Here is a 144,179-nt window from a genome sequence, read left to right on the forward strand (position 1 = left end):
AGAACTGGAGTTAGCAGGAATGACTTTCACTGGAGTTTCGCAGGAATGGCTTTCCACCACCACCTGATATTGAGAGGAACGGTCTGTCAGGCCAGTAGCGCTTAAAAGTCCTTCCTGGCTATGTGCACATTATGTTCACTGCATGTCATGTTTTCTGTTTGATTCAATGTGGGAACAGGGCCAACTTTGGGCAAAGAAGCAGAGCTTTTACGGAGCTGGTAAAAGCAAAACAGGGCGTGATACCCCATCCCATTCTTGATTCTATGATGGCCATTAATCTTTTCCTCACTGCTAAGCCTTGGACTACAACAAAGGCAGGAGGGCAGCTGCGCTGAGCACAACACTAATTCATTGAAGCTGCTCCTCACAAAGCCTGACAGAGATGATTGCTTTTGCAGCCCTGCCTTCACCAGCTATTGCCATTGCCCTGGTGACCTCATCCTGTGAAGATGAGGTAAGCCCTAGGAAGGGATTTTTATTCTCATCTGCAGGATGGCAAAGCTTTCTTGGAGTCTGAATCTGGGGGAACACTGTGAAGAGTATTGGATGCTGTAGTCCTCATCTTCTGGACTGCTCTTTCCTTTCTGTCCTAAGGCAATGTCCCACAGTACCCTTTGGTAACTACTAGGGCACTGTGGGAAGAACTCTGTGATCATCTAGAGCTCTCCAATCCACATCCTCTTACAGCTCTTCTGCACTGACATCCAGCGCTGACCTGACCCTGTCTTTTGAATTCAATGCACTGTGGAGCAGCTGAAGCTCTTAGCTAACTGTAAAGAAATGACTACCCCTTTGTCCCCTGCCCTCTTCTGCAGGAACTCAGGGAAGATGAATTGGTCTGTTGACTCAGAGCAGAAGTAACTTGATAGTTGTGCGCTTCTCTGGAAAGCAACCACACTGCCCTGTGCCCACATCTTGTTATGTGCTGGCTTCATTGCTCTGACAGCATGAAAGATGTTTGGTTTTGTTCCTAATGCTGTTATGATTTATCATTCTCTTGTAAAACCAGAACCCACTTCTCACCCACCCTAATTCTATGCTAGGTTTTCTGCTCCCCCTCCACTCCTGCCCTGGTAGGGAAATAGCTTGTATGCCAGGAACAAACTGTCTTTCCACTGGGTGCTAGAAAAGACATTGCATCCTTTCTGCTCCCTGAAGCAACTGCTGTGACCTATGGTGATGATTTGACTGGGTTTCAGCTCTTGGGCTTTGGAGAAGCAACTCCAGTCATGGAGTGGAGAGCTGATGGTAAGCTTATTTGGTAGCTGGTCCTGAACCTGGGGAACTCTTATACAACTGATGCCTGTGGAAGGGCCTACACATTCAAAAGCTAGAGATGGAGAAAGGGATGCACTGTGCAAAATCCCTACCCTTTAGCTCAGTGTAAGTTCCCTCAAACAGTGTAAATCCCACTGCCTGTGCCAGAACTGTGGAATATGTTGGGCTAGAACATAACTGAAAGAGCGTCCTGCCATCTTCTGTGTTGCATCCATGTCCCAAAATAATCTACAAGCAGCCCTCTAACTGTGTATCAGTGGTCCATCGGTTTCTGTAGACAAGCTGAAATAACTCAGAGGCAAGAAGAAATATCTGTTGGGATTGGGATGACAGGATGAAGAAAGGAGACTTAGCATTCACCCCCTCCTTCCTGCTCTGGCAATGATTTCAGATAACAACAAGTTGAAACTTGTAAAAATGTAGTTTCAAGCTGGAGGTATGCAGCACATTGCTACCATTTGTGGTGCAAACATGAATTGTGCCAAAGGATTTGTTTCTCCTCCCTTCCTGTCTCACTCTTTGTTCAGCAGTAATGATGACTCTCATCTCTAGAAGCCTACAAGCATTGTACTGTGTTTCTAGAAATATTGTGTACACCCTGTATGGGACTCCTCAGCTCGCCTTGGAGAGTCAGGCTGTAATGGTACGACTGGTTGCAGAAGGACCAGCTTTGTGAGACTTTTAATGATGTAAGCTCCTTTTTTGGAAGGACTGGGTCTGGTGTCCTCTTAGAAGTGTTAGAAGTGCATGCATTACAAATCTGCAGCTGGGTTGGTGGCACTATCTCTGATTTCAGGCTCCTCATGGGCCAGGTTGGCCCTACACTATTAGATGTTTTCTAGGAGAGCAAAAGTTACACTTCACTGACTGGCATACTTGGACAGTACTTCTCATACAAAGTCTTTGTAACTCTCTATTGCTTGCCAGTTGGAAGTGCTGGGGATTGCTGCATTAAAACAGCTCTCTAACACAGCACTAGCTTTGCTTTTGCCAGGCTCAAAAGGATTTTGACAGGTATTGGATGCCAGGCAGAAGACTGTTTGGGTATGAAATCTGCCAGTAAGCAGAATGATCTCACTCCACGGGCAGGCCATCATCCTTTTGCTATGCATCTGCCAAAGCTGCCAGCATTAGACTCTTACTATCCTTATTTATAGAGCAATATAAATGCTCTGAGCACTTTACAGATACATAAAAGAGAAGATTCCCACTCTGCAAGGAGCTGATAGTAATTCAGACGTACACAAGTCATGGGACAATAACTCAGTTTCTAAGGAGGGCAGACATGGTGGAAGAGGTGCTCAGGGCAGAAGTCTTTGCAACAGGAGGCTGTGAGGACACAGAAACTGTTGACAACAATTTGGTGCAGGAAGCAGGTGTGGGTGATGTGATGATGGGAGAAGATGAGAGAAGGTGGCAAGGTAAGAAGGACTAGGAAGAAAAGGGGCAAGTGTAGACAGTAGAACTGCTGTCAATGGATGGATGAAAAGCAACCTTACTAGCAGTGCTCCATTCCTTTTCTGCTGCCAGCACTGAGAAAATTGAGAACTTCTGCACCCTCCTCACTCTCCTTCTCCTACTGCTCTGCTGCTGAGAAAGAGAGGGAATGATGTTAATGACTATCATTAGCAGTACTTACAGTTCATCTGCCAGGAAGGTACAAGGGCTGCGTTTGCCAGAGAAGTTCACTTGTAGTCGGTACTACTCACTCCAGCCAGAGCCTCACCTTCATGGCTTAGATAGAGATCACCAGTGCTTGAAAACCATTCCCATGCAGTCACAGGTAGCCGAGTGCTGGGATTCGTGCTGTCACCTTGCCAGGCACTGGCTTATGAGCATTGCAGGGCTGCCACCGTCAGCCTCGCAGAGCTGGCACAAGAATTGTGGTGGTTTTCCCTTGGTGACTGTTTGGGCCTGTGTGTAATGTGTCTCTCTCATCCTTCATGATGTGCTAAGCAAATCCTTGCATTGTTTCTCTCTGCAACTCTAGTTTCCAGTATCAGCTTGTGGGTCCTGAGGCTGGATGCAGATCCCTGTTTGAGGTACATCTAAGCTTAACAGTAGCAGAGTTGCTTTTCTTTTTTTTTTTTATAACCTCTCTTTTATGGGTCCATGGTCTGTTGCAAAAGGAGTCACAGACTGCAAGTCAGCAATGTCTCCTGTCCAAGTCAGTGCATGTCATCTGTGCTGACCTTCCTCCCCAAGCGCGCTGGTGATTGTGGAAGGGGGCTGCAAGGTTTTGCTTTTTTTGTGTCTGTGGTAACAGGCAACAACTGCTAGACAGAAAGACACCCTTGTCCTCCCCCCTCGCCTCCCCCTCTGACTTTGTGCCCTGCTTGGGACTAAGCACTTCTGCTGCCTTTTATTAATCTTCTCCTGGGACAGCACTATCAGTGGCCCATCAGCGTTCAACATGCCCTCAGTCACTAGCGTTAACTCGATTAGGGCAGTGAGGAGTGACTTACAGGGGAAGCTCTTCTCCACAGGCAGTATTTGCATACAGTGATTGATGCTGATACGTCCTCTAAACACATCCACATTTTGCATTTTAAACAAAGCAGTTGCTGTAGAACTGCTCCCTGTCACTCAGTGGGATTCCCAGTGCCAGCATAGGACGTACCTTCCCTTTCTTAAAATGGCCTCTCTCTTTCCCAAAGAGGACTCTCAGATGGGATGAAAAGAAGGTCACTGACTCCACCTTATGTTTGGAGGTGAAGAGACAAAAGCCTGCTGTGTGTCTTGGCTTGTGAAGTTGCTTGTGGACAGTTCTGAGCTGTGTGGGCAGTGTCACACAGTCAATGGGCTTTCCACTAAGAAGGTCAAGCTTGAATGGGGAATAGAGTCTTAAGCCTCCTGTGTTTCCTTCAAACAGTCTTTCCTGGTCAGATTTCAGGCTCAGGGTAGGTTCCCTCCACATTCACCAGCATCTCTCTGTCTTGGGAATACATGAGCTAGATGGCACCTATGCACCACTGAATATATGTGTGTGTTATCCACATGTATTATGCATATGTACAGTATCGTATCACTCTGTGATTCTGTGATATATGCATATACACACAGACACACACATACATATGTACATAAAACATACAAATTGTCCAAAGAAGCAAAAGATTACACACTTTCTTCCAGTTTCTACTGGGGATTTAATTGTCAGGACGTGTCCAAGTGAAGTTCTGTTTTGGAGGTGGAGTCCTGAGCCATGTCTTTCTCTGAAGAGGAGAATGTGCAAGGAAGGAAATGGGTGAGTTTAACTTTGACTTTTAACTTAACTTTGAAGGAAGGGCAAAAGGAACAAAATTAAATCTGTGGTGATGGTGCTGGTATCATAGTTTGCTTGGTGGCAGTTGTTTTATCTTTATTATAGCCTAAGTGTTTCCTTTCCTTCAAAACAAAAGAAAATTTGCCCAGAAAGTGAACCCTCTTTGAACAGCAGCAGGGTTTACAATTACTTACCTGTAATTCAGGCTTGGAGCAGACACTCAGTCCTCTCTGTTGTCCATGGAGCGCAGGGATCACTGAGGAGGCTAAATAAATAAAAATAATTTATATAACACTGTCCAGAGTTCCCAGAAAGAACTCTCCTAGATACTGCCAGTGCTCTTTGCCTTCCAGGTGCTCGTGGCTTGCTGCACTGTGAGGGCTTAACACTTTCAACAAAATTCAGAGGCCTCTTGGCACAGTGCTCCAGTGAGACCCAGAAAAGTTCTCCTTAGACTTAGTAGGAAATACCTGTTTTCACCTGTTCCTGTCATTACTTTCTCATCTTTGTGCTTATCTCAGAGGACTTGCAATGTACTGCTGGTTGCCCATTTCTGGTCTGAAAACTTTGTGGTTTTACAAAGCTAGGCACTTCATTATTTGGCTCATGCTGTCTGGCTCCATAGATGTGGGAGCTCCATGGAGAAGGTGGCCCTTTCATCTCCTGCCACACCATATTAATTTTGCAAATGTGACAAGCTCAGCTTTGCAAAAATAACATATTGCCCATGTCTTGTTCTATTTAATATTGTATTCAAATGGTCCAAGTGCTCAGTGACGTGGGCTGGGGGAAATGGCTCTGCAGACTTCTTTGTCACTTGACTGGCAGCTGCTTTCCAGAAGTAATTATAGCTGTTCAGTGCTGTGGTACACCAAACCTCTTGGGGATTAGTGAGGCATCAGGTGCACGGTGACTCAGAGGCAAGAACAGAGATGCTCCAGTTCCCAGGCCATAAAGGCCATAAGCTTTATAAATCCTAATATCCACTTGGACTTGGGACTAAAGTGAAAATGAAGCATTGCAGTGACCTTGCAGAGGGTGTTCCAATTTTCCAGAAATTCAAACAGGGAAATTTAGACCTTAGGAGTTTGAAAGTGAATTGCATTGCCATCATGTGGATACATGGAAGCTAGTGTCTACTCAGAAAAATTCTGGGACCCTAGTTTCTTGGTTAGAAAGGAAAACAAAGTCATGATAGTTACGAAAGTTGTTAAGTTAGGATGCTTGACCAAATGTGGAGTGAAATTATAATAATAATTTAGCTGTGGTAGTGTCCGAGTAAACACTGACATTAGTTTGATCAAAGTGATATGGGTAATTAGTATGAATTATAGTCTAATGTGTTCATTAACGTCACTACTTCGTGACATTTGGTGCTTACAGAATAAGGTGTTAGAAACATTAAGTACTCAGAAAATGAATATGCAAAATATGTATAGTAGTACAGGATCAGCATGATTCTTGGGTGCCTTCTTCAGGGTGGTGTTTCCAGACACCAGACTGCATGAAGAGGTATTAGGTAAAATCCTGTCTGCTCTGCTTGAACAATAAAAACTGATAAAACTGCTAACTTGTTAAGTTTCTATTTAAGTAAATGTGATTTTCTGTAGTAATTACAGTACCAGAAGCAAACCTGCCAAAGTAATGAGTGTTAATTAGGCTCCATGTAATCTTAAACTAATCTAAGTCAATAATTACTAGGCAAGAAAGGGTAGGTTTGCAAATACTCATGGCACAATGATCTAAATGGAAGAAGTGAAACTGCAGTAGTGTCTGTCTGTGGACCTTTAGGGCATGTCAGCTGCAGGCTGGGTGCCTCTGCGCCTCTAGCATAGGTTTTTGCAGGACACATGCCAGAGCTTCTGGATTTTCTGACTGGGGATCTCTCTGCCTTTAGCCTCTGATGTTTCCCCACAGGTAGGAACCTGGACACATTGCCTGGCTATCCCAGAAGACACCCATGCTGGTTTCTGTCTTCTGCTGCAAGCTCCCCTGCTCCCAGTTCCTTGAATGGAGCTTACTCTGCATTTATCACCTGTTCTCCTCCTGGCTTGTCACATCCTGGCTGTGTCCTCAATAGCCTGGCCATACCTCGGCCAGCATCTTTCACAGGTCACTGCTTCCTTCCCACTGCTTGTTCAGAAAAAGGAGTTGTGCTGCAATATAAAAGAAAATCCTGAATCAGTGAGGAGGAGGGGTGGGTGGGAATGCCTATTTCCAAGGAAAGAGTTTCCAGGCACAGAACCAAGACACCTGCTGGATCATCCTTTTCGGTGTATCTTGCCAGCAAAACTGAAGAGATCATCTGGCCTTTCATTCCATCCTAAGGCTCCATCTGGACCACGCATCATATAAAGGTTCATGTAGAAAACTCTGCTAAAATGTTCTTACAGGCTGTTGCATGGTCTTCATGTGGTAAAGCCCAGTTTGCAGTAGTCAAAGTAATTACCCTCCTAGAATATATAGGTCTTGTCTGTAAGACTGAGACAAGTGAGGGACCAATGCTGGATCACTAGGACACCAGGTATGATTTCTGTTATTGCCACTTTCTTGTTTAGTACCCACAATGGCAATACAGCTATTACATGAATAAATACATATATTTTGCTTATGCAATTTTTCCCACGACAGAATTAGGTGGAATGGCTGAGGATGAAAAGCCATTTTCCTGTAGGACATATAGCCAAATGTGCAAAAAGTAATGAAGAATGATCTAAGCAGGAGACTTAGAAGAATCAACAGGACTTTTAAGAATCTGAGGAGCAGTGGAAAGGGTGAGAACACTGGAGCAAAACTAAATGAATTCTTTGTGCCAGTCTTTTCCTGTGATTCTAATTTTACTTGATAATTCAACCAATCTACCTGATTCAAAGTAAAGCTCAGCGGTCTGTGACTTCCCAGATCACCCCATATGCCTTTTTTAGAACAACTGACAGCATTTGCTACCCTTCATTACTCCAGTAGAACAGCTGATTTTGATGAGATAATTCATGTTTGTAGCAGCTCGGCCACTTCCATCCCAAACTCCTGCAGATCTCTCGGATGTACACGGTGCACTGTGCAGGTGATTTGTTATTCTTTAGCAGTTTGTTCCAGCATCTGCTCTCCTGACACTTCAGTCTCAGAAGATGTCTCATCTTCATTACTTGGAAAGGGTAGTTGTAGGAAGGAGGTCTCTCCAGCGGGGTCTCTCTCTGGTGCAGTCTGGCACAGAGAAGCACTGTCTCTTGAAACCTGGGTAAGCAGTTGCCTTTAAGACCTGCTTCTCCAAGAAAGACCTTCTTGCGTGCTGCAGCAGCACTTACAGCCGTCCCTTCTCCGTAAAGAAGAGTACGAGGAACACATGAACGTGGGAGCAGGAGGGACCCTATGGCTCACACAAGTGCATACAGGTTGAGCTGCATTTCAAAGGTAACCATAGTTTCTGTTGCTGTACCTTCTGCTGGGAAGGAGTACCAGAACTTCCTTACTCTGAATCTAATGCTCCTCATTCCCTCTGCTTTGGATTCTTTGCTCCTGGCTATCAAAACACAGATTTGGGCCAATAGGTTGAATTCTGCTTCTCAGCCAAAGTGACAATGGTTCCCAGAGAACAGAGCATGCGGTGAGGATATGGGGAAATCTCTTGCTGATGGGAAAAATAACTTTCAGCTTTTCTGTTGGCTTTGAAGAGTGCTGGGCTCTCCCTGTCTTATTCAGATGGATTTTGCTCATCCCACTCAGTATTACTGTCCCATGTAGAAGTACGGAACATGCAGTAAAAACACATAATAGCTGCCTGTCACCCCTCTTATATGTGGGAGCCTGATTAAGCTTCTGTGATGTCTTCAGGAAGTCTTCAGCTTCATTGATGCTAAAACTCTGAATTGACACATTCTCCCTCTAGCTATGTGTTTTTTTCTCCCCCTTACTTCCCTACATCTACTTGCAAACCAGGAGAAATCATCCAAGATTCACTCTAGGAAGAGAAAGAATAGAGCAGTCTTATTGAGGGCTAGGGTGAGGAACAAAGTGACGTTAGTGTTTTCCGTTGTTAATGGTTGCTTCTCTCCTTCTTTGCAAGGAGTATGTTGGCCTCCCATTTGTGTAATGCTTTTTCACTGATGCAAGGTGTTGATGGTGAAGGTAGGGCAAAAATCTTCATGTCTGTGTCGTGGTTTCCTGCCAGGCTGATGAATGGGAAACAGGCAGTGAAACTAGTTATGCCAACTAGGTAAGGAACAAACTGCATCATGTTTTCTTATCTTTGTCCTGCTTCTCTCACTCTTTTCTCCTTGAAAGCTCAAAATACATCTGAGCACAAAGGTGGGAACCTTTCTAGTCATGAGAAATGATCCAGGAGAAATAAGTGGTACCCGTGGTGTGGACTGGCAGGGAAATAATACTATGCCCTTGTCTCCCCGACCTCCCATTAAGAAGTGGAAGTTGGGGCCTGTGAAGAGAGAGGAGTAACAGAAGAGAGATTATTTTTTTAACCTGCTTAGCAGCATTAACTATAAAGCATAAAGCTAACTGCAAAGGGCGTTTCACTCCCCAGCCAAGTCTGAAGTACAGAGATGATGAGATGCTGCTTAATGTTCTTTTTATGTTACCATTACATCATATTTTTTTCTTTTCTTTTTATTTCAGAGATACTATGTATTCCCAACTTGCTGATAGCTAGTTACCTGATGAGTGCTCATGGAGGAGATGATTGTCTCATTTCTCTATCATGGCTGGGAAGTCACCAGGACACTTCTGTGAAGGATGTCTAGCCAGCTCTGCTCACCCTATGAAGCATTGTCCCAGCACAGGTTAGTCCCTTTCCCTTGGCATAACTCAGCTGAATCGCAACTACTCATAGACATTGCCCAGACAGTTCCTGTTGCAGTTTCTGTTCTCCCATCTCCCATGATCTTTGAAAAGAGGAATGCTTATCTGCCAGATGAACAATTCGTGCTGTGGAGGGTGCAGGGCCAGACTCAGTGAAAAGGGCATTTGCTGTGATGACCTGTGTGAGAATAAACGTAAACAGCAGAGTAGGGAACCTGGTACCAAGGTGGTGACAGTGTTTGTACTTAGCATGGTATCTCACTGACAGCTTTATTTGTAATTTATTTATTCCTTGTATTGGGATAAATAACGCGCACAGCAGTCGGGCAGCTGTAGGTAGGCTAGTGCTCTCTTTGTGAGAACGTCCAGAGGATTGACAGGAGCAAGTTAGCAACATGCTCGGGGACAAATGGCAATCACAAACTCCAGAATGAGTCATTGATGCCCTCTTCTGAGGACATGTTCCATGTGAAAAGCGAAAAACAAAGACAGTTCTGGAGTCTTGGTCCAAGCCAATTCAAGCAATGCAGCGATTAAGTCTCCCAGAATTCAAGAGGTCCCAGGCATCACTTATCTGAGGTTTCAGCCACTTTTTGCAAGCAGCTTGCCCTGGGGAAGAAGAGGTGAGCCAGGTGCCTGCTTTATGTGCACTGAGCAGCCATGGAACAAAAAGGAGACTCCTGCCCGAAATGCTTGCTGTAGGCAGTGGGTGGCAGAAAGAACTGCTGAGCTAGTACGGCTGGGGGTGCTGGGCAGCAGGGTTATCCAGCTGCAGTTTCTCTTACAGAGTTCAGAATACGCTCAGAGTATGAGCCTTCTACTCCTCTCACACAGTTTTACTCTGCCTGCAGCACAGGCTGGCTGGCTCAGGGGAGACCTGCAAAATGGGGTCACATTTGCTTTTCTATCAATTAAAATTTTATGCAAGATTTTCATAGTTGTAATAATAACCTTATGATTTTTGCAAACCCAAAAGGTTTTATTTGCCTGTCTACTGAGGTTTTGTTTATCCCTTGCTCGTTTACAGCTGGCAGGGTACACGGGTCCTAAGGTAGTCAAGGCATTTTCTTTTTCTTTTGAAAAGGCAAGGTGGTCTCCTGATTCCAGGAAACTGAGAAACAGAGCTCAATGTATGTCCAGGCTTTGTTCTCCCTTTTTGACTGCTTTTTTCTCTCACAATTACATTTCTAGGCACGTTTAGAAGGTGTTTATGATTTATATGTAAAATATTTTTATTTTCTGTGAGCATTGAGTGTGGTGGTGTTTCTATAATTCCTGTAACTCAATTTGTGTTAATAACTATTTTGCCAAGTGAACACAGCACCATGGTAATGCAGCTTTTCTAGTTCAGCACTGGCAACACCACACATTGTTAGGTACTACCCTGCTGCATGGCCTTGCTGGCTTATGCAGACAGGACTTCGAGGTTCTCTTGAGTTGTGCAGGGGAGCCTGAGGTGAGCATGTGGTATTTCACTGGTTTGGCATAGTTTGTCTAATTAACTAGAGCTGCTGCAGAAGTTGCCCTGATCTAGTCTGACTGTGGACTGTGTCTCAGGCCTGTACTTCATTCCTGTCTGCAAATATAAGCTTGAGAATGAAGGGGAAGGACAACCTGGCCCAAATGGCAGCAACAGTGTCATTTTGCAAATGCCCTCCTGTAGCCCACCCTTGGTTTGGTGAGTGTCACTTCAGTGGCATTGCATTCCGTGCAGGGCTGGAAAGCCAGGACATCTTCGCAGAGCCTCAGCAATGGGAAACAATAAACACTGATAACTGGGGTGACCCTCCGTCCAAGCGGAAGGTATCCAGAACAGTGAGCTGGCTGCTAGCCACGGGAGCCTTGTTTTCAAGGGAGCTGGAACAGTCTATCCCACAAGGGGTTTGGAGCAGCTTGGTGTGGTTGGCTGCCACAGAGGACTGAATATTCACTGGTGGCCTGCCCACCCACACAGGCGGTGTGCCAGAAGCAGGACAGGAGTGGCAGGCAGGAGGAAGAGAAACTATCACAGTAGTGATACACAAAGGTATCCAAGATTAGCCGGGGAAATAAGCTGGATCCTAGCAGGTGCCTCATCATGAGAAATCATAGTGTTGCAGTGGGAAGAAGAAACACGCAGGAACAGCAGTAGGGACTTGGGATTTTCTGCAGCTAGAAAAAGTGAGTCTGAGCTAGAAGTGCTCAGGGCAGTGGAAGAGCTCGGGATAGCACCCTGAAAGCTGCTATCTATACTAATGCTGTTACCATAAGCATCACCCCTTAGGACACTGCTGAATTTTTATGATATGATGACAAAAGCAATAGGGGAAATGACAAAAACAATGGGGGAAACAAGTGGTTACCCCAGGCTTGGTTACAAGGGTTCACTAGATTGAAAAATAGCTGAATGAAATTGTACTTCCTAAGACTGACCCAAAGGAGCATTGATTTGTAGTAGCATTAACCACTGACAAAAAATACAAACAAGAGTTTGGTAATGTGTTTGAGTTTAATAATGTAAATGGCAATAGCAAATGACTTGCAACATTGACTGCTTTCAGTGTTGCAATGGAAAAGAATTTACAGTGCTGGAAATGTAATTATTGAAGGTGATTATAATTTTGGCTTCAGCTAAATCATTTTCCTTCCAAATATAACACTCTTCACTCCAATGAGATTATTCATAACTTCTGTATTGCACTTGACTTAATTGGCATATGGTGTAAATTAACCCCTCTCAAAAACATGATTTATGTGCTTTGTTCTAACTGATCTATTAAATGCAGCCTTGTTTTGTGTTGATTCTTGCCAATTTAGGGAAAGTGATTTCAGTTTGCTCTGTCTTGGCTTCTCCTTACCTGATCACTGCCCTGCCTTTTATTATTCAACAATTGCAGTTATGTTGGGGATGTATGATAAAGCTTATTGAAAATGTAATGCCAGTTTCTTGACATCAGAGAACAAAATATATAATAATTTCATTCATCAAAATAATGCACTTGATTCTGAGACTTTTTATAGAATGGTCAATGTGCTGTATTTAAGCATTTAGAAACACAAGAGGTTGGTATTTCTGAATTAAGCAAGCTGGAATTTCTAAACAGAAATCAGCTTCTTATTGTGCAATAGGAAGGAATACATTAAAAAAAATCTCTTATTCAATACATCAAGGAATGCATTAAAATCTTTTGGTTTTAAAACATTTGTGGTATAATAAAAGGATTATTATATCAAAGAAAGGCCAAGGTGCCTTTTTAGTTTTCTCTGTTTGCTTCAGATGGATGAAAAAGAGAAAAAAGGTCCATTGGGGAAAAGACTGCATCCATGTAAAGGAGGAAGGATTCCAATCTGTTATTGTTATTATTGTTCAGAAAATATGGTCTAAATAGGCTAATCTTGTTTCTAAGTAATTTTGAAGGTAAATGTGAACTCCAGTAGTTCTGTGAATGAAAGCATAACTAAGGGATGCAATGAGTGTGTATGTTTGTGAGTAGTTAGCTACAGAAAGAGAGGTCTGTATCTGTCTTTGTATCTCAGATAGGGACTAGGTTTTTGTACTTGTCTTTAAAGCATCAAAATCAAATGTTGTAAGGCAGCTATTTGCTTTCCTCATTATCACATTTTCCTAACTTAATTGGTGCAGTGTGTACCCAGTGAAGGGTAAGGCTGGAAGTTGTGCTTCCTCTCTGAGAAGAAATGACTGTGGGTGAAATAGAGACCTAGAAGGTTGTGAATGGTAGGGAAAAGTGAGCAGGGGTCTGTTTTGTCTTCTAATACAAGCTGTAGGAGCATGAAACCAGATGAGCTGATGACATGTTCAGAAGGCAAAGGAGACACGTCTGAGCAGTGATCCACAGAACTCATTGCTGCAGGGTGCTGTGGGGGCTGAACGCTTGTTGTGGTTGAAAACGGGACTGGAGAAAATGAATGTAAGAAAAATCATTGGGGCTGTTATATGCTAAGACATCTACTCTAGCTCAGGTAGTCTTTAATCCTTAAATCACTGGGAGACTTAATTATACCTCCTTGCCCTGTTTTTATGTTCTTCTGTGGTGATCTGCTGCTGGCCACTTTAGCAGAGAGGGGGCACTGGCCTAAATGGGTCTGTGCTCTGAACCAATAGAGCTGTTTCTGCATGTGCTGCCAAGGGATGGTCGCAGTCAGCGTGTGATTTACAACGGGTTCGGTGAAGCACTGAAGTCTTTAGCAAATCTTTGCTGTGTCAGTGGTAGCTGTTGTCTGTCCTCTCAGTTTTTCTTACAAAAGATGCTTTGAGCCTTTGGCCAGTTTTGATCATTCTTGTGACTTCACTCCTACTTACAATTATTTGAATGCTACTACTCCCAGAGCTGAAGACTTTTCTAGCCTCACCCAAGCCCTGTGGAAGGAAGCACACGAAGACCAGAAGCATGATGGGCCTCTCAAAGCTGATTAGCACTAAGGTAAAGAGACTTGCTGGCTGCAGTTCTTTTGGAGTAAAGCTGTTGGTTTTGGCTGGCAGCAGTGTTTTGGATCAGGGCTGTTGTGTTTTGCTGAACCATCCTTGTGCTTTCTAAACCCAACTTGCATTAGTCGCTTATCAGCCTCTGTCTCTTCCAGCCATCCCAGCACACTGCTAGGCTAGCCCTCCTGCTCCCCAGGCCCAGGTGTTCAAGTTTTGCCATGGTGTCATTGCAATGGGAGAGAGTGTCATTGCAAAGAAAGCCAGGCACACAGCACAACTTCTTCAGCTTTCTGTTACTGGAAAGTTGAACACTGAAGTTTTCTGTACATCAGATAGTGTTTGCTTTGATTCCCTGTGTGATACCTTAGCCTGAAAGAGAAAAATCTTGTTGGTTTTCACTTTATTTTGTGTGCCAGTAGCCACAAACAACTACTGCAATCATGTTTTAACATTTGGAGCTTAAGAACATATCCCAGCAGTTAAACATACCTTTAACTTGTGGGAGGATAAATGTGTTTAGAGAACTCAGCATTGATTAGTAAAGAGTCCTCCTTCCCTCCCCAGCTAATCAAAGAAAATAAAATAGTTTTCTAGTATTTCCTGTGAAGCTCTTCTGTAAGAGGACATTTCAGGTTGTCCTCAGTTCCTCCCAATGCTCAGTGTGCTTACTATAAAGACCCTCCCCCTTTTTTTCTTTAATTCCATTGTGAGTGAACAATAGTAAGGAAAGTAAGGAAAGCCTCGAAGACCCTAGACAAAGCATCAGGGTGCCCAGGAAATCTAAGGAAGGCAGCTGCCACTTTAGAGGTAAGGGACCAAGGGAAGTTCACAGGCCTTTAGTGGTGTTTGAAGAGACCGGTGGGGCATGGATTCTCCATAGTCCCCTGGCTACCCTTACCAATCTCTTGAGACTGGCAGCTCCAGTGCCACGTAAACTTTTCAGAACCCCAAAACTGCTGCCTTTTGCAAAGCCACAGACTGACTGTCCCTGGCTATATCTAACCCAGAATAAAGTCCGTTTTAAAGTCTGACTGTGGTGGCCATATCCAAACCTTCTGTGAGTGGATACAACAGGGACTAAGCACTCAATGCAGGTGGGCTATGGCGGGGCCTGTGAGGTGTCTGTGTGAACTTGGAAAGGGACTATGTTGGTTCAAAGCTTGAACCGATCATGGTCAGAGTGGTGGTGACTGTGGGGCTGGGGGTAGCTGTTGTAAGTGTAGAAAAACCTTGTCATGCTTCACCTCCCTCTCCAGCTCTGTGCTTATCTTTTTTTTTTTTTTTTTTTTTTTCACTCAAGCTCATTTCTAGCCCATGGCCTTTCTTACTGGCCACCACTAATTCAGCTGCCTCCTCCTCTTGAGGGCAGACTGAGAGGCCTCTTGGTTGCCTGGTTTAGACACATCGTCCCTAAGAAAGACCTTAGCAGTGTTGGCTGAGGCGTGTGGAGATGGTGGTGCTCACACAGAGTGTGATTGCTCACTGCACTCAACAGTCAGAGGCAGAATAAAAACCTGGGGTCCTTTTTTCTCTCATGTCTCTGCCCTAATTACCACAGCATGTTTCCTTCTGCTTTCTCAAGCAGATATGAGCTTGCCCTCCTGCTCCACCTGGCCACCAGATCAATGCAAATGCCACGACTTCAGCACTTGCACTCACTTTATTAGCACTGGACAGCTGCTGTAGTGCTTGAAACACTCATGATGTCACTGTTGGGTATAAGCCAGGTCTAATTTATGATTAGAGATTTTGTTTTTCACTGGAACAACTTCAACGCTTTTTCATCGCTAGCTCATGTTTATTCTTTGCGCAAGTGAAATGCAGAATGTGGGGAGAAAATGGGTGAGCGGAAGAAACAGACCAGTCCAGGGTGGAGATTGACAACAGCGCCTGCCTAATAAGTCCTCAGCAAAGTTGATCTCACAAATCCTCAGAATCATAGAGGTTGGACGGCACCTCAAGGATCATCTGGTCCAGCCTTTCTGGGCAAAAGCACGGTCTGGACAAGCTTCTCAGAGCTTGCTGAGAATTTTTTTTTCTGGATATGGAAAACCACCAAACGAGTGTTTCTAAGTGAGAGGGCTAGGGCTCTGCTCCCCTTCCATAGCATGCACAAATCATGCCTTCCCCCACCCCAGCCTCTTCTGTGGGGCTATGTGCATCCCAAGGGACAGAACGGAGCAGCTCCTAAACACAATAAACATTACTCTCTCTGGGTTAGTTTTTACATTTCTGTCTTTTATTTCTTCTTTTGTTTGAAATGACCTGTACCACAAGAATACAATTTATTTAACAGGTTTTTTCTTTTTTTTTTTTTTTTTCTTTTTTAGGAGCAGATAATAGTTAAGTAGATACTGTTTATTTCACTGACTGTCTATAACTCCCTGCATCATTCTCACAGCCTCTGTCTCTCTGGCTTCTCCACATAACCCAGCCACAAGAACAACAGAGTGGCCTTTGGCCATATGATTGATTATAGCTTGTAGATACAAAGTGGAAGCTCTTTTTCTCAGCGCCAATTGGTAATAAAAGCTCAACAAGTTACATTCTACGGTCTTTCCAGTGACTTTCTCTTCTAATAGCTGCTTACAAGTTTCTGGTGCAGCAAGTTTTATATTATATATTTTTAATAGTGTATTTTTTTTTTAAAAAAAAGATGACTTAGCTTACAAAGAAAAAAATAATGCCCCCTTAGTATGAGCAATACCTCAAGGTTCCAATTGTTGTGGGGGCATTTCTTGTAGCTTCACAGTTTTGCTGCAAGGTGTAATGCCCAAGTTTCCCCAGAAACCTAATTCTGTGTGGTATTTTACCTTTTGTTTTAATTGATCCCTGTGAAATTTGTTTTGCATTACAGGCCAGACACTGCTGTTCCCAGAGAAGAATGTGCCCCAAACAGAAGAGCTGGTCACTTGGGAAGAACTGCCTTTTGTATAAGCTGACGGGTACGTGGTTTTTGTTATCCACAAATGCAAATCAGGGGCTGGAGCTGCTTTTACCATAGTTGCTGGACGTGGGCTTCATGTTTATTCACTGTCACTGATACACTTACCTCTACCGCTTTGCTTTGCTTTTTGTTAAGTCATAGAGCCCATTTGTGTCCCAAGGCTCGAGATCCATCATCTTCCGCCCCATGTAGAAGGACAGCTGTATGGCGCTGACTCTGTGACTCCTATATTACAAATGAATGGCATAAAGACCACTGACCCAGAACCCATTTCCTAGTTCATGTCTCAACTTCCACATCCCCAGACCTTTTTGTATGAAACTATGAGCATTCAAAGACCTAAGCAGTTGCTGAAGCCCCATTTCCTACTTCAAAGTGCACTGAGAGGACTACGCTAAGATGTTACCCTTCTCGGCAAGCCCAGCTCACTGCGTAGCTGGACGTGCTCCTCAGTTGTGGCAACGTGATAGTACTAGTGATGCACAGCAGATAAGGGTAGCTGGGAAGAGATGCATGTGATTCCTCACTGGTCTGAAGGGCCCCAGGGACCTGACCTGGTTCCCAATTTAAGATGGTACAAGCCTTTTAAGGGTTAAATCTAGAAGGTGTTTCTGTCCCAGTTCCTGGGGAACAGTTTGCATTCCTTGCTTAAAGAGATTAATATATGTTAATTACTGTCTGGTTCAGCTCCCATCCTATTTCAGAAGCAATGCAAACATTTCTGGGCATATTATCTTCAAGCAATGGGGAAATCCAGGTGGGCTCCAAGGTTGTGCAGCTGTAATGGAGAAAGAAGGTCCTGGAAGAAAATGCATTTGGTATCTTTATATTGTTCTGCCAAAGCAGGAGTTGCCTCCATACCACTGCCCTACTCTAAATAGTCAGCAGTCTCTGTTGGCTAGAAGCTAACTCATCAGCCCTCCATGACCATGTTTTGTAGATTGTTCTCCCTCCCTGTTTTGGAAAGCAGGCCTGAGTCCAAATACAGCAAAGCTGGAAGAGACTTTTTTTTTTTTGTAAGTGACCTTTCCAGCCAGGGCCCAACAGAGTAAGTATGGCTTCTTAGGATTTTTTTCAGCCCATTTTGGGACAGCTACCTTTGCCCAGCAGTTTGGGACACAATGTGCTGTGGCTGAGCTGGGTGGGACTCGGCAGGAAAGCAACAGTGGTCAAGTGAGTCAAACTTGCAGGCGATAGCACAATCCAGCAGGTTTGTAAGAGCATTTATGCCACAGCCAAGAACAGTTGCCAGAGCGCAGCACAAGGCAAGCTGGCTCTGTACTGGTGGTGTGCATTTCACTTTGGTCCTTCTCAGTCACAGATGGGTACAGGGAACATGAGCTCAACCAAAAGCCTCTCATTTTCTCCCCAGCTGCCTCTGGGATGGAGCTGGGGAGAGAAGCACAAGTATCTGTTCAAAGCACAAGGCCACTGTGTAATTGCCACCACTGTGAACATGGAAGCAGTCCCAGCTCCCATGTGCCTTCTACCCCTTAGGTCTCTGTGGGTTTACTAATATGCCTGAAGCAAGACTGAATTCCGTTATCAAGCGAGTACAAAATGAGTGACAGTAGCTACAATTGTGTAGCGTGGGGAAAATTCAAAGGAGATGGAACTGAACTAACTCAAGTACCAGGAGCTACAAAAGCCGAGAGGTCAGCATCAGTTAGCACCCCTAGCCTCTGAGTGAGCCTGGGTGTTGTGCTGTGACACGCTCTGCTCCAGTAGAAAAGAAGTACCCAGGGTCTCCCTGACCACATGCCTCAACCCTGGTTTGGAAGGCTTCCTGCTGGGTGGCAAGTTACTCCTCTGCCACACCACCTTTCTCCTGGGCTAGCCAGGAAGGCATGGAAGCTTTAGGGGAACAGAGGCAGTAGAGCTAGTGGTGTCTCAAATGTAGATCAGAGGCTTTTTCTCGCCTCTACTGCTATGCCACTGACCACAAAATATACAATACATTCACGTTTCATCAGCTCAGGCTAGCTCAAAACTAAGTGACCTAGAAAATAAAATCTCAGAGAATGCCAACAGCCAGTTTTGTCAGTCACCCACATTCCCCTCTAGCTACTGGGAACGCAGCAGTTTTGCAGCTTTGGCAGCAGACCTAAACTGGGGCTTCGAGACAGCAGGGACCTGATTACATGAGAGAAATAATTCTTTCTTCTTCTCCCTCACCTCAAGGTCAGGTGCTTTCCCAACAGCGAAAGAACCTCTTACCAGGCCCAGGTATAATCTATGCTAGCTTTTTCGCTGCTGTTGGGGATAACGGGATGAGGAGGGGAAGACAGTAGTTGGAATATTAGGGGTTTCATGCCACCTTCTAATTTATTTCCCTAGGCTGCCAGAAAAAAGCAATCTCTTGGGCTCAAGAGCTGTCTCCTCTGAAAAGCAGTGCCCCTAATTCCTAACTAGCATTTGGCAATAAGCCTTAGTCTCTGTGGAGGCAAAGAGCTATCACTTTATTGAAGTCTAGAAAAGCCCTGGTTTGGGGTGTATTTATACTTGGGCAGTAACCATGCAGACAAAGCCTTGTGTTCTCTGCCACAAGGAACAAGTGGGGAATGGCACTCAGCTGAGCTGAAGAGGCAGGTTTGATACTACAGGGTGAAAGGTGTGGAAGAATTGTATTTAGCACCACATAGGAGAGGATGCAGAGATAATCAAGTCAGCCCAGCACTGAAGAGTAACATCGAGCTCTTTTCTCTTTTTCTTGCTATCTGGGAAAGGAGACTTGCATTCTCTCAGGGACATACATCCTACCTCTTCAGGGGCCTGTGGGGATTGTACATGGGAGGGGCTAGCCAGGCATAATGACACACTGTACAAGGTCGCAGAATATCTTACACAGTTAGGAGCATCTTTCCCAGTAAGAAGTGGGGCCTGTATGTACAAGTGTTAGCTGTCGCTAGAGGAGCCTGGGAGGCAGCCATTTTGATCAGGAGAGGTCCAGCGGCACTTTTCTCCAAAGGAGAATCTGCTCTATGGTTAGAGCCAGAAAGGTGACAAAAAGAAGGACCCTGGCTGCTTCCCTTTCTGTCTGACCCCTCACAACACCAGCAGATAAAGTTTATATTGACTCTATTCTTCCTCTCTTCCTGCTTCTGTCCCCACTCCCCCTCCACCACTGGCGGAGGGAGCTGGGGAGCAGGCGGCCTGGACAGCACTGAGAGCATCACTGCTCAGAGGGGCTGAGCCCCGATGACCGCCTCAACAAGTGCAAGAGCATATTCTGGTATTTCCCACAGAGAAAACAAATGAAAAAAGAGAAACAGGTGACTGATTAAAAGAGTTTCCCCCCTCCTGTACACGAGATTCTGCAGTCACGCCGACAGACAGACATTAAATAATTCTTCCATAATAAATGATTGGAGATAAAAGCCGGCGGTGGCTGCTGCTGCTGTTTGGATTGCTCCGTTGTTTGCATCTTTGTTTCTAGTTTGTTCCCCGGCCACTGTCGGCTGGCACTGGGGCTGTCAGACCTTTGCCTCTAGCATTTCTAGGAAGAGTTTATGCATGGGAACCTTGCCCTGCAGTTTGATGCTGTAGAAGTGCTGCACAGCTTTGGCAGCCGTCTGCCGCAGGAGGGGCAAGGTCAGGAGCAGCTTGCCTGCTCGCCGGGGCTCCTCGTTGCGCTGACTCAGCTCGTAGTCCTGCAGGGCTTCATGGAGAAGGTCCTGGAGTTTCTGCACTGCATCCATGTCCTCTATGTGCATGGAGTCTGGGGGAAGGGAGAAAAGACAGCAAACAGGTCAGACATGAGGAAGGAAATTCTTTATGGTCCTGAAGCTAAAGATGCTTTCTTTCCTTTTTTGTTCTTTCCTGTGTTGTTTGGGGGCTTCTTTGGTTTTGTTTTTTTGCGGCGGTGGTGGGCCGGGGCAGGGGGCATGTGTTTTGTTTTGTTTTATTTCTTAAGGGGAAAAACCCCACCTTGCTGGCAGGTGTTGGTGCTGCTGCTGTGAAGTTCGGCGTCAGCCCAATGAGTTGGCCCTAGCTGTGCAGGGACAGTAAGGCTGCCAGGGGTAGGTGACACATTGTGCCCTGTGTGCTGCCCATTCTGCCAGCCACCCCAAGGCTGTGCAGGGGTCAGCTGGGGGCCTTTGTGACTTGCACATTCACTTGCCCTCCACGCTCCTTATGGGGAGAGTCACCCTGCAAGGGGCAGCAGCTGCTGTGCTGCCACTTGGGAGCAATCTCATTAAGAATAATTAACACTGCTATAGTGCTTCATCTGTCTAAACAGCCTAATTGCCGTGCAGCTGCTCAGGGTGTCAGCAAGACAGAAAAGCCCCAGTAGGTCACAACCAGTGTGCCCAGGGGTGTTGCCAGCCCCACCTTTGTGCATATGCCCCTGTTTTCAAAGACTACCAGCAGCTGCTCAGGGAGCTTCCTGCTTCAGTAAAGGAAACCCACACCTCCTCCAAGGCCTCTTCCCTTAGGCTGCCAGTTAGATTTCTACAAGCTGCTGGAGGGGCTAGCAGGGTTTGCAAGGCTAGCACAGCTCCTTGGTGTGTTTCTGATGCAAAGGTAACTGGTAGTGACCCAGTCCAGGGTCAAACTGAGTTGAACACAGGCTGCTAAACTTGTGGGTAAGTCATGGTGACAGAGGGCAGCACCAAAGAGCAGAGGTTAGATTAGAGAAGCTAACCAGGCACAGCGTCACTGAAGGTTTTTCTTCTTTTCCTTTTGCTGATTCTCGCTTCTTTCTTACAAGCCTGATGGAGCTGCAGACACTGTTGCCTTGTCTTCATTGTTCAGAGACTTTTAATCCATACTGAAGCCATTGATAAAGATTCCTGCCACAGGGCAATGAATCCAGGAGCAGCAGCAAAAGAACACTACAGCAAGCACACATGCACATGGGTAGTTACACTGTGTCTGCCACTCCAGCTGAGCTTTGCAGTGTGGCTCAGCCCACACACATACAACACAAATGTGAGGACATGGGTTCCTCAGTGTGACAGCAGTGAAGAGGAGGAAAGCTGGCTGAAGCACCAAAATCTCTCTAGAAACATGTGTCAGCTCTATGGAGAGCACAACACAAATTAGAGACTGTGAATTTCCTACAATACATGTACAGTAAATGCTATTTATGATGCACCATTTATAAAGTATTACAACAGTTGGGAAAACATTATGTCTAGCAAGAAAGCTGTTAGAAGCTGTTTAGAAGGAATGCAGTAATTAGAGGATAGTCAAGGGTTGTATTTCCAAGAAGCTTACTGAGGAAGGATCATTCTTGCTGCATTTGCTTTTTGTATCCAAGAGACCAGGCAAAGAAGCTCAGAGAAGGGCCGGTAGGTCATCACAGTGACCTGAGCTAGCCACAGAGGTTGATTCTGAAAAGCAGAGAGGGAGCAGCATGTTGCCAAGTCAGTCTGGCAAATTTTCCCAGCCAGGTAGCACCTCTGGAAAATTTCCATGCACCATCCAGGAGAAGTGAGTGGGATCTGTTTCCTGCCAAGTTGCAGAGGTCATTTTGGAGACTGGAAGTATCAAGAGCTGGAGCTTGGAGAGAAATGTCCTCCAGCCTTTGTGTTTAATGCCCTTCTGGCTATAGGCAGAAAGGGTAGAACTAATCAAAGCCCATCAGAGTTTGCAGATCCCAGTGGGCACTGGAAGCACCAGGAAATGAGCCATGCTTCAGGTCAAAGCAGGTGCTCTGGTTTTGGATACTGATGCTGCTGTACAGTAGGCAGAATCCTAAAACTGTGCCCTTCTGCCACCTGACTTCTGTAAGGTGACAAGACTTAACAGCCCTAAATAACTAGATGTATACAGGGAGAGGAATTGGGGAAATAAAGATCAAAGCCTCCCCCCCCACACACCCCCCCTCTTTGCTGAAAGAAGCTCAAAATTGGCAGCTGACTGCAAAAAATAAAATAACATTGCAGGATTAATTTCCTTGCAATCCATCAGTGAGCTGGTGTCGATGGCATTGATAAACTGTTAATTACGAAATCAATAGCTATGAATTTTTACAGCTGTCAGAGCACCGAGGTGGAGGGAGGCTGCCTGAACATGTCCCTGAGGGTCAGCTGGCCTAGAAGCCAGGCGTCACATCAGGAGCCCTTCTCCAGCACTGCTGGCAGAGGGTACAGGGCAGGTGTGAGAGTGGACAAGGCCCACTGCCTCCTCACCTAACTTTTCTTGCAGCTTCTGGCAGGAGCAGGAGGAAAAGGGACCTCACAGGACCCATTTGTACAGCATTTGCTACACATCCTCTTGGTAGATCCAGACCTTGTTCACTCATCTCAGCACTAAGATGCATTGGAGAAAAAAAGGCGAAATAAAGTTTGGCCAGTCTGGGATGTCCTTAAACGAACATGTGCTGCATGCTAACCTGGAGGGCTCTTCAATGCACAGGTTGATCAATTTGTATTCCCAAGGAAAGAGGACCTCAGAATGCCTAAGAAGGGACTGCTGGCTCTGAAGGGTACAAGTTAAGTCTATAGCACCCCTGCTCTGTCAAAAAATGGGTGATCATATTGTTGAGACTAGTCTGCTGCCCTGGGCATTAAGAATTCATTTCTCAGCTCTCTCAAATGCATTTACTAAAGACAGAGCTTGCTTGAATTATCTTTGCCAGTCCCAGCAGGTGTGTCCTTGGTGCGTCACACTGAGGACTAAGAGATCAGCCACATCTCTGGCAAGGTCAGCCTATTGTCAGCTTTCTCCTCTAGTGAAGAGTGAGTGAGCTCCCACTTCTGTTTTAATTTGTTTTAATTCCTAGAAACAACGGGTCAATATACATAGGGCTGCATGGAAGAGAGGGAAGTCCCTAGAAGCTGGGTTGCACAAGCAATTACACCTAGCACGGATAAGGGAAATTCAGGAATTTATCTATATGGGAGGCAAGGCAGAAAGCAGGTCTAGGCAGCACAGGTGCTAAGTGCTCAGCTTTAAACCCTGTCTCTGACCCAAGGCAGCTGAGGCCTGGCCCAGAGGTAGCCTGCATTCCTACCATTTTAGGAATCAGCTGTTTGCATGCAAGCACATACATGCAGCCTCTTCAAGTTCACTCCATGACAAAAATACACTAAGAAAAATAACATATTAAAAGAATGTGACGGTTACATTAGAAAAAATACACTTGCCTTATTCTAGCTTCCTTATGTGTGTGGTGTGAGAGGCTTTAATTACAAGAAAAATGAGGTCTTGTGCTTTACTTTCATGTATTTCAATACAAATAACAAAGCAGGATTTTTGTGGATTATGCTTCTACATAGCTACACTTCTAGCTGCACTAGGAGAAGCCAGTGAAGTCAGAATGGCTCTTCCCATCCAGCTTAGAACATGTTTTGACCTATGCCTCCTGACCCTTACCTTGGTTTCTTTACTGCACAGCGCTGGAAGCAGAACCCCAAAGCAGCTGATGAGATTTGGTTATTCTGCTCTGTCTTTGCTCACTGTTTCTCCACTCCTGATACAGACTGTCCCATAAGGCTTACCCTCGGCTTAGTCCTGAAAGCACAGTGAGCAACATCAGCAGAGTGCTTCTGTTGCACCGTGAAGAACTTGACAGCACCAAGGCTCAGGTCCTGCAGTGTCTCTGGTCATAGTATGGGCTAGATAAACGTCCCGGTGTGGCACTTACCCTGTCACAACCACCACCTTAGCACTTCAGCCTCTCTGAGGAGCCCTTCTCCCTGTTTAATCCTGTGACCTTCCTGGCAGACAGGAGGCAGGTTCTTTAACTAGAGTTGATTACATCACCAAAAGCCACCATCCCACAGTCGAGAGAGGCCAGCCTTGGCCATCTGCCCATCCTGGTTAAGTGGCAAAGTGAAGGCAGCAATTAGAGCTAAAAAAGCAATATATGAGAAATTGAAAAAGGGAACTAGATAGCAATTTATATGAATCAGAAGTTATGAAGTGTAGAAAATCGATAAGGGAAGTGAAGGACATCGGAGGAAAATCCATGGCTGGAAGGGCTAAGGACAATACAGAAGTTTTATAAATACTTAAGAAACAGCAGAAAAATGACCATTTGTAGGGGGACTCGTTTCACCTGGAAATGATTAAACTATTAATAGCAGTGCAGAGGAGACAGAAGTCCTCAGTGAGTATTTCTGTCCTGTTTAGAAAAAAGAAGCATTATGCACCTGTGTTATACAAAGACGATGAAGACTTCTTAATCTGTTGTTTATCCAAGAAGATGCTAGACATCTGTTAGGGACAAACTTCACAGAAATGCGCAGAGCTGGATAACTTGGCTTTAAGAGTTCTAAAATTGCTAGCTGAGGCCCATCTAGGGCAGACTGATGATTAACAAGACTTGGTATTTTTGAGAAGTTCAATATGACTGGAAAAGTTCTAATGATGCGCATATTTTCATAGATCTTATCTGATAATTTCCATTCTAGCCTGAGGTGGACCAGGGTAAAATAAAAGAAAGGAAAAAACAGACAGTGCTGTTCAATTAAGATTTATAAGATGGTATTTAAAAGACAGGTAGATGTGGCACTTAGGGACATGGTTTAGTGGTGGACTTGGCAGTGTTAGGTTAGTGGTTGGACTCAATGATCTTAAAGGTCTTTTCCAACCTAAATGATTCTATGGTTCTACTGCCAGTCAACAAGATACTTTGGAATAGAGGTCTTGTCAGACAAACCTGATTTCATTCTCTGATGAGATTACAAGTTTGGTTGATAAAGTTAACTGCATAGATATAATAGACTTAGGCTTTTATAAGGCACTTGGCTTTGCACCACAGGACATTCTCATTAAAAAATTAGCACTATGCAATATCAATAAAGCACACTTTCAATTGATTAGTAACTGGCTAGATGACAGATCTCAAAGTAGCTATCAGTGGTGAATCATCCCTGAAGGAGGAGTCTTCTAGTGGAAATCCACAGGGATCAGTCAAAAACCAGATGCTACTCAACATTTTTATCAATGAGCTGTAAGTAATTTCTTTCTTTTTTTCTTTTAAATTGCTGCTGCTAAGAAATACAGATGGCAAAGAGGTGCAGAATGGTGTAAAGTGGTGAGGATAGGGCAGCCTAACTTCATTCTGGATCATTTGAATAATGTATCTATAGCCATGGAATGCAACTATGAAACAGGAACTTTACTGTGTCAAGCTGTCACGTGTAAAAAGACCTGGGATCACAGGGCACAGCTCAACAAAGACCAGTATCGGGAGGCTGAACTCAGGCAAACTAACATTAAAGATATGATATCTTTCTTTTTTTTTTTTTTTTAAACTGAGAGAACAATTAATTATTAGAGTCAGCTACTATGAAAGGTGTGGATTCCCCCTCTTTTAATCCCTTCAGCATCACACTGGAAGGCGGCTTTAGCCAAACACAGATACTGGACTCCCTGCTGGGCTGCAAGGGTGAATTCTGTGATGTGCACAACGCAGTTCAGCGAGGAGATCTGATGTAAGACAATGAGACTCAAGGGATGTAGAGGGAGCCCTCGTCACACTGCAGCTTTAGCAGTTTCCCTTTTGGAAGGGACTCCTGAGCAAATACGTGTCTGGCTTTTGTGCAACATCAGTGCAGCACACACCACCTCCTGTGTCTCCCACAGCCTGCTGGACTGAGGGCTGCAGCCCTCCCCAAACTGAGATGGAAAGCACTGGGCTGAGAGCCGTGGCCTTTCTCATCCTCTTCACAAGAAGAAACAGAACAGGCAACATCAGGCTTCTGCCAGCATGTCTCAGCCTCTACCATCTGGATCCACACTGCCTCCCAGTTAAAGGGGGATTCAGTGTCCATGGCCACTGAACATCTCCAGGACAGGATCAGGCAGCCCCAACCCCACAGCTTTTTGTGGGATTTGAAACTGGGACCAGGGTTTCACTGTTTGTTGTAACGGACCAAGACTACTGAGGTGTATGCATGCATGGCCCACATCCCCTCTTCTGAACTCATGACACTGGAGTCACCTTGCTAGTGGAGAAGGGTTCCACAGCCTTTCTTTAACTGCCAGAAACCAGCAGCCAGCCCACCCCTGCCTAGTTCTACTCCCTAATACAGAGCCAGAGCACAGCTGGGGCTCTAGCAGCAGCAAGCCTCATTTCTCCTTGCTCTCCAGCTTAGGTCATGCTCTGTGGATAGGGAGGAGCTTTGAGGTTGTTGCATGACACAAGCAGAGCACAGTCTCGGGCAGTAGGCTCCAGTTTCCTCCCAGGCCAGATAACAGCATGGGCCTTGACTCCCTGAATGTGAGGCTGGCAGTGCTAGGGCTGTACCTGAGTTGGCGAGGGCCAGAGCTTTGAGCGTGACAAACTCCTCCTTTTCCACCTTGAGCTTCTTGTAGCGGCGCACCAGTTGTAGGATGGCCAGGTAGAGCTCCAGCAGCCCCGTCAGACGAGAATGCTCTTCATCCATGATGTAGTCCTCAGCATAGACCAGCTTGTCCTCATATGGCAAGGAGCGGTACACAATGCCCAGGATGAGGATTTCCATCCAGGCGCTCTGCAGGAGGCTCATCTGATCCCCAAGGGAGAGGTTGGAGAACCCTGATAGGGCAAAAGACAAGCAAGGTCAAATGGCTGTGCATGCCTCTAGGAGCGTGGGGTCCTTGTTTCCCTGGGATTCTCCCCAAGCACTCTCTCCCATTGGCCTCCTGCTTTCAAAAAAAAAAAAAAAAACCAACCAAAACTTACTGAACTGACCCTGTCTCTGTGGCAATCAGCACATGTGGATCTCACCGTTCTCTTTGCTCCCATGCCCACCCACAGCCTCAAACAGGAGTTGTGATGCTCTGTCTGCGTTTATGGCAACCCAAGGCTAATGATAACCTCTTTTCAGTGATCTCTGCTGCTTCTTTAGCAGCAACTGTTTTGTACGACATCGTCCTGCCTACTGTTCCTCTGTAGTTTTGTACTATTCAGTCTGCCACAGCTTATGAAATAGCAGAGAAGAGTTCCAGATCCCTCCAGAATAGAGGGCTTCTGATGGGATAGGAGGGTATGACACAGGCCTGAATTACAATCATACCATGATGCCTCATTGTGGCCAACGAGAAAAAGTCCTGCCACAACAGACCACTGGTAAGTATTCAAAAGCTGAATACATTTGTGAACAGAATCCTCTTCTATTGCTCATCACTCCCTGAGCTCTACACCATCAAGCTTTCTCACAGCCATCAACACTACCCAGTGTCAAAAATACCTTTATGGTGCCATGCAAGTACCTAAATCACAGCCAAACCCGGTAGCAAAGGAACCAGCACCCAGCAGCGAACTCAGTCATTCTCCTCAAGCACAGAAAGAGCAATCACCATCTGGAGATAGACCCTGACAGCCCCAGAGCCCACTTGAGAAAGTGGAGAGTCCGAAACACAGAGGCATTGTCAGCCTTGGGGGGGAAAGAAAAGCACACGGGAAGGAAAGCTGTATCTGTTATGTCCTCTGTACAACAGCCATTACAGACAGGGATGTTGGTCCATCTAGGCAGCTTCTGCCCACCACTGACAGGAAGGGACTGTGCTTTTTGGCAGCTCCTTGCATCTAAAGGTTTCCAGGGCTGTGAGAGAATGGGACACCCAGGCACCTCTCAGCTGGGGGGTGATGCTCCACCAGCCTCCCCTGCCAGTTTTCTTCCCAGACACTTGGGACTCACCAAGAGGCCTGTGAGCTCATTAGCCTCTGTGCAGGAGCCTCCCAGCCCCACTGGCTGTGTGCTAGGCTCAGCAGGACTCCTTTATCCTACAGCCCTCCCTGCTCCCAGTTCTTGGCCCCTCACTGGAGCCTAGGTAGCCTGCCACCATGATGATCATTTGATTTTTCTTGTTATCAAGTTGGCAATTAACAAAAGAGCTGATGATTGCTATATTGACTGACTGTGGGTTCTCTTTTTCTATCTGCACTATCTCAGCTGGGGAAGGGAAGGCAGAAGGGTGGGTTAGTGGTATTTATTTATCACTACGCCATGTTTTGTGTTTGTGTTGCCAGGGGAAGCAAAGGGTGATAATGGCCTGGCAGCCCTTGGACATCCAATTTCCCTTATCAGGCCACTGAATAGAAAAAAGGCCCCAGGCCACATTAATTAACAGATACCAATCAGCTGTCACGTGTTGTGTGTGCAAGGTCTGAGGGGAGCAGTGGGTGGGAGGGAAGAATCAATAAACCATTGGGGAGGAGTGCCAGAGGGAACAGCTAAAGAGGAGTCCAGGCTACTGGGGAGAAGAGCTACAAATCCAGCTCCATGACTGTGAGACTGATTCCTCTACAGCACAGCCTGTGCTCCATGTAGCCCTGCACCTGGTGAATCCCACCCCTTGCTCAGGCTGTGAGTACTTTAGGGGTGCCTCATCCTTTGCCTCATCCTTCTGCCCCTGACCTCCTGCAGTCAGTACTGTGCTGCTCCCAAATGCAGCCCTCCTGATGGAGTCCAAGTGCAGGCCAATGCAGCTCAAAGGCTTGGGATCCTGTCCCCCCAGGTCTGCTTATGCACAGGGAACTGATGACATTAGCCCTGAGACAGGGGTAATGATGCTGTGCACAGACACTGTCACAGTCTCTAGCACCTGAAATCTTTCTTTTGGTCACCCCTCTCCTAGCTCTGTACTATGGAGAACAGCCCAGCATTTAGGCTGCTGCCTTAAGTCCAGTTTCTGGGTCAGTCATGTGGCCTTTCTGCATCTTCACTCGTCATCAGGATTACAGAAGGGGTTATGCCATTGCCTCACTGCAGTCTTTAACAAAATTTGTTAAAGATTGAGAAATAATCATGTAGTAGAGTGAGAGGATCCAGGACAGACATGGCTCACACTTTTCTGCTAGACAATAAAGCAGAAAAGTTGACTCAACCCTAGCAGTAGCCTGTACATCCAGCATCTCTGTTAATGGCTCTTTCCCAGAGGCAGTTATGGCAGGTGGGAGAGACTGCACAGGAGAGACCATGCTTTACCCTGCGCCAAGGAGAACAGAGGAGCCAGCTGCAATTGCCCAGCCCAGCTGGGAAAGTCCCTTGCCAGAAGCACTCCCAGGTAGCCAACGACTCCAGCTCCCCGGCAGGCGGGCATGAGGGAGGGAGTGCTGCAATGCCAAGCTTGGACTTGAAATGTCTGACAGAATCGGGACCCTTTTCCACCAGTGTTTACACATGTAGAATGCAAGGGCTGGAGGACTGTGCCTGTATCATTGCAGTCTGAACAGACAAGGGAAGATTATATAACCTGGGGTCTCCCATGCTATAAAATTTGAGATCAGGAAAGGTAAATGTTAATTTCACCTGGCCAAAATCACAGGCTTGCTATTATAGGTTTATAACACTGGAGAAACTCTAGTTGTGAAATTCAACTGCCTCCATCTTACAGTTCCCAAAAATTGCTAGAATCCAGCCCTTTTGCATTCCTGAGCTGTTTCTTGCAGTTTTTCTCAGCTTTGATCCTGAAAGATGCTGAATGCGCCACTGCCATCCCTAGGCTCCCAGAAGAGGAGTCTCTGTCTCTAGCACAGAGCTGCATACATGTTTCTCTCCTTCTCAGGTGCAGGTTGAGAAAAGCTGCTTTATTTGCAATAGCTGATGTGACATTCAGGGGTTTTTTGTGTGTGTGATTTTTTTTTTTTTTCAGTTTGGCAGTGGGAGCTCCCAGAATGAAAAAAAAAAAAAAAGGTCACATAATTTGTGGCAAGTGGAGTTCATAATCTGTTAATTTATTATCATTTCTGTCATCCTGGAGGGCCATTAGCAGAGGTAATAAAGGGAGATGTAATTATAGGATCTGAGGCCACTCCAGACGCAGCTGCTGTCACTCCACTTGCCATATTTCATTCTGTGGTAGTACTATCGTCTTCCTAGTTGAGAACAGCACAACAGCTACCCTGGGAGAGCCTTCATCGTCACCCCTCGAGAGAAGTCCTGTCTCCCTGCATCAAGGCATGCAGAAAACATGATGTTGTTCAAAGACAATTAGCACAGGGGGGAGGGTGAGTAGTGGGGAGGGGGCCTCATACAGAAGGGGACAACTCCACATTGGCTAAGCGCAGCTTTTGAGCTAATGGCTAATAAGGCTATTGAGCTAATAACATTTGCTAAACACCATTAAATCATGCTTCCTTGTTGTCATAGGAGAGTGTCTTTAAGCTTAACTGATTTTATTTGCTAACACTGTGGGGTAGAAGTTTGTGCTGACACCTGGGATCCTGAAGGGTTGTTATGACTTTAACATCACACTGTTCTTTTTACTAATTCCAGTGCAAATACAAGGCAGGAATGTGTGACTTTTGTTCCTTTCACCATCCCTCTCTGTCTGAGAGTTCATGCACACAGGAAGCAATGTCCTGTTTTGCTCAAAATCCTTGGAAGGCAGAAATACGGGGCATGGATAATCTAGACACCTGGCAGCCTCCTGGCCCTGCCCTGCTCTGCCCCCTTGCTGCCTAACTCAGTATGTTTCATACTTGTTTCAGAACTATAGGTTATTTTGTACCATTTTTATGAACTATCTTTTATTTTGTTTGTTTCTTGGTACAGCTCCCTTGTGTAACAATCCCTGAGCTCTCTCCTGTGCACACAGTCCTGTTATAATACTGCTACTGGTCTGAACTGTGTCAGGCTGATGGCTGTTACTGTGTTGCAGAGCCTTTGATAGGATTGGAAAATACACAGAGAAAATTGAGATGATGGCAGTTATGTCCTGCCTTTCAGAAAGGAGAGGAAGAGCTCCTCTCACAGTGCAGGAGTAATGTCTACTATACTCCTGTTCTGGGATAGTATCACCATGGCAGGCTGGAAAACTCTGTAGGAACTCTAAGCTGAGCATCCCACAGCTGCAAGCTAGGAACTACAGCAGGGCACCCTGTGCGAACAGAAATAGCCAAGGTTAGAACATACAATGGTACCTCACCAGGCAGCTGTAGCAGCTAATTGCATTGCATTAAAACCATTCTGATTAACACCCCAAGTATTGGGTTAGTAGAGCAATCCAGGCTGAGTTCCCTAATCACCACTGTAACCCCACTTCTGATGAATCAGCCCTAGATGGATTCCAGCACTAGTGACGGGTGTAATCCCTGCAGATACGGCAGATCTCGTGTAAGAAGGGCACCACTGAGATTAACCTCTACTCAGAAACACCGTCCTGAAAAAGTTTCTCCAGACTTCATAGTCCCACCACATAACAGTCCACATTCTATATAGCCCAGGAAACCACTAACCCTTGAGTCACAGGAGAAATACTCCCTCTGAAAAAAGAGAAGTGGCCACCAAAAAGCCAAAAGAGAACCTACAAGAGAAATAAAATACATGGGAGAACTAAACTGTCTGACCACTCATGCTAAGATGCCTCACCAAACAAGGAAGACTTAAAGCCAAGAAGCAAAGCAAGAGAATACAGACCCGTGCAGCAGAGCACACAGACAACATGCAATATGGGTTAAATCCTGTGATCCTGTGGCTGAGCCTCACATATTCTCCTGACACAAGGAAGGTGGACAGAAGGCAGGCGATAGCTGTAGTGAGCTTTCATAGCTGTAGTGAGCTGTTCATAGTGAGCATCTGAAGCAGTCTTTGGAAAGCAGTCATGTAAACCCCAAAGACATACCCCAAGTTTCCTGACCAACCATCTCCACATCTAAATCCAACCTACCTTTTTTTCGGCAGGGGCAGGGAGGAACTAGAGAGGAGGCATTTTCCCTGCCCAGTCCAAATCTTTGTCCCCAGAACCCCCTTGAGGGCCATGTCTGCTCCTTCAGCCTGGGTCCATCCTACCTGCAGGTGTGAGACACTTGCTATGTCACTCAATCATACAGGCACTCATTGGATATAGCTGGTGAGCCTTCCAAGGCCAGTCACGTTGCCAGTAAGTTGTCCTCATTATTTGTCAGCATAGAAGCCTGGAGATTCACTGACAATAGCAAGTATATCCTCCAGTCCCAACAGGACTTGTTCTGTGAAGTATGACAAAAGCTTTCCTGAGCCTGGGCAAGAATGCCCACTATAGACAGGCTGGGTACCTGCCTTGTCATTAGCAGTAAAGTCCAGTCACTGCCATAATATTTATTCATCTATGAACACAACAGACCTAGGTCATGTTGATGCGGTGCAAAATCACTAAAGTCCACTGTACCATCCCAAGGGCTGTTTCCCAAGCACTTTTTTTGTGCCACTCAATGCCAGGTACAACTGAGAACTTTATCATATCAACCTCAAAGCCTTCTGCTTAAGCCTAGGGCACACACACATTCAGTCATGAATTTATGCACCTACACCATAGGCTATATTGGAGTTTGTTACCAATGAGAGCCCACCCCAAGCAGTTTTCTGTGACAGTAATTTCCACACATCAGTATATGTAAAAATCCTGGCTGAAGACAGAACTGATAAGCACAGTGATAAATAATAGCTCCTTTTGCTGTTCATGCTTACACCCTTGAAATTCCCCCTGTTTACCTGGGATGTGCTTTGCCCAGCCAATGATCACTACCAGTTCCCTGTCTGCCAGGTCACAGAGGGTTGTCAGGGCTTTGATGTCACTCTCCGGCATGGTTGGATCAGGCATGGCATAAATCTTCTCTGGCTCAGCCACCAGCAAGTGGGAGACGATCTTAGTCACTGCACATTCCAAAGGAGAAGTTGTTGTTGTATCTCTCATGACATAAGGTGTCATAACAGCCTTCTCTAGAAGGACCTTCCTGGGATAAGACATGACTATAGAGTCCATAGGACCTCAGAAATGGTTTTGGTCACAACAGGAGAAGACTACACTGCAGCTACACGAACTGTAGTCATCTGCCTATGCCAAACCAGCTCTGTACAGGGATGACAAAAGCAGGAAACTACTGTAAGGTTGTTGGCCATTGTCTCAAGTAGGTCCAACAAGAGGAGGAGGAGGCACGAATAATTAGTTAGTGGGATGTGGAAAAGTTTAGAGAACTATGGGTAGTATGGAAAAGAGAAATCAGCATGGGACCAGTTTTGTTAACATAGCTTGAATACAGGAAAAGATGAGAATATCACTAAATGGCTTTACATACTCTCCTAGGGATGGTCTGGTATTTAACCCTAGGTACAATGAATAAAGCACCTGGGCTGTACCTTAGGTGTACCTAATCTACCTCTGCATGATGATCATAAGAAAAAAATCCTAGTGCTGATGACTGATACAGGAATCAGAAGTGACAACTGCTCCACTGGACATTTTGGGAGACTAATAAAAAGAAACTTAGTGGTTGCTCAGAGGACCACAATTCAAGACCAAAACATACGTGGCTTTTTAGCTGGGGGAGGGATCTGTAAGCTCAGATAAGTGCTACTCTCAGAATCCAGTCTCCTCTTGTATTTCTGACGGCCTCCACGGACTCGATCCAGACGAACACCTGCAGGTAAAACAAGAGAAAACCTTGTGATTCTTTAGTGCCACAGGGAACCTTGACTTGCAGATGCCAAAATTTGCTAAGTAAGACATTCCCCACACTCCAGGGAGTTTCCCTCTCCCAAACACTTGAGATCTCAGCTGAACCCAGCAATCCCAATAATACCAGCTAGACTGCCTCCAGCTCTAACCACGCCGCTGTGAGCTTTGCTTTTATTCAAAACATTAATGAAGACAGAAATTAACCCATTCAAACTCTTGAATCACCATCAATCTGATGGGCAAATGAAAAGCTTCAGACCTCAATGCCCTCTAGATGATCTTGCATTTACAAAGAAAGACTTTAAATGTCAATCAAACCTGCAGTTACAAAAATAAGCTTTTAGATTGTTCTTAAAAATGAGAAGTTAAATGTTCTGTGACCACTCACTGTTTATATTTGAAAAAAGTGACCTAGAGCAAACAGATTATGAACTATGAATTCAACAAAGATGTTTCAACCTTGATCAGGCAAGACAACTATAAAAAAAGTAGAACCCAAATAAATAGAAACAACCTCTCCTACAAATAAAGCAACGATAAAGCTGAAGTAGGGAGACACTGAAGAATTTGTTGCAGCTCTTTCAAAATACAGTGAATCAAACAGCAAATAGCACATTAAAACCAGTTCCCAGTGACTGGGAAGCACCAGTGACTGTCACCATGCAAAAAAACATAGCAGCATCAATAGACCAGGAACAGCAGCTGAACTGCTGTAGTAGTACAAAATACAATGTTAAAAACAAAGTGTGAAAAAACCACAGATATTTGTCCAATTGTGAGTTATTTCTGGCCAGCCATATGGTCTCTGGTAACCAGTTCTTGTGAAACTGGGGTAACTCAGTCTTGCTGGGAGAAACAGCTATTGCCAAAAAAAAAATCTTTCAAAGTAAATGTAGGAGCATTCAAATAGCATTCAAATTCAATTGAATTTACGCTATACAAGTACCTCCTCAGAAACACACATAAGTTTAGCTAGTCTGCTCACAGGAACCAATTATGTGATACACTTACTAATCACATTGAGCCATTAATATTTTGCAATCAATCCACTACATAAACACAAACAACTAAAAGCAAACACTCCAAATCAGTTTTGAAGTGATGTTTTTTGAACAACTTGTATACCTGAAAAAACCTGCAGTCTGCTGACAAATATTCTACCCTAGAAAGAGGCACATGTCTGTCACTTACACTGTGCGTTTCAAGCCTACATTTGCTCACTATGTCATGGAAAAGAGAAAGCTTTTGCTGTAATGCTCACACCAGCCCCACTTGCACCACAACCGTTACTTGCCACAACATCTAGATCCTGATATTCTTCGCAGCTAGAGCACCCAAACCAGCTTGACTGACAGACAGTACCATCAGCAACAATAACCAACATCAACCAGGCTGACAGCACTCTGTTATACAGTCTGACAGCAAAATCTCCCTGGTAGTACCAACACCCACATGGAGGTCTAGGTGGCATTACCTGTAAACCATGGTGTGTGGGGACAGAGTCTCACAGGCAGGATGTTATTAATGCTGCATAGCTGCTTCCTTTTAAGAGTCCTGCTGCTCCCATTAAGCATGAGAAGCGGGAATGAGCAGGCCTGGAGCTCTCTAGAGCAAAGGGATTGCTGCTGCAAGTGGTGCTATGGGAGGATGGTAGACATTGAAGATGGAGAGAAAGACGTGAAGCCAAATAGGTGAACTCAGATCACACTGAGTAATTTCCTTCCCCTGCCCATTTTCTATTTCTGACTCCGTGTGGAGAATTCACCAACATCCCTAAGCACAAGGGATGTACCTCCTCCATTAAATGGCAGTGTTTCTGAAAATGTTGCCCATTGTTTCTTTTACCTCCATTCCCAGCAGCAGGTAGCCTGTAGTCAAGGCTCCTTCCTGGGAGCCCCAACACGTTCCAAAGAGTGATTTTAGAAAGGGCAGCCAAGAAATCCCAAACCTGAGACTATCTGGGGAGATCCCTGAGGAACAGCACTACTAAAGTCCTGGATGAAGCAAGAAGCTTTCATTTCTGCCCATGATTTCTTTATCTCTAGAAATGTGCCCTGGTTAAGAAAGAAGACCTCTATTCCATGCTCTGCTGAATGGATGGCACCTACCTTTAAGCCAGGAGAGGAGGGAGAGAACAAATTTCAGGAACTGCCAGTAAACTAAGCAACCGAGTGTGAAAATTAAAAGGGTCAGGAATACACTGTTCAAAGATTATGCAGAAACAAATATTACAGAGAACAGGCTGCAGGACTTCAGGCCCGAATCACAGCTCCCCAGGACCCTAGCAGAAGAAGGGTCATTGGGGGGTCCATTCCCTCACACCAGTGGGCAGGATATCATCAGTGCAGGGAAACGCTATTCTCAGCCCAGGAGAAACCAACACAGCCTTCCAGGATGCTTTCGCAGTGTGATAAGTGATAAGCAGCAGGGAGAGGGAACTGGGAGGGGTGGTGAGAAAAGCAGGGAAGGAGCTCATTTCTTTCTCCCAAGGAGAAGTATGCCATCCTCCAGTGCTTGGCAGAGGGATGGCTGCACAGGTTGCAGCAGTATTAGGGACCCTCAATCAGATTATAAGGACACAAAGGACTTAAGTGCATTAAAAAAAGATAAGAGAGACGCAGGGAGATTTACCCTCCATCCCTCCTTCCCTCACTGAGCAGATAGAGGTCTGTTTGCCCAAGGACTTTGGCTTGTTAATTTTGAACAAGTGTTTGTCCTCCTCTTGTTCCCATCCTGTGTGACACTCCTCGAGGCAAATGTTTTCAATCAGCATTTGCAGAGCCACTATTCTACCCTGTCGTCATTGCTCCAGCCGCAGAGCCAGTGAATAGGTTGACCCCTACGTAGCGCATCCCAGCGCCAGTTGCTGAGTGCAGCAAGCTGCAGGTGCTACAGCAAACAAAAGCATTTCAACCCTGCATCCCTGACTGTGACACTCCAGACATAAGCATAATGGCAAAATCCCTTCCCCAAAGATCTGACAGCCTAATGGGTCATATCTAGATGGAAGGAAAGGGCAGGGCATGGCCAAAAATCAGGACCTGGTACTCAGTTGTGGTATCCAAGTGGCTTGTTAGTGCCTGCTGTTCTACTTTGATTTCCTTGGTGGCTGATTTTAAGATAGGCAGGCTGGTTACAGTGCATCTCCGAGACGGACGCTAAAGGACACTAAAATGGAGTGGGGAGGTGCAGTGGGTGAGCTCAGAGAAGCAGCATGAAGGAAAGCACTAAGCAGAGAAGAAATGGAGGGAGATGCAAACTAAGATATGAATGGGGGAGGGGGAGAGAGGGGGAGAGGAGGAAGAGAACAAGCGAGAGAGCACGCTGAAGCAAGGCTGAGTGGTGCATACACTGTAATCCCAAGGGTGATTTCACACCAAATGTGCAGCCACCTGAGGTGCAGGGGCCACTTACAAGATGCAGCCGGTCTGTACCGAAGACTCTTACACAGGATTTGGTGCCAGAGCCTGACAAGAAGGCAGCAGCAAGAGAAAACAGTTGCCTTCCTGCTGCCGCTGAAACTCATTTCTCACATGGACTACAACTGGCCAGTTCCCAGGAGAGAAGGCACTCATCCTACAAAACTGTCACCACCATAGGGACACTTCTGGACCCCCGTTCTTGACAGTATCAGCAAGGATGGGCTGCTAGAGCAGTAAAAAAGGGAGGGCTTACAGACAGTGTGAGATTCAACAGTATAGGGCAAAGGTTGGGAAGTATGACCCCTTGATAACTTACCTTTCTGGCAGCTGCTTCTTCACAAATGAAGGCTACCTGTGCTGGACACATCCCTTTCCTCCCACTCCCCTGTGTTGCAAGGAAATGCTGCTGTTCATTTAATCTTGTTACCTTTGGAGGGACCCTGCATAAGAAGCCTGGCACCCTGTCTGACCTAGGTGTGGAGCTGACGCCGGTGTCTGCCATAGGGATTGAGTACCAGCTCCCCAGCAGCACGCTTTCAGCTCTCCAGCCTGTCTGAGCCCCCTCTGACCTAGCAGGGAGGAGGGCAGGGCCAGGACTTGTGCAGGACATTTCATCTCAGCATCCTGCCTGGGGTAGTGATGTCAGTTTTCTAAGTGTCCTGTGGGTGCCACTCGTGTTCCAAGCGCTCTTGCAGAGAGGTCTGTGCCAGCACCAAGCCTCTGCAGTGGGAGAGCTGATCTGCTGATCTGTTCAAGCTCCCTGCACTTCTCTGACATGCCCCTCGGAGAGACGTCTGCCTGACAACTTTGGGATCAGATGTCCCCTTGCTGACTTGATAACATCAGGCTTTGGGGTTTTTTTCTTAATGGAAGTAAAACAATTCCAGCTTTTTTTAAAAGCTGGACCCAGGCCGAGTCTGTCGGAAGTAAAAATAGCCGAGTATGCAGAGGCGACAGCACAGAAAGTCAGGTTTAGTTTCTCTTTTATTTTCGGGGGACTAAAAATACTCTTAAAAGCTCTGTGAAGCTAAGCTCTGGCCAGTGGGAAATGCAGTCTAGGCCCAATATCAGCTGTCGCGTCAAATTACTAGCCTCACCTCACTTTCCATCGAGTCCTATCACATGCCCATGAATTGATAGAAACCGAAAGATCTATCTTGTCAAAAGAGCTAATGGAGGAGCCAAGCTACAGGGTTTGCATGGTACAAAATGTGTCTAGACCAAGAAGGACACAACCAATGGGAACACAGGGCAAGCGCTGGCCAGGGAGCAATGCCCACGGGGTGCTTTTGCTGAGCTTCCCTGATACACCAGCCAGGTTCTATGCCCACTGCCCACCTAATCCTTGAGCTGCAGTTTCTGCATCAATGCAGCCTGCTTGCTCTCCCAGGGTCTGAGCTGGGGTGGTGCTTTGTAGCTAACAGAGACGGCCCTGTCCCCAGGAGCTGCAGTCTGCAGTACATGGATTGGCACTGCCAAAGGGAGCAGGAAGGCATAGGCTAAAAGCAGAGAAGGTGGCTAAGAGCAGAGAAGAAAGGAAGGGAGAAGAGCTGTGGCCAAGGTGTCTCCTACAGAATGTCCCTCTCCCTTTTTTTCTCTGAACTTCAGGATAGACAACAGGACATGGTGATGGGGTGAGTGAGCCAGGAGGAGGCCTGTCAAGGAAACAGAGAGCAGCGATGACCATAAAACTAGTCTTGCCAAGATGGGGAAAGACATAGACCATAAGGAAAGGCACCTCTGTAATGAGAACAAAGAGGCTGCAACCTGCCTAGGCTCTCTTTTGTTACTTCAAGATTCCAGCATGGGAAGGGAAAAGACCCCTTCATACCATTAGGCTCTTACACTGCTGAAAAAGAGGCCAGCCCCTGGAAAACCTCCTGACTGGTGCAATTACCCAACTAATTTAAAACATAGGAAAGCAACTTGAGGGTCATAGGTCAACATGCCCAGAAAGTCCCAGCAACTAGCACGGTGCAGGTCAGCAAGCCTGGGAATGAGATTTGCAATGCGAGGGTGGGGAAGTAGCCTGGAGAGGGGGCAGTGGAGTTGAAAAATCCATCTCCTGTGTTACAAGGGCCTACACAGAGATTAGATCAGTTCACAAAGGGTGTTGCAGCCTGCTCCACCTTTGGTGTTTTCAGGGATATGTTAGTTGGGTAGGAAAGCTCCTTTGCAGTCTCTCTGGCTAAAGAGTCCCTGGACTCAGAGAGACAGGTTAGCCCTGTGATGCCTGATGATACCTGGTACCAGAGTATGCCTTGGAACAGTGACACAAGGTGTCCTTGCTCCTCACACACAGAAATACAAGTAGCATGTCCCAGGTTCAAAGCATACAGGATCTGGTGTAACCTACACAGCTTGCAAACCAACCCTTCTCCTCCGCCAATGCCAGCTACATGGCTGCCAGCTCTGCAGGAGTGTCTCTGTAGCATGAGCCATTGTTGTCTCTCAATTTTTTCTCAGCTTCCTGCCCGTACTGAGCCCCTCTCACCTTGCCTCCCAATCACCCTAGAAAGTCAGGAATTAAGTCGGGCCTTGCGCCTTGAAGAGTCTCCTGAAGTTCTCATCCCAGCAGTGGCTCTTCCAGCACTAAGAACTAGTGTCCATTTATCATTTAACTCTTAAATTAGAACAGCTGTGCCAGGCAATGCTGAGTAAAGACCCTCTCAGGATACCCTGCAGCCCAAGGGCTGGCACAGTCTTCAAAGGTGAGTCAGGGGAAGGGATTGAGAATCTCTGCAGAGCTGAGTCACCAGAGGCTGTGAAAATGTTGATGCACATGCCTTAAGTTATTGTAGAACAGTGGGACATAGATTCAGTCCCACTCCACTCTTGCTCACCTCAGAGGATCTTACCTACCATGTTGCCAGAACTGCCTAAAAGCTTGTAGCACAAAAGTTGGAATCTGAACATCCCTGGATGGTTGCAGCTTTTATCAGCTTCTTCTTTTGTGTACATGTTCTAAGACCACTAAGCACAATTTCTGGTGACAGAATGCACAAACTGTTTATCATACGCCTGTGTAGAAGTGATGCCTCTGAACCCACACAGAGGTACATCAATGGTGCCTGGACTTCATGTTCGATAGAATATAGATTTAGTTGGAAAGCTGGCAAGAAACTAGGCAGATTAAGAATTCAAAATGAATGGGAGGAACCAAACTAAACAGATTCATAATCCATTGGATATGGCAGAATGTGTGGGAAGGGTCCTGGACGCACCAGTCTTACGGCCAGAAAACAGATACCAAGTGCCATCAGCCCAATGTGCCTCCTCTTTGGAGAATTACCATCACCCTGCCAAAGGCAGCACATGCTCTGTGTCACACCGTCACACCGTCACACCGTCACCCAGCCCAGCTCCAGACACATTGCAAATGCTCTACTCATCTTTGGAAAATAGTTGGGTGTGGATGATATAGACATCGGAAGCCACTCACTGCACCTGGAGATCCTGTTTCAAAGGACAGGGGGTTGCCTGTTTTCAAACACAGGGGTATTTTAGAGAAAGAAAAATAATTTTTCATTCTCTTTTTTTCATTTGTATGCCTCTAATAGTGATATTTCTGGCACCGGCTGGAGGCAGAATACTCTATAAATACAAAGCCATTAAATTGCATGCAGCAGTAACCTGATCGGGGCTGCCTTTTAATTTCCTGACATGAGCTGGCCACTAACCCAATTACCCAGAATCCCCGGAGGAGCCCTCATCCTTCCCAGGAAGCACAAAGCAAGAACCTGAGCATATTGCAGGGATGTCAGCTGAGCTTTCACTGAAATCAAATATCTTTTTGAGAACACATGGTCTGGGAGCAGGAGGGAGAGGTTGCTGGAAAACACTTTGCTCCATTGAGAGATTCTTCCACTTGAAAACAGAAATGAAACACCCTCCATTTGGTTATGTGCCTGAAAAGAAGCTCTGCTGTTGATTCGGTTATCTGGATTTTAGTGAAGGATGAAGGCAAAGTCACTAAGTGGAAGCAGTTTGAGATTGCCAATGCTTGGAATCCCTTGTTTAGATGCTAGATGGCTGCACCCAAACACCACAGAGCCAGGCCAGCCCTGGGTGACAGATTTGTTTCCTTAGGTAACATTTACAACATCAGCCACTGGCTGCAGCTGGTGGTAAGGGAAACTGCTAGCAGAGTTAAGAGTAAACACTAGGAAAAGTTCAACTAGCTACAGGGCTTCCTAATCAGCCAGGGTCTTGAACAGGAGGAGCATGGATTTGAGAGACAGCCACTTCTGAAATCCGGAGATTACAGGCTCACCATCCCTGAAGTGGGGACCACCTCCAACATTCACAGAGATGCAGACACTTAGGCAGCACAAGGGTTATCAGGTTGTTGCAAGTTCCTGGGAGGCAGGGTATTCCCAAAGACACTGGGGACAGGTGGCAAAGGAGAACAATTAAGAGGAAGACCAGATGAATGAACTTTGTGGCTCTCCTCTGTTCACTTCTCATTCGCGTTTCACTACTTGGCCCTGCAGTGTCAGTATCCACACATTCCAGCAATTACAACACCAGAAATTAGATGAGACAGATAGGAGTCCAGGAGTTTGGGGGATTTGTAACAAAGAATTTGGGTGCTCTGCTGAATTTTAACGTGTTCTCTAGCATTTCTTATGGAAATGCATTAGGAGCAAAGGAGCAAAGCCTGGAAAAGGGATGGTTGTACCTGGGTTTACTACACCACAGCAGATATTTCTGGGAAGAAACAGAGTTATGTAGGTAAAATAAATCATATGCCTTTCCTGGATAATTGCCTAACCTCTCCCCTGCTGTTAAAGAGCATCCCTTTTCTGCATCCAGATCAAGACTACCTTCCTCTACCTTCCTTCCTTGCATTTGTAGAATTCCCCTTCACCACACAAGAAATAGCTGCTGTGTGAATCCTGAGAGCCAGGGGGCTAGGCCAGAGGACAATTTGCCTTCAAAGACATTCAGAGTGGGATAAAACACCTTGTACAGGGCAGGTTTCCTATACTGGGAATTCCTACTCCTCCTTTTATCACAAGAAATGCATGTAGATCTGGGGGACTCCAGAAATATCTTCTGCTTTCTGAAATAAGGTATACCTGGTCTACCACAGGACACATCCCCAGGGTCCTTTCAGTCTTTGCCCTTTTTCTTGGAAGCCAATCAGTGATGTCTGCAAGAAACTGGGCAGAAGCCACCCACACATCTTGGAAAGTTACTCTTAGGCTTCAGTCATGAGCAGGACTCTGAGGAGACAAGTCTCAGCACTGGCAGGTAGAAGACTGATCTTCAGTAACATAATACACATTATCCCTATTAGGAAGGAAAACAAGACTCAAAGGCTGGTAGAATAATGGATGACACCTCAATGCCTAGATGAGATTTATTTAGGCAGTTATTTTCTTTGCTGTTTGGTTTGTCACTGTCTGATGTGACACCTGATTGCACATGCATGCACTTCGTGAAAATGTTAGTGACCAAGCTTTGCATCTTTTTCAGAACTGTTTATGCTCCATCTGGGTCCTACAGATGTGCCAGCACATAACATGGAACAGAACAGGGAAGGACACCGCTTAAGAAACAGTACAAGTGGGAATATATCAAAGAAAATGTGCTGCAGGGCTTCCACAACAGTGAAGGCCCGGACAACAGCCGGTCTGCTCTGTTTGGTATGGTGTGGGTTGGTATGTCCAGTATTGCCTCTCCTCCAGTTGCCTGTCTGTCATTTCCACCCAAAGACAAGTTCTGTAATGAGACGCCTTGATGTCCCATTGCACCTGTTATCCCCATCCCTCTTCCCATGATCTCAGAACATTTTCCTTTCATGAACTGACTGTACTGGATTTATGCGGCAAGGTTTTACACAGCAGCTATGAGAGAGGAGTAAGAAAATGCAAGAGACAGCTCTGCAGATACCAAGGTCAGAGAAGAAGGAGGGGAGGAGGTGCTCCAGGTGCCATAGCAGAGGTTCCCCTGCAGCCTGTGGAGAAGACCATGGTGAAACAAGTTGTCCCCCTGAAGACCATGGAGGACCACAGTAGTGCAAATATCCACCCTGCAGCCTGTGGAGGACCCCACACTGGAGCAGGTGGACATGCCCTGAAGGAAGCTGCAGCTTGTGGAGAGCCTATGCCAGAGCGGGCTCCTGGTAGGTACTGCAGCCTGTGGACAGAAGCCCATGCAGGAGGAGGTTTTCCGGCAAGAACTGTGGTCTGTGGAGGACCCACACTGAAGCAGTTTGTTCCTGAAGGACTGTACCCTGTGGAAAGAACCCATGCTGCAGCAGTTCTTGAAGAACTGCAGTCTATGGGAAGGACTCGCATTGGAGAAGTTCATGAGGGATTGTATCCCATGGGAGGGACCCCACACTGGAGCAGGAGAACAGCGTGAGGAGGAAAGAGCAGCAGAGACGAGACAAAGTGTTATGAACTGACCACAAAGACACAGTCCCTATCCACCTGTGCTGCTCAGGGTGGGAGGAGGTAGACATCATGAGTGAGTTGAGCCTGGGAAGAAGCTGAAGTGGGAGGAAAGTGGTTTTAGTTTTGTTTTTATTTCTCAATATCCTACTCTCTTATTAACTGGCAATAAATTAAATTAATTTTCCCCAAGTCAAGTTTTGCCTGTGACAGTTATTGCTGAGTGATCTCCCTGTTGTTATCTTGACCCACCAGCGTTTTCATCATATTTTCTCTCACTGTCCTGCTGAAGAAGGGGAGTGCAAGAGTAACTTGGTGGGCACCTGGTGCCAGCCAAGGTCAACCCGCCACACTGACACACAGAGAGAAGGACCGACGTCACTGTCCTCATCACAGTGCCATTCTGCAAGGTGTCATACACGATTGTGACTTCAGAGAGGCAGCAGAGGTGTGGAGGGCAAGGCTGTGAGGTCATGTTTGACGAGTCAATGTCCAAAATCAAACCTCTGAGCCCACTTATAGAAGCTAGGTGTCATCTGAAATTACATCTGCCTCTTGAGGACAAACAAATAGCTGTAGAACAGAAAGGCCATGGGTGGCTAGAGCGTGAGTGGCAAGAGTATATTCTCCCCAAAACTGACAAGGTATATTGAGGTTTTAAAAGAGACCTGCCAAACTGCTGAAATGTCTCTGTCCATCATTCTAGACAGCCAGAGAGACATCTAGATCTACTTTGTAGAGCCACGCTTTGGTCATTATGGGCATAAGACAGACAGTGCTGAGAGCAAAGAAAAGCAATGAGGTGCCCGAAGACAGAGCTGCCCAGCTCTGAACAATGCTTCTGCAAGTTTTAGGGCATGCTTTCCTTCACTGGCCATCCCCACTGGTCAGGCATGTTATGTAGATATCTTCTTCTCCATTTGGGGTCAGCAGTATCACAGGTTGCTCAGATTTTCCTGATTTTTGCAGAGCAGGGGGGCCATGCACCTCTACAGAATGAAGCTGTGAAGATGCCCCATCTCCTGTTGCCTGCAGGCTGGTGCTTCAGCAAGGCCAAAAGCGGCAGAGCACAGGTTTTCTGGGGATGGTTCCTCTCCACAGGGGCACTGGGACTGGAGTCTACTGGAATCCTGGACTCCAGATTCAGCAGCTTTCTATGTGAGCCTGCTAGTGAGGGGCTAATTAATGCTCTCTGGGGGCACACTCCAGATGGAAGGGGAAAGTGAGAGACAGGCAGCCAGACAGGCCAACACTTCAGACATCTGAGCCAGTTGGGCTCTGTGGGCAGAGCTTTCCGCCTGCCGCTTTCCCTAGCGAGTCTTGCCTGCCCTGCAGCGTCACGCCAGGAGAACCCGAGACAGCAAAGCTCTGGTGTCCATGCAGTTCCCTCGTTGCAATGCATTGATCGAAGCTCTCTTAAAGAAAGTGGCCGGGATATCTGAGACACCTATTGATTGCTCCATTGGCTCTCTTCCTGCCCTGATCCTCATTCACTCGGCACTGCCTGAATAACCTGTACTTCGGTGTTAGGGGCTGTCTCCCCAGATCTTAAAGGGCTACATTCAAAGATGTTTGCCTAGCTGCAGCCCATGTAAGGAGGAGAGAAGATGCCTGGTGACCCTCATATGCACTCCCCAAGGGGAGGGCCTAAGTCTCTTCTGCAGGATCAAGCTGAGCGTTTTGAGCGTAAGGCAGAAGCTTGAAGGCATGGTTACCTGTTTTTGCCATCTCTGAATACTGGTGCCTTCTGCCTGAAGAACAGGCTCATGCCACACTCCCAGTGGGCAGGAGGTGGTACGTACATAAAGTATGATGACAATAACCAGGGAAATGTTTCCTCCCTTAATGAGAAGAAATCATGGAGCCCTTAATTAGGTACTAATGGAATATCAAACTCTTCTTCTTCAGAGGAAGGACAGTTTCTTTACCGAGAAATGTCCCTACTAAGTTACCAGCCCAGTGCCAAGGACATCAAGAAGAAACTTGTCAAGAGAAGAACTGGTTTCTAGATCTCACCTTTAACCACAAGACCATTTTTCTCCAAACACTTGGTAATCAAGCAGGGAAAAGAACGTGGCTTAGCAACCTTCTGCCATGGGTGAACCCGAGAAAGAAGAGAGAAGTACACTGAGGCAAAGTAGGAAGGGGAACTATTGAAAGGAAAAAAATCATAGCTCAAGTATCAAGACACATCTTGTCCTAATAAGCACTTGGGGACTGCAGAATAGGCTCTCTGGGGAAACCAAGACATCAGGGCTTTTAAAAAATAGTTAAACCACTAGAAATGTACAGCTGGGAACACTCCTGCCCTGGCAGAGAAACAGGATGGATAAGCTAATAGGATGACAGATCAGAGATGGAAAAGACCAATGAACCTTTTCTAATCCAAAATCCCTTGTCAATCCTGCATTTTTAAGCAAGTCAAACAATTACAGATTTGTTCTTTCCAGAAACTCCTGGCTCCGTGGAGACCAAAGACTGTAAAACCATTTTTCTCCCTTTTTGGATTTTGCTTTGAAAGATGTGTATTGATTGAATTCTGTATACTGATACTTTGGGCTTCCACCAGGCTTCACATAAAGTTAACTAATCGGTCCTCACAATCCTTTAGCAAAGCAAAGCACTATGACCCTTATTTCTCAGCTTGGGAAACTGAGCAAAAGAAAGAAAAAAGAAAAAAAGATGCCTGCCCAACATCACTTTTAGGACACAGGAGTCCTATTTTCAGGTATCTACTGTAGTCTCTTCTGCTCTTCTTGATATTGTCATGTGTTCTTGCATGCCATTGCTATCAATAAATCTTTATACTGCATATTCCACAGCTCTAAATATTATGGGCAGGATCACAGATACACTAACATCAATAGCAAATCGCCCTTCCCCAGTGGCTTTAATGATGCCAAATCAATCCCTATATGAATAACTAAATACACTTCAGCACAAAAGCAGCCTTGGAGTCAAATTTCAGTTTGCCATGAGTAGTATCCCACTGGGTTCAGCAGTTCAGGCACAGCATGGTATGAGTGAACATACATTGCTTTCCAGCCTAACTGTAGTCTGGAAGGAGTTAACTGTTTTCACACAGCTTGGAGGCTAAGCCACAAAACCTTAACATGAGGATGCTCTGGACTGTGTTGAACTCCCAGGACTGGGAGCAGAGGATGCCCTGGCCACACAGGCAGACATGCCAGTGCCAGCTCCTGTGACTCTGCTCCCCCAGCTGCCAGCTCTCTCTGAGAGGCTCAACTGCTTGGATGCAGAGCAGCACAGACACAGGCAGCCACCAAGCTTGGACCCATGCTACCGCTCTGCAAAGTGACTGGAACCATATCAAGGCTTTAAGGTTGTTTTACGGGATTCATATGAGCAGGCTAAAGCACATTACCAACCTGCACTCCCACTAAAGCCAGTGTCACTAGTGTGGATTGGCGTGTGGGTAAGGGGATATATCCCCTCCCAGAACTACCAAATGCAGAGAAATGAGTTTCCAATGGTCCCTCTTTAACTCCAAAAGTAGGTGCCTCCCTCCCAGTGGATCAAGAGCCTCCAAGTCTACCACCTCAACATCTAGGTCAGGGAGGGCCAGACTACACAAGTCTCCATCTCCTCCCCTTGGTAACTACTGTGATCTATCAGGAAGATATTTAAACACAGAAACTACGCAACAATCAAAGAACAGAACAGGGTTTAACAGCTAATCTTCATTTTTAACAACACTGTCTGCCATGAAGTTGCCTCTCAAGAAATGAGAGAGCCCTAGTGAAAAGTAATACATGCTCAAAAGACATTGTACAATTCATCACCAGCTGCTATGATGGTATGACTTGGAAGCAAGCTGTGTGCTGGCATCTTGGCTTCAGCGTACAGGACTTGCGCAGACCACAGCCAGCTGCTGTTCCTTGTAGTTAAACTGAGGGGACCGTGCTCTGCTAGGTACAGCAATGCAGAGGGTTACATGCAACAATTCTCCTTCCTTCCCCCTCCTCCCCTCACTGGCTCTCCCAGAGGGACCCAAGGGAAACAAAGCTTTAAAGTCAATCCATAAGAATGCGTTTAATTGCCACTGAATTCCCTGTGGTTCACCTCGAATGGACAAGGATTGGGGAGGGGCGTGGGGGGAGGAAAAGCAGCACAAGAGAGAAGATGAAAACTGCTCAGAGAGTGCTGAACAGATCAATAGGCTGAGAAAAATGCAGGTTGGACACACAGGGCAGGGGACCCACAGCTCCCAGACAAACCTGTGCTACTCGTCATCTTCTGAAAGTCTCCTGAATGGGGAAAATAAACAGAACTTCATTGCATACTGTGCCATAGCTTTGCATTAACTCCATCCTTCCTTTACGAAGCCCAGCTGACCCAGTCACGATCGTGCAAGAGCCTCTCCTTCCCAACACTGCAAAATGACCTGGGGGGCAAGAAGAGCAACCCCCTCCAGCCTAGGGTTCCTTTGGGAAAGAAAACAGTCTGGCAAGCCAGTTCCCAGTTATTTTTCAAATTTGCAAGTGCTAGAAGTAATATCCTAGCATGAGAGTGCTGAATAGAACCACTCTCCTCTCTGGACTGCCCTCTTGGTCCCTGCCCATCCTGACTCTTTTCCAAAGCCTGTAAAAAGATATCTTTGGAAAGCCAGAGAGGGCAAGCATGTAGTTAGCCTAGGAGATCCTGCAAGGCCTGGAGCCCCAGGTGCTGTTGGGACAGAGAACAATTCTCAGTCTGACTCTGTCTTACCTTCTTTTAGCATCCCCACTTTGAGGCATTTCATGAAGCGACAGGCCTGACAGGACTTGCGCCTCCGTTTCGTGATCTCACATTCATTGGTGGCCGGGCAGCTGTATTCAATATTCCCTGCAATTAAACACAGAGATGGTCACCCAGGAACCACATTCTCCCCGTTGATCCAGGGACAGGCTGTAGTGCCCAGATATTCCCACCACCATCAGTCTGTACGTGCTGTATGTTTGCTCACTCATTTGTACGCCCCCATACTCTGAGACCACAGTGGGCTGATGATGGCTCTTAGAGAGCCCAGCAATACTTTCTAGAACACATTTCAGAAAAAAAGCAATACTGCTCTAAGTATTGAGAGAAACCTGTCCATCCAAGGGGTTGACTGCAATGCTGGGCTTTCAGGCACAGTGTGTCCTCCAGGCACGTCATCATCCCTTGTGCTGCATCCCTTATAACCTGGCCTGTTCCCTAAAGTCCAGGGCTGAGTGTGAGAGCAGTTCAGACACTAGTGGTATTCACTTTGCTGCCAGTCTTGCTCCATGTCATTGGGATGGATGTCACCTGTCCTTTCTTGCCTTGCCTGGGGGACCAGGGAGCTCAGAGATGGCATTTCCTCCTTTGTTTCCTCCTGCCTGCTGGCATACTACAGGTAGCAGAGAAGCAGTAGGTCTGGATTGAGAAAGACGGGTAAGATGTCCTGTAAAATGAACACAGGCTCTCTGTGCAAATCTTTACAGTTTTACTTTATTAGTTCTTGTGCACCTGCCTCTCATCCCTCTGCACAGAGAAAGAACATTTCTTTCCTCATTTCTTTTCATTTATGATCACCTCATAACACTGCCTCTGAGACAAAACAGGGAAAGAAGCACCCCAAATTTATTTCTGGTCACATCATATTTTATCATAAGCCAAGAATGTAATTGAAACATGGATGCGAGGGGCCGATATGAGGATGTAAGTGGAATTATGCTGAATCACAGTGTAATGAAACAATTATTTAGTCCTAGAAGACAAGAAACAGAAATGGCTGTCACCATCCTGCCATTCACTTTAGAGATGTGATGTTTCTGAAGAGGGCTATTTAATGTTTGCTGTGGAGCAGGACTGGAAATCTAAGCTTGACAGTGATGCATTGACAATGACAATAAATTTAAGGCAGTCTAGCTACTGGGTAAATCAGTCAGCTCCAAAAAGGATTTCTAAGCTCTACAGTCAGTTAAGAAGAATGGAAAAGTTGGTTTGGTGGTTTAGAGTAGGAATTTGAAATTCAAGACTTCAATCAGAGCTGTAGGGAGGAGCGCAGGTAAGAGCAGAGAGAATGCACAATGTGGATTTCATATACCATCAGATTAGAAGCAGAGCTCACAGTTTAGTAGCACTGGGGCAAGACTTGACTTTTGTTCCTGCTTCTGTAATGGATTTCTATGTTCTTGTGCAAGATAGTTGTGTCTTTCTTCCTCTAAAGACCAACAATCTGATACATCCCGGTCTCTGGGGGTGGTGATTAGACCTTGGGGCTAACTAAGCAGCTGAAAAGCCCATTGGGAATCTGAGTGGAAAGACAGAGCACAGATTCAAAAGGAAGACAGCACCATCTGATCTATCTCACTATGTTTGGCCCGCGCTGAGTGAAACCCCAGGAGCACACAACCCCCAAAGCCTAAAGGTGCTCTACCTGCTAGTTATAAACCTTCTACCTCTTGCCTCTTGTTTTTTCAGAAACAACTTTCAACTTGCCCCCAAGCCCCAGTCCAGCCACCTCACTCCTCACCATTGCTCATCTGCCCCTAAAATGCAGTTTGTCTGCAGGAGGAGAGTGTGCTGAATAAGTTGCTTCCACTCAGACTGTATTTCGTCATTGTGCAGCACCTGAATTTCAATAGCCAGCAATGTATCAACGTTTTCAGAGAGCTGGAAATTGAGATTCAGGCTTGATCTCAAGGTAATAAACAAACTCCTGCTCTAGACACAGAGCTCCAGCACAATACAGACCCATGAGTACGGAGGCCCTGAACTCATGACCAGATACTTGCACACCAGAAGACAGCAGGAACAAACTTGGAATAAAACTCAAATGCAGTCTTACTTTGGAAGGTTTTGCCTTAGATTCAATGCCCACCTTTCTCACCAAAGCCAAGACCAGAGCTCTGGAAAGATGTACAATTTCATGTTTTGTGGTCCCAAGGCCAAAAATTTGCCCCGTAACACAGAGACACTACGCCAAGGGCACTGAGCCCTTATAGCATAGGCAGTGGCAGCCCTCATCTGGCAAGGTACTTCTACACTGCATTAAGCAGACCCCCCAGCTTCCCCATGCCTCTAGCCCATGGACCCCTTGACAAGCAAAGTACTGGAAATGGTCTACAAAACGTACATCACATCTAAATGTGATAGTGTCAGAGTAGGTGTAGGTACTGGTTACCATATACACACCATATGTACAGCTTGAATAAGCAGTTCTCAAAGGCACTTCTGTACTGGGATCATGACTGTCAAAGGAGCAGAGCCAGAGGAGGATGGGCACTGGGCAAGCTCCCCTTCCTGGACAGCAAAGCAGTGGCCACCATTTAGTGCAGCAGCCATGTAGTCTGCTGGTAAGCAGAGGTGAAAGAACATGCCCAGCACTTGTGGGACATCCCATTCAGCCTGTTTATTGCCTTCACATTGAACGTGCCCCTCCCACACGCTGTGCCCAGTCTAAAGGAAGAAAGCACTAGTAGCTGTGTCTTACAGCCCTCTCTACAGGCACAAATGCTAGAGCTGAGGCCCACTGTACCCTCTTCACACAAGACAATGTTGCCCAAGTAAACAGAGTTTTATATCAGGCCCCAAAACATGCTCTGTGCCCCGTGGATTGAGAGCTACAACTGGGGTCAATACCTACCATTATTACAGGAAACAGGGACATCACCAGGGAAGGCACAATCAGCATTACCCAGGCAGAATTCATCCAAGAATAACTATCGTCTCCAAAACTTTAACAAAGTTCTCTGACTTTTTTTTTTTTTTTTTTTTTTTTTTTTGTGTATGTCTCAATTTCTTTTATGGGCCCTGGGGCTGGCTGCCAGCACAGTGAAGCTGCTCACAGCTCCCTGTAATTTCTGTAAGTGCCCTGTGATAAAGTGATGAGATTAACTCATCGAAATTCCAGCAGCCTCCCAGCGGCTGGCGGTCACACCACCAGCCTGGCTGCCGGAGCAGTGGGCTCGGAGAGCTTCCTCTTCACTGCAGCAGCTAGGGGTGCTGCAAGGCCCTGCAGAAGAGCACCAGCACACAAGGGTGCACATGGACAAGTCTGTATGCAAGTATAAAATCAGAGTCATGTCTCTGTGTGTCGTGAATTGTAGATTATGTGACCCAGAAGGAAAGGGCTGAAAATGGGATAATCTAACAAACAAGGCCTTGCTTTGAACCGCTGCTTATTAGAAGAGATTTCCTTGACTTCAACGATATTTACATTTGATCTGAAAAAACTGCTAGGACCTTGCTGATGCCACAGCACAAGACTTACCTAAAAAATGGCTTCAAAAAAATCAAATGGTGGGTGACCAGATCAGAGTTTGGATGTCCTAAGCCTTCATGTGTTGCCTTGGAGGGCAAATCACTTCCTCTCTGTGTCCTAGTTTGCTCGTCTGCAAGATGAAATGAGCACCAAACCTACCTTCTGAGGAGATTGTGAGTCTTGATTCACTACGTTTAACTGTACTTTAAAGCCTTCATATGAGAGATGCTAAGAAACAGCCAAGGACTATTAAAGTGATAGATCATGGGTTTTATTCCGGAGAACCGCAAAACTACCCTATTTTCTGTAAAATTAGAACTTCGACTGTTAAACAGTTTGGAACATAATTTCCAGTGCACACATAATAGGAGCACCCGAAAACTGCACACCAGAGCTTGGTCATTCAAGAGACGCCATAGTCACCATACCCTTCCTGTAAGGGGAGGGACTGGGAAGAGGAGAATGTCTCCCTGGGCTTAAGGAGCACAGTAAAGTCCCACCTAGATCCTGGGAAAAACCCAGATTCAGACATATCTGCTATTAAGTTCCAAATTCCATTCATTCAAGTCATGTCTTTCACCCTAGTGATTTGACACAGCATGCTGCAGTTGTGACCAATGGTGTGCTGCCACTCTCTGCTAGCCCCCTGGGGCCAGAGGGCTGAGAGCAGGAATTCTCAGGGAAATCCATCTCCTAGGTGCCTCAGCTCATACATTTGCTTCCTTTTATCCCAATTTTTGTAATAATTGTTACACTGCCCTGGTGGGCTTTGATTTTGTGTGGGGTTTTTTTGTTGTTGGTGGTGGGGTTTGGGTTTTGTTTGTTTTACAAGAGCTGCTTGCAAAATACCATGGACTTAGGAAGGTTCCATCAAGCAGACAGCATAATGCCTCCATAGTACAGCTATTCTGCATGACTGGCACAGTCTGGAGGAGAAAGCAACCTGACTTTTCAACAAGGCACTAGGCTCTGATGACACTTTCATTTCAGTACCCACAAGCTTTTGTCCTGAATGCTTTTCATCTCTGATTCTGAAGGTAAACAGATCATTTGGGTGTCTCAGTGAAAAGGGACCTGAAAACTGTAAAAAGGCCTTTGGTGAGTGAAGTGCCAGACCAGTTCCTCTGCCCTCAGCAGGCACCAGGACAGGGAACACTGATGGAGTGGATTCTCTATTACCTTCCACTTAATTAGCCCTTCTAACTGAGGCATCATAGCTTGAGTCCTGGTATGAGGAGAGGTACTTGGTGAAAATCAGAGGAAAATCTCTCCAATGATCCGTGTGAGGTAAGAGGGGTTATTCTGCCTTTGGAAAAGCAGGCGAGATAAGCCCTAGTGCGTGGATTAACCGCAGTTTTACTTCATGTGGCTTATACAATAAGAAAAACAGAAATGTGAGGACCAAGGCTTCAGGACTCTTGATGCTATGAGAGGAAAAGAGGGTAGCTATAGGTATAACACCAGCAGTGTTTGCCTCCTCAGGGTGGCACACCTGGCTTCTGCTCCATGAAAGAGGACTTGGGACATTTTGCACAACCTCACTCAAATCAGCTTCCTGCTTGCACGAAGATGGGCCCTGGGGCTCCCTATGGGCATCAAGTTTGTCTGTAGGGTTTCTGACACACAAATACTTCACTAAGTTCCACAGAAAGGTCCTTCTGCACAGACTTCTCTGTACAGATGCCCTGAGGCAAAAAGAAAACACAAGACTAATACAGTTGAGTTGCACTGGAGATGGTTTTCTGAATCCAAGTGCTACAGCTGTGAATAGTAACCAGCACTCAGGCACTAGATCCAGGGATTATTGAACTTTCCCTGATTAAGCTTCAAAAGTTGTTGGAAAGCTCAGAACATGTCCTATTTTTTGGCTGTGAAGTCCCATCCGAAAAGTAGCAGGCACATTTCTGAGAAGGACAGAAGGATAGGACAGTGCCTGGCTGCCATGGTCACTGCTGTAGGGACACAAAACCTCCCTTCTGCATCTCACAGGTCCTTTGCTCATCCCGTGGATGGTAATGCTTTTCTGCTCAGGAAAATTAGCAAACTCTCTCAACTGCTCCTCCCTTCCCAGGAGCCACTTTAACCACCGTAATGACAACCAGGAAGCCCTAGAAGACTACAGGTTTTGTTACAAGCCTGTTATAAATCCCTATACGTCTTCTGAGCTGTGTTATCCACATTTTAAGCCCCTTATTGGTGTAAGGGCATCCAGCACAGCAGTTGTGTTGCTACACTCACTGAATTTAAAGCTTGCAAGAGTCAAGCAGGGAAACCACAGATGCAGGCATTTTGCCTGATACACAACCTGCCTATTCAGAAGATGATGGTAAATGTGTCTCTTCTCTCCGACTCTCCAATAATCAGTTCTCCTCAATATCACTGCTTGCAAGTCCTGTGTATCAGGTATGTATTCCAAGCACACAATGAGATGATTCACAAAGATCAGGAAAGAAATCTTAATTCAGATATTTTTTTGCTGAGTTTTAAGCTTTTATTTTATATTAATGGGTCATTTTAGAAATAGCCTTAATTTTCACCATTTGAAGATGAAAAATAGATGAAGGGTAGTCATAGTCTTGAATATGTTGAATAACAAAGGATTCATAAGGTTACATAGCACTGTTATTTGTTAATACTCAAAACAGGCAACACTACCTACCAGTTGTAACAACTGATGAACAAAAGATAATGACAATGTATTTGGTTGATACGGAATGCTCTGTCTACTGAACTAGATATTAAAAGAAGGAATAGAGTAGAGTTAAATTAAAAATTTGTATCCCATAAGAAATCCAGCATTTCCCTTTGTCCTAAATCTGGATGAAAGGATTAGTTAGGATTTCCATGGAATACAAATTAAAAAAAAATTCATTCAGAAACATCCAAAACTCATTATCTTTCATTCATGTAACAGACCCATTCCATTGCATTCAACTAATACAAATTTCTTGGTTTCGAATCCGATGTCTCTTAGGCACCAATAGCAGCCCATTTCAACATGCTTGAAACTCAAATTCTCTCCCATCTTTGCACCTTCCACAATATTCACGAAGTCAGGTGATGCCCATGGCAGATGTTTTTATGGAAGACACTTGCATCATGGAGGTAAATGCAAACTGCCACTAGAATATAACGGAGATCCAAAGCATAGTTCCCACAAAGCAATACAATGATAGAGAAATACGGTTAAAATTTTGTCAGACAGCCTGTCAGCTGACCAAAAATCTTCAAATGTTCAGAATTTCTGACTCTGCCGCAAAGCATGGTAAGTCCAACACTGGGGTTCAAAATAACATGTTCAGAGAGAAAGGTCTGCAGCACAGTGGCTTGTGCTGTCATCTCAGGTTTTCGCCTTTTCATCTCAAACATTGCCAGCACTGCAAAGTGGAAATGACACAGAGGTTTCCAGGCCTTGATCCTTGTCTTGGGCCATGTAACACAACATGAGAGAGGTTACAGGTGTGACTAGCCCCATAACCTGTGGGACAAGTTAGGATGTATTGTGTGATCCTGGCTTAGTTCAGCAAAACCAGACACTCCAGTTCAGCTTGAAGTGAATCAATGGTTTGGGTTCTTCTGACTTTTTTTCTCCTATCATCAAAATTCTCCTCAGGGAAATCTGACTTGGTAATAAATCTGCTTTTCTTTGGAAAAATCCCACTGATGGAAAATTCCCACATAGCAACAGTAGTGACTTCAGAGATAACAAGCCATGTTCATGCTGGCTTTCAGCCTATCTTCTCCCCATCCTTTGAAAAGCAACAGCCCTCATGCTGTCTAGGACAGCCTGGCCTCACCTGGCTAAGGGGGAAAGTGAGTTGCAGAGCTGTCAGGCTCAAAAAAAGGTCTGCAGCTGGGGTGTCCATTCTTCCCACTGATGTAGCAGCAGCAGGGGGAGTGGAGAAGCTATTGCAAGATCCTCCTACCTCAAGACATGCAGGTTTTACATGAGCTAATGCAGCTAAAACAACCAATAGGCAGTTTGGGGTCATTTGTAGCAGGGGAAGGTGTTAGTTGGAGGGGGGACTTAGCGTGAAGCTCTGCTTCATGATCAGGGGTATCTAGATAGGGTCACGGTAGTCTAACCTACCAGAGCAGATTTAAGCCTATTTTATAGCAGCATGGACACCTATTACTTAATAAAGTTATCAAATGTAGGGCCAGCAGATTTAAGTACTCTCATAACAGTAATTTGTTTTTAATCTTTCCATACTCAAGCACAGAGAATTGAAGTGGCTGGTCCGAGACCATAAAAGTCTGATGATGAACTTACCTACTGCATCTCCTGAGCACCTGGGAAATCCTGGGGTCCTAACTCTATCTCTGTGCTTAAACCATTGAGTCAACACCATTCCTAGATATCAGAATCATGGCAAGTCTTTTGATACTAGCAGGGAATGCAATTGTATAACATACACATCTGTATGGTGTCTGCTCACCCTACATCAATGTTAGGCAGCCCGGATGAAGATTTTCCCACTTCTTCAGTCAGATGCTTAATACATCTACTGAATATAATAGAGTTGCAGGATGAACTCCTTTTGGAAATGCTTTTGCCACTTGCCATCTCTTCTATGTGATCCTTAAACCCTTTTCCCCTGCATACCCAGGGCTGTGCTTGGATATTGTGCACACTGCAGCAGAGCCCTGGAAACCGTGTATTTTCTTGACTCAACCAAACTCTGCAGCCCTATTTGCTGCCCACCTCCCTGAGCTCAGCCTTCAGCTCCATAGCTGAAATTGCTGACCCTTGGGCACAGCACACTCAGCTCTTCCACTCTTGGGAATAAAAGCATTTTGGTACCTCAGTCACCAGCCCAAGCTGATGACAGGGTGAGTGAAATCTCCACTTATTCCTTTCCCCCATCTGTTACATGTTAACAGGCAATCAATTAGGGAACCACAGGGAGAATATGGCTATGCTGGGGAGAGGGGGCTGGAGGGAAGCGCTCTCCCTTCCTGGTATTAAGTTAGCTGACATATCACCCAGGCCAATACAGGCTCTAGCTACTACTGCCCTACATCATTTTCTTTTGATTTTCTCTGAAAACTCTTCAAAAGTTCCTAGGTTTCTTGCTCTCTCTCCAGGTTAGGCCTCTCTTCTGCTTTGGCACAGAGGTGCTCCAGTATTGCTCCCGTGACAGGTTAGAGTTTTAGTCTCTTCCTATATAAGGAGCCCCTAGGGCTTTGCTTCAGAGTACTACCCTGTGCCTCCTTTAGCACCTGAATGTGCCAGTAAAAACCACTGGGAATGGGTCCAAGCGCTGGAGGAGGGACAGAGTCAGTGCTGACAGTCAGAAGTGCAAGTAAAAGTTCACATTCAATCACAGGAGATTCAGCAATGACAAATCACAGAAACCCTGCCAGGGACAGGCCAATGCCCTAGAGGCGGCGATGCCTTCCACATGGCATAATAAAAGAGGAAGAGTCAGTGGGGCAATACAGAGTGATTATTTCCACAGCTGGATAATAGTAAGGAGAGACATCTAGAGTCTAAGAAATTAAGCTAGAAATAGTGAATTCTGCAGAGACTTGGGTGGAACTGCACCTTGTACTGCTCTGTCCACTTCAGAGTTGAACATCCCCAGTGACAGTGTGTAATCAGGCCTATCCGATGAACATAAATAAAACAAGTGCTCTCCCCACATGTGCATTTCTTTCATTTCACAGGAGACAAGGAACTGTTGGTGTGCTGGACTGACCCCAGTCAATAGGGGTATTGGCATAGGTATATGTACATATACACATATATGTATAGGTACACACACAGCTGCTTGCTCACTGGACACCTGTCTCCACTCAACCCATCATAATTGGGTAAACTCAATACACTTATCACTGGAAGAAGAATGATCCTGTCCTTTTTCCAATTAGAGAGTGTAGGAAATAAAGGGAATATCTGTACATCAAGGTATGTTTGCTCACACAGGCCCTGCTTGTGTAAGTACACCCAAACACTCATGGATATTGGAGCTTGCCTGGATGAACTACCACTTTTGGCTATACTGTTCTACCTGCATGTGTGCACACCTGCAGTAGGACACAGCCATACACCTCATATGTGAGTTGTATATGCAGGAGCAATGCACTGAAATTCATTACACATACATGCACTCAGGTTTTCAAAATCACCTGAGGAATTTCTCATCCCTAGTAAGACCGACAAAAATTGGGTATCTCCATCTCCTTCAGTGCCTAAATTTTTTATCTTCAAAGAAGTTGCACCTTAATGAAAAGGGTTGGTGAAACCAGAAAAAGAGGAACACAGGATTGACTCTCATTCAAGTGCTCTGTCCAGCCTTGTGGTGAGGTCCGTATGGAGTCCATGGCCACAAATTAAGACTGGCAGGACAGAGTGAGAACCTCTCTACTCCTGTAATGCTGCAGCTTTCACCTCAAGGTGCAGACATCTCTAAAGAGATACCGTCTCTATGCAGGGGGAGCCACTCTTCAAATGGGCCTTAAAAACAGGAGTGAAAAGCATTTCCTTTCCAGGCCTCACTCCACTAGCAGCCACATTATCAGGGTATCGGTCCCACCAGAAGAGGCAGGAAGATCACCAGGCCAGACATCCAGATCTAGTAGCCAGCCAGGCTAGGAACTTGGCAAAGAAAGTTTCCTACCGCCACAAAGCCTAACTTCATGTCCAGGTTGATTTGGAAGGACCAGAGCTGAGCAGCAGGAGAGAGGAAGCATAAAAAGGATGGAGGGTTAGGTGCATTACATTCACCCTCCCTTTCCCCCTTTTATATGACACGGAAACACTGCAGTCTCAGTCTGGGGCCGCCTCCCTTTTTTACTATGGAGTGAATGTCTCAGTTTCCCTCCCTTCCCACCATACCTTGAATAGTCCTCTTGAAGAAGGCTTTGCACGCCTCACAGGAAGCCACGCCGTAGTGGTACCCAGAAGCAATGTCCCCGCACACCAGGCACAGCCGCTTGGGGATTGCATTGAGCATGTACTCGCACTTGGTGGGCGAGTCCTCCATGATGGCGCTGGCGCAGTCATCGTAACGCTTACGGCAGGACCCACCGCCAATCCCCGTGCCATTGAACATGGGTGGAGAGTCTAGGCCATTGGGGTGGCCACCCATGGTGATGCCGTAGCCACCGCTAGCGTCGGAGGAGCCACTCGGGCTGTGGTGACTGATGGCGTCGATGCCAGAAGATGGGCTGGAGGGCTCGGTCTTGATGAAGGACCCACAGCTGGAGGAGAGGTGCCGCTCCTCCGTGGCCATTCTGCCGAGCAGCCTGCAGGGAGAGAGCAAAGGCACTCAGCACCCTCCTGGCCAAACCCAGCTCCAGGTTGGTCAAAAAAGAGCCCTCCTTTTCCCACCTCAGTGCAACTCCAGTTGGCTCAGGCAGTTCAACCCCACCCAGGTCCTTCTTGTCCAGAAATATCAGCACAACTCACTAAGAATAGCCCGCCTACTCCCCACAAACTCACACTAGAATAAAGACAAAGCTATTTGTGTAGATCATCATTGCAGGCTGTTCACAGGCTGCAGTGCTGGGAAGGGACATCAGTGCTGATGAGGCACAATCTACCAAGAGCACAATCTACCCCTGGAACAGAAGGAAGAAATAAGCCTGTCTGTGGCAGGCCAGGTGAAAAAGATGTTTGGTTAGTTCAGGATGTGCAGTTCACTAGCAGACCCTGCAGAAAGGACCTGCTCAGATTGGATTTTCATTTATAATAGAGGTCTTTGATTAAGCTTCATGTTGGATTCCTCCTCCCGCCCCTACTTCACTATCCTCACTAAAATGGGAGCTTAGAAAGTGAAGGAAAATCATCTGATCAAAAGTTTCCTCCAGCTTAATCTTAAATCTTAATCTTTCTTTTATTTACTAGTACACGGCTTTTTCATGGAGAGGCTTCTCTCAAATTCCTCCTACTTAGAGACAGGGTTATGCTCTTAGGTATATGGAAAAGACTGCATCTTCACCAAACTTGCAAGCTCTTCTTATTTATTTTAGTCACAGATAGTCTTACTCCTTGTATAAATATTCAGTCTTTTTTTAGAACACTGCTAATTTTTATGATCTCTTACAGCAATGAGTTCCAGGGATTACTTGTGTGGTGTATCAACAAACAAACAAAATCTTATTTTTATTTGCCTATACTTTATCTGCAGCCTTTCAGGCTTCCTGAACATTTCCTGACTCTCCTTCTCATGAAATGTACTTTTGCCATGTCTCCTCATTCAGCTCTTTACTATCTATATAATTGTTCTTCACACAGAAGTTTTTGCAGACCTCTTATCTGCTTCATCATCCATCTCTGAACTTCCTCTAGTCTGGCTATTTCTGTTCAGTCCAGAACAGAGTTCAATGAGCCAGCTCCTCAGCAGCATGAAATTGGCACTGCTCCATCACTTCTCCAGCTGAAGGTCTGGACAGTAGTCAAGACAAAGGCACACCATCAATTACCTACTGACGTTACCATATTTTCAATGTTATTTTCAGCCTATCTATTATATAACTCCTTAAATTGCTTGCTTTTCTTCTCTTTAAATTAAAATCTGAATGGTTACCATTCCTTCAACAGAGAGTATCAGCAAGTTACTTATCGCAATCCTCAGATCTTTCCCTGAGTTGCTACAGTTAATTTAGAATCCATTAAGATGTATGAAATATCAAATTAATGCCTTCTGGTGTGCCATGTTTTGCAACAGTCAACAGTGTATTTCATCTACCATTGTGCTGTCCATGTACACAGCTTTATTAGGATCCTCTAGAGTTCTTCAGTCTTCCTTGATAATTTGATGTCATCTGCAGAGTCTCATTGTTCACCCAGTACCCAGATCATTAACACATGGATCAAACACTGTAACAGTGAACTTTGTGGGTGATTCCTGTTAACCTTTATCATGCTGAAAATTTACTTCTTTCTTTTCTGAGTAGGGTATGTCTACCCTTTCTTTTCTGTCTCAGACACTTTTAAATTGATAATAGTATTAACCTGAGAGGCTAAATTTTCCCTTCAGCAAGATAATTTGTAAAGGTTTTTAAGAAAACCTAAATACATGCATTTTCCTGATGACACGTCCAAATAATTCTGATTGACTGGAGATGCTTGACTTTTCCTCTTGGAAGCTCTACTGGTTTAAAGTTACCACAGCATGGTCATGTGGGTAATTTCTATTTCTATTTCAGTTTCAACCTATTTCCCCGGTATTTGTGGCAACTTCTTCTGGCAAGAGGTTAAACCCGTAGGGGACAGGACAAAACATTCTGTGATACAGCAAGGCTGGAGCGCACACGTATATATATCACACCTGTGTGTCTGTTGATATGAATGTACATGTTTGATATGCAGCAACTTCACAGTCCTGCCTCCTTATGAGCTCATTTGACCCAAGTATCTCCTAATTTTCCCTTCTCTGTTTCATCCTCAATGTTTGACCTCATCTCCTATCTCTGGGATCGATCCGTGAAGTTTGTTACTTGGCAAGACTGATGACCTTGAGAGTATGGGCAGGCATCTCACGTTCCTCAGCTGCTTTGCCTTGTGTTACTTGAGAGGAATCTAGAGTTTGGTCCCTCTCAGAGAGATCATGATGAGTTGATGAATGCCCATGCTTTGCCCAGAGAGTCACACTGGACTAAGAGCAGTTACAGGAATAATTGCTGCAGGTGCATTCATCTTTAAACCCGCAGGGCAAGTAGACAGATTGGAGATCTCCTGGTGTAATGCCAGCTGACTGTGTGGAGGAAGATGAAGCTTTGCTAGCTGAGACCAGATCTTAGCACCCCACAGTAAAGCTGAAAGCTGCTGTGCGGGCCAGATTCTGGAACCTTTCCCTATCCGAGAAGCGTGTTTGTAGTAGAAATCTGAAGATCATTGGGCACAGTAACATGAGATAGGGTCAAAATGGAAGGCAAAACCACTGTAAAACACTGTCCTGCACTGAGGGACTCCAGAACAAAAGGAGCTGGAGTTGTAGTGTTAAGGGCAGACAGAGGACAACACTATGAAAAAGGCATGACAAGAAGGTGAACTGTCCTGTCAGATTCAGTCACTGGAGTGCAAATACCAGCTTCTCTCTCTTAAAAAGCCCAAAATTCACAGAGGATGTCAAGAGGACCCACCGAGATATTTCCCTCTACTGAAAAAAAAAAAAAAAAGGAAAGAGGAGGGATCAGTCTCCTAGGACCAACTCACTTCTCAACTCACAACCTCAATTAAGGAGCCAGCCTACCTCCCTAAGGCAGGCAAACAGTGACTGTCTGAATGCAAATCAAGGATAGTAACAACCCCCCTACCTCCTTACAGCTGAGGATGCTCCTGTTCGCTTCCAGGAGATAGTAATACATACTGAGTTCTGGTTAGATGTCAACACATGCTTTAGAGGCAGAAGTCCTTAACATCAAGACAGATCAAAGATCATAGCTAGGGTGACTCCGGCCATTCCAGATCTTATGTTTTTCTTTTCTGGCCTCTGGAACAACTTGCATAGTTGATTATTGCTGGGCAGCACACTCTCAAATTAAGCCTCACCAGCTCTGACTTTCTGCAAGTCTCATGGAGATCCTGTGGTGATTTTTAAACAGACTCAGAGCGTCCCCTGGCAATGAAATACAACATCTTGAACTTCAAGAACAGCTAAATGTTTTTTGCAAAGAGTTCAAAGAGATGAACAGCCATTTTGCTCAGCTCTAGTTACCTTAATAGGAATGTAAAAGGAGAGAGACTTGATCCAACTCTCCTCCGTGCTGGCACAGGAAACTCCGTTACTATTTCTGTGCCCATGTAACAGGCTTAGAGGTTCTAAACATTTCGTTCTTTTCACCTTTCCTCATCATAGGTCATTCCCTCTAATCCCTTTAGCATCTTTGTGGCCCTTCTCTGGATCTGTTCCAACTTGCCTGGGTCTCTCTTGCAGCAAGGTGCCCTGAATTGCACAGCATGATGCCACAGCACTACAGGGGAGAGTCACTCTGGAAAGCACACAGCTGGGCAGACATACAGACCAACTGAGCAGTTGCTTTGCCAGACATCAGGTTGCACATCAGCTCACATCATTTGATAGCCACTGTCTCACTGGGACCTCTCTGAACATAAGCTGCTTTTGCCACAGTGCTCTGCACAACATGAAATTTGGAGATTCTCCTTGTTCCAAAGTAGATCCAGTATCATCTTTAAACCACATGGTGCTAATTGCCACTTGTTTTACCAAATCCTGTTAATAATGCTCATTTTTTCAGGCTAGTTCTTTTTTTTTCTACTCTGATTTTTTTCTAGTATCTTTCAGTTCTGTCAACTGTAAATTTGAGAACTATGTCTTTTACATTTTCCTCCAGGTCAGTAATGAATATTTAAAACCAAAGCACTGCCCTTTCGGACACCATCTTTGCAGAAGGATAAAGAATGCCTCTAACCCTTCTGTTTACACTCTATCAGCTAATCCATGATTCATTTCACAGGATTTGTATCAAAACCAATTTGATCTAATTTCCCTAATAAGATCTTGCACAGCTATGTGTCAAAAGCCCATGCACGGTCCAGAGACAGTCTATTCACTGCATTCCTTTTGCCACTAATTATCTAATTGTATCAAGAAAGGTTATTGTCTGCTGTACTCCTGTTTCATAAACCCACGGCTGTTTATCACTAACAATGCTGTTAGCCTTTACATGCCTGTAACAGCCCTCAGACAAGCATACTCCGATCTCAGTGATTCTGGATGTAAATATACAGGTTTAGACCAAGTCGAGATGGTGCTTTAGGTTTTTATCCATTAGTGTTATCTCCCTTGGGCAGTGATGTTGGGTTAATTTTACAAGTTTCTCGAATTATTCTCCTGCCTTTCATCTTTTCCTGTTTCTCTGTAATGGCTGGACTGGTTATGAATTTAATGCTTTCAGGTGAACAACAGCAACCATAAGAGAGGGGAACACTGCTAGATGGACAGGACCAAAAAGGGACAAAAGATTAGTCTTATAAAATCAAGGCAATAAATATTGCCTTTTAAACTTCAATGATTACAAATTTGGGATTGATGCAGATAAGGCTATTTTATTGCACATCCTTTGAGGTTATTTTTGCCAGAAATAGTAATTTGCAGCAATGTTCACCTCTTTACCCCACTTCTGGATATGAAAATTACAGGAAAGCAGTACTCTCTATCTACAAGCAAGAGAGAACAAGGCCCACCACTCACATCTGCTTAGCAAGACAGAACAGTATTTGTTCTGTTACAAGCTTTGTAATAGAAAGTAACATTTCCTCACCAGAAAAATTCTTTCTGCTAAAGGTATCCACAATTCACTAACGTAATACCATCTGAGCATCTAAGTGCTGATGCAAACCCAAGTATTTGACCCTGTACCTTCTCCATGCAGGTCTCCCTGTTCCAAACTGAATCAAGGAAATTTTGGAGGCAACACTCTTGAGCTTTTCTAGTGGCTGATCCTCATTATGTGATCTTCAATAGGAAAGGCAAGGATAGCTCAGTGCTATACTCCAGTTTCCTGGAGGAAGGTAAGGAATGGGCATCAGGAGTTCTGCCATGTAAGCCAGTCCCTTCACCAGTATTTTCTGATAAAATCAAAAACTCACCAACCCAATATGTTGGAGATTTCCAGCTGTAAGAATGGAATTGTCATTAAAATGAATGCTGAAATATAGCTGTAGGACTAGTATCAGCTGAGGTAAAGGGAGAGAAAGAAAGAACACTCAGGCCCTCCTCAGGCAAAACCTTCTCTATTCTCGCCACAAGGAGAAGTTTAAAAGGTCAGAAATGGGCTTTTTTGGGTGGTTCTCACAGCTGGATGTGGATTCCAGACAGAATGAAATCCTGATTTTTTTAAGTCCTTTAAGATCTACAGTAAAATTGAAAACCCCTGCAGGCGAGACACCTATACAACTTGTAAGTTCCAGGTGCCTTATAACTGTGCTTGTGGAACTGCACTTTAGTCCTGAAGCCTATGCATAGGGAGTCCTCACAGTACATGTATTTAAGTTTTACTGACAAAACCTGAGAACACTGCCAGTATAAACCTGCTCACTTCAGGCCGCAGCTTTTGACAAAAGCAAACTTTGGATTGCAGACATGGTTTAAACCAATCATGAAAGACCAAAGAAGCTTTAATCTGCAGAAACACCAATGATTTAAACAGAGATAAAACATGCAACCTCTTCTCCAGTACAGGCCTGTTTTTGCTATCAGTATTTGTTATCCCAGACGACATAAACGTGCACTGCATGTGTAAATGAGATGTGCATACCATGCCACGATGCCATTTGGGCAACACAGACTTTGTATCCTTTGTGGGCCACATGAGAGATCTTTGCAGCCCACAGCTGGCTGACAAACAATAAAGATCAGCTTCTCAGACACTGGCTGCCACTCCAGTAACAAGCCAAATTTTGTCAGATGTTTTTTTTAGATACAGGAGACAGAAATAAATAATGTTTTACAACTGGCAGGCTAGACATGACAGCTGCAATAACAGCCAGTGTAATTTTAGGTCATGTATGCAAAGAGTTAATGTCATGGAGCTGAGATGCCCACACCTGTTGGGTGACCAGCTCTTACCATGGACAGCTCACATACATGCTCCTATCCCTGCCTCTCTGCTTTGAGGACACCCTCCGTGGTGCTAGGGAGGCAAGGGGTCAGCACATCCTCTGGTTTCTCCTGCTTTTCTATGGACTCAATATGGGCTTCAAATGAGAGAGGCATCATCTAGACACTCCTCATCTTTACTGACAGCTTTTCTCATGCAACAGTCCAAGAATAATGGGATCTGCCAATGTGCAACTTTACTTCTGTACAGTGGATAACCGTGGATAACTCAGCCATACTAGCCACAGTCCAGGAAGCTTTTCTGGGCTTATTCTATCATATATCTATACCTTGTTCTCAGGACAAACTTCCTTTCTCTCTGGGGGTAGACAAGAGCTTGGCTAGCACATGCAACTAACAAGCAACAGGGCAAGAGGAAATGGCCTTACCATGGGAGGTTTAGATTGGATATTAGGAAAAATTTCTTAACCAAAAGGGGTATCAAGTGTTGCAACAGACTGCCCAGGGAAGTGGTTGAGTCACCATCCCTGGAGGTATTTAAAAGATGTTTAGATGTGGTGCTTAGGGATGTGGTTTAGTGGTGGACTTGGCAGTGTTAGGTTAATGATATGACTCGATGATCTTAAAGGTCCTTTCCAACCTAAATGATTCTATGGTTCTATGTGTGATGGGCATGATCATAAACATAAATCACCAAGTTACCAGTGCACAGGCTTTAGAAGTTTTTTGTTTAAATTACAGTATTTTGCACTGCTATGAAGGACAAGAGAGTCAGAGATTCAGATCAATCTAAGTATGTTTCTCTGGAGTGCAGTTATGATTTCTGAGTTCTGTCATGTTTGCTAGTGCCTCCCTTTGGCTGGCATGGGTTATGCCTCTATTCTGTAGAGTAAGGCAAACCCAAGACAGCCTGTTTGCAAGGCATTTGTCCATAATATGCCCACACAAATACTAAATACTTGTCTTTGGAACAAACATAAACCATAGCTTAGCAAAAGGCTGATGGAGCTTGCTCTCTAATTTGGAGTGGAAAGCATTGTTTGACTTCTACTCCATAGCATGAATACCAACCTGCAGTTCACAAACCTGAACTGCCAGGTTGTAACAAGGTCCAACTGCCAGCATTTTATTCTAAAAAAGCTACACCATCCCAACTCCAATTACAATCATTTTATGGCGCTTTTGTCTTTGCTGGGCATCTCGACCTGGCTTATTTTGTAAAAATGCATCAACCTTGACTTGCCTTTCATCCTTGCTCTGAAGAGAGATACATAATTTTTTTTATTTGCTTGATAATTTGACGGTGGGTTAGGGGAAGAAGTTTTGAGTTAGGAGGCTGAAGAAGCTAAAAAGAAAATATGTAAGGAAGCCAGCAAAGTTGCACAACTCCCCAACTCCAAGAGCCTATCAAGAGACCTGTCTCCAGGGGTCAGTTCCCCTGGTATTACTGAAGAGAACTGTGTTAGATGAGATCTACTGAAGTGTGTTGCTGGAGAGAGACTGGTTCTGCCATGTAGACTGGAAGAACATTTCCCTTGCAAAGCAGGGGGCACGGAGGCCCAAGCTGGGCTCTTCTGCAAACTAAGAAGATGGAGACCGCAAGTGCTTGTATTTTGGCTCTTATACAAATAGTATTTGCTTGTCTAATGCCCAGGAGACATTTTATCCCTTTGACCGATTGCATAAGCAGAGCCCAGTTACATATCAGTAGATCTCCTCTAGCCCAAGTTAGCTCATGCTGATGAAAGCTGTTGCAGCAAACTGCCTGGAGGATGCTTAATAAATAAAAAAGGCTTCTCATGGGCAGAAGACATTATAGATTTCCTACTAGCCTTCATTTCTCTCTTCATTCTTGTAATGTCTCTTCACCCTTAGGACTACATTCTTGTTAGTAAATGGCAGGAAGTATTACACAGATGAAGTGACAATTAATCTGGAGGTGTGACATATATTATCAGTTCACTCTCTTATTAATGCATCACCTTTTGAAGGTACCTTGCCCTTTGGTGTACTAATGTCAGTCCCATGAGAGTGAATTGCTGTAGCACTTGGGCTAATGCTTCTTGATTATACTTATGTTGATATCACACCAAAACAAGGACCAGGACTGACTGTCCATTCACTATTATTCAAATCTATCACCACCCTTTTTCTCTCCATGTTATCATTCTGTGTTTCACATTTCGATTTCTTCACCCACTATTTATAAATCTGGAAGACTGTTCACACCAATTCAACAATTTTACCTGCACACAGCAAAGCTGCAACTTAGTCCCTGTTGAAATGATCAGCTAGACCATCATTTTTTCTTGAATGTCTGTCTTTGTACTCTGCCTATCTAGGGCACTTAAAATCTAGATCTCTCTTAGTACCTTCAGTGTCCTTCAGACACTTGTGAATGAGACCCATCCAACAACATGTTTAGTAAAGCACACTTCAGACACTTGTACATCAGAATTTTGCTTCAACCTTTTCATCTGGGCAAGGAAAGGAAACCTCCAGCACTTCCATTCACAACATAATTTTTGCATCCCAGCCTAACCACTTGTCTCATAAACCTTTCATAGACATAGACCTCTCATAAACATAGACCTTTTCTTTCACTCAGTACCCTCTCAGCATTTCTGACAGAAAATTGCCACCAGAGCAAATTCTTCAGCCTGCACTTCCTTGCATTTCAAGATGCCTATTGAAGGTGCCCCTCCCTTCAACCTTGCCTACAATTCATGATGAACAATGGCAGGAAAAAAAGAGAGACGTGGAGGTATTGCTCAATTCCTCTAAGTGTTTGAGGAAGGAGTTAGGATGGGAGATACTCACAAATCAAGGGCACGACCCTAGAAACAAATGTGAAAAGAGACTTAAGAATTTACATTTTTGTAAATACTAGTTTACTGAAAGGGGATGCCATTATTCAGACAAAATCTGAAATTGTATGCTCTCAAATTGACCTGTTCATTTTTTTAAGGAGGGTTTCTGTTTCTTACACTTCAAAACTCACAGTTGTAGTGGGACTCTGCCTCCTTCTTCCACCCTTGCCAAGACAAGCCAGACAGAATAGATGGGCTTTGCCTAGATTCCACCTGTAGCTCTCAAAGAAATCTATAATTAAGTGCCTCATCATTAGAAACATTACTCAAAACCAGACAGATCCTGAAAAACTGACTGAAATTAGTTCCACATAAATTACAGCATGGAAAATAACAATGGGCAATTAGTGCTTTTCAGTTTGAAATATTTTTTACCCCTGACTCTCCAGAAAGCAGTCCTAAGATGATATGGTAGCAAAGCAAGATAACAGTGTGAGACCAAACCCTTGATCTGGCAGAGGAGAAATGTTCCAGAAGCACTGCAAAAGTATGGAAGCAGCAGTGAGTTGGGATGGAGGCACAAGAGAGGAACTGCATGGGGTCAAGGACAGACAAGAAATCTGTGCTACACAGTGAGGCTGAGATACAGCACTTGAACAAGCAGAGAATGAGAGTATACAACAGAGGTAACTGTAGACCAGGCTGCTCTCAAGCTAACACCACAGATATAGGAGAACAGGCGATACACAGAAACACCCAGTTTCCTTCTGCCCACCTTAGACTGCTGTAACATACAGGATTATCTTTAGCTACCTATTTAAGATAACCTCAAGGTTCAGTTTTGCTGAGTCTTTAAAACCCCATCTTTGGTAGGTATTTAGAAGATCTTTTACCACACACTGCATATATTAAGTAGCCAGTTGTAGCTGACCCAAATTCCAGCTTCAAACCCTAATGACTTGTTCTAAATCCACTTCATTCATCCATCTTCCAGACTGTTTGTCCCTATTTCCTTTGACTGACAAAGTAGCTGCCAGTCCACTCATGCTCGGCCCTACCTGAGGCCCCACAGTGTCCTGCTTTCTCACCTGCCTGAACCAAGAGATGAGGAGGAGACCATGGCCAACAAACCACTCTTTAGACAGAAAACTGTGTAACAGAACAAGCACATCATTTTCCCCAACACTTTGTGTAACTTGCACTTTCACTTCTCTAGATAAAAAAAACTCAACCCAGCCCAAACAAATTCTAAAGCAAAATACTTTCAAATTACCCGCATTTTCCTCCAAATTGGCATCACTGTTTGAAAATGTAACTAAATGTAATTACAAAAAACCCACAAAAATATTTCTTTCTGCCATCGTGAATAGATAATCTCCTCATCCCAGGAAGTTTTCACTTTTCCCTGTTATTATTTTTGGGACATGAAAGAAAAAACTGCAAGCTTGCAATATCTTCAACCTCAGTTTCACTTCCTGTTCCCTGTCTTTAGCATCCCTACAAATGGACAAGCAGAAGCCAACAGACAGACACGTCAAAGTAGACAGACAGGCAGCCACGCACCCAGAAAGAAGCTATAGAGCTGCTTCTACACTTTCATACAATGCCTTTTTGAGACAGGCTTAAATGTTACACAGCTTTATTCTGTAGGGTACCTGTGTATAGCAGGTATGCATACACATAAAAAATTTACTGTGCAAATACACACAAACCCCTTCCTCACACAACCCCTCCCACATCTCTCCTTTCCTCATTATGTGGATGCACCTAGATACCATTCCAGCAGCTTTGCTATAGAAGCCAAACTATGACTTCACATTTCCAGATCACCACCGCGAGTGTTCACCCCTTTATAGCAAACATAATGCACTACAGCAAAAACAAATAATCAAAAAACCACTGCCTAACTGAGCCACATCATCTGCAGTCTGCACCTCAAGTCATAGCCCTGCATCTATCAGAGCATGTGAGGGAGAAGATCTCACATGATTTTACATATGTCTGCACTCTGTCTGATCTTGTACTTAAGAACTGTTTGTTCTCTGTCCAGAGGTCTGAAACCTTTGGCAGATGCTACTAGGAGTGGGGCTGCCCTCTTCAAAGGGGACCCAAAAAGAAGCAAGTTTTAGAAACTGACGGCCCGGTGTGACCCAACCCAAACCAGCTCACCCTGCCGGCATGTCCTCCCCGCTGCGCTTGTTCCCTTTGCCCTTGGAATGCTATCACTTATTATCACGCTGACTTCTCCAGATGGGGCATTTTGGCTATTGATCTGATAAATAAACAGCCTGCTCGCTCGATCAAAATGTTATTTTGCATTTCAATTACTGTTCGCTAATGCAACCTTCATCCCGCCAAGAGTGCTGCTGGCAATGACACTCGACCTGGCACAGGCGTTTGCAAGCAAATTCGGCAGCGCCTGCTGCAAGCACCTAACGGGATTACCAACCTCCATTAGATGCATAGAAAGAGGAGATGGACAGACAGTACTGGGTTGAAGGGGATCAGACATGTGCAGAACAGAAGGTGTGAGCAATCTGGACAAGGGGTAGGGATAGGCAGAAGCAAAGATCCATTTACAACACAGCTTTGCCAAATATTTTGACGGTGGGAGGTCTTGGAAGCTAAAGACATTCTCTCCAGTGGACAACCCTGATAGCTCATAGCAGATAGACTGGGCTCACTGTGTGAGAGCCATGCAACAGTTCAGAGCAATGGGAAATGGAGATCAATGTCTGGTGACAAGCCAGCAGTGAGCACTCCAAACCCACCAGGGCAAACAGGGTCATTTAAAAAGCAAGTTCTGGAGCCTAGCTCCACTGGGGTTCAGTAGGCCCTAGAGCTGGATGCAGGATGCTGTGTGTAAACCTGCAGGGAGGAAACCCTCTTAGTCCTCGCTGGATTCTTCAGTATAGTGGGAAATGTGACTGCCTTTGAAGAATCTGGTGATGATACAGCAAGAAAGGGGCATCCAGAGGTGTTGGTAAGAGATGGATCTTTGGCAAGCATTGGTCTATATTAATTCGCACTCTTTACATCAGGGAATCCTTTGCTGAATCCTTTGCCAAATCACCAAACTGGTTTCACTCAAACCGCGTCTACAATGGGAAACACAGCACAAATAGCAAGTCAGTGAGCAAACACCCACAGTGAGGTCAGGCATGACCATAAGGTTATGAGACAGCTTCTAGTCCCAAGCTCTTCTGGTCATATGATCTACTTCACAAGGTGGCTGGTTTTGCACCAGACACCTACTGAATGACGCAGAATGCACCTTGGCCCCTTTTCTTTTACCTTCCTAAAGTCCTAAATGAAATGTAACATGTATCACAAAATGACACAACCATTTACCAATGCATGCTGTCACCACGCCATGCATAGTGTGTCTGTGTTGGACTTAGCTCCCAGGTGACAAGGTAACACAAATAGTCAAGAAAACACATTTCTCTCAACTTCCAGAGATCATTTGACAAATATCTTTTGCCAGACCTGGACAAATTTCTGCCACTTCATTACCAGACAGCATCCAGACTGAAACTGCCAGTAATCCATGAGTTAAAAATAAACCCGTGTAACACCCTGACATTATATAAACGAAATGCTAAGTATAACACTCTGAATGAGATCAATGTGATGCATAAAGACAGGATCTATAACTCACACTTCATCTGCTCTGTGTGCCCAGCCTCCCAGTTCCCTCTGCCCTTGGCAAACTAAGCCTGCATCCCACACTCATCTCCCTTGGCCAGGTCTATGCTGTAGACCTTGCTCTCCCAGATCTGTCTCTGTGCCCACCTCTTCTCAGAGCCTACTCTTGGGAGCAGAGTTACTGGGAACCGTTCTACACCTAGGTCACATCTCTTCCCAGCCGCTAGACATCCATGCCCCAAACACAGCCTAAGGACCCACATACATGTTATGACTCCCAGTCGCTAGGTCTGTTCTTCCGACATGGGGCAGTGAAGTACAGTGTACTGAGCCCTTAAAACACAGCCAAAATGTCTCAAAGTCTAATTCCAGCCTCAACACTAGTCTTCTTGTAGACTTCAGCAAGTCATTGCAGCTCTCCAGGACATGGCTTCCCCAACTGAAAAGCAGGGATATGGTCCTGAATGACCTGCCTCTCAAGAACATCGTGACGGTTAATCAGCAACTATGATCGAAAGAATGGAGCATGCAGGTGAGTGTGCTAAACAGAATGATGGACAGATAAGCCCTGTGCTCACATGATGGCCTCCGCTACAGATTATCAGCAGAATTTGAACCTCAGCACTGCAGCTCAGAGATTTGACTGTGTAAGTGGTGTGAGCGGTTAGCGTTTTCCTGCATACAAACTAGCCAGAGGAATAAAGCATTGGTTTCACAAATCTGTCTGTATTATATAGACCAATTCTGACCTCCTCCTATATCTGACTGTACTTTAAGCCTAGTCCCTTCTGACCTAGACTACACAATAACCTTATCTCTAATACTGCCTAATCCTATCTCCATCTACCTAGGTGCTATTTCACACACCAACTGCCTCCTGACCACACCTCCATACAACCCATTTTTCCATTCGCCTTCGCAGTTACACTTCACTACAAGTTTTTGATCAAAAATTCATTTTGTTAAAAAATGCTATTCTCTTTCATTACAGAACTACGTCAATTTTGGCAGTATTTTATGCTGCAAGATTTCCAAAACAACTCTAAAGAAAATGAGATATTTAATTTTGCTTTGTTCCTAGCACTTCGTTTAGCTTGTCATGTGCTGCCTTATGTGTTCTTTGACTGACCTATCATGCATTGTTTCAAGAACATAATGAAACAAATATTGGATGTTTTCTCAAAATAAACTTTATTGGAAGTTCCACTCTGCTTAAAATTTCAGGTTGCAGCCAGATTTGGGATCAAATAACATTTTGAAACAACAAATATTCTGTGAAACAAGATTCTAGTTTTCATGCAGCTCCGCTCCCTTTATCTTCCACACAGCCCTCTACTTGCTCTTCAGTCAGCAGGTCTTTTTCTCTATTTATATGCATTCAGAAACATGTATGTTCTAACACATACAGAAATGTTTTGACACTTCATGCTGTCCTCTTTAGCCAGGCAGCATAGACAGACAGATACTGGCAAAAAACCTACATCTAAATAATCTGAAAAGGTGGAAAAAAAAAATTGGAAATTCAAAAGTACCATGGAAGCTGTGTCATCAACTCATATAAAATGGCCATCCTGTATTACTCAGGGATTAACCATGTGTCAAGGAGCATCCCACAGCCAAAAATCAACCCCTCTGTTTTGAAGGCTAAGTGCTTCTGGAGAAACGAAGTTCTGCTCTTCCATCTGGTGCCACTTAAGCTTTACCCCATTCCTTCTGCATCACGATGAAATCACTTCTGGCATGTGATCAGAAGCTCTGAAACCCTGGCTCCCTATCAACTTACAAAAATTGACCTGGACATTTTATCCACTTTGATGGGAGCTTGAATGAGACTTCTTTCTCATTCACTCATGGCAAGGAGTGCTACTTCTTAGCAGCTCTGTGAGCCACAAAACAATGCTTCATTTAACAACCTGCTAAGGAAAAATTGTTGGAATTGAGTATAAATATCTTACTTGCCACCTAAATGCTACCCAGCATTTTGTAATTACAGTGGAAATGAATCACAAGGAGCTGGAACACTATTTTATCTCTTCATTTAAGCTTTGATCCAACTACTATTGAAATTAAATTGTGATTTCTATTGATCTGAACAGGAACTGTACCTCAGGATCTGAACAGTCATCTGAGTGTTGAACACTGCAGCTATCCAGTGCCCTTCACTGGATTTCTGGAGACTTGTCTTGTAGTGTTAAACTACTCCTTCTTCAAACACACTTTTATTTCAAATGTTGCTGGGAAGGAAAGCAAGATGAACAAATCTTTCCCAACGCAGGGCTTTCTCAGGAATCCCCACTTACACTAATAAACAGTCTTCTCTTGCCAGTCACGCTGCACAGACTGATGGCCCTACCCAACCATTGCAAGTTATGGGGTACAGTGAATTCATTCATACATCTCCATCTCCAGGTGACATCCACAGGCCTGAGTATGCCTTGGAAGCCACTTTGCTGCCAGCTGTGGCAGGCTTGTCTGCCCTATGCACTTCACTGCAGAGAGGAAATTCAGCAGCAATAGGCTCCCTAAAAAGATCCCTCATCCGAGCTACACCTGAACTGCCTGTTCGGTTTTCCTGAGGTACTAGCTGCAGTGCTGCTCACTGCTTGGCATTCCCAGCAAATCTGGTACAAAATAGGCTGGATCAGCAAGGAAGCCACACAGACTGGATTGCAGTTCTGGGAGAGGTTGTTCCTGACTGTGCACAAAGCTGGTGCAAACATGAACATCAATGTTCGTTTTCCTATTTTTTTTTGTGTGTGCATAATTTAGCTGAGGTGTTTTAAGTTCCTGACAAATCTGCAAATGCTTTAAAGTTCCTCTGTCCCTGCAGAACTGCTGGATAGAGTTTCAGGCCATGAGTTGCTGAGAGAGTGCCTCTTGCCATGCTCCTTCCAAATATCAAAAGAAAACTGTCAAATTTGGTACAGCAAAAACCTCACACATCTACAACATGAGATCCCTCCAAAGTGACTCATGGCTTGAAACCCTGATGGGGGATACAAAGCCAGTCAGATATGGGCCAAGGTTGTAAATATGAAGCACACTTCCTGCAAACTTATAGTCTTCGATCCGTTTGTAAGCCTAAAACAAAGACTGAAGTTGCTTCATCCAGCTTCAACCCCAAACAGTGGAAAACATATTTGTTTAGCAAAAGCACTAGTTTGCAAACCAGAGACATTATTCAGGGCTTGTGGACTTCCACCAATCTAGATAAATTAATTTTGGTCACAGCTAGTTAAAAAACTAGCAAGTTTTTTAGTAAACTTTAGTTAAAAAGCGAGAAGGCACATTTTAAAAAGCCACTCTCCATTACAACACCCTGTTTCGCCTTGTCCCTGGAGAAGCAGGAGCTCAAGTAGCAGTAGAGAACGAAGGGGAGTTATGGATTCTGGTGTATCCCATCAGAGCAGTGTTTATTCTAATCAATCAACTGAAAAAAATAGCAGTTGAAAGTAATTATTAATAATCAAGTAAAATTGGATTATTTCTCTGCACTGCAGTGTTGTCTGGATGGGGAGGCTGGTGTAGAAATAAAGTTCATCAGAGCAAGCTATGGAAATAAAATTACTGACCTCAGCAGTTCTTCAGAGAAAGGGGAAAAGGAACCTCAACTAAGCATATGGTATACTATCTGCAGAGCATGAATGCTAACAAAAATAATTATTGGAAGGTGTCTGAGCTTAGGCATTTGAATCAAGTCACATATCCAGTTGTATATCCAAATGACAGTAGTAAGACCTACTGCCAAAGCCTTCCATTTCTGAGTTATCTACTTTTGTGATTCCTCATTCCTGAAAGCATAGTCAGCTTCCTCTTCCAAAACACAATGCTTGAGAGGAAGGGGCTCAAATCTTCTATGAATATTTTGCACCCTCTGTGCAGCTGTGGTCTTGGCTGATTTTATACTCAAGAAATGGACTAGAAACATATATGATAAAGGATGACTATACTGAATATTTTGCAATATTTTCAAGTCAGGAAATTTGAAGTTACTCTGCCTAAAACAACAATAAAGTGGCATCACACAGAGACTGTCATATTCTCACACACACGTGCTGAATTGCAACTACAAAACATGCGCTTTTACTGCAAAACCAATGGCTCAGTCAACTTCATTCTTAAACGAATAGGTGCAACTATGTTAGTCATTTGTGTCCATGAGTACCTTTTCTATGCAATCACACGTTCACCTTGTAAGTACTTTGCAAACACAATTTAGGAGCCTCCATTTGAAAATGTAAGTCAGACATGGTATTAATGGCCAGACTGGGTATAAACCAGTACATCTCCCTTGCAATAAACTGAATTGTACCAATTTACAAAATTTAGGCGGCAAGTCCTAGAACACTATACTTCTGGCAAGAGAAGATACTACGCAGCTGCAAGGGAAAAACAATACTCTTACTGAAGGAGACATAACTTGGCGTTTTCTGACATCTCTGTGTGCAAGACCTCAGCCATAAAACTGAATTAACACAGCAAACATTTTGTATTTAACACTAATTACATTTTCAAATCAAATATTTACTTCTATCTTGAGTATTTCTGTAGCATCCAACAGAGTCTAAGATGAGTTACTCCCCCATTTACTTTAACAATTTCTTAAATTAAAATAATCCTTTATTTAAAAGGGGTCAGGAGGAATATGGACAGTTTCTTTCCCATAACTGTTGGATCATACAGAACACTACACAACCCCCAATGCATATCATACAGGAATAAGGGATCTGAAGAGTAAAGGTTAGCAATAAAGCAGGCAGTGGATGTACAAATCTACTTCGCTAAGTCTAATGATCCCAAGGTAGGCTTTTAGATATCACCTGCAGCAAAACAGTGCTTTCACTGTCCCACTGCAAACACTGGCTGTGCTGGTCTATTTCTTTATTTCTAGCAGTTTTTTTTTCTATTTCAGGAAGTAAGGAGGAAAGAAGAGACATGTGGTTTAGTATTTTACTTCAAGTTGAATCAGTCCTGAAAAGTTTTGATAGTGTGGATCATCCACTAGGGCAAAACCATACTATTACTTCTGCAACGTTAATGTCTGCTTTCGGTACCAGCCAATGGAGCAGGATGAAGGAATTGGGAAGAGGAGAAACAGTTCTGGGTAAACAGCACCTCATGCTCTCTCTGTTTGCGTGGGAAGCAAGGGTTAAGATTGCTTTGAGGTTCACTTTGTTCTCCATGGTTTGTGCAAGGCCAGCAATCAATCAATCTTCTCTCTTTCCTCTTTTTTTTTCCTGGGAACCACTGCAGGAATATCATACCCAGGATCTTCTTTAAATCCACGACTCTTCTCTGTCAAGTCAATTCTTCCCATCGTCCCCCAAGACCCCCCCCAAGACTCCCCCTCCCCCCCTCCCCGAAAAGGGGCCTTCTGAGCTCGTTTTGCTAATGTATTCTCAAACCAAATTAGGGGCTCTGACTCTCGGTGAAGTTCGTGAGTTAGTTGCCGCTATGCACTGAATTAAAGATACCATCTCGGACTCAAATCAGATTAGAGCCCACACACACACATGCAAAAGCCCACTTTCTAATCAATTTTATACAGGGCCTTCAGCAGAGATACACTAATGGTATTGAGCTAAGATCTTTAAACTAAGTCTGCAAGAAGTCTGCGGAGATAAAACGCACACTGTATTAAAGAGAAAGCTCTTCACTCTGCCCTTCCCACCAAGAACCCCGTGCACATTGGATGAGCACCTCAAAACACAAAACAGCTCATCTGAACCTGAGATGTTCCTGCCCATCCTCCTCTCTTGTTTTCCCCTTCAGACCTTTAAGTCCTTTCCTTCATTCGCTTCCTGTCAAGCTGCAGCAGAAGGTCTCTGCACAGAGGGCAGAGGAGACAGGAGAGTTAGAGAGCCAGAGAGCCCTGGTATGTGTTCGGAATTAGATTTAATGAGAACATGTGAACCCTTTTAGGCCTGTCCCATCAATCTGTAAGAAGTGGGCAAGGTGAACAACCAGCTGACCAGGTTCAAGGGGAGTTCCTACTTCAACACAGTTGCCCTGCAGTCGTCACACGCAAGACACTAGGCACTGCCCTGGTGCTTGGCACATGCAACAGGGATGTCACAACAGCTGCATCCTGACAGAGATGTGATGGACTGTATGGTAAAGGACTCCCTTTAGAATGCAGCAGCTGTGCACACCAGGCATCTTCACATCCTTCTGTCCTCATCTCTCTCTTTTTAGCAGTGGAAGTTCTCATCTACGGCAGCATATTTCCCTCTCTGAAACCAACATTCTGGTTTGAAATGTGGCAGCCAGGAAAAGAAGAGCAAGAAGGTATAAGAAAAAAATGTTAGGTAAGCTTGCTCCCAGAAGGTCACTATGAAGGAGAGGCAGAAAAGAGTTTATAAAAGAAGCTGCAATTGATGATAATAGCCCAGCTGTTCCTCAGTCACCAACAACCAGAGAATGAAGCAATCTCTGAAGACTCTGGTTTTACAAGGTTTTCTGTGTCAGATTGGGGAGCAATCTTCTGCTTTGTTTTAATATTTTCAGTAAAAGCACCTCAAAACATTTCACACACATTAGAAAGCCAAATCTCAGAACCTAACATCAGTCTTTATAACTATTTGCTTTCTAAGATATTGCTTCTAACAAAAGGACAAGAGGACACTTCCTAAGGTAAAAGAAAATCTGTGTCTTAACAAAATCATTTCAAAAATTGAAATGCCTCTTTAGCCACGAGGAGATACACTGCTTAGAGCCTCAAAAGTTCTCAGATGATCGTAATGTTCTTAATTTCTGAAACTCTGGTTGGCAAATTGAATTGCGACGTTCTGCATACACAGCAGACTCCCCTGCAAATCCTGACAAAAATACATCAATCACAGAATAAATTTCTCTGACCATCAACCAGCTAACATACACACAAGCCTAACAATGTGCTAGAAGAGACCACTTAAACTTTCACAAGGCCAGCCTTCAGCAGAGGGAGCCTTCCCCTTGGTTTTCAGACCAGTGACAGTTCCTAGAGCTTGGAAGAACACAAGTGGCCTCCTGCAGCACAGAAAACCCCAACTATACGTTCTAAGTGGTTGCAGCAACAATTTTCCAGGAACTTGAGCTCTGTTCACTGTTAGCACAGAACAAAGAGGACTGCATGGGCCTTTTCACTGCAGACCCGCAGCGTGCAGAGACCACGACTCCCAGCCTGCTACGTGCTTTCTTCATCTGCATGGCTCAAGGCAAAACCTGTAGTTTGTATGAGCTGCACCTCCGTATTTACTGCATGCAGGATGTAACCCAAAGGCTGCATGAAGCCAGAAAGTGCCCTTCTGACCACAACCACCATTTCCATCAGTCACCCCCTCACCAGCTTTCTCTAAACAAAGGGGACCTCAGCAAGAGAACCATGGCAGAATCGGAGTCTGACTGCCCTACACAGAAGCCTTGCTAGGCAAAATTTCTGACGAGCTCAGATGGGCTCCACTTTCCCTGAGACAGCTTCAGGCCTTACACCACTGTGGAGTTTTACAACGGTCATGTGCTGAGGATGACGCCAGTTTTCAATGCAATTAACCTTTCCAGCCTAATGAAATGGCTCTATTGGCTGCAGAGGCAGCAAGGAGCCCCTTGACTCCGGCTGGCTCCTGAGGATGGGTTCTGGAGGTTGCAGAGCATTACTGCTCCACTTCTATTTGCAGGCTGCAGCTAATCAATGCCAGACCTGAAAGGAGTAGGCAATGCCAGCCCCAGCATCATACTCCAACATCATATTGATCCCTGGGAGAGGGGACTTGGGTCTGCGCCCATTGATCTGCTGTGTCACAGGCAGTGTTCTTCCAGGAACGTACCCTGGGCAGCAGAAGCAGACAGCCAGGAGAAAGGGGAAAACTCCTCAGCTGGGAAAGCATAAGGGCTACCCTAGAGGCAATACAAAGGCAGCAAACTGCCCTGTAGCTTAGGAAGGACCAGATCTGGGATGGAGCCTCAGGATTTTGTGCTGTTTTATTCTCCTCAGATGGAATAAGACAGGCACAACAGCCCTCCCAGGGGTGGGTGACAAGTGCTGTACCCCAAGGGCTGACACTTTTGAGCCACTTTCCTCCTTTCTAGCTGTTGAGTTTTAGGAAGTGGTAGTGGTGGGGAAGGGGCAGGGTGCAAATCTGATGTTGTGTGAGAGGTCCTCAAACAGGCACCATGTGTGGAGGGGAGGAGAAAGCCATAGGTACCTTTGTCTCCTACATCAAGACATCCTGACAATACAGCCCACGGGGATCTTAGTCTGGAGATGTACAAACCTGACCCATGTTCGCCTATGATTTTAACAGTCTCTGTTGCCCTGCACTGCTCAGTCCATCCCACTTTCTTAATTTCAAACCTACCACAGAGGTGTCACCAAACGCAAGCACCTAAAATTCTGGAAGCTAAATTACACCCTTGAAAAATTACTAAAATGGCTTTAAAATCAGTAAATTCTGCAAATGAAGAATACTGGTTGTTTTCTGTGTCTGTTTGAGTTTTCTGGGTTTCTTGCACGCTCTCAAGCCATGACATCAAACTTCCTTCTGCAATGCTGAGGGCAAGAAATTTGCATTAAGAAACAAAACCATAACTCATGCATGACTTCACTTCAAAAAAAGAGGCCTCTTATCAAATATTGCAAGACTACAGGCTCCTCCTTTCTCCATCTTTGTTGCTTTTCTTCTTTCAATAAAGCTTGCTTTCACTTGCACTGTTTAGCATCATTATTTTCACACATGTTCCTCATTCTCTTTCACAAATTGTTGCTGTATTTTTCAAATACCCAGTGTATGTCTCAAACACAGATCTGGCTCAAACTTCAAAACCCACATAACCCCAGAAGCATTTTCAATGTTCCAGTGTGACAAAGATATAGCCAGGACACATTTGGGCTCAGCTCCATGTCCTACATGAAACTCCAGTTACTTTTTGTATACTCACTCACTGAAAAATACAGAAAGGGAAGAAGAGCCACCGACCAGCTGGCCTTAGGAGCTTTGAGATATATTGTCCGTGTGCACCTTCCACTGTGAGACTTTCTTGCTTTGTGTGTAGACCTCATGGAGCAGCATACACTTCCCACCGAACCTCAATATTCAAAGGCAGAGGGGCAGGAGACAGAACACGCTTATGGAAAACACATTGTGAAGAAATTTAATTATTGTTAACATCTTCAACAATACTGGGTTATGCGCATTCTGCGTGACGTCCGGTAATATCTATTTCACCTGGAGGTCAGTCTGGAGCCTACTGTTATACTGTTACATTTTTGAACTTTTGGCTGTGTGGAAGAGGTGTTGAAGAAACCCAGACCTCTGCACGTGAAAGTACAAAAAGTCTTCTCATATCTGGCATGCTCAGTGATGGCTCAACTCTCAAAGGGCAATTTCCTTCCCTATCATTACAGAAACAGACTGCCACATTTTAGCCCTAGTGGGAGTTTCATGATGGCTAGAACTGAATCCAACACAAGGAAAAGGATCTCCTACAACCCCAGCCAAAACACTTCATACACTTAGTGTTGCACTTCAGCGTCAGGTGATGTGTGGTCCCATTTTCCTGGGAAATTGAGAGAAGGCTGTTGAATGGCTGCCCTGTCACAAAAAAAGTAGGTGCTGGTGCTCATTTTAAAGAGCCTTTGGCCACTTGGTCCTAAATTTGTGAAGGATGATACTGCAGAACTGCCCAGGAGATAAACCTGAATAGTAGCTTTGCCCTGCTTACTGACCTGGGAAGAATTTAACCCATCAAACTTCCCTTCTTCAAGCTGCAAAGCTCCTTAGAATAGCAGAGGCACATAGCATTCACATGGGTAGAATTCAAAAGCTTTAACTCAGTCAATCTGGGGCAAAGCTACACTGCTGATGAGGGGAGACCTGGTTGAGGTGAGAGGAGAAACAAACCTTCAGTGGCTCAAAAAAGGCATGTGATGCAGTCCTGGGAAGCCCTGGATTTCACTGAGACAAAGCCAACCCAGAAGAAGATAGGAACAATGGGAGATGGGTGGGGTAGAAGAGAAATTAACTCTCTGAAGACCCCAAAAGGTAGCAGAAAATAAAGACAGAAAAATAAATTCTGATAACTGTAAATTAAAGGCAATCTGGATCGGACTGCAGCAGATATGCCTCAAAAGGAGACGGTCAACAGGTAAACAGGAGAAGCAAGAAAAACAGTGTCCCTTATGACTTTGGCACAGAGTATGACTAGAGGCAGGACACACAGTGTGACATAGAAGCTGCCAGGGTAAAAAGATCTGTGAAATTAGTGCTTATGCACACAGTGCAATACACAGAGACGTCCTCTCAAAGGAGGATATTTTCAGAACTACAAAATGTGCTTATCTCCAATATCTGAGTGCACAAATCAGGACTGCCATCTAAGCTTATATATATACGTATAGAAACATGCTTGGAAAAAAGGCAAAGTCATCTTTGCCATTCAGCCAAAAAGTCCGTGTCAAGGTAGCACTGGTGCATTTGCACAGCACATAAGCTTTCATCTTGATTATAGAAATTCAAGCTAAAGCTATCAGCACATGGCATCCATCTTCAGGAACTTCCTTCTCACCAAAGCAAAAATGGGTAATAAACTAATCTGTCGGATGGTGACTGGGGCAGGGCAGGTTATATTATTAAAGGCATTATTCTCATTACAAAAGGACTTCATAGACCCAAAGTGTTAGGCAGTGTACTACGTATTAAAGATCTGTCTTTGTCTGTAAGAACTTGCATTCCAGAGACAGACTAAAAGAAAGAAAATGTTTTGATGCACAATTTAAAGGCAGGGAGAGAATTAGAGACTCAAAGTGTTTGCTCAGTTTCCCTAGGGATGTTATAGAAGAGCTGGGAACTGGGCTTCAATTTCAATCCCAGCTTTAGACCATCCAGCCTCCTTAAGAAACAGAAAGTAGGAGGACAGCTTAATCACAGGAGTTACTTTGCATGCTTCCAAGAGCTATGGATGTACTTCATTTATTAGTAGGGACATGCCACAGAAAAAACAATCTCTTTTTCACAAAAAATATCACCAAAAACCACCGTTAACATCTGCAAAATCTTCTTGATTTGCTCCAAAACTTATACTACATTTGAAGAGTTTTCAGGATTTTTCTTCCTTCATGTTTGCTTTGATTTTGTTTCATTTATTCTAAGAGAAAGGTAGTTTTCTCTCAGAAATGACAACTATGCAAGGACAACTCTGCTTCATTTCAACACAGCTAGGAAAAAAAAAAACCAATCCATTTTCTCAAGTTAAAATTTTACCACTGCCTTTGGGAAAGAAAAAACCCAATGCCTAGAGATAATCCCCACTCACTGGGAACACGAACCAGACAGCAGAAGGAAGTCCTAGACAGGAGAAACATCCACTTGAATGTCTGCAGGAGAAGGAAGGAAACAGGGAAAGGTTCCCTGTGCCAGGCCAGAAAGCATTAACTCTGCACTCTGTGAGCACTGCAGCTAGGGGTTGGGGAGTCTGTGCTGCCATCTTCAGGGATGCTCTCATCTTTGTGACCCGAAATTGCAAATGAAGGAAGACAAAAAGGGGGGAATTTCCACAAAAAGTCAGAAAGAGAAAAAGGAGATACCAGCTCCATTCTTTTCCCTCCAAGATTGCTGGTTGCCTTGTCTTGACTAGCTCATGGAGAATCATGGAAATTATGGAAGAGGGAAAGCCAAATAAATCTTGCCTAGTCCATACACATCCCCAGGCTACAGTAAAGGTAACTAATCATTGGTGTTTAGCCCTGTCTGATTTCTCTCTCCTCTTCTAATCCAAAGTGGGATCGGGTGATTATTCACTGAGCCTCGATGGCAGATGCTCAGTCGATGCTAACTAACCATCTTCTTTACAAAGCAATTTCAAAGAGATAGAGTGAGAGACCCTGACCCCATCCCACAGGGCTGAATTAAAACGAAACAGTTAATTGTGTGCCCACAGGGTTCTCAAAGCCCTGTTTTGCAAGAACAAATCACATGTATTCAAAAAAATCATGTATATGTTATTCTTCCTCAGACAAAACAGTGAGATTTGAGATGCTGCGGGGGTATGTGCTGCGTAATAACGAAAGTAAATTGAAGAGAACAAAACAGATTCTCCTTGTTTCTGACCTAGCGGATGGGTGCATACCTCAAATAATTTTAACGTGCCTTTTAACGTGTGCAACTCTCCCTTTTTTCACTACAACCCATTCCACATTGCTGTGAATTCTTTGTCTCTTCTCCGAATTCTTACCTTGTTACACATACCTTACGTTTTTCAAATTGCTTTACAGGCTTCTGGCCACAGGGCCCTCATGGATCAAACATTGCATGACAAAATACAACCCATTAATACCGTGTTTTCAAGTTGAAAATCATGTCTGTTCCCCAGCTGCTACGCTGAGACAGGACTTTCTTTGCTGGTCATAACACTGACTGAATGGAAACCATATTCTTCAGATCTCTATTGCCCTCTGGCCTCACTATCCCCATGCCCTCAGTAAACATGATTGCTTCATCTGCTCAATGCATCTAAATGACAAAATAAGAAATAATGTTTTTATTCAAATTAAGTACCAATTTGCTCCTACATAGGTCAGTATAATTGCTGAAGGTTACAGAAATAAAGCAGTACTCTTGTGTTTTATTAATATTAACAACCCATTTTTCTTTAAAGCTTTTGGCTTTGTATTTTTTTTCACCTAGAATACAGTTATTACATCACAAAATGGAAGACTTCCTTTTTTATCCACTCAGGTCACTGTAAAAAATACATTAAAAAGTTATGATTTATGGTGAATAAGCAGCAATGTGCAGTATCTTTCACCCACAAGGACTGCTACTCAAAATTATATGCACATTAAGGGATCATTTCACTCATCCCATCTCTGAAGCCTAATGCAGCTCTTCTGCAGCGTACAGCCAGAGTTCAAGAAGGGAAAAAATAATTGTCTGTCCTATTGAAACTATAATAGAAAATAAGGAACAACGTAAATGTCTGAGCTGAAATTTAATCAGGACATCGGTATCACCCAAATAACCAATACTGCAATGCCACAATGGGTGCCAGGGGCACAGAGACAACCCTGCTGCCAGGTTGAGGTGCCAGCTCTCAGAGCAATTTTTCATCAAGAACACCAGCTCTTGCCCTGCCTTCCGCATTTACTTGCTTGCATCCTGCTCAGCTTTGCTAACCTACAAGAACAGTCAGGACCAGAATTTAGCATAAAAGTGAATGAAAGAGGAAGGAGAAAGTAAACGGTTTGCTCCCAACTGTAGAGGCTCTTATTAAAAAAGTTGATTGAACAGAGTAGAAAGCTGTCGTTTTGCTGATGGATTATTTTAAAGCCATTCCACAAAATTCTGTACACAGTCTCTTCTCACATTGTCCTGGCCCTTTCTGTGATCCATCACATGCACTCAGCTTGGTCCATCTGTTTTGCCCATCTTTCAAACACGCACCTGCTTTGCCCCATTGCCATCCCTCACTTCAGTCAACCAACTAGCTGATACTGTCTTGCAACCAGTGCCTGTGACACAACCCTCTGCAAGACCTACATCTACTGAAAACACTGGCAGAAAGCAACTTGCTAATGATAGGCGAGATGTGCAATGAAGGACTCATGCTCTGTCTTTTCAAAATCTTTATAAAACATAAATGTATTCACACTCTATAGAATTGGACAGATTGTTTTTCTTTTCCCCAATGCTGGCCTGCTGCTGGTCTGGGGAAAAAAACAGAGCTAGCAAATCCTTCATCTTTTCATCTTTCTGATCGCTGTCTTGGTGCCTTCTCTGCTGATCCCTTTCCTTTCACTATTCAGGCCACACTTTCCAGGGCAGTACCACATTTCACTGCACCTCTAACAGCAGGTAGCACAGCGCAGCCTGGGTCCTAGGAAGAGGCATTCCTCAAACCAACCTGGGGTGGACCTGCAAATCTGCTGCTCTGTGCCTCCGAACCTCTGCGACTGCTTCCAAAAGGAGATGTGGAGGTGCTGGGAGGTGTATGTCACACGGGGTGCATGGATGGTGCTGCAGAGGAGGGTTATGAAAGGCAAGCTCCGGAGGTAATATCAGTGGCTACTGCAGGCCACCGCAGAAAAGCATGAACAGAGCCGGCAGGAGACAGCTTATTCATGCTGTGCTTTGGTCTATGCAGTAATCTCAGCCTCTCACTTTCATGAGTGCTAAATTCACACAAAAATGTTTTTTTTAAAACCCACCACAGGCGATTAAGCTGTGATCTAGATTAATTAGCTGCCATATTTCATTTTTAAAATCAGAACTGGCCTGTGCTGACACCAGGGAAACTTATAATATTTTTACTTGTACCTAACTGCCTCTGATTTTTCACGCTGCCTAGAACTGAATGGCTGCTTCCAGTGTCACTTACCCATGCCAGGCAGCTGCCTGCACCCACTGCTGGAAGCAATTCTGCTGCACCCCTGGGGAGGGGTGGTGGGCTGAGGGTGGGGGACCAAGGATCTCCTAATGAAAGTGCTGACCCTGGTGTAACCCATGTGCCCCAAGTAGCATTGCTTCAGTGTTGAAAACAAAAGATTGATGAATTGTATAATGTACTTTTACTGCTGCTAATTTTTCTGAGTGCTGCTGTTTGGTGTCTCCTCGAGGCTAACAGGCCCCTTTGGCCACAAAGCAATATTTACTCCATCCTGGCAGCTAGAGGCAAAAGATGTGTCCCTGCTCCCCAAGTGATAAGCAAATGTCAGAATGCACATCAGGCGAAGGATACGTCTGTTCATGTTCAGCATGTTCTGCGTGGAAACATCATTCACCTTCTACCTCCTATTCCTGCAAAGATCTTTCACTTTGCACCTTTAAAACCCTGCAGAAAGCAGGGGATAGGCAACAACCTTGTTTAAGCAACGTCATGGACTGGCTTTTCCAAAACTAATTTCTGAAGTGCTAGACTGTCCTGTCCAGCACTACATTGCACCCTGTCCATTAAAACTGCAGCTCCTCAGAGCAAATTCTATTTAACCTACCTCCACAATATAATTTCAGTCTTGATGACACTTTAAAAGTGTTGTCTTAATAACCCAAATCCCAAATCTACATCTGCTGGAATCAGGAATTCTCTCAGGGATTTAATGTGTTCATTCAGCAAGTTCACACTCCTCTTCGGTTGTTTTATGTACTACCTTTACAGAAGGAGTCCTAACAGCACCCTCCTCAGGCCAAGGAGATGCTCTGAGACTCAGTTCAGCAAGAAGCACCTCCTGCAACCAAGATGGAGCTTCACAGCAGATATCCTTGCTTGCTTTAGTACAGATGAACACACACAAGAGATATGTAAAGGGTGCATGCACAAGGCACATAGGTGAGGTAGTAAATCCATTTATGCCAAGAAGCAGGAGACAGACACCATGTGACTCTCTATATGGTCATTGGCATACACAGTATTTATATGAAATATCAATGCAAAGTATTCCTCAAAAAACAAGTAAAACACAATCTTCCTTTCCTTCCCCATCTCTAGGTACACCTGCTAGAGCAAGCACTGCACAAATGTAAAGAGCCACCAGAATATGAACTACAAAACAAAGCCATCATCCCATGAACTTCTCAAGCAGAAGAGTTGTTGCTGTATGCTGTTCTCTGTTCCCTGCCTCCCACTCAGCGGAAAGGACTTCAGATTAAAATAAAAGTTGGGAGAAAATTAAACTATCTCCTGCACCACACTGCCAAGAGCCAACAAGGAGACAATAGGTAAGAATCCTGTAATCCTGCACAGACTTGAAACCTTATTAATAGCCAGCAGCAGCCAGTGGAACAGGCCAGAAAAATTCTTAGAATTGGTTGGTGGTCCTCAGTTCCCCCCCCCTTCCAGCTCACTGACTGTGAGCTTTTTCTCCTGAGGATATTCTGTGATATCTCTTATCACAATGGAAAAGGTCATCTGAGTTTTTCCTTCTTCCACACCAAGTCGGTGTTGCTCTAACTCTCCCCAACCGATGCACAGGACTCCACTCCCATCCCACCTCACAGCATTATTCCTGCCTTCTCCGCTCCCTTGGAGCAGAAGTGCAGCACAGACCTCCTACCAGCTGCTAACGTGCATCTTCTCTAGTTGCAGGGATGCTAAACATACTGTAATAAATCTCCTCATCCCAAGGGAACAGTTCTCTTTCTTTCGGCCCCATGCCGTTACACACAGTAGCTCTTTCCAATGTCAAAAGCTCCATTTTGAAGCTCCTCTGCCCTCTGAAATATCCTGCTGCCCTACATCTCATCACCTCTCCCCAGTGCAATTTGCTCCCAGCACCATCAGGTTCCCCACAACGGATACAGGAGGCAGACAAGCTCTGCCTTCAGCCAGTGACAGGGGCCACGATAGGGCTGTCAGATGGAAGGGACCTATGTGCTTGTGTGGGCAGGTTTTATATATGTGCCTCTTTCTCACCTCACAAGGATGATGCTGACAACTTTCACCTTGTAGCAGAGACACAAAACAAGACAGTGTGCAATCTGAAGCAAAGCCCATTTCCTGTCCAATGGCCATACAGTGCATACTCGATTAAAAGGCTGGAAAGAAACAAAGCAGTGGTTTTGCAAGGTTTGACCCCAATTTTGAAGCAAATTCTCATTCAATTTTAGCAACAGAAACCTATGCATGAGCTAGTAAAATCCTTCTTCCTTCTTTTTGATCTATCCTTCTCCTAAAGCTGTTGCATTAAAATTCCAGCTTTCTGCAGGAGGAAATGGCTGTGTGTTTTCAGTGTATGTTCAGTAAGCCAAATGAGAAAAGCAGTGAGAAATAGATATTTCCTACTACGCTTCACCTGGCAAGATGCAGCCACAGTGACTGTACTGCTGTCCTCGGCTTTTCAGTCACCAACGCTCTGTCACAGTCTGATGTCAAGCTCCATGACACAGGTTCTACCCTTGCTTGTCTTTTCTCCAGCTCACCATCTCCAATCAAACACAGCTCCAACAATGTTCAGTGGAAGTATACTTTTACAATCCAAAATGCTCAAGATCATTCTGAACCATCAACTCTCCTTTGGATCTCTTGTCCAGAGCAGTAAAGTATTGCCTGGCATTGCTTTTTGCATTTCCTTGCAGCATCAGAGTTCTCAGGATACTACAGAATCAGATGGTGCTAAACTCAGATTTCCTACCCACAGGGGAATATCAGGGAGTTTTTTTATTTAGGCACAATTTTTTTACATTTGCCTTTCACATTTTCTTGATTTCATCTATAGCTATAAAGATGCATTTGCTGCTCAGGTTGATGGCATTATATAGATGCCTTAAAAGGAGCTTAAAACCAGAGTCATGTCTCTTCTTCCTAGCTATCTTGTTCTAGTCTTCTTTCTCCTTTGCACAGGGCTGCTTCTTCCACAGGTCTCATCCTCATAAATTTGGCAAAGGACATTCTCATCTGGAGTTCTCTGGAATTCCTCACATGCTGAAATACTTCTATGGAGTCCTGCTTTACTCACCTCTGCTGTGTTTTTATCCCGATAATATTCTTTGCAACTTCAGCGAGTTCACACTTCACCTCCTCTCACACCTCATTTGGCATTTTGTCCTCTGTGCATTTTAGCAATGCATCAAACTGTTCCCCAATTACCACTATGTAGCCTTCTCCAACGTACTCCAAATTATTCCCAAAGGGCTGAAAGAATCATTTCATGCATTAAAAGCATGAAATCTGAACTCTGAAAGAAGCAGACGGTGATCGAGGCACTAACAGCACCTGGCAGAGTTTTAGGGGAAGAAAATCACTAGTTTCTGCCTTTCCCATGCAAAGCTTTAGTCCTCCCCCGCCCCACTTCAGTATGATTTCTTACATTGGTTCCAGGTATACTTTGCTCTACTGTGTTGTTGAGCTGAATGGCCTAATATTAATCTTGTGCCAGTTTTACATTGGTGTATCCCACCTGCTTTTCACAGTTACTTGTCATTTACACAAGTAAAAATGACAGCAGATTCAGATCCAAAGTACCTTAGAAGACAGTTTTAAAAAGCAAGTTCCCAAACACACTCAACGCTTGTAGACGGCTTCTTCATCTTGTGGCTTCTGCTTGTCTAGTTTCCCATATAAATTCTTAACACCAGCCTCTTCCTTCAACGACAGTGACAGCATTTCATGGTTGTTAGTTGCTCTCAGAAGATGAAGTAACCTGATATAAATTACCTATTGCCATGTGAAACAGAACCTGTTAGCACAGTAGTCGCTCCTAGAAGGCAGCAAGTACTGACTACATTATTACAGGCAGAAGGTTTTCTGTCACGGCAGGAGTCATTTTAATACGGCATCCTCCTCAAAGGTATTTCTCTATGGCTATTAAAGGTTTTTTCCCCTGGTTCAGTAGTCCACATCATGGACACTGTCAAATCCTTATCCTCTCTCTCACATCGGTGTTGTACCAAAGATATAGTGAGACCACTCAGATGTCATTCTCCCAGCATCTAGAGACAATGAGGATTGAGAACAGCGGTCAAAGTAACAGCAAGCCCCAGATGAACGGATTGTTCCCTGTTAAATCTGCATTTAAATGTTGGTCACTGCTATTCATTTAGCTTGTTAAGAAAAGAACTCTGATAAACCAGCGACTAAGAAAAAGATGAAGAGGATATTTGAAACAAATACCTCTACATATTCGTCATATTGTGATATGGACAAGCTATGCTCTAGACTACGTGAGAAACTCCTGTATCTCCTGATGAGACACCACAGATGCTCTTGATGAACCAGTTGTGAATTTAAAACATACTTGTCATTCTTAATTCAGGCTGCAAGAACCCAGCAATTCAGATCCCAGTGACACAGTTATACTCCCAGATGTCAATCACCTACACAAGTGTCATCAAGATACATTGCAACAGAACCAGACAGGGGATACTTCTCTTCCACATAGGTTTTAACCTAAATATACCTAAAATTTCTATATGTCACTTTATTAGGAAGAGACTGACAAACTAGATAAGAATTTTAAGACACCATAAAATGACTGGGTAAACTCAAATACGAGGGAAAAAAAAATCAGGGGGGAACAATATGAGAGCATAAACTAAAACATAGCAGGGTCTGTCTGAACATAAGGAAACACTTTTTCACTGTGAGGGTGACTGAGCACTTGCATAAGTTGCCCAGAGAGGTTGCGGAGTCTACTGTCTTGGAGATATTCAAAAGCCATCTGGACATGGTCCTGGGCAACCAGCTCTAGGTGGCCCTGTTTGAGCAGGGGGTTTGGACCAGATGACCTCCAGGGGTCCCATCCAACCTCAACTATTCCGTAATTCTGTGAGAAAGCAAGAGATTGCTTCATTTAGGAAATATGTATGCAAGTACACGAAAGATGCACTCATAATGATAGTAACATATTTCTCAAAGACTGCATGAGACTCATAGGAAACACTAAGGTTTCTCTTTCCTCCTCAAGCTTCTTTACCACGAGATCTCCACAGACGGTGGAATCACTCTTCAGGGGATGTGGTGACAGGTCCAAACATACACTAGGAAGATGCAGAAGGGAGTATGCAGAGTAGGGCCCATCACAGATGACAGAGAGTCTCCCTGGAGGCTTCACAAGGTCCATAAACATGGAAACTTTCTCTTAATGCAGTAATAAGAGCACTGCCAAGATGCCCAGAAGAAACTTGTATATACTTTTTAGAGGACAAAGTAATTCGAACGTTTCCAAAGAGTTGGCCTGTGAATAAAAAGGTGTGACGGCTGCTCTCCAGGAAGGCCCTGCAGCCCCTTTCAGAGGAGTGAGGTGCCCGGCGCACTGTCGGCAGAGCCCTGCAGATGGCTGCAGAGCTCTTCCAGCTCCTACCTGTGCTGGAGCAATGGGCAGGTGGAGGCAAAGCCACTGGCCCGTCCCTCACTGAAGGAAGCAAAACTATTCGCCTTTCAAAAGAAGGACGCTTCTCTCTGTGCTGCCTTTATTTCTACTCAAACCTAACAGCCAGTCGCCTGCAGGCTGAATATCACTGTCTTTAACCTCCCGAAGATTCTGCGTTTGCAAGTTTTCCCACAGCCACAGCTGAAAGACAGAGATGCCGCAGCTCTTATGTGTGACAGTGAACTCCTCTTACAGGAGGAGAATTTGCTGCTCAAGATGCTTTTCTCACCAAGGCTCTGTAGCCCTAAGAAGCGCCTATAGAGCAGATATTTGAAAAGATTTATCCGTTCCTCCTCTTGCCCATGGCAGCCATATCCTCTTCCTCCCTTCTCCAGTTCTCCACCTAAATGTGCTGAATGGCTGCCTGGTGCAGAAGGGCAGCCTTCTTCCTATATTCCATGTCAGGCTCAAGCACTATCCCTCAAACAAGCCCCCTTTGTCCACTGTCTTCCCTTAAACTCTGGCTTTATTTCTGAATCCTTTTTTAAAAAATCGAGATCTTCATTACTCTGGATGCCCTCATTCCCCCAAAGCCATGTCTCCTGCTTCCTTCTCCCCCTCTCCAGTGTTACATAGCAGATTTAGGTACGGACAGAGTCAGGTGCAAATCCTTCCTCTATCTCAAGGGGATCATGGTATTTTCTATGCCCACCTTCTATCAGTTACATGATCTGAGCGCCAGATAGCCTGACATCCGCGCAGGCCTCTCACCGCGCTGTGGACAGCTCCCCACCACAGGCACGCTGACACTCAGTGGATTTCGGTGCCCAAGTCACATCGCCTTCCTTGAAAATCCCAGCTGCAATAGAGTAGCATGAACCGTTTCTTCACAGTATGTATTTACCTGGTCCCTTTTCAATCTACACGTCTGAATCAAACAAATTATCTCCTAAGAGGGAGCTGAGAACTTATAATAGACACCAGCCGCCCAACCTCTTTTAATCCATCCAATATTAGACTCGTTAGTCATCAGGATAACAATCCTATTTGCAAATCAGCTACCTTTATCAGATAACCAACGGGACCTAGTACAATATCTATTAGTCCAACAACATCACCACCAAGATATATAACTGCTTCTGTACAAAAACCTTTCTTCTAATCCTTCTTAAACTCAACAAGACTGATTGGGTTTTATTATTCATGAATTAATTTTTAACTCTTGGTCCAACAGGGGAATTGAATCTATAACATTTTGCAAAGACTGAAGCAAAGTAATAGTATGTTGAAAAAGCAGACCAGCCAAAAGCAGGTTTGTGGGGTTTTTTTCCAACCAACAATTACAGGGGCAGGTGGTGAGCTGCATCAGTTTTTCCCTAAACACCTGAAGGGAAAATTCTAAGGAAAATTAGTGTATTAAAACATGCATAAATACCACATCACTGTACTCTGAGAGCTATCAGGTTTTGTGTCATAATTATTTATTTTTAAAAGGCTGTGGAATTAAATTTGTACATATTTTTAAAAATAAGTCCGTGTTAGAATAGGAACTAAAGAGGGGAAATTTCAGCAGAGATGGTCTGTATTATTAGAGAAGTAATGATCATGGACAGTGATTAGGGCTTACAGTTCCTTCTGCAATGACAGTCCCCTAGCTGTAATTGCTGTTTTAAAATAAAAGACACTTTAAAAGAATAAAAAGAGAATGATCAGAAACACTGTAGGTGTTGAAACAAAAAAGCAAAGTATGTCATCGTCAAATAGCCTTCTAAGCAAGGGATTCCGTAAGAGGAAGCACACTATGTTTTGTGCCTTCCAAAACCAAAATCACATTTAATAGAAAAAAAAAGAAGAAATAAAAGTTTCCAAAATAACCAAAAATTAAACAAAAATTAAAAAAAAAAAATCCAAACCACTGACTTTTCTGGCCAGGGCACATAAGCCCAGCTTTATCTGGACAATGTTATAGCTGGTTCTATGTTCTGCACACCATTTTTCAAATTCCTGATACTTTATTTAAAGAAAATCTCTGTTCCTCTTTAAAAATCACAAATTCCAATATGCATTGATTTATAAACAGAAGATCTAAATGCAGTTGTTTAGTAGCACCTAACCCTATATAACCCATAATTATATATGTTCCAAGAGAAACACCAAAATTTTTTTAAGCACAAATGTCACATACAGTATATTTGTACAGCATTCTACATTTATAGAACACCTTCTATGCAAGGCTATGAACAGATTTAATTAATAAAGACTCGGAACAACCTTGTGATGAAGACAGACATACCTATTCTTAATTTTTTTTAATGCATTTATACACAAATACACACACAGAAATACGCAACCATAGGCAGAAAGGCTTGCATATACACACAGAGACGTTGTATGGATAACTCTTTAAGTGAAACAGTACACTATGCAATACTGAATGAACATGTTGTTACATATAAAACTGTAGATTTCATATACATGTGTATTCTGCTAATTTATAGTATGTGCATATGTATGTAAAATTAAGTGTGTACACATACCCCCTGGTATAAATCCATCCATGCGCTTAGAGACCTCGGTATGCAAGAAAACCCTTTCTCTCATACTTTGACTTGTTCTAGTCCTCCACAGCATGCTTGGTGCCACTGCGCAACTTGCATCAATTATTCTGAAGGAGATGCGTCTGGCATCATCTATGTACAGTAAGACATATGGATACATCGATACACTTAAACATAAATTTCTAAAGGTCAGATTTGCTACAACTATCAAGGCAAAAAGAACCCAAAAAAAGTAAAGTCAACACCCTTCACAAAGCCCAAGCACCAAAATGCAAGTTCCCGAGTCGGGATTTCCTTGGTTTGGAATGTAAGTCTCGACTGTATCAGACAGCTGTGGCCCCCTCCCTGCCCCAGTCCCTGATGAGGCTGCACTGCAGGCTGCAATCATCACTTGGAAGCCGCTGCTTAATACAGCTAGGTGTACGGAGAGCCCTGATCCAGCCAGATACCTTTGCACTACTGATGAATCTGATAACAAAAATTGCCTGCTAAAGAGTGTCAGGCAAGAGGCACCAACATTTTTAGCTTCATAGGAGAATGTTTTCAATATCTCCCTGTACCATTACCCTCTTAGTCTACAAAAATGACAAAACAACCCTCATTAACAAAAATACAAAAACTATGAAGTAACTGAATTAAAATCTTAAAGAGATAAAAGTAGAAGCAATATCATGTGTGTCTGAAAAGGAGCTGAAGAAGGACTGAATTTGTGTGTTCTAAAGAATTAAATCGCTCTACTTCCTCTACAGCACTTTCTGAACTGTTAAAACTAGATAGCAATCACATGCCATACATGGTCCAGAAAGAAAGAAAAATAAAACAACAACTCAAAATTGCTGTATAATCAAAGATTATTTTAAAAAATAAAAAGCAAAGTATGAAGAAAATGTACACACCGAAAATGCATATCAGCTAATTCAAAAAATTCTAAACCAAATCCCTGAAATCAGTTAACATCCTATGTTCTCCACTGCAATGTTGCCACATCTGTGAAAAACTCATCTAGATAAGTATAATTTCTTAAATCAGGAAACAAATAATATGTTTGAGAATGAGAAGCTTGTCAGATTGACTGAATAAAAACAAAAACAACACAGAAGACTTTAGAAAAATAAAATCTGTTGGAGAATAATTCTTTAGTGTCCTCACTTTCAGCTGTTTAATTTTTTAATACCTAAAATGGTGTAAATCTCAGTGAGAAATTTGGTTTGCAATCGTTCTTGTCAGCACATTAAAAAAAAATGTACTTGCAGCAATTGATGGAAAACCATATTTCTGTTTCTGTCTTATTTTCACCCAAGTGCTTACACATTCTTAAAATTATCATCTCCATATGCAAAATCATAACGGGAGAACTGAACATTTTTTTTAGAGCTGTTCTTTTGACCTTTCTCTTGAGTAAAAGGACAGTGAGACAATACACTCACCAGCATTGTTCACAGTGACGGCTCCATCATCGGAGATTGAGGGCCATTATTACTAGAGGGAACTTTCAAGTGCCAGGAGAAAAAGGGGGAAAATTAGAAAATAACACTCCTAAATATGCTGTATGTACAAAAAGCCTTTCAGAACCATAGACACAGAGCAACAAGAAATCTTCACCTAAAAGCAGCTGCAGTAAAACACAGACAATCAATTCAAAACAAAAGGTGCTATAAGAAATTGTCTCCTGTTATCCTCTAAGCTGGAGGTCCCACTTCCATCACCCACATTATAGGCTATTGTCATTTAAGAAAAATATATGACCCTTAAAATATATGGTAAATCCAACACAATTCCTGGGAATGGAAAAGGAAAATCTGGACTGAAGGAAGCGGTTCTCAAAGGCTCTTACCCTACCAAGGAGAAACTAGAATACGCTTTCTTTTCCATCCAAGCCTTCAACAGGATGCAATATTTTCGAGATTTCCTTACGGTCATGACAAAAATTGTACGAAAACGGCCACTCCTCTCTACATTTAAACTATTTCCTCTCACATACAAAAAAAAAAAAAAAAAAAAAAAAAAAAAAGGCAAGAATAAATAAAACTGTCCAAACCAAGAACAGTCCCATAACAAATTTTATTGCAATTTAAGTCCTATCTTGAAAAAAAAGAAAAAACAAATAAGAGACAATACACACATGAAAAAGCACAGTAGCCCACTTTGCTTCCTATGCACACACAAGTTTGTGACTTTATGAACAGATTCTGTGTTGTTCACTAAATTCTTATGGGTCAGGAATATTCTCTGTAGGACGACAAAGTCATCCTAAGGGTGTCTAGACTGAGGTTTGCCAGGATCCCACAAAATGAACAGGATTTCTTACGTATTTATTCCTCCCCCATTCAGAAAAGGAGTGCAAGAAAATTCCAGCTCAGCAGGGACACAGAGCCATCACAGGTTGTGTGATAACAGCTTGCCACCTGCTTTTCGCAAGTTGTCTTTGCGAAGTGCAAGGGGCACTGAATAGTAACGTTGCCTGTGGTGATAGGAATGCACTGAACAGCTCAGTATGCAAAAGCACTTACTGGTACACAGTGCTCTTCACAAAGGGCATTGCAGAATGCTTTCCAGACTGTGTCAGAAGTGCTAGGAGAGGAAATATTAGTGTGTGTGTCACAGGAGGAACATAAGCACTTGCCATCACAGTAACAGAAGGTATAAGCAAATACAGGTACAGTGCTGCTCATAGCAAAAAGAAAAAAAAAAAAAAAAAAAAAAAGAGCTGGGGAGAGAAAAAGAAATGACAGGAAACTTAGCAGCAGTCGGACTAGAAGGAGCATTTCTTTGCAAGAACAGCAAGGGTTAACAGTGGCGTACAAGCTCCAGTCCAGTCAAGATAGGGTCAAATGATGTGCAGCGAAAGTTTCAAGTCCTCAATCCCCCAGAGCTTGTTTGCTAATTACATTTGCAATTACAAACACGACAAATATATTATTATACAGTGCGTTCCACCTTGAGCAGGCATGTTTCTCCTCACGGACAGTCACTGCCAGCAGCCAGACTCTCAAGCACTGGAAGAATCAAAGTGCACTGTGCTCCAGCTGCAAGGATCATTTTGTGGCATCTCTATTGCTCTGAAGAGACAGGGCAAAGCTTTAGAGAGAGGCAGTATAGCAAGGATGGAAACAAACACGAAGAATAAGTTACTACAATTTAATTCCTAAGAAGTAAAATTCACCTGGTCAACAGCTATTACTAATAAATAATACTAAATTATATTCTGTTCCTGATGACAAGCATGAAGCACTTTACACATGTACGCAGGGATGACTACATTCACCACTCAAATGCAGTTGATACTGGGAAGACAGAAAGAAATCAAGATTTTTCCTTTTTTTTTGGCAAGGTCACTGTAGCCGAATACTGCTGATATCTTCTCTGTTAAGCCCCTTCACTAAACAACCAACCATCTGATTCATAGTTCGCTGTGGAAGCTCTGATCTTTCCCTTTTTTCCCCAGTTTCTATAGCAGCATTACCTAGGAACCTCACTGCTGGGTACTGGACAGATGCTAGATTTACTTGCTCACTGCACAAATTAAAAATTCTGTTGTCCTCCCTGGCTCTAAAGTTACCCTCAGTAGCTCCATGGAATAAAGAACAGGTCTGACTGGGAAGAATTTCCCAATCTCTGCAATCTACAGTGGAATTGTTGGCGTGTAACACCAGCTGCTGCTATGACCCCCAGCTCCTAAACCGAAGAGAGCAAGTTAGAAGGAGAAGTTGGGGAAAGGATTTGGCTTTTATATCCAAGCTTTGTCACCATCTTTTTCTACTTTTACTATTTCTTTCCCTAATTAAAGGTCTCTCAGACATTTTACACTCTTTGGAGAAATTCTACCACGCTCCCAACAGAACCAGTAAAGCTCATCTAGTCTCAGGTTTAAACCTTTTACCTTCTCCCTTCTTCTGTTCGTTAAGAGAGTTTGTATTCTTTGAGTCCTGGAAAATTTGGTAGAGAGACCCACAGACATAATGCACAAAACTTCTTATGGAACTGAAATTACTTGAGGAATACAGATGTTTTCAACAACATGAAATTCAGAGCGGTAGTAACAGCACAGAAACAGGGCTGGGGAATAACAGCAGAAAGGGCACAGAGAGTAGAACAACGTTCTCTTGGAAAGGAAGAAAACGGGATGTGAAATCTCTGCCACAGCAACTTTCTCTGATGCAATCTCTCCAAAGTCTTTCCCCTCTCAGGCTAAATGCAATATCTATTGATTACTTCAAATCAATACAATGAAAAAAATCCTATTTTTAAATATATTGATCTTTCCATATTTCTCAATAATTGATAATGATTAGATCATCTTTACTTTTACAACTGGGATTGGAAGAGGAGGGAAAAGTTAATATAAATACTTTAAAGGTACCAATTTCCTCATCAGCCTTGTGCTCAGTAAGCTTAGCGTACAGAGACCCCATTCTGTGATGGGAACCTCGTTCAGGAACCCAGTAACTAGGCCATCTCCCTTACAAAGATGGTTTTGCAATTTATTCTGTCAATAAAACAAACAACTCCCTCCCCATTCTCCCCAGTTAACAACTCCTCCCTATCCCAGACTTTCAGAGATACTCAGAGCAGACAGTTGCATTCAGCTTCTCTGACTCAGATTTCCTCCCATTCACAGAAAACAGAGATTTCCAGTAACCTCTGAAATTAAGTCACATTTCCTCAGTCTGTGCGTTAGAGTCAGGGACAACAACTTTGTTAATCCTTTGCCGCAGCGTCCGGAATTCACTTCTTCATTGACTTAAAATTCCAATGTTATACTTTTCCATCTCTCTATCAAATATATCATTTATTCCTTTCAACTTTTTCCTTCTGTTCATAAAATAATTTTCATTTTTATCAGATCAATGACTCATGTGTCTGTCTTGTACATCAGAGGAAACAGTGTAAGAGACATAGCATCTGGCAGGACGCCCTCATTTGCCAATGGTTTTTATTTTCGCTTCATGATGGTTCCTTAGTCACTTTCTGTCTGTCAGGTAGAATATTAATTAGAAATAGATGGCAATTTCGTAGTCCTATCGATATTTCCAGTGGCAACAATAACTAGGCAGAAAAAAATACTCTGGGATGTGGAAGTTAATATGGAAAAGTAAAAATGCCGCATTTCACTCTCCTTTGAAACAGCCTTAGGTTTGCATGGGACACACGCAACACCAATATTCAGTAAAACCATACACGTCTGTGCATATACCTGCACATAAATATTTGTAGATGTGCACATGTGTTTGCGTGTGACTATAATCACATCTTTTGTATGTCAGAGTGTACATTTTTGGTGTCTGCACACGCAGTCCTTTCCTGCTGTACTGCAGACAGACGTTGTCAGTACAGTGTAACTAACGTATTCTCACCATATGCCCTCACCTGAGAGACAAACTGCAGGTACAAATCACTGTCTTTGTTAGTTTCCCAATTCGAACTCATACAAAAGCTTCTTCCTTGGAGCTGCACCACCTACCTCAGGACTAATCCCCTCACAGGTCAGTACCAAAAGGTAGTAAGTGGTTGCTAAAGAGTGGATTCCTACACAAGAAATTAAATACATGTGCCTTAGGACGCAGGCACAGAGGGCCAAAATTAGGAAGAAGCATTTTCTTACTCTCCCTGCAAGATCCTGCAGTGAGGGAAACCACACAGCCCACTGATCAGAACTTCCACTGGTTCCTGGTGTAATCGTTCAGATCAACACACACAGGCAAAGGAAAGGGAACTGTCACTCCTTGAGGAAGACAAATCCAAAACCTGAAGAGTGGGATTAGGAACGATAAATTCCTTTGCTTAGTTCTTGCTCAGACTCTTCTTGGGTTTGATTGTTACAAAAATTAAGTTATCCGTAAACTCCAAGGTGAAGGGAGTTACCTCTTCTCTCCTTTGCCTGGTTCATTCTCTCTCTCTCAATAACTGCCAGGTGAAATATAGTTTCCAGGTAACTGTATGGATCATGTATCGAGTGACCACATCCATTTCTCTCGCTATGTTCTACTCTTCATCCTATTTTTTCCTATAGCTTAACAAGCAACTAAACAAGAAGAGGCAGTTTGCGATATTTTAAAATTCTCTTCTAATTTAAGGTTTAATTTGACAAAAATTGCTTCCACATAATTAAAAGCAGTATTTTTTTAAAAAAGGAAGATAACTGTTGAAGTCTTTTCAATGGCTAGCAGTCAGAAGAGTAAATCAGTACCATAAGGATAATACGCTCACACAGCTAGGTAGCGATACAGGCACAAATGCGATACCCGTATTTACATTATATGTTCACAATATAATTGTGTTACAGTGGAAGATAAAAATTACTAAAGGACTACATATCAGGACAACTTTTATCCTCAGCTACAGGAATACAATCTGAAATCTAACCTTCAGAATGTAAATCAAATCGGTACCTGACACACTGTATTTTTAAGGCTTCTCACATCTTTTCCTTCTCTCAATAACTTTTTCCAGACTTGGCCATACTTCCCTGCATCGTTGTACTCCCTTAATTGAAAATAAATAAACAAATGAAGAGATTGAAAAATAGAGATTGAGATATTTTAAATTATACTTCTCTGTCTCTCTTCCCCAACCTCAACAATGTTAAAGAGAAGGTTACTTGGCACACAGAACCAAGCCAAGCACTTCTCTAAACAAAGACCTCTGCAACAGTTTCTCATCTCAAAAAGCAGCATTCTCTGTCTACCGTAAAGCCGCAGAGGCTCAGTGGCACTTCCCCCAGGGGCCACCTTCATCTGTCTCCTCAGCAGCAAAAGAGTTGTGAACATGGGTAAGGTGCACTGGACATTACTGAGAACTGACTGAGAGCCCATGGAAAAGTAAAAGGGGTGAACAGTAATACAACATGCAGGTTACTTCTTACTATTTTCATGTTGAGTTCCTTTTCTCAATTCCAAAAGTAGGAAAAATAAAAGAAAAAAGTTAAGAGAAAATATAGTAAGTGATGAAGATCTAGCTTTTGATTGTGGCATTTTGTTCTTTTTTTTTTTTTTTTTAAATTTTCATGAAGGTAAACGCACTTTCTATTTTTGCCTTAATATTAAAAGACTCTCAGCAGCATACAGAACACATTTCCCTTAAGAAACTGTTTGTTTATTTTTAATTCAAAATGGAGCAGCCACAAGTGAAGCACCAGTGGGGAAAAGAAAATCACATGGGTTAGATTATTAATTTCTATTAACAATATTTAGTCTCATTTTAATGAAAGTGCTGGAAGCAGGGGATTAAAGGAAGAAGAAACGAGTGTACAGACTGATGGAATATCAGGAAACAAGAGAGAGAAAGACAAAAAAAAAGACAGCTGTAACAAGAAATGGGGCTAAGTATCATTGTAGGGGTTTTTGTTTACTTTTAATTGTTTTCATTTTACTAAATACAATGTGTTCTTAAAACAAAAGCAATGAAAAGGGAAAAATTACTTCACTCCCACCTCTGATGACACCACAGAACCTGTGTAGGTGACACACGGATTAACATGCAAACACACAAAAGGGGACTCTGCTCAGGGTGAGATCTACCGGAGAGGAGAAAGGCATTTAAAATTAATTGCTCCAGACAGCTGGACGCAAACGCTGAGAAGATTTTGCCTTGTTTCCTAACTTCCCTGAAAGGATCAAACCGAACTTCACATGCTAAAGTAATTTTAAAGGCAGCATTACCAGGCACAGCCCACTTCGGAATACAAAGAGCAGTAGCAGGTGCTAAGGTATCAGTCATCGGTCCCAGCTCGGGATGTCTGCTTGCCAGCCCTCCGACTCACTCCACTCTTTCCCCGGGCAGGCTATCCAAACAGTAAACTGCAGGAAACTGTTTGGTGAATTGCAGGTGAAAAACAGACCTTTTTTTTCAATTTATTTTATAAAAGACAGTGCTTTCCTGGATCTATGTTGTGTAAATTTATATGCACATCTCTTTATTAGCACCTAATAATTCACCTAATAAAAATCCTAGCACAGACGGAAAGTAGAACTGCGCAGAAAGGTCTGCCAGTGCTCACTGTTAGCTGCCTGTTCCTAGGAGATGAAGCATTAAAGGGAGAAGTTACAAGGCAATAAAGAAACACACCGACCCCCCCAAGCTCTCCGCCGCTGACTCTGCCGCACCTGCCCGCGCAGAGGTGCGCATCGCCCTGCCCGCGGCCGGCCGCTCACATACCCCGGCACCTGCGGTGCCCCGAGGGGGCGGGAGGCAGGCGGCTCTGCGGCAGGGCGGCAGCGGGACTGCGGGGTCACTGCCCCGTCCCACCCGCAGCGGGACGCAGCGCCGGTCCCAGCCCGCCCCCGGCCCGCCCGGTCCCGGCGCGGCACGGCACGGCACACTCACTGATTGTGGTAGCCGAGCGGGTCGGAGATGCACAGCTCGGAAATGTCCATCAGTCCAGTTTGAGCATTCCCGGTTGGAGGAGAAAAAAAAAAAAAAAATGAAAAAAAAGAAAAAGAAAGAAGAAAAAAAAAAAGGAAAGGAAGAAAAAACCACGAGAGAACTAAACTGCAGCGGGCAGGGAGGGGCAGGGAGGGCCCGGGAGGAGCCCTGGGAAGAGGAGCCGGCCCGAGCCCGGCGGTGGGGCGGGCGGCGGGGAGGCAGCGCCGCTCCGCTCCGCTCCGCTCCCGCGCCCGCGTGCGGACACACTGACGGCGGCAGGAGGCGGGCGCCGCGCAGGACACGGCCACGAGGGATTTCGCCGCCCCGAGCCCCGCTGTAGCTTTAACGCCGGGAGACGGATGGAGACGGCAGGGCGGCTATTGGCTCCCGCGCAGGGGCTGGGCTTGGAGCGCGGCTGGGGGAGGCACGGCCGGGGGGGGCCGCCGGACCCAGCACCGGCAGCGCGGCGCGCCCGGCGGCACCGCGCAGCCACGGCCCCGGCCTCGGCCCCGGACCCCCGGGACAGACGGCGGGGCGTCCTGAACCGGGGCCAGAGGTGTCGGGGCTGCGTAGCCCCGGCCCCGCGGGGCGCGGTGGGGTCCGCGGCGGTGCAGCTGGGGCGGTGGGGCGCCGGCAGCGCGGGTGGCACGAACTCGCCGTCCCAGCGCGGTGCCGGCACGGGAATGGTCGCGGCGGGAGCGCACGCTGCCCTTCCCTCCTGCCCGCTAATCTGCCTGTCGTGGGCATCGGCTGTAGAGTTTAGGGTGACACACAACCTCGAGGTGAAGGGTGTCCCATGGACGATTTGCGTCTGCTCGCAGCCCGCACGCCCGTGCCGGCGGGTGTTTGTCCACCCAGACAGGGTCCACATGCACCGCACGGCACACCAGTGTGCCGCTTCGTCCATGCGTGTCGCAGGCCCCGTGACATGCCAGCACATGACTCCACATACACACGCTTTGTGCACATGTACAGTCCCACGTCTCACACTGACACAGCCTAATCCCTGTACTCAGACACCTGCTTTCCCATACACACACAAACTATTTAATACACGCACGCAGAAGAGCGCCCCGGTCCCATTTCAAAGCAGTGTAATTCAGGTGTCACTTCAGCGCAGCTTATGAAACCACACCAGAATAAATCCTGGCACATGAGATCAGAATCAGACACTCAGGATAACAGCACACATTCCCAGGCACAAACCCCACAGGTACAGACCGTCAGAAATCTTCACAAACATCAAAACTGGCACACACAACCAGCCTCATGAAAGACACATTTTCAAAGCTCTGCATATGTACTGGCTGCTGTTAGAGCCAGTGTGCTTTCACAATTCCCACACACATTTTCACACTTGTACAATTCTACTGAACATTTACAGCAACATACCAATATCTGTCTGCAGATCCCTCTCCACACAAGCGCATGAGCCTCTCAGGCTCATGCCTAGCACACGCAGCCTTGCACTGAAAGCCTAACTCACATAAAGGTGCTCTACGGGGTCTATTTGTCCCTTACTACCTACTCTCCACCTTCCGAACTGCGCTCCTGCAAACCTCTCTTGTCTCTCTCCTACGCTTCTACTTCATGTTTAGATGTCCATTGCTGAAATACATAAAAATAGCCTTAACAGATAAACAAGAACTAGAGGCCTTTTTAAAAGGAAAATACACACACACGCCTAGATAAAAGCTTAATTCTCTTATGCCAGGCAAAGAGAAAGGAAAAAGTAGGAGCTAAGAGGATATTTCTTAACATAAAACCCCAGAATCTAATTTGAGGCAAGAGTGTACAACACCAGGAGAAGCAAAAGGCAGACTAGAGCTTTTCAGATGAGAGGGGGGTGAGACAGCATAGAAGAAAATGTAGCGTGGTTCAGCAATTAACTGGCAATTATATGACAATAACCACTGACTAAATTAGGCTAAAACTTTTCATACAATCAGTATTTGTAGAAACTTGAGAATATTTTAAAAAAAGGACTGGCCAAATTCACAGCCAGCGTAAACCATCCTTGCTTTTTTGAAGCCTATCAGTGCAACTTCCTCACTACCTCCTCTGCCAGAGATCTTAACAAATGCCATACAAACTAATGGTGTGCCCTAGCGTGTCCCCAGGCCATGTGGGGAAAAGCTGCATTCTGATCAACAGTTCTTAAGACAGGAGAGCTTAAGGATGCCAAAACAGAGATCTTTTATGGTGAAAGGTACACATGAAGATAGCACAGAAAACAGGTTAGTTTAGAAAATGGGAGACAGAGAGAAGACTCATCCACAGTTTTAAGAGTACAGCAGAATCTGATTACCTGAATGTTGCAGGTGACACCATTCAGATTACACATCTTCCCAGGAAGCAGAATTAATACAGATGGAACACATACACATATACCTTTGTATACCTAAGTGATGTATCAGCCCAGCAGAAACTCTAATATAGTTTAAATGTTGCAGATAGAGAAGACAAGAGCTTTAGTAGGGCATTGGCTTTAGTAGGGCCAAAGATTGTAAGCAAGGAATCTCACTGACCACATTGGAGAACACCTGACCCAAGCAGAGGCAAGAAGGATGAAACCAGCACCAGTGTGTTTCCAACAGAAATCTGAGGTCAGAGAGGGACTCACTGATGACCTAGTTGCCCCGTGAAGAAGATTCCTGATGCACAGTAGCAAGAGCGGCTGGAGGAAGCACACAGGGTCAGGGCCTGGGCAGGCTACAGTTCAAGAGCACCCAGCATGTTTACAGTGAGCTGGTTTTGATAGAAAACAATTTTCTCCAGAAAGATGTGGCCTGGCTGGATCCTGATGGTGCAGCGATTAGCTCTGATGTGGGCGCTCAGTGCATGAGAGACCAGGGTGGGAATGGCCTGACAGGCAGATTCTGCACTCCCTATAGCTGATATTTTAATTTTTCACTTCAACTTTTATCCAAGCCGAGATGAGGCAAGAAGGGAGCCATGTGATTACCTGGCACAAGGTCCACAGGGCTGAATTAACTGATACAAACAGTACAATGGTAAGTTTGTACTTTGTAAATGGGCTGCTGCTGACAGAGGACTGCCTAGGTAAGGTGGGTATTTACAGAGTGATGCAGAAATGTAATGTTAATCTGACCCAGTGCAAATGGGCAAATGGAGCTTCCCCTGCCTTGAGAGCAGCTGTGCAGAGGCCAGGCTCTTCCTTTCTGAGAAGGATAGAAATGAATAGTCTCTGCTGGCTGGGCCTGATCTGCCAACCTGAATTCCCAAGAAAGAGGACAAGAGTCCTGCAGGCTGATTTTGGAACTTCAGGAGGATTCATCTTTTGCAAACCCCTCCACACACAGCGCTTGCTGATCTCTTCTCACAGCTTTAGCCGATTTCTCTTCGCCCCCAAGAGTAAAGAAGGAAACACTGAACTCAACATGGCCATCCTTCTAATATGTGTGTTCTTTAAAAAAGTACCCGGATGATGTTAGAAAAGACTGTAAGATTAAGCTGACAGACCTGGAAGCCAAGAACATCAGTTTGGGTGAATACAAGGCAGAGCTGCACATGCAATAGCAGCACTAGCTTGCGCTGTGAGCACAGCCTTTGCCATCCTGATCAAGTCCTGCCCTGAAACTGCTGCTGCCTCCCTGCCGGAGGGGCGGCAACAGTCCTAGCCACTCAGCCTGTGGCCTCTGAGCAGAGCATACCCACAGGTGCTCTAGTAAGTGCTACCCATTGGGATGACTTTCATAAGGCAGCCTCTGGCTTTTGAGGTCACAAGTTCTCCTCACACCTGGTCCAAATGCAGAGCAATGATTTTCCATCAATGTTAGCCTCGGACAGAGCACAATTGGAGTGCTACAGGCTGATGGAGCTATAGGCAGTATCAGTTCTTTGAGACATGCGATCCCTCTCCCCAGAAAGAAAGCAAGAATTGCAAAGACGTGTCTCTACTTTTGCTGGCTCTTCTAAAAGATGATGAAAGGACGCTTTCTTTGAAGACTTTTCCCCTGTTCTTTAATGATTAACCTGTTTTTGATAGATTACTATTCTTAGTATTCTTTTTTTTAGCTTTTATCATGGAATAATCATCAACTTCCCAGCAACTGACTGACTGACAGAAATTCCATTTTGTCTAATATAGGAGCAACCTGCCAAACAAACTTGATTTCACTTGTTGATAAGGCTAGTTTTTTGTGCATAAGGAAAATGCAGCAGAGAGAGAGATCTAGTCACTTTTGGTGGTTTGGGACTTTTTTCCCTTTTATGAAGGCCCTATTACTGTATTCTCACAAGAAGTCAGTGAAGCAATATCGGCATGGGGCAAAAACCATACATAATAATTAGGAGAACTAAGTTGGGCAGAACAGACTTGTATACACACATTCTTATCTTGTCTGCTGGGGAAAGAGAAGTTCAATGACAAGAGACCTTTCCCAGCCCGTCTCATTTAAGGAAACAACAGTTACAGACAAGTCAGTGCGATGAATTTAGAAGACAACATTTTCACACTTCTGAGGCCAATAGTGTTGCTTGGACTTCACACAAGTCACTGTGTTTCATGCCCTGATCCCTCTGCTTTGCAAGGCTAATAACCCTAGAGAGAAATTTAGGTCTTCTGAGCACAGGTCCTTGATCACTGGTAGGCTTTGACCATTCCCACATATAACCCCTTCCACAATAAACAGCTATCCCAGAAACAGACTCTATCCATGAGGACAAAACAGCATTCTTTATTTTGGGATCTATTCTATTTTCCCTTATTATACCCAAAGCAAACAGTTTGATTTCCCCACCAGAGGCAATGTCTTGTTTTCTACCAAACTCCAATAGATTTATTTTTTTTCCCCAAAAAAGAAAACTCCCTAATTTGACTTCAGAACAACATTCTTCCATCTAAAAGGTATCACCACTATCACTGCTGAAGCTCAACATCTAGTTAAGCAGGAAATAGTTTTCACATTGCAATTTTTAAATAACTGCCCATCTGAACATCCTTAGACATCCTTCAAGCATTACCTAGCCTTTAAAATGTCTGTTATAATTCTCAATCTATAGACTGCTAAATCATATCATAAAGAGGTTATGTGGCTTGCCCCAGATCAATCTGAGCAAATCTGTAGCACAGCAAGAGTCCAAATACAAGTGTCTTAACCCTTACTGTTCTGCTTTGAATGAGCATTCTCTGTCCCAAAAACATGACCTTTCATTAAGTTCTGTGCTTGGATACAAGTGTTAGAAGCAATCAGATAAGACAAACATAGTTCCTATGTTTGCCATGAAAAGTCAAGACTTCCTTTTAATAACCCCTGTTTTTGCAGGGCCAGTGCTGTTTTGCGTCTTTCTATACCTGGTTTTGTCTTTTCAGTTTTAATAGCAGGACTCTGTTTCCAGAGCAGAACACATTCCGGCTGACATCTTAGATGAAAGTGCACATGCAGACACGCACGCACACAAAGACAAACCAGGCGAAGCCATACTAACTTTTGCAGGATTCAAAACAGGGCATCAGAGGCAGGCACAGAGTATTTTACTAAATGGGAAAGAATAAAGACGATGGGAAGAGAGAGACTGTTTTCCGGATTTTGGAAGGGATTGTAGTAAGAAACATACAGAGAGGCAGGAGAGGAAACTATATAGCTGAGATCATGCCTTCTGCTCTCTCTTGCATTACCAATTAGATGGGGTATTTGATAGGAACTTCTATTCTCTTTACCCAGAAATACTGCAGTGTATCTGCTTTCATGTTTTGTCAATCTACGACTTAGTCTTTGCCTGACTTGTTTAACTAAGCAGACAGAAACCTTCCTCAAAAAAGATCAAGATGGGTAATTACAGAGGTAGATGGATCTCACAGACTTAGAAGACTTCAGTGGAAAGCTGTGATCCGGCTCCAAATTTTGACCTGTCGCTGATCTGTTTCCCGTGATGTATCACACTAACCCCCAGTTGGGCGACTGTGATCGGGCAGAACATAACCAAGACATTGACTGGAAAGTGATTTTATTCACACTGACAGCTACACATCATTTACTAGCACACTCACTGCTATTTCCTGTCCTCTCTCCAGATTGCAGCAAAGCAGAAATTAATCCTTCCCTATCCATGATCCCAGGTGTCCACTGAGCAGTAGCTGGTCTATTTGCTCAGCTACCAGGAGGAAGGGGGGAACATAAGGCATCAAGGAATCTTGAAAATACCTCTGCTTAGCTGTCGCCAATCCTCTAGTATAGAGGCATCACAAGCATGGCTTTCCCAGTATGATGGTTCATCCTGTCAGATGGGACAAAGTCAAAAAGCATCTTTTCACCTTCAGTCAGTACAGTTGCTTCAAGTCTTGTATTGCAAAAGGCCAAAGAGGGAGGTCAGGAGACCAGGGGATGCATGTTCATTCCTCTAAATTGGGGAGATGATTTGCTGCTTCTTTCTCCAAGCCCATGCACTCTAATCACCTCAGGACCCTAATATTCACAGTACCAGCTCACTCACTGGACTGATCAAAAGAAGTATCTGTCTCATCAGGAGAACTAACAGTTACTTACTGTTACACTACAAGCAAAGAATTAAAACATTTTTGGTGTATGCATTGATAATGTCAAGTGTCTCAACCCAGTAAAGGAGTGGGGCTTAAAGAACCAAAATGCTTCAGAGTTACTACTGTTAGAGAGCATGCCCACTGAGGGCTAGGCAGTGAAGATGGAGGGTAATTTTTCCAAGTCTGTGTTGGAACAGCAACTTAAACACCTACAAGATAACTTATTTCCCAACAACAGCAATGAGGTGGCTGCAGTGGCCCAGACTTTACAGTTTGAATATTATGACATGACAAAAACCAGTGGGTAAGTGTGCAATTTCCTCTTAGCTGGATTCTCTGAGTGGGTAACAGAGTCCTTTTGGAAAGGGAGTTAGGCAGTTATAAAGAAGCAAAGCAGCAAAAGGACTTTTCCATCCAGGTATAAGGGATGAAGAAAGCAAGGAAAGACCTTCCTTTCCCTGCAGAAGCCTCCATCTGGCCTCATCTGGGCACAGTCAATAGAATACTATTGACTTCACCAGGTCAGCCAGGCCAAAGACAGAGGAGCTCGCCAACGGTGGATCTATGCAAAAGCATTTAGCAGTGAGATGAACCTGCAGGTCCCAAGTGACCTTAGGAAACCTGATGTACGACAGTCTGGAAAAAGCAGAGATCATCAGATAATCAGGACTGCTCTCCTGGTCGTCTTCTGCAGACTCAGAATATTCCAGTTTCTAACAGTAAGGGGCTCCAGGTTTTGGCTAGAGCCAGACATGACAGAGGCCATCTTCCTTCTGGCATGCTGTATCAGCAGCACAACTGCAAGTCTCCTCTGCTCTGGATCTCCAAACAACTCTGTTAAGTACATAACAATTTTGAACACCCGTTCTGTACTAAACTTTAGTGTTTGAACAACAATACCGATTTTTTTGACAACTCCTTCTTGAGTTTATTCATTTCACTTCCTGGACAAGAGGAAATTGGTGTGACAGATTATTTGATTAGACAGATTTGCCAACAAACCCTATCCCAAGCTTCTTAACACACTTTTAACTCTATCTCATTCAGACACCTGCAGTAAAACACATTAGGAAATCACTGCTCTGTCGAGAAGTCATTAACATTCAAACACTGTGCCTACAGACCATGCATGATCATAGTTTTGCAGTACTTTTTCAAACAAGAAATGGAAAAAGAACAAGAAAAACAATCCTTGCCTATACCACAAAATATCATTTATAAGAGGCATGGCAACCTCAGGACCACTTCAACATGTTTACTTTAGCTACACAATATATGCACATACAGTATCACAAAGGTAGCTGGTCACAAGGAGACAGATGCTGGTTACCAGAAAAAAAGCTTTTCTATGCAAAGGAAAGGATAAACTTCACTAGCTCAGTCCTACTTCCGTTATGAAGCCCTGTGTACTCCTAAAGATGGCAGTCTCTCTCACTTGTGAAAGTACAAGTCCCTGGATGTCTTTGAAAAGGTCTTATTGATGCAACTTCCAAATCTTTAAGTTTCTCAGAGATCCATGTACAGAGGCAGTTGTGGGCAGCAGTAAAGCCTCCTGATGGACCTGAACATGCATCACTGGATTTCAGCGAAAATGCCTTCATCCTTCAAAGTCGTGTGTTGCCAGCTTCACTGTTCCTGTGGCAGCATTAGAGAAGATTACTTTTCAGTATCATTGTTAAGACAAACTCAAATCTCAGTCCCATGTGGTCTGAGGGTGACTTTGGTGCTGCAGCCTCCTAGCAACAGGTCCCCTTGGTCTTCACAGTGCTTACAAAGGAAAATCCAGTTTTGGTCTTTTGCTTGTCTCTTGAACACCTTTATTTTAGCAATTATCAGAGACTACTGATGCCTCCCTTCTCAGCTCCTCTCTTGAACATACCAATCTTCCATTAAATATTTGCAGTCAGCTGAACTCAGCAGTACTCAACTCATCTTTTAGACCTTGCCTCTCAACATTTGGCAGTATTTCATAACTCATGTGGTCAGCAACTCAGCAAAAGGTATGCTTCCAGAAGTTGTTGCTACCAGGTTCGTCCTGGGAACTATACAGCCTGGAAGACAGCACTTCTTGTTAAACCCACTACTTTTTCAGAGCACCAAGAAGTTAGAAGCACAGAAGGAGGATGGTAGGAGAGAAAGACTGTCACTGCTTCAGACACAGAAGTCTGCCAAACAGCCAATGACATAGCACACAGGAGGGCCTGCCTTGCTTCTGAGGGAGAAGGTACCAGGCAAGAGTACCTTGAGTGATCACTTTGTTTCCAGGGGATCATTTCATGAGGAGAGTCATTAAACTGATTGGTCAAGCAGGATGGTTTAAACAAACAAAAAATGTAGGTCATTAGCCTTGATTAGCCAGCAATCATTTGGGTTGAATCAGCCCATTTGGCATTATAACCATAGGCATGGCAGCTGCATTCCACCCAGCTAGACTAGTGCCACTTGCAAAGGCACTATGGGGGACCATCATTGGCCTGGAACACAACACAAGGCTGCACTAGCACACATCACACAGGATACTTGATCAGCACTGTAAGGGTGTTCAGAATGTGCCTTGCATGTCCTACTGCCCAGCAGGTACATACTGCCTGCAGAGGCAGTACTAATACTTCCGGAAATATAGAACACTTCTGCATAGACAAACCTAGAGACATCCATCAGATGAGTGACAAATATCTCCAGGGGTTGCACTAGGATACTGTCCTGGTTTGGGCTAAATCAGAACTAATTCTGTTTCAGTGCTTTAACTTTTCAGTTAAGTCCCCTCTAACTAACGGCACTTTCTGAAACAGCAGCCTGTTTTTCCAGACAGCAACTGCTCCCAGCAGCGATAAGGCCTGATGTTTATAGTTCATATCAAGGAATGGGATGCAGAGAGGCCCTTGCTTATACTTGTTCTTGTAGCGACCAAGGTCACTGCTAAATCTTGTACTCCGTGTTGGGGTGCTGGGAGTGAAAAGCGTCGCAAGCACAAAAAAGGTCACATCTGCAGGGAGCAGTGAACCGGACAGGTGACCCAAAGCTGACCAACAGAGTATTCCATCCCATGTACGTCATATTCAGTGAGGGATCACAAGGCTCTCTGTCTTTTCTTCGATGGCCGACATCTGAGGAGGACTCTGTCTGTTCTGTCATCGATCCCAATCTGTACATCCCTGAACCCAATGCCTGAGTCCAGCTCCTGCATCCCGTTCCTGTCTGCTGCCGAGTCCAGCCTGGGACTGCCCCAGTGCCAGCCCCGCAGCGTGGTGGTGACGTATCGTCATTCATGTCGGGGGAGTTGGGTTCGGTATTGGTTTTGTATCTATTTGTACATATTGTATATATTTCATTATTTCCTTATTATTATTGTTTCATTAAAGCTGTTTTTGCTTTCTTTTCCAAACCGTAAAGTCTCTCTCCCTTGTTCTCTCTCCTTTTCCCTTTTGGGAGGGGAGGAGGGTTAATAGAGAGCGTCTGTCATTCGTGAGTGGCCGGCCCAGCCTCAACCAGTGACAGATACAAACCAAGCACCTTTAGATTTGACTATATACTTGCTATGTAAGGACCACCTTTTTTTTTTTTTTTTTTTTTTTGAGCTACTACAGTTCATATATGCAAAGTACAAGACAAGAGCACCAATGTAAGCTCTAAATATTTGGCAAGATGTCAAATGCCCATTAATGAGACGCTGTAGGTCAGCTGATCAGACAAGTGAGAGCCTGTGCTCCTCACATGTTCCCAAACATTTACGTACACGCTGTGGGGCAAAGGATAAGCACTCAGATTTCTTAGTGATGAGCTCTCCCAACAATAAAACATACCCAAAAAAGTGCAGTGTCTTAGAATGGTGTAAGAGTTATTAAATGTTTGTGGGATGTCCATAAGCGTCATGTGCTCACTGCTCTCAAGCAAGGGTCAATGCTAGCTGCAATACCCAGGGAGGTGCCCTGTAGAGGTTTGTCAGAATAAGGCATGGGGCAGCCTTATTCTGGTAGAACCAGTAAATTGTAGCTTTGCCTGCACTGCTACTATTTCACCTCAGCCAAAACCCTTGACACAATACAAATACCCCCCAAAACCCTCTCTCTAAAAGAAGAAATCATTCCTCCAAAAATAGGAGAAGCAGCTGGGTCATCAGATGAGGGTGAAATTGGTTTAAAAGCCATTAAGAAGAAAGCAACCCAGGCATTCAGGAGCAATCACAGCTGCTTGGGCTGATCAGGAGAGACAGAGGAAATTATTTATTTATGGACTTCCTCCTCTCCCTGAGCGTGTGTCTCCACTGGGCAAGCTTTAAGAGGAGTGGGGAGCAGGAGGCAGGTGCTGCTTGGAATTCTCCAGAGGTTTTCTTGGCCTGGGCCTCAGGAGAGTTAAACACAGCTCATGCCCAAAGCATCCAGGAGCCATCAGCATGTCTTTCTCGGAGCAGGAAAGGCCAGAAAGAGCCTCACACAGGCCTCTGCTGGGATGGAGCACATAGAGAGCCCCAGGCACCCAGATTGCCACACAAGCTTCGCACAGCTTAGAGTAAGATCCCTTCAGAGCAATAGTGCTTGAGTACACAGCCGTTTCTCTCTTCTCGTGGTTCAGCTGCTTCCCTTTAAACACAGATCAAGTGTCTCTAGGGACTCAGCAAGTGTTTAACAGATCTGCCTGATGGAAGGACCTCCAATGAGAAAACCAAGACCTGAAACTCCCAATAGACATCCTCAATTCAATCCACAGCTGATAAAGCTACCCTGAAGTTACATGCAACCAGATCCTAACTGCACAGAAAGGACGTCAGTTGAGTTCATACCCAAAGCTCATCTAAACATTCTAAACTTAAAGGGGAGGGAAAGACTAAAAGATTAACCAGGAGGAAATATATTAACTGAAAAAGTCAGCATGGAAATACAGAATTCTTGGTATCATATCAAGAATTCCTTTTCAAGATACAGTAGTCTTTCGTGATGCAATTTCTTATTGTTTCTCCAAACTGAAGGATGAGTTGTTCCCTAAAAACATGAAGTTGCCTTCAGTATTCAGAGTCGAACCTTCACCACTAACTGAAAAAGAGCTGTAGAGACAGAAACAGACAAGTCTGCCCGTTCAGACAGATCTGGCAGTTATCCTCTTGTTTTGGCTTTGGTCAGAGGGCCACAAAGGGGAACCAGGGCTTGGAAACTATCAACCACCACCAATATTTTGCTGGAAGATGCTGAGAAGGGTAGCGTTACAAAAGGATCACTGATGGGGACTGAACAGATTACGTGAGTGGTACAGCCTGCACTGTGTCAATTTGGGTCTCCCTGCAATTAATTACTGATGAGATGCCAGAGAGTGAGATGAAAAGGGCAGGAGCAGACAGTGAACTACTGCTTTTGGACACACATCATTCAACATTCCCAGTTTATTCCTGCTCCACCTCTGCTAGTATATCTCGCATTACTTCCTAGCAATGCTATTCTTCCTCAATTCTGGTCTCAAATCAGTAGCTTGTTTTGTGCCATTAAAGCTACTGCAAAACCAGTTGTGGCAGCAAAATAACTCACGCATACAGTGCTTTGGGAAATCTTTGGAAAGGAAAAGGACTGAAGAATGAGAGAGTATCATCTTCATCAAGATCAGTGATCCAAGGTAGCCTCAGCATCAAAAAGGCACAAAGCCTAACAGTGAGCGTTTCAGGGGGTCCTAACTCAGACTGCCTCCTCCCAAGTCTGCTCCTCCCCATACATAACAAAGTGATTTCTGCTACCTCTAAATATATAAAAAAGGGTTTGTTCTCCCAGTCTATGTTCCTCCAAACAAAGGGTAGTATGAAAAGGATCCATTTTCCATTCGATGAAACAGGTCTTATTTGGTCTCTCAAAGGAAACTTCCTTTGCTGCCCATTCAGAGATGGGTTACATTTTTAGGGTTTGTGTAACCTTTGTTTCCCACTGTGGGAAGAACATCAATTAAGCACTGATAGCAACTTGGCCCTGACAGGGAACTGCTCCAGAGAGGGTTGCATACCCCAGGGAGCTACAGCACAGACAACCCAGGGCTCTCTGGGGAGTTGTTCTGCTTTGACCATTGACTTGTGGTTTGAAAATCTTCACAGGGCCAAACCAAATACGCTGCTAGTTCATAAGTGCCGAGGTTATTAATTTGTGTTCTTTAACACACATTATTTGGGAAATTCAAATCATCCTTAATTTGCTAAGTACAGATTTAGGTTCTAAAATCCTCCAGATTTTGCAGGGTCCTTTGCCCCTTCGGGCTCATTTGCCTTTTTTATTTCCCTTCCAACTTGTCAAAAGACAAAAAAAGTCCACTTTGATTCTGTTCCTGGCCAGTCGACCTTGCTTTCAGAGCCTGGCACACCATCTTCCCCTGACACAATGGTCAGGTTACAAAAACAAAAGGAGAGCGTTTGCTTCCTTGTGAAACACTTCCCATTGAGATTTTTCAGTTGCAATAATTTCTGTAGCATGCTCTGTGCTTTCACAGAGTCTCAGTTTTGCAGAAATAGGAGGCTTAATCTGCGCCATTTACACGCCTTTGACAGCCAGGAGGAGGCCTCTCCTTCCTGCTAAGGTACGCTCAGGCCTCTGCGCCAAATGTCTCCATACTGCTAGACATAGATGTTCTCCAATGGCATTTGGTATTAGTGATGCCCAGTGTTCACCTCCTCTCTTTGCAGGCTTTCTTTGCATGTTACTGTAGTATTATTCAAGCTACAATTTAAAATAGATTAACTTATGCTGGTGCAAAACTCACTCTTTACTATTGAAACTAAACCTGTTTAGACATCTAATGAGCAAAAATGAAGCATCTTCAAATGGTCAGGAGAGCATCCAGAGTTCGGATTTTTGCTAGTTTAAATGGATTGTCTTAAAATCGATGCAATTTAAAGTGCACAGCTTCCTGAAGTAGAAAAGATCTCTGGACTGAGGAAACAGCAGCACCTGTAAATTAAATGACTGTCTGTGCAAAGGTGCAACACCCATTAACGACTACCACAAAGCAGCAGGGAGGAGACAGGGCAGAGGAGATAGGGTCAGTTGCTTGCACACAGCTCTTTAGGAAATACTGCATTAAAACTGACTACCTACAAGCACCCAAGAAAGTGCCTCCAGAAGTGATAGCCAACTAAAGAAAGTTTAAGGACATCCCAATATACTTAGGATTCTCCCTTGGCTGGAAAACACGAGGGGAAAATACCCCACATGTGAGTGCACCTTCAGAGACACAGAACATTTTCTGTCACTTGTACAGCATGTGCATTACATAGGAGTGCAGGTCTCTCGGTCAGCAGAGGATGCAGAGTAGTTATTTTAAAGTGAACACTGCATAGACCAAGGACACACATCTTGCAGCACTTCTGCCCTACATCCCAACCGCCCAGGGCAGCCCCAGAGCCTTCCTTGCTATCAAGAAAACCTTCTCAAGAAGACGCAACAGCCTTTGTGGGAGGCTGCGGCCACAACCCGCTCCTGTCAAACAGCTCTCTAGACCAGGATGTGACTGCGGCTGGCGAAACACGTTAGCTAATGAAGATTGAGTCAGGCAGGCAGAGACGATCCCCTCAGCCTGTTAATCCACTTAGGGAAGGAGAAGGGAAACCTGAGCTGAATTCCCGCGCTCCTTGCAAGGGACTGTACTGTGCTGGCTTTAGCACCTAGGCAGAGCAAACACAGCCAGAGCTGGACTGGGGAGAGCTCTGGGTGCAAGACATGCTTTTGGGAGACAGCGGCAAGAACAGAGGCAGCTAACAGCAGTCCCTAGCGCGAGAGCCAGGGCTGGGTTTTGTGTCCACTGGGAACTGATGAAGCAAAGAGCTTTACTTGCCCTCTCACCAAGAGAAAGTTAGAAGGGGCTAAATATGAGCTTTTGCCCAACAGCAGCGCAGGGAGAACACACACACCTCGCACCCTTTTCAGAGGGCAAAAAGGCTTCCCAAAGGGTCAACTCATATTCCTGGGTTAGAAAGTCAGAGGGAGCGTTTGTGCTCCTCTGTGGGGCACCCACCCCAGCAGTGACGGAAAACCGGCATTGCCTCCCGCCCACTTTAACAGGCGTCTGACGGGGATGATGGGTGCCAATCCCAGGAAATGTCAGATTATCCTTAACCACCAGAGGGTGCTCCCCATCTCAAAGACAGAGTCAATGTCACAGCTGCACCCAGAGGAGCCTTTATTTCCAGCAATTGTAGAATCCGAGCAAGGGAAAAATTAGAAAATTAATAATAAATAATAATTAACGAATCTGATCCTGTGCCTCACCTCTGTTTCCCCATTCCTTCCTGGCTGGGCAAGGTAAGGCCTTCTGTCCCATCTGTCCTCTGCGTCCTGCTCAGTCAGGTGATTTTCCTCACGTTGGAGGTTAAATCACTTTTATTCTCTTCTCCTAGATCAGGGATCCAGAGCAACAAATAAACATTTTCCACTTGGCAGGTCTGTAAAGAGTGAGACTGTGACTCACCTGCCCCTGAGCATGGTTAGGATCACACCCTCCAGTCACATGCAGTTTTTGTGATGCCAAGACCTGACCTTACCCCTGCACTGCCACAGCAGTGTGGGGGCCACTAGCCCGTATGTTCAGGTTCATTTTCCCCACTCTGTCCTAAGCTGGTTTTCCAGAGGGCAGAGTGCCTGTTGTGCAGACATGCCTCAGGATGATGTTTTCAAAACATCAGTTTTAGGGCAGTAACACTACCTAACCCTATCAATAAGACACCTGTAGAGAAAGACTGTTCACACTTTGGCAATGCAGTGCCCCCACAGCCTCTCTTCCTTCTCTCATCGAAGGGAAGCAGAGGCATGTGACTGAGGTTGCACACTCAGGAGCTGTGCACCTGGCAACACAACACCTTGTGCCTCGGCTTCCCATTTGTGTGGGTTAGAAGTAATACCCCAGAGTTGCATCGTATGTGAAGAACAGAGCAGTTGGGATTAAACATAATAGTTATATTATACCCTGAGATTGAGAAAAGAAAGAGTTTAAAGGATGCCAAGTAAGATCAGGCTCCTATGCAAAACAGACTAGCTCTGCTGATGTGTCTGGCATAACATCTGTTTGTCCCAGCCCCAGCTTACTTTGATAGCTGCATGTCCCATGGGGAAACCAGCTCTCATTGATGGCTCCCACCCAGCACACGTGCTGCATCTTGCTGTCTGACCACCACAAGAACAGATTATTGTATTTTTTTAATCGCCCTTTCCACTCTCCTTTGGTCAGTAGTGCCAGGCCCTGCCTGGGGGGATTTTTGTCAGAGTTCCTGGTCTTGGGTACCCTGGCATCACTTTTTGTTCTGTCCTCTTTAAACCACACAATACATTTGTCTGATGAAACGGAGCAGTTAAACCACTGCACAGAGGACACTCATTCAGTCTCTTACACAGGTTAAAATGTGTTTGATAAGTTTGGCTTACTTCATTTCCAGAATGAACCATTATCTGCAGCACATGTGGGAACCAGAGCTTTCCAAGTTGCCAACTGGCCAACAATGATACTAGTCATCCTTGAGAGAGGCATCACATTCTACAACCTGAATAAGCCAACGAATTCTTCTTCCAGTATTTGAGATGGTGAATGGAGAAAAGAAAGGGAAAATATAAGAGAAAAACATTTTATGGTATATTTCTTAGACATGTGCAATAGACAATTCTACTTCCTGCAAACAAAATGTCAGGGGTATGTGTCACAGCTCCACTTCTTGTACTATTCATAACGTTCTTCCTTGGAATTATAGCAAATACCAGATATGCGATGGAAAGGTTAAGCAGCATTAGGTTTGGTCACCGATATCCCAGCACCATTAACACTCGACTTCTCGACTTGATAGGTTTTAAGACTATTCCATTACCGTTACAGTCATTATATATTTGTTCCTAAACATGCACATAATCCGTCATCAAAAGTGTCATTATTTGAAATTAGGTGTTTTGAGCATCACATTTCTGCGTACTTTTGCTAGGAATTTAAGCTTTGCCATTCTTCCTCCACCCATTACAGCAAAGACTTTTAAAGTAATTTCATAGCCTTAGTGACATGCTCCTCTCTTGCATACTGCTGCATAGGAAAATTATTGAGGGTTTTATTGTTTTAACTACTGCTATTGGGTTGTAAGATCTCAAATATCCCAAATTCCTTCACTGTTTAGAACAGCAGCATCTGGGTGTCAGTTTTCCTCATGACAGCAAATTACAGGGTCAGATCTGCCTTTCTCACTTACAGAAATCTGCACCTCAGTGAAGATTACAACTTGTGGAATACATAAGATATAAGATGAGCAGCTTTTGACCATCTGCAATTAGCTGACCTGCAACTACATGAAATGGCAACATTTAATCCAAATAGAGAGGCCAGGACAACGCTATCTTACAGCACATAAATCTGCAAAGCCTGACAGGACCCATGAAAAAAAGACAAACAAAATACCTATATGTTAAATAGGGCTGACTACAAATTAAGTCAAGAATTAGGAAATGCCACAATTGCGTTTACTTGTGAGAAATACTCTTAGCTCTCATGTACATATGCATTATTTTATAGCCCTTAATTACACGATCATATTTTTTCCACAGTACTCCATCTTAGACTGCACTCAGAAGGGATTGTTCCCATGTAATGAGTAGTTATTTGAGATGCTGGTTTCTGCTCATTGTTCAGTATGTGGCCCCAGGCCTTATTTACTGCACATTATTCAAACCTGGCTCTAGAGATTTATTTGTTTCCTTATGTGTTTTTCTGTGGGCTTATCATTACACTGTCCAAGAGCTTCACCACCCCAAGATCATTTATTTTCACACACCTCTATGAGAGGAGGGGTTTTTTAAATTCCCATTTTATGGGTGAATGACTGAAGACCGTATTAAAAGGTATTTGATAATTCTGGGTGCCCAGTCTGAGACACCAACAGCCTGACTGATCTGTGATTGTATAGCACTTCGGGTTCACTGGATTCCCATTTACTTCGTTTGCAGCTGTAAGCACTCAGTGTTTCTGTAAAGCAGGTCCTTTAAGATCAAAAGGGTCCCCTATAAAATAAGGAATGCACAATTAAACAACCACTGGCACAATAGCTGCTTCAAAAAACCTAAAAACTATCATACAGAAACAGTCACAGAACAAAAAAAAGTCAACTGGCAGGTCAGAATTTCACTGCCTCAGCTATGAAAGCTTCCCTTTCTCTCCTGCAGTCCCTAGTCTCACTCATTACACACCTGACAAATGAGGCGGGGGTCCTACAGATGATCTCTTTCACTGTGCAACTCTGATTTATCTCAGAGGTCCATTGTATGCAGTGAATGAGGCAGGGGTCCTGTGGAAGAAACAGCACACAGTGATGTAGCTAAAACACAAGTTGTATAAGTGCCCGCAGAGGATAACTGGTCTTTCTCCAGCTTCCAGTTTTTGCGTTAGCACCCATCAAAGTGCCCTTTTCACAGTTTGTTGTTTCTTTTATAGCGAACAAATTCCCTCATGAAGCATCATAATAACACTTTTGTGGGCTATCAGAAGAGACGAATCCATCACATGGATCACTACAACCAAGGTAATGGAGTAAATGGGATGCAAGGATAGCTCATCCTCCTTTGTGAAGACTAACACGAAGAGCATGAAACACTGGGTGAATTTCAGACATTGAAGATACTGAGGAATAATGATTCAGATGCTCTTCCAACCATTCAGTCCAAGTCATGCCTCTTGCTCTCTCCTCTCCAGACCATCCCAGCCCACTTTCTTCTCTTTGCTGCCTTTGCCTTCTCTCCCCGTCCCTTTCCTTTGCTTTCAATGTCACCCCTCCAAACACCATTCCCCCACATTCCACAGCCCACGGCCTCCTTGTTCAACAGCTGCTTGTAACTATTTGCTTCCCTTCCTCACCTTTTTTGCACAGCTCCCCTTGCCCTGTCTTTCCATTACTGTTTGGTGGCCCCACTTACTGACATCGCCTCTGCCCCACACAGCCCCAGCTATCCCTGCAGTCTGGCTCCAAAACACAGGCTGATTTAGAGTTTTGCAAAGAGGATTCTTCTTGATTTGTTTTTAAATGGAAGGAAGGCATAATTCAAGAAGATGGCATAATTTTTCTTCCAAAAAAAAAAAAACCACCAACCCCCCCCCCATAAACAAATGCTAGTTTTGATTAAAATTTCCATGAAACAAGTCTATCGGAGGCATAGAGTTTACAGCAATGATTAAAGCTTGGCAGCAGCATGAACAACTGAAACTAAATTGGACAGGAAGTGCTAGTAAAAAAAGATGGTCCTACTAATCTGTCTGTTGTACATGGCAGTGAAAATTAAGATGAAAATTAAGGAAGCTGCTTAAGCAAGAAAGAGTGCTGCTGCCATCTCTTTTTAAGACTTACCATAGTTGGGTACATTAACATTTGGCTGGTAGGCCTTTGAAGGAAAGCAGAGTGCTTGTACTGCTTCGTACACTATCCTGGTAGCTTATACATACTAGTGCTTATTTGATATATACACCTGCACCCATCTCAAGCTTGCATCAACTGGACACAAGATTATACACATCTAAACATTTTACAAAGTCACAGAAAATAGGGCTAGGACCAGGTCAGGTGGTTGGTGCATCCCTCCGTCCCAACAGAGGACCAGCTATAGCAGCATTATTTCTGACGGATGTTTTTCCAGCCTGTGCTGAAAAACTTTCAGTCCTTCTCAGACAGTCTTTTCTGATGCTCAGGTATCATTGCTAATGCAAGTTTTTAACATCAAACTGAAATCTCCCATTTACTTCCAGCTCTATCAACAACGGACATAGCAAATGGCTTAATCACTTCCTCTTGGACAAAGCCTTTTACTATGTGAAGACACATTTTCCAGACCTTGCCTAATATCTAGATTTCCACAACACAAATATTAACCTGCCTAACAGAAACAAATTAGTACCTTAGTCGCTCTAACTTCATTCCTGGGTCTCCAAGCTTATCACTTGGAAGAACTCAGATTTTCTATGAATATCTACAACAAGGACCAAGGTTGCAACTAGCAGGCTGGCTTGTGATAGACAAGCCAAACTTCCCTTCACTTCTAGCATACTCCAGCCGATCAGTAGTAAAGCCTCACTGCAGTTACCAAAAAAAAAAAAAAAAAAAAGATAGCCCTTCACTGAGGCAAATCTCCCAGCTGGATTCAATTTCTCATGCCCTTTTAAAATATGAAGCTGAAATTTTGGGAAACGTGAGAAAATACTTTCTGATAAATCAAGGCTATCATCTATTACACTCGCTACACTACTAGCTAAAGCAGCAAAATGTCTTAGCTGTCCTTGATGAATCCGAGAGCTGTGCCCATGGTCTTGACTTCCAGTGCTATGCCTTGAGCAAAAACCAATCTTTTCTCACTGACGAGCAAAGAAGACCTGCCAGATTTCATAGAAAAGAGCTCCCAAGAAACTGGAAGTCCACTTCCTTGGTACATGTGAGTATGAGAGTGTATAGAATGGCTGAAGTTGCAACTAGAAACATCATCAAGTTAAAAATGTGGGACAATATTATTCAGATAACACAGATTTGCCTCCACTGTTACAAACTGTGGGCTCCCCGGGAAGCCAGGAGCCACTCTGTGCAGACAGGAAACAGAGGGCTCTTCTCTACCATAGGTGTTGTGATGAGGGAGGGCAAACTGACAGCTCAAAGGTGCATGCAACTGCTCTGTACTGTGTGTTTGCACAACTGGGTAAGAGTGTATCCCTTGGCGATGTTATTCACAGGCCTTGGCCGACAGTAAATAAGACGGCGGAGCTTGATTCATGAGGGATGACAGGAAATCTATAACATGTGGGCTCTATAATCTGCTCGCTACTGCGTAGCAAAATGAAAGAACAACAGTCCAATTACCAAGTCCTTGCTGATCCCAAGCACATCCTCCAGATCTTGTTCTGCTCAGAGCAGTGAGAGTCTATTGGCACCAAGGGAAAGCAAACTCTGGCACAGGCTGTCTTCCATGCTGGAAGACATGATGGCAACAGTACTTTGGAAGCACCAGACAACCTTACAGTGGATACAAATGCAGCCAAGACTGTGGTGTGAACTTCACATCAAATTTCTAGAGAGTGACAGGCTGCTGAGCTCAGTACACCAAAGGACTGCTCATGTGGACACCAATTGCTGCACTCTACTGCACGCACCCCATGTCCCAAAGGGCTGGCTGAGCCATGGAGCAGCGATTCACCATGGCAGTCTGGCCCAACTACTTGGTTTGGTGAGGACTGTGAACACCATTGCCCCTTGATACCGCCAACCAATAAGGATGCAGCTCCATGAAACTAAAACCAGGGCTATGATCCAGCAGGACACAGCAGCTGGGTTACAAATATCATCCAAACCCCACCTTAAGGGGAAGGAGACAAAAGCTGGAGGGAGATGTGGATTCTGGGGCCAGATAGAAGAGGGATGGCCAAAGATATGATTCATACCAGGTGGACAGCTGGCCCACGCGAGAGCAGGAAGGATGTCTGAGACAGCAGCACCCCAGAGCAGACTGATCTCATACCACCAATGCTGAGGACACATGGAAAGACAGAAGAAGGTCTCTTTTGGACAAAACAGCAATGGTGGCAGTCGGAGGGTTGCCGATTCCAGACAGAAGGAGAAGGAAATAATTTTGCTTCCTGCTGTACAGTGTCAGAAAACCCACAGGGCTGCCCAGGGCTGGGAAGGCACAGGACAGCTCAGCTGAGGATCCTGGCAGCTTAGAGGAGACAGTTCTCTCATTTTTCTCTAACCAAACTTATACTTTTAATTCCTTGTGTCTCTGGCCCTTACCGCTTAACACCTTTCAGATCTATCTTTCGGCCCCTAGGAAAGGGGCAAGGGGAACCATTCTCGCTCTGGCAACAGGTAAACAGCATAGCAGGATGGGGAGGGAGGAACAATTTCCACTCAATTCCTAGCAAAGGCCTTCTTTGCTGAGTGCACACTCTAGGGACTGCCATCCTTTCCCTACAACCATCTCTGCTGCCACCTCCCCTCCCTTGTTATCTGTCAGTAAACAGTAATTAAAGAAGTGGCCTGCTTGATAAAGCTCCCGCCTGCCCTCACACGGTGCTGCCCTCTCGGACGTGTCTAATTAAAATCCTGATGAGAAGATGAAGAAATCCCAGCAGCTGGGAGTCTGCTGACTCTCCCTGTGCTCGGCCTCTTCATTACTGACTACGAGGCAGAGAGATATAAAGGACCCCGGGAAATGCTCTGACAGACCAATCGATAGAGCCTTTTGTGGGACGTGACGGACCGCTCAGGACTGCCTTTTGAACTGTGAGGATAATGAGGATGCTGGAGCTGGCTCACTGCATGGGGCTGATGGGGCTAGACTCCCCCACTAGTCCTGCTACACTGCTGCTCCCAGGAACAGCACCCAGGGCCCCTGCGGCTTGGCAGCCACTCACACCCTATAGTGAATTCGCACAGTTACTATAGCTGGGGCACTTGCCCGTCCCCCATCAAACCAAGCTCCAGAAATCATTACTTGTAGTGCCAGAGTACTGTCAACCTCTAACCACTCCATCATTTCTATAAAAACACAGAGGCTGCATGTGTGTACATACACTCCAAAATGTTGAGAACCAGCACAAACTTTCCCTAAATAAAACCAACACCACACAATATGCATACCATTGTGTTTACATGGACACTTATTCATGGGAATGGTGTGTTTTCACTGCTCTCCCAGGATTTTGTGCGAAGGTGAAATTCTTGGTATGCACAAAATGAAACACCAAAGTTGTCCATGAAGTGCACTGCAATATCATCCTGAATCACTATAGCTGTATTTAGACACACTTCAAGCAAATACACTTAATGGTTTTATTCATGGTTTTGGGGAGTTTTTTATTTGTTTGGGTTGGTTTTTTTTTTTTTTTTTCTAATATGAGATCAGCTTTACATGGAAACAAGCCCATTTTGACTGGTGAACTCATGTCTATCCAAAACACCAGATATTTCATTGCTCTTAGTTTCAAGATGAAAGAAACAGTAAAGAGATGGAAGTAGATCTATACTTTCTAAAGTTTGAAAATATATCTCAGGCACCTGCCTCCATGTCCCTTTTGAGCAAGCCCACAGGAGGTACAGTCACACTGGGAATTAGGATCATGTGCAAGAATGGGAGTGCGTACCTGGTTGCAAATAGAAGTGCACTCTGTATGTCCATGAGGCAAATGCGTGTTCCACATGTGGAATCAATAAAAGAATGAGCTTTTATCTGTCTGAGTTCACACCTCCTGCTTCACAAATCACTACTGCTCATACAATCAGCATCAGTCCAGCAATAGCTGGTGCTGTTTTCAGAGTCCCAGCTAGGTCCTTGGGACATCGTTTATCCAATAAAGATTCAGTTGTTTTCTTCCCCACTCCTCTAATTTTAATTACTTTTCCAGGCAACATGGGCTTAAAAAAAAAAAAAAAAAAAAAAGTTAAAAAATATATTTCCTAAAAGTCTCATAAAGTAAAAAAAAAATCTGTATTTATTATTTTCCAAAGTGCCATAATCCTGCACCTTTGTGTCCTTTGTCAGTCCAGGCCCAAAGAGAAATTAAGTAACAAAGCATTCCTGGACTGGTTTAATACCGAGTTAAACTTGCCAAAAAACCCAAACCATCTCAAAACAAATAGTCCATAGAAAAATATAATCAATAACAGCAAGAAGCGATCAACAAAATGCAGAAGCAATGGGCTCAATGGTAAAAAGCTCAGAATTGCTACTGGGAAGGGACTTTGGAGAGTTCTCTAAGAACCATGAAGTGAAGAAGGGCAGCAGAGGAGAAGTCTTGCTGGGAATGGTGGCAGAAGCACTGTTGCTGAGAAGTTCACAGCCTTCCTTGGCCCTGCAGCCTCCCTTGTCAAGAGATGCTGTTGTGCAGATAAGACAGCAGCACTGGATGCACAGAGCTCTCCATGCAATCCCTGCCTGTCCCAGTACCTGTACTTGATGGAATGACACATTGCTGCGGCAGCTAATAAATAGAAGTAATTTGATTAGCTTTCCCTAACTAGCGATAAGATCCTGACAAACCCTTTTTAATGCGTTTCTGGAGCAGGATGAAATTGTTTCATTTGGCGAGCGGGGCCCCACGGGAGTTGCCTCCAAGCTCCTTTAGTGAGAGGTAAAAATATGCCAATCATTAATGAGGGGAGAATTACGGAGACTTTAATGCAATCAGAAAAGAGGAGCCTGGAGGCAGCTGGGGAATAAAACCTGCCCTTAAATCAGAGGCAGGCAGCCAGAGCATGGAAATAAAGGCATACACAAGCATGTACATGCACACACGCATACCTACCGCACACACAGAGATGGTGTAGAGCTGCTGTAAATGCATTGGGAGTTTTGGCTGGGCAGCAAACACCCATCTCAGCAAATGGCATCCATCTTTCCCAAAAAGCATTCATAAAATTACAGTGAGCTATATCCACTTGGCAGCCCTCCCCTCACCAGGAGAGGGCCGCTGCCCATTCAATCTTTACCCCTTCACACACATGTATGGACAGAATTGCAGTTTCCAACATTTCAAACCAAAGCCCTTTGTGGAGGAGGCATATTAGCTGCTCAGGTGTCAAGCAGCAGCAGCAAGGCAGCTTTGCCAAGTGGAAAGGTACCTCTCTCAGGGCCAGACTTGCTACGTGAACACAACATGTACGAACCCTTCACTCTGTCTGCCAACCATGGCACTTAAACGCCAGAGGCAGCATCTACTGCAGATGTTGAAAGGCAACACCTCCCATCCTCTCCCCACTCCCTCCTCAGCCACTTCAGAGAACTCCCTTCCTCAGGTGAAACAGCTCTTGCACGAACCATGTACTTTTATTTCTAAGCAAAACAGAAGTCTTTAAGTTGCTGGCATTTCCCCTGGCACTGCAGCAGGCAGGAGCTGGGGCAGACACAAGTGTCCTGGCTGGCTCCAATTTTGCAGGTGTCTGTGTTCTTTCAGAAACTCCTTCTCTGACAGAAACTGTCCCATCTTTCTGCAGTGATGCTCTAACCCCAGCCAAGCACAATACAGATGGCTGCATCAGCACGGACCACACCAGAGTACACTAGCTCCCTGTTGAATCGGATAAAAACCAGGACAGGAGTTTTCTCATGTCTCTTCCAGTTTCCCCACCTTGTTTACTTGAAAATAATGAGCAAGAGTACAGGGATATCAAACACCAGCCACCTTTCCTCTGCCAGATACACAAAACATGATGCTACAAAGGCCAGGCGTGCAGTACTTCAGCCCTTTTCCCTTGTTTGGATTACCACTAACATGTAGAGGAGCAACTGAATGGCTGCTGAGAACTCCAAGAGGAAAGTTAGTACTTACTTCTGGCCTTAATATACACTTGAGGGGATGTGAGACAAGTATTTCTTCCTTCCAGAACACCTGCACTATAGTGAGAGAGGATCTGTGGCACCCCTGCCCTCTGCTAGATGGAATGATTGTCCTGCTTAGTGTGCACTGTAAGTGCCACGTTGAGAAGGCTAAGCTGCTGCTTCTTCTGCCACAGAGATCTATCAGACATCTCTGCCACAAAAAGACTGTGCTTCTGCACCATATTCTCACATACACTAGACAACTGTGGGACTAAAACACTGGTGTAAGTGACTATTTGCCATTTGACCCTACAGACAAAACAGTTACACAGTCACTAAGACAGAGTAAAAGACAAAGGCCAGGTAAAGAGGGACATGGAGCCTGAAGCTTAGCAGATAAGTTAGGGTACATAGCTGGCATGTTCTCAAACGTCTATCAAGCACAGAGCTGCATGTCCCACTGGTAAATAATCATAGAATGCTTAGCCCCATGCAAGGGGGGCTTCATATCCCCTAACAGCAACTCCTACTGGCTGCTTGAACCATGCGATAACAGGCTCCCAAAGACGTACAGCAAAGCTCTCTGTAGCTGAAGTTCAGAATGAAAAGCACCTCAGCAGGTAAAGACAAACTCCAGGGTTCTCCTGAGTTCTCTCAAACTCTATGTCTCTAAGACTGAAAGGATCAGAGCAATCCTGCTGTTGGGCACATCACTCAGCCAGACTGCATGCCCTTGAAAGTCAGAGAAATCACTTTCCAGAAATGCAAACAAGTGAGAAGACCCTACCACAGAAACCATCAAGACTGCAAAAACTATCTATCAGGAAATTCAGCATGGCTACAGCACAATGCTGTCTAGCATCTAGAAATGGTATTTCTGCCCTTTTCAGATCAGGGCGACTTTTGATCCAAAGCTCCAATTGAATTCAGTGATTTCTTCTGATGAAGGTCTTTAGGTTATTCAAGATAGTTACTAGACTCCCTCCCTGGATCCATTTCTAGCAGTGATCCAGGTTTTACTGTGGTCACAGTCCAACCTAGTTTGTGGTGGCACTCAAGCACAGCAGCCTTGTGCAACTGCCTCCTCTGAGCAGCAGGCAGAGGTCTGAGATGGTATCACACTCTGTGGCTCCACACGTAGGTCTGCCTTTCTGCAAACAACTCCTTCTCGTTCTGGTTTGTTATGATTAAAAATGCACATCACCAGGCGAGGCCTTGGAGTGGAACCCGGCTGGAAATTGAATCATTAATATTCCTTCTCATGCCCATTGCCACAATTTCTTACCTCTCCACAAGCAATTGCTAACAATGCAACAATTTAGGGTCTCAGACTAAAAGTGAAGAGAAGTCAAGACTACTGTTAACTGCCTATTGTTACTCCAATTCATCCACCTTTGCCCATATCCTGGCATCCCATCAACCTTATGCCAGCGTGCTGTATGTCAGATGTCTTTGAGCACTTTGAAGTGCCTGTCCCAAATTTAGCTACCGAAAGGTCTTTAAGATCCACAGCTTCTTAAACCATTAGGAAAGGGATTCAAGATTATCGTCATTCCTGAGCAGCTGGAAACACAAGGAAAGAAAACAATTATTTCAAAGAGTCTAGTTAGGTGGCCCTAACTCTGACACACTTTCCACACATTTGAAGCACTCTCAAAGGGCTGGAGGGGTAAATGCAAACCAAGGGTAGGACATACCACATGATGGAGAATCCCACAAATGTACAAATTGGAATTTTTTTCCATTTCTAGCAGACAGGGTTACCTACATGAGCTCACCTCAACCCTATGTGCTGTTACTGCTGCAACACATTAACTGGGCAAGCTGTGAGAGATGTGCTATTCCCTTGTCACTGCTACAATGATCCTGTGGCAAAAAGGATCCAGAAGCATAGAAATGGCACATGACACACAGCAAGTGATTGAAAACCCCCCCAATAGTCAATGTGGGCACTCATTGGTCTGTTTGAACCTTCCTCCCTGTATGTTTACAAAAAGAAGCACAACACAACCAGGACTACAGCACTGATCTTGGAAAAACAAAAGTCAGAAGATACATTTTCTCTTGGGACTCTAGCATCACTACTGTGGACTGCTCACACACATTGGTACCAAGTAGAGGAAGTTTGTTCTCGCTTGTGAACTCACTGAGCTAACATTACTTTGGCTGCAGACAGCACAGCCTGGAAGAGGTTGAATGTCTGGTCAAGAGGTGGAGAAGACAGAGGTGGAGAAACCTGCTTGACAGCAACTAGCACAAGGCAGCTGGGAGTTTAAACAGCACTGATCACAAGAAGTAGGAAAAGGCCAACTATAAATTCTGCTCTGAACACCTATTAATTCTCCATTGCCTCATTCAACTACCCCAAAACCACCTGCTCCCAGTAAGCATTTTGCATCTTAGGTGGCTAAACTCTTTGGGAATCAAAGGATCTGTTACATATTACTGAAATGCCCATCAGGCTGAGGACTTGCTCCATGTGTCCTTCCATAACAAAAATACAACACAAATAGCTTCAGAATGAAGTGTTCACTAATTCAGTGGCATACAATTTAATGTTAAACTGCTTCTGCCACACACAAATTTGTTATGTTTGGCACTTGCATTTCGATGTCATTGTTTCTTTGGTTTTATTTTATGTCAGAAATAATAATTTTCAGTGGAAAAACTTTGACAGTAAAATGTATAGGTACATTACCAGCCATCTCAGTGCAGAAACATGAACAGCGATAGTCTCAAAGCAATGGGCTCAATGAACGTACACAGCAGTAACACCTCAAAGGAATTTGGAAAAGGAGTTGTCCTATTAGTCAGCTAGAGTAGCCCAGGCCTGCCACACCAATTTGAGGTAAGCAGAAAGAAACAAAAAAGAACCACTAGGAGGTCTGGAAATACATGACTGGTCTTACCTACTTAAGATACATGCCCATTTCAGAAACAAGACCCTAATAAACTTACTGTACCGCACCGCAGACCTTTCCCTTCAAGTAAGATGAAGTGACCACCACTACTGTCTGTTCTCTTTAGCAGCTCTGGCAGTTGCTGACTTCTCAGCCTAGCGGCCTGTTCACAAGGCAGAGCCTTGATTGCTACTGCAATCCATGAGAGCTCCAGCAAAGTCAAAGCTGCAGCCCACGTGAAGACAGCTAAGTGAGTAAAGGTATTTTAAAGAGATAATAGGTAAGAACAAAGCTCTGCCAGGGGATTGGCTCCATTGAAGAAATACAACATGCAATCTCCACGCAAGGACTGGTGGCTTCTTGTGCATCAGTGAAAGCCACAAACTGCTGGGTATCAGCTGCTCAGTCATTCAACCTTATCTCAATACTTGAGCATCAACTCCTCCTACCTGGACTGAGAGGCAAACCCTGAGCCTTCCTCATCTACCAAGCCCCAGCCTCAGCAGTCCTGGGGCCAAGTTACATGCCTTTCCAGATGGTCCTCTCTGTGAACATGACAAGGGCAGAGCAGAGTGGTGCTCTTAGCAGTCTTGCTCAGGGAGCACTGGCTGCCATGACACAAATTAACATCATCCTCAAACTATTTAGGGGGGATAGACAGAAAAATCTTGAGTAGTTTTTCCTTTCCTGACAATTGTTTCCATCTTCTACCTCAGTTCTGGCTGGATTCCCCCTTCCCCCTGTCCTCAGCTAGCACCGCCAGGCTCAGTCCTCCTCACCCTAGCCCCCCCTCCCCAAGGACAAGCAAAGTTATTACAATAATGAATTAGCCAGGCTGCTTACTGCTGCCAGTGGCGAAGGCAATTATCCCACTCCACGTCCCCAGCCACCGCTCAGCTCCCTCATAAAGAGAGGCTTTTGGGGCCGCTTTGTGCTTTGATTGGAAATGAAGAGATTGCTAATTAGGGAACCCCTGCTGGGATCGGGCTGGCAGGAACAATGGTGAAACGGACGGAGCACGCGTCCATTTAGAGAGGGGGGGAGAAGAGAGAAATGTGAGCTCCTCTGTAATGTAGTGCATCCTCCACTCACACCATAAACAACAGGGCAGACAATTTTATAGAGCTTTTCACCTTTTAAAGCATGCTAATTTGTTTATAGGAAGCGATAATTTGGTGTGTGTTTGCATAGGTCAATGCCTGTAGTTTCTGTGTACAGTATGGATTGATGCATGCGTGCATACATACACACAGTTGTTTCCAGAGGCATTTTCTTAAAGAGTGTATCTACACAGCTGACCATATATGTCTTGTTATTCGCTGGGGAGCATGCATCAATCCTGCATTAACAGGGAAAGATGCTTAGAAAAGCCTGTTGATGAGTATTAACACAGAATTTTAATGCCTGAATTCACAAATCACCAAAGTTGAAAATGACTTAGGAAATTAGTCAGTTCATCTGAAGCTTGCCCAGCAACCACTTCCACTGCTTTGCCCAAGTGCTTTAAATGACAAGTGGACCTCCAGGAGGAGAAAATTTCCCCATTAACACAACATTTTCTTAAACCCATCCTGAAATTTCTTCTTAATTCAATTGCTCTAAGTGTCCATGGCGGGGGTCACAGGAGCTAAATTCACTGTTCTGAGCTGGTGAATTGTGCACCAAAAATTAGAAAATATCTCCCTCACAGTGCACAAGCACATCTGGACAACTTCATAAACCTGTACCAAAGTCCTTATGTACACAGCAGACTCCTGTTTTGGCCTCTAGTCAATTTTAACTCTTTTTGTCAAAGAAAAAAATACCTCCCCCCACCAGATCAACATGCAAGTCATATCATTTATAAAATACAGCCTGTCAACAAAAGCGAATGCCTCACCTTTTTGTGCAAAGCTGATAGAAAGCAGTTGGAACCTATCTTGCATTGCTCAGTTAACTAATTCCATCGGGGAAACACACAAGTACCATGTTAAAACTGAAAGTACAGTTTTCAACCACATATTTGACTTAGCATGCAGAAAATTTGCATACTGTTGATTAGCACAATGTACTACACACTAGGCGACTTATGTAAGCTAAAGCAAATTTCAAATTTTAAGCTTGAATTTATATTTCAGAATTCCCTTGCAGATACTGAAGCATTAGAATATACAAGTGTGCTTTTCCCTCAAAAGGTTTTCAGTAAAGCCCAAATCTTAACAGAAAGTGAGCACTAAAGGGTGGAAATACAGTTGAACTGAAAATGACTTTCAAATTCACAGACTATTTCTCCCTGCTGTTTGCTCACCTCCAGTGTTTATATCCTTCAAACAGTTGTAGGTAGTTTTCATGTTCCCTTCTTAGTCATCACTTAGCCAAGCTCCACATATTTAGTTCTTTTGATCTTCCCTCATAAAAACAATCCCTCCAGCTCTGTTATCATTTTTGTTGTTCTTCTCTTACTACCTTCCAAGTTTCTTCTTCATTTTTTGCTGCTAGTGCTCAGAGCTAAAAGTCTTACAGAACGGTACCAAGCAAGAACACTACCTCATTGCTTCATGGTGTCCTGCCTGCATAAAACACAGTCAAGTCTCATACAAAGGCCAACATTTGCAGCCTGCCCATATTGCCCCCTTGGTCTGTTGTGCTCAGTGCCAATTCAGATCGGATTTGCCCATCAGTACTATTCCTCAGCACTCTCTGGAGGAGTATTTCCCCTCATGTAGGTACAGTCTGAAAGTAAAACCCTCTGCTAGAACCATGCTTAGGGTTGTTTTAGGTTGCAGACAATCCTGTAGTCACCTGTTGCACCTACAAAACCTGACCATTTAAAAGCAAGGAAACATCTACCTAATAACACCAAGGGCCAGATTGCAATGTGGTGTACAGTGGCAAGGGCTTATTTGGTTTCACTGCAGCTGTACTGGTTTATACCAGCTGAGAAGTTATTTCCATAAATCTTAGACTATCCACATCACAAACAATCACATTATTCAAAGAAAGTACAAAGAAGGATATATTTCACTCCAGCAGCTGCAATTCTGATGCATGAATCCCTGTTACCTTAATTTTGTAATCCGAGTATTTTCTTTTTAGGGACATAGCTATAGCGAATGTACAAGCAATTCAATATATCTACCAACTGGTTCTGGAATTCTTTGGTAAAGCACTTACAATTGCTCTCTTGATAATCAAATTTAATTTAATAGAAGAAGGATAAAACTCGTGGTAAAATTATGGATGTATAGACCACCTGCATTTGAGACTGACAAATGGGCTTCACTGCTACATCCATTCACAGGGTCTGATTTTGACTAGACTTAATATTCTGGCAAAGGGGGAGGAAAGAAGGTGGCCTTCTCATGGCATTATAGCAGGCAGGTCAGAGGCAGGTGTCGGAAGAAACAATCAAATGTTCTAAAAACCTGCAAGAGAGAAGAAAGCCCATTCCCTCTCAGATTGACCCTCTCATGCCCCTAACAACAGGCTACTAGTTCTGGCCTTGTGTGAAACTCACCTTCTTTCAGAGTGTAACTTCCTTGAAGTGACTCTGTTCTTAACATCTGTTCCTGTGCAAAGTGGGGAAAGTACGAACTTTGAAGCACCCAAGACAGGATTTCTTCCCCAAATTCTTCCTGGAGCAACACAACTACATTCTGCCACATGCAGTATGGGCAAAGCCCACAGGCTTTTAGACTGTATTAAGTTTCTTTCTCTGGGAGATTTTAGTGTAAGATTTTTATTTTAAAATTACTAATGAAAGAATTGCATCTCTTCCTCCCCTCTGCAGAAGTGTAGATTTTCCTTTAATTTGATACAAATAACACACATTTGTTAAATTCAAAGAACATAATACTACATTTTCCTTGCATATTTGTTTCTTTTAGAGTTTAGCTTTTAGAAATTGAATTGTAGAAAAATGAAGTCTCTCTACACAGGCTGCAGAATCTTTTTAATCCACCTCTGTTGCTAAAAAAGGAGATCCCACAATCCTTCCCATCCGAGCCATGCTTGTCCTGCCTCCTCGCTTGTGTTAACGCATATGTTTGTACAGCTCAGATTGAGGAGCTGATCTGAGTTAAAAAAATACCAAAGGTTAGTTTAAATCAAACTGACCACAAGCAGGATTACTGTAAATCCAGATGATCACAACTACCTGTACATGACATATGACCCCCACATTACAGCAGTTGTGAAGCACTTAGCAGTGCCAAATGACTTCTTAAAAGCACTCATATCTGGGGTATTTTTCTTTGAAAACTTCCCCTTTTGTGTAGGTAAATGATGACATGGTTGACACAGAATGAGATTGAAAGACGTAAATTACTGAACTGAAAAGCATGGTGCTGTCAAACTAATACTTGTTTGAAACAAAGTCTATCCAGTGAGAGATCTGAGAAGCATAATAAATTTAATTCCAAGAATAGGCTAAGGGGTGACCTGATCTAATTGTAAGTGGGGGAAAATTTAATAGTGCAAAGTTCTTTAATCTAGCTTTAAAAGGATGTAAGACAAGACTATTCTTGGTATCCAAAACTAGACAAATCTCACTTAGCAATAAAGACATTTTTAAATAGCAGGAACTGGCCATCGGGATAAATTGCCATGAGATATGCTGGATAATCTATCACAATGTCTTTAAATCAAGGTTGTATGTCTCTCTAGAAGATGTTGGTGTTGAGAAGATGCCCAGATAAGTGCAGGGGTTACTAGGTGGGTTTTAATGGCCTGTGCTATGCAGTTAAGGCTAGAGCATCAGAGTGGTATGGGTCTGCCTTCAAATCTGTTTAGATTCCTTGTGGTTCTCTAAGAGTTGTAGAAAGCAAGACAAACGTGTGCAAAGACAGCATCTGCTTTGGTCTGCTGAAACCATTCACTAAGAAGTGTTTGTGCTGTATCTACTATCTGACACTTGTTTGTTCCAAATAAGCTTCAATTAGAAGTCATACATGGTTTTTATAAGGCAATTCTTATACATTATAGTAACTTCACTATGAAAAACTACCCATTTTTGCCAGAGGACATATGCTTCATCTAAAGAACATACAAAGGCTAATGACAAGGGCCATTGCATGAATCATAAACAAGAGGAAAAACAGTCAGTTAAATCTGTCCATGTCTTAAATTCAGTAATCTTTGGGGTAGATGGAGGTGAGGAAAATGAGATTTATTTTTTTAAAGATGTCCTTTATTGTTTTGAAATTTTATTCAAGCTTCATAAAGTAAGTTGCCAGTGAGAACAAATACTGTAAATCCAGTACATCATGGTTACAAAATAAGCAGAGCGCTGTTTGTCAGTCAGTCAATTCCAATATGTTTACCTCACTATGCAGGTTTGCCTTCACTACTACAGTATGCATTTTCAGTATGGGTGCACTGGAAGCCTGAAGTCAAGCTGTGAACTCTGCCATAACACACGCTCATAAATGGGAGAAGAAAATCCTTGTTCTTCCGGTTTCTCACATACTCTGGCTAACCAAACCCTGTTCTAGTTCTAACAGATAAAACAGACCCATCATTTAATTTCAAGTGAACATAGCCATGTTCCATCAGGAGAGACTCTGTTATAGCATAGGGGGAAATATTTTTCTGTTCTTGTCCATTACGTGTCAATTTACTACTTTACTGCCTATTAAAGGCTTCTTAAAGGCATACACGTCTGTTCTCCAACTCCCTCTCCGATTTGTGTCATAGCAGGCTGTTGTCCTTTCGGCAACATCTCTCAAACTTCAGCCTCAGATTCTAAAACAATGTTAGGAAGACACACTTTCCTGCTACAACTTACTGCCCCTTGGCTCTCAGTAAGGAAAAACTGTATTGCCTTTTCTCTAAAGGATCACACCAACCTTTTCATCCTTCCAGATTCTACCTTTCCATAAGGGTGACCCAGGACTAATTATGTTCACCCTATCACTCATCTGGAAAGGCAAAGAACTTCAAAAAGAAAAAAACGCTGTACATCCACTGAATATTTTCTAGAGTTTTCTTCACTCTGAAGTTAAACTCTTAAATATTCTAGCTGAATTTAGTGAGGTGTCTTTTTTTAAAAATCACTTTCTGAAACAACTGATTGTAGGGGCAAAAGTCCTTGACAACATCGTTAATTTTTAGAAAGCCCCAGTCACACTTACTCATCTGAAAAGCTACACTAGCACAGTCTAGGGAAGGAGGAGACAGCAGCCATCACAGTAATTTGTGTTCTCAGTTTCAAGTACCTGACCAAAGAAGCAGTCCCTGAATCCTGGTAGATGCAGACTTCTATTGCAGAGCTCCAGCTGTGCACCCATGATGGCTGCAACAAGGCTGGCCCTGATCATAGGTGCTGGACTTGCCAGGTGGTAGCCTCTCAAAAAAGGCCTTCTCCAGGCTTGAGAGAGAATGTCCTCCTACCCACAAATAACTGCTACCTATGACTGGCCTTGCACCCTGGCCTAAAAGACAAGTTTAAGACAAAGAAGGAATCACTAAACTCAAAGTGTAAACCCTTCTCCACAGAACCACAATAAAGATTATACAGCAGTTCAAGAAACTGATGTAAGGTTGTAGCAGAGCCTACTGGAGGCAAGGAGGATTTAGAGACAGGACATGTCCAAAAAGTATTGAACAGTGGAAACAGTGAGGAAGGGACTAGGCAACATGAGAGAGAACTGGGGAGAAAAAAGGGAAGGAATTAAGAAATAATTTAAACTGAATAAGCAGGAAAATTTCTCTGGCAGCAGAAGGAATTGAGCTGTGGAACGTTCCCCCAGAAGTGAACAGGGTTGGAAGAAAGCTGTGCAAGTAAGTCAAACAGAACAAAAAGGATTGAATAACCCAAGAAGCTTTTCCCACCTCTGACTGCTGTGATTCCACAACCTGGAATAGCTGATAAACTTAAGAGCGGTGTAGCTATTATCACAAAATATCCACAGAAAATGGAGGACCAACACCTCCCCCCCTGATCAGTAGCATGTTACTGATAGAAACAGTTTTCCATGCTCAGAAAAGATTATAGGCTTCCCCTTTAAGGGACGTTTAAGCATGGGAGTATTTTTTCTTCCCTAATGATAGGAGAAGGAAGTGAAGGAGGTCAGAGTCCTATAGACCTCTCTGCATTCCCTGTGGTCTAGTTTAGGAGACTTAAAAGGATTCAGATTAACTGGGGTGGCTTTGTCGATTACACACAGAGAGGAAAATGACCCCATGTGGTAAGTGTTTCCAGGACAGCTGCTCCGTTGGTGAAACACTGCTGCATTCCAGAAATAAACTCCTACAGTCAAATTAGCAGCTCGAGTCCTCTCTCTGCAGAAACGTGCCTTTACCAAAGTTGCAGCAGTTCCCAGATGAATGGGAAACCAGCAGCATAAATTCCTGCTTGGCTCTGCTTTTAAATAGAAAATGGTACAAAAAGATGTTTGTACAATATCAAATCAGTCTTCATAGTCACATAATTGCCCCACATTATTAATGGTCTCAAAACATAAAAAAAAAAAAAAAAATTGGGAATATTTCTGGCTGGGATGGAGAGCTAAAACCAGCATGGTTCCCCAACACTCGAGGTCTGTCATGAGTTTTTCAGGTCTGACTGCTTATCAGGACTCCGATAAGTCCAACGAGATTTTGGTTTTGATTCCCATGTGGGTCAGTACCTACCAATGCAAAGTACTGAAGAAACATGCAAAAGTTTACAATCTACATTTGGAGCAAGATAGGAGGCACTGTTGCCCCTTGCCTGGCTGCTTCTAGCTCCCAAAAGGCAACGCAGAGCTGTCCTCTCACTAGAGGTGAATTCTGAGCCATGAAAGTAAATTTTCTTGGAAGCCCCAAGGCACTCATGTTTTACTGAAGACATACACTAAACAGCAAAACTACATGAGACAGCTTCCAAGCTTACACAAGTTTACAACTACAAGTTTACAGATGGCTGCATTGGGGAAGACCCATGAAATCCTGGGAAAAAAAAAAAAAAAAAAAAAGGACAAAACACCAAGCTATGGTTTTCAACAGATAACAGTGCCCTTTTTCAGTACTCTGGGCTCTTGGGTAGGTGTCATACAAGCAGGCTGCTCCATATAACCACTGAGTGCATGAATGTTTGAGGTCCTTCCTTTTTCTCACACTGGACTCTCATCTTAAAGGCAAAATATCTTGTTCTTGTCCAAAAGCCTCCTCTGTCAGGTAGAGCCTGGGAAGGCATTCCCAGATGCTCTGCTGAAGAAGGAAGATACTGCAGGCACATCACTCCCCCTCACTTACAGATGGGAAAGAAGAAGACAGAAGTCATAGTCAAAGTTACAAGGAACAAGTATCAGCATGGCAAAGGCTCTGCTTGGTATTGTCATTTGCTTCAAGAAACCTTCACTAACTGGTGATACAGCAATGCAATGCTCCTCTGACTCAACATACCACCAAACCAAAACCCATCAGGTGACTAAACCTTCTGCAGACCTATGCCCTGCAGAGCAGAGGATGTTGTACATTGAAACAAACTCACAGCTGCTGCATAATGTATGTGGTCTTAAACATAAATACCTGAAAGCATCCTCTAACCCATTGCCTCTCTCTTTGGGCCTACTTCTGCCACAAGAGCCACCCAGTCAGGGGGAAGGAACCAATCAGAAAGGATAAATTCAGGAAGCATGATTTCTGCTTAACTCAGCCTCACTCCCTGGCTGCATTCTTGTCTTCACTGCAACTTTCACAGTGGCATAGCTTATCTATCCAAGGGACTTTCACAGCTTTAGAAACACTGCCTGTAACAGTAGAAAAACATTTGGGGTAAGCAAGACCAGGTACCCCAAAATACTCATACCTGTAACAGAGTATTGTGTAAACAACTAATTCAGCTCCCTTTAAAGAATCACACCAGTTCCATTTGCAAGAGAAGCTGTAAGGACAGCTATGCCAGGTCAAGTTAAGAAGTCACCTAGTCCCATATTCTATCTCTGATATCAACCACTAATAGGCTCAAGGAAAGACCACAAGAAAGGAGAATATTTTCCCTGCTCTCCACCTTGCTGCACCTTTACAGGCTTCACAATCAGCATCTTGGCAGCCTGTGGCTTAGGCTGCTCCCTCTAGACCATAATGTGTACTTGACACTGAGGAGTCCACATGCTCCATAAATTCCTTGATACTGTTTTGAGTCCATCCATAACTTTGTCACTGAACGATGCAGAGGCCAATAAATCCCAATTTAATTTTGTGTTACGTGAAAAAAAATACTTCCTTTGGTTTATTTAAAGCACTTTTAAAGAAGAGAAAAGGATGACTACAGCATTGAAAAAAGGGGGGAAACACACATGCAAGTATAAAGATACTGAGAACATGTAGCAGAGCTCTCTTATTAGCTAAGAAAGTGGAGGTGCTAGCTGTGCAAAGCAAAGAATTAGGCAGGTTTTACAGAGGAAAATAAAGGCCTAAGCTCTTTTTTTTTTTTTTGTTATCTTTTAGTTAATGCACAGCAAGTAAAGCCACCTGTACTCCAAACAAGCCACACTTGCGGCAATACATTACCACAAATTCCTATCTCAGTTACCCTCATCTTTCTTCTAGCCACAGACTTCATGACTGACTCTACCCCCTGGTAGTCTCTTGTCTTGAATCAGATTGGAAGCTCTTTCAGACAGAAGCCGTCTTGTGGCTAAATGCAGCAGCCCCAGCAGTAGGGAATGTGTCATGATACAAACAACAAGGGCAAAATGGAAGCAACAGCCAAAGCTGCCAGTACAACTTGTAGCCATAATCTGAGAACTAGTTAAAAAGAAGTGGAACAGTCACAGCATGAGATTTATTAAGTAGTAGATAACAATTTTACACTACATGATACACAATATTGCATACTATATAAAACCCAGTATTGTGAGCCTCAAATGTATAACTACTGATTAAGTCCCAAAATAAACATAATTATATTCTATATGATACATTGGTGGTTATTCTTATCACCCTCTTTTTTTTTTTTTTTTAAAAAAAAAGATAGTTGACATTGCTTTTTAGTTGTTCCCTGAAACCTTGTGGTCTAGACACTTCTTTTAAAACAAAACCGCAATTTTTCTCATCACTTGCTTTCACATGGTGGACATGTAAAGTCAAACATCAAGTACAGCAATAAAGTTGTTGGCAACATCAAAGAGGATGAAGTATAGAAATGATACATAGGGTAATTAAGTGGCTCTAAGTTATTTGCATATCTCTCTATATAAGCTGGCCTGACTTAATAAAGAAGCATTTCACAATAGCTTTTTGACCCTTCTGGTTTTGTGCAAAATTTTGCAACATCCTCCAAATGGTCCCAAGCTTTCCTGGCCTTCTGACCTGTCTATGGGAAGCTGCAGAGACCTGCCTGAAATTCCTCAAAACACAGCACCACATCCAGAAAAAATGAAGGGTGCAAAGCATGTGCAAGTACAAAAAAGGAGATAAGGAGCATGATGAGCAAGCTGTTCTTTTATTTCTACAGATGAGAGTCCAAACCTTGTAGCTATTAGCAATGGTCCAGCTAACAGTGTGAGCCAAGCCCAGTTTATCAGCTGATTCCAACCCATGCCTCAGGAAGAACAGTGTGAGGGCTTCCCCAGCCCACTGTGCTGCAAGGACAACTGAGAGCCCAACATATGCCCCCACACCCCTCACAGGCCCATGGTTGCAGAAGCACCCAACAAGTCCTTAGGGCTGACATTCTGCATGCTGTGCTCTTTGGACATGTTTCATGCATCTTATAGGGGTGGTGCAGATGAGCAGGCAAAAAGCACTGCTCCTCCAGCAGCTCCCACAGCAGTGGGTGCTTCCCCCTCTGCCACTCCGAGGCCAGAAAGAGATGCCTGACTTCTCAGGACAGATTTGAAGCTTCCGTGCAAAGCAGGGGGAATGTTTCATCACCCACCCCCACCAGCCCACAAAGGCAGCTAGAAGTTAGCATTGGGGTCACAGGGTCAAAAGCACTCAACCTTGTTTTAATTTACAAGCAAGACCAATTGGAGGGTGACTGCCAATTGGCCAGAAAGGGAAGGGAGGAAAAGGATGGGAGAGATGGTTACCCAGTGACATGATAGCCTCAGACTTCACGGAATGATACAGACCAAGACACTGCCAGCAAAGACTCAGTACAGTAACTCACAAACTACCATTTGCAGACAATGTCCATTAAGCACTATAAAATAACAACACTTGCTGAGCTACCTCTCTGCACGTGCACCTCTCCCTGGGAGCAGACAGACAAGTGGCAAACTCAACACATGTCTAGTACAGGGTTTTTCTGGAACGGATTAGCAACACAGCAGCTCTTCCTTTGCACTATCCTAGGTAAACAGAGGATGTTGCTGGTACAAAGTGCCTCAAAGTGGCAGGAACAGCATTATCACTTCAGTGCTGTTTCCTGAAGGATCAATAAGCCAAGACAATCAATTCTTCTGGCTAGTCCTCATTCCCCAGGAGAAGCTGTGGCTCTCATCTCCCATCATTTAACCCTTCACAAATATAGCAGCAGTCCCATTAATTCTGTCATCCTTAAACACACATTCCATGAGCCCGTGTGCCAGAAGAGGCTACAGAGGTCTAAGTAGTGCAGACAGGTGAACATGGTATTGCAGAAAAGCATGGCCCATTACTTCAGCACAGCAATAACATGTCTGTACACTGCCCTTTAAGCACATGGAGGCATTCTCACATCTGATTTCTTTGCATGGGATAGAGAGTTCCAAAGAAACCATAGCTCTCTATCCCCCATTACTTCTCTGTGCAGGGAGTATAAAGTGGTCCCAAAGCACCAGCTGACACTCACAGAAGAGGCCTGCACAGTCAGTAGGTGGCATGGACAGTCATTACAGAGAGTCACAAGAGCCTATTTAGAGACACACAAAACTGAAGCAAAAAGAGAGTAAGAGGGATGGGGAGAAAGCTCAGGAAGAACAGAAGAATCATGTGATTATTTGCAATGTAAAAAAGGAAATAGGGGCTACCGGAGGCAAAACACAGGACTGTACTCAGAGCCTGTAGTAACACAAAGCGTTTTGCTGTGATCATGCAATTCTCTATAGATCATGGAGAAGAAGCAGGCACGAACGCCATTTAAGATGGGCAAAATACATCACATCAGTGAAAGGCCTCACCTTAGACTGAACAGGGAGTCTGTGCTAGAGCTAGAATTAAAGAACAACAGTGAAACAAACAGCTTGGTATAAAGATTGGCCGTGAATACGTTTAAGCCTACACAGAAGTTTCCACCTAAAAAGCAGCACGGCTTGGGATAGGCTCCTAGAATGACTTTCGGGCAAAGCATTAGAGAGGATGCTGATGCAAGGAAACTCTTCCTAGCCTATGTTTCACTCTCAAAATCCTTGCTGTCCTCCCCTGTGCATTGGCCAATGCTTATAACTTGAGTGCTGCCATACCCTCAGTGCTACAGACGATGGGTCCAAAAAGTATGACCGAGAAAATCATATTCACATGAGCTCTTCACCAATATACACGAGTTCACATCAACAACGGAGAAAGGTTGAAATCCCCTGTGCTAGGCTATGGGGACATGGTGTAACAGGGAAGAACTTCTTGTTTAAAGGGAAGCAGTAGAAAGAGCTGCCAATGAAAGTAACTGCAATTTTAAAAAGTCCAGGAGACCTGTGAGAAAAAAAAGGCCTGAGGATGGAGAATAAACCAAACAAAAAGGAAGCTGTCTGGCAAGCCTCATGGCAGATGTACCCTCTCTTCTAGCCCAGAAAGTCACCCTCTAGATCCTGTGAACTTTAGAGGGGTGTCGATGAAATGCCTATGTTTTAGTATACGGCTACTGGTCATTTGCTCAGGCCAACTACGAAGAGGTGATCACGGGAGGCTGGGGAAACAAGAACTTCTGGAGTACATTTCCTGCTGATCTAGCAAACACAATTACGAAGAGAAAGAGAATCCGTTCTGAGAGCAGCATGAAACTCCTGTGAGCAAGATCATTCGCATCTCACATGGTTGAGGGAAAGGAAAGGGCAGCGACTCCTTAATGAATAAAAATAGCCACTTATGCTTCCCTCTCATACATGCTGGGCATATGCTTTCCAGTATCCAAATAACAAGATTTAGTTGCAAGTTTTATCCCATTAGAAAAGGTAATTTCCCCTAAAGACACAGCCCTTTTTCTAGAGACTTTCAAGAGTCCTGAGACTTTAAAACTGTCGTTACTTTCAAGTCATTGTGTCAACTAAACTGTGTGCTTTAAAAGTTTAGAGAGTTGCAGTATTTCCTTCCCTGAAATTCCTACACTACTATAAAATAACTTTTTAAGTACTTGTGGCATGCATGGAGGACAAGAACACAGTAGCTTTCTATGTAGCTTGTGGAAAAGTTGAAAATCAGTTTTTAGTTCCCCAGTTCTTCACAAAGTGTATATATGCCAGGTAAAGCTGCACCTTCGGGTAAACAGCAGCGCGTCACTCTTAGGATTCAGCATAGCACTGGAAAGGACAAAAAGAGGAGAAGGAAAAGTATTTTGGCTAAAAGGTCAGCAGGGGAAATCTGAGTATAAACTGTAGGCCATGACCACAGCAGGATAGTGCAGGAGAGGAAAAGGCTGAGGCACACAGAAAGCAAACCGGGATGGGAAGGAGAGGAAGGTAGGAAAAAATGTTATACAGTGTTCAGCTTGGCCACAGAAAGATCCTGTCTCAAAGTGATCTGCTGTGGTTCCAGTTATTAGAGGCAAAGAATGCACTTATTATGTATTTCAAATGCATTTAATAAAATACACTCTAGCTGATGGTGCTCTCCTCAGCAGGTCCA

The 144,179-nt window shown here is 44.2% G+C and overlaps 1 protein-coding gene across 4 annotated transcripts; it reads right to left on the minus strand.

Moving 5' to 3' along the window:
* Positions 1-20,198: 20,198 nt before the first annotated feature.
* ESRRB (estrogen related receptor beta) lies at positions 20,199-120,551 on the minus strand. Of its 4 annotated transcripts, none has more exons than XM_086462066.1 (7): positions 120,457-120,551; positions 58,939-59,348; positions 48,596-48,712; positions 33,896-34,006; positions 33,081-33,242; positions 26,930-27,199; positions 20,199-20,443 (listed from the first exon to the last, which is right to left on the minus strand). In XM_086462066.1, the coding sequence occupies exons 2-7, from the start codon at positions 59,333-59,335 to the stop codon at positions 20,199-20,201; spliced, it is 1,302 nt and encodes a 433-aa protein (XP_086318192.1). In that variant the 5' UTR covers positions 59,336-59,348; positions 120,457-120,551. The 4 variants fall into 4 exon arrangements, with proteins under 4 accessions (XP_086318192.1, XP_086318191.1, XP_009944229.1 ...); XM_086462065.1 differs by lacking the exon at positions 120,457-120,551 and adding an exon at positions 102,742-102,791; XM_009945927.1 differs by lacking the exon at positions 120,457-120,551 and having other exon boundaries at positions 33,081-33,253; positions 33,883-34,006; positions 58,939-59,341.
* Between the last annotated feature and the right edge of the window lie 23,628 nt (positions 120,552-144,179).

This window comes from Leptosomus discolor, chromosome 3 (assembly GCF_034619465.1).
Source record: "Leptosomus discolor isolate bLepDis1 chromosome 3, bLepDis1.hap2, whole genome shotgun sequence".
In the NCBI taxonomy this organism is placed as follows: Eukaryota; Metazoa; Chordata; class Aves; order Leptosomiformes; family Leptosomidae; genus Leptosomus; species Leptosomus discolor.

Bases quoted from the DNA above. Each gene is read 5' to 3' on its own strand.
- ESRRB (XM_086462065.1), bottom strand. From the start codon at position 102,791: ATGGACATTTCCGAGCTGTGCATCTCCGACCCGCTCGGCTACCACAAT. The intron at 59,349-102,741 runs GTGAGTGTGCCG...CTCTCCCTGCAG, and splicing joins CCGCTCGGCTACCACAATCA to GCTGCTCGGCAGAATGGCCA. The intron at 33,243-33,895 runs GTATGTTTTGGT...TGGAATGTGCAG, and splicing joins TCCCCCAGCTAAAAAGCCAC to TGACTAAGATCGTCTCCCAC.